At 37.3% G+C, this 144,179-nt stretch overlaps 1 protein-coding gene across 1 annotated transcript; it reads left to right on the top strand.

Moving 5' to 3' along the window:
• Positions 1-29,288: 29,288 nt before the first annotated feature.
• ajap1 (adherens junctions associated protein 1) lies at positions 29,289-91,682 on the top strand. The gene is made up of 6 exons (XM_026912711.3): positions 29,289-30,127; positions 57,257-57,993; positions 78,865-78,952; positions 79,190-79,432; positions 84,222-84,345; positions 84,719-91,682. The coding sequence occupies exons 1-5, from the start codon at positions 30,099-30,101 to the stop codon at positions 84,292-84,294; spliced, it is 1,170 nt and encodes a 389-aa protein (XP_026768512.3). The 5' UTR covers positions 29,289-30,098; the 3' UTR covers positions 84,295-84,345; positions 84,719-91,682.
• The last annotated feature ends 52,497 nt before the right edge of the window (positions 91,683-144,179 follow it).

Below are 144,179 nucleotides of genomic sequence, written 5' to 3' on the forward strand. Positions count from 1 at the left end.
CAAATCCTACTAAGATCTCATTTGGAGACCATCTCTCGCCATCCCAGACGGCAGAGGCTGCAAGGTTACAAACTAGATTTTCGAAAGTGTTTTCTCTCCTGCCTGGGAGCATTGACCTCATAGAACACTATATTGGGACTCCCACTGGAATGTTTGTGCCAGCCGTATCGTTTGCCTGAACATAACATGAAAGCGGTTCAGGGTGAATTGGTGAAAATGCTATAGATGGAAGTACTAGAGTGACTGAAACAGCACCATTGTGCTCGTGCCTAAGGTGGATGGGGCAGTCTGTTTCTGTGTAGACTTCTGCAAGGTGAATGCAGTTTAAAAATTTGATGCCTACCTAATTCCTTGTAATGATGAGATCCTGGATCAGATGGGTGAAGTCCAATGTAAAAAACTGCTTTGTCCTCCCTTTTTGATTTACACAAGTTTGTCACTCTTCTGTTTGGAATTTTTGGAGTGGCAGCTATGATTGAACAACTAATGGGCCATATGCGACAGCTCCACTGTGCATATGCCTGTGCTTATTCAGATGACATAATGATGGCAGAAGCATGTGCAGCAGTTGAGGGCAGTCCTAAAATCCTTGCGATGAGCTGGCCTCACTGCAAACCCAGTGAAGTGTGCGATTGGATGGCTGGTACTATCTGGACTTTGTAAAGCAGCTTTCTGTGGGCGCCCCCTGTTTCACTCCCCTGTATTTTCTCTCCCTGTTTGTACTGCAGGCTGAGGAATCAGATAGAGTGCTGGAAGTTATTCTGTCCCAGGTGGTGGGGAGGACTGTCTGGCCAGAAGGTCTCCATGTAAGTACAACTCTATCAAAAGGGAGTGTCTAGCCATGAAGTGGGTGGTCCTCACACTATGTTATTACTTATAAAGTCTCCCTTTCACTTTATGGTCAGACCATGTGTCCTTGAGGACATGTGCCACTCACATGTGCTTTTTAAGTTCATAATTTTTAAGCTTTTTAAGTTCATAATTTTCTTCAAGCCATGGGTGCATATGGTAATGTCTAACCTTTTCTCTGGGATAGGGAGTTGATCACAGAAGTGATGATTCCCTGGCCATCATAGGGTGGAGTGTGTATGTAACAGAGTGGGTCTGCACTGATGGAAGGTGTTTAGGGATGAGCCTGAGAGGTAAAGCTGAGCCCTGTTGTTCCACATGTATTTATGCAATCTCTCTCTTTGTCTTGCTCCATGAGCAGTGAGCTGAGTGTGTGTATGTGTGTGTTCCTGTGAAAAGAACAATGCCAACACCGATCAGAATTTGATGAGCCAGCTGGAAAGCTGCAACACAATTAGTTTTGTAAAAGTTTTTCATTAATGTCTGATTAGAATCCCAAGGTAAATAAAAAAGAAATAAAACAAATAAACTCACAACCAGATTTAACCTGGGTCTGCTGTATCCGCTGAGTGGCATATTGCCAAAACTGTTACATCTTGTTTATTCAAAACTCACTAACAATGGAAATCTAAGAGCAGTTGCTGAACTACACCTCTTACACTTCCACAATAAAGTGCGTAGGAGAAAAATTCTTGCCACATGAGAAAAAATCTTAGCAAAGTTGTTCTTATTCATTGTTCCAACACTGGAGCAATTCGTCAGACCCCGTACAGTAAGACCAGACAATTATCACTCCCAAACAAATATGTTGTAATGCATAAGCACAAATTCTCTGAAAGAACTGTCCCATCTCTGTGATTTAGAGAGTAATAAAAAAAAACCCTTTATTAAAAAAACATAATTTAAAAAATAACTGCCTTTAGAGTTCCATTATAAGTCAGTTTCACGTAAAAAATAATTGCAATTGCATTTATTCTACTGATGCGGCACATAGAGGTTACACTGTAGATCCTGAGGTGGAGGGCTCTTGCCAGCATGATAGCATAGTGACCAGTTAACAAAATTGCCTGGGAATAGTGGCCTGTTTGTGTGTGGTTTTTTGTGCCTATAAATCGAGACACTTTCCACAATAATTCCACAATAGTAATGGAGCACAAACAGCTGCAACAGGCAGAGGAAATAGATTTCACACACCAAACATAGGCCACCAGAGCCGGAGCTAGAGAACATAAGCTGGTTCAGCCAGACTACAGGCACAAACCCATGGATCGGCTGGAGCAGATCCAATGCAGACAGTCTGTTCTGTTTGTCCAAATCATCCGATTCACCCCGCACTGTGTGCGTTTGACCTGTGGTGTGATGTGGCCTTGTTCTCCACTCTGGAGGCTTTTTACTTGGCCTGACCTTGCTTCAAATATACAATGCAAATAATACAAGTTCTCACTTTGGTCCTCTTCCTTGCTTTCTCTGCCTGTATTATTCTCTTTCTGTTTGCATCTTTGTTTCTCTCTCACCCACACACTCAGACTGGTCCCTTTAGCAATTTTCTCTGCTCAATCACAGTCACTTCAGAGGAGTTTTTTGAGAAGTATCAACTTGATAATGCCTGTAGAGAATAAAGAATCTCTGACCTAGATCTGTTTAGTGGTGAGTTTTGTGTATGATTGAAATCCCAGATAAAGAGATAAAACTGTGATTTTGGACTTCAGAGAGATTGTGAATCCCAGTTCTTACAAGGCTACTGTCAAAAGAGATATATTAGATTGATAAAATTAGGAAATATTATCACACATGCTTTTAATTGCCAACCTGACAAGTATGAAAGAGTTCCTTTCAAGTGCTAAAGTTTCTTAACAGACAAAGTAGCCCAGTTCATCTCACTGCTCACAAGGAAGGCACTTGGATGGGCCACTGCTGTGTAGATGAATGAGACTGACCACATGACAGTTCTCCGATCCATTTCATAACATGTTCCATCACCCTCCGAAGAAATACGTGAATGCCTCATGTCCCTAAAACAAGGTTTATGATCAGAAGCTGAGTAAGCTCTAGAGTTTTGCACATTAGCTGGTGCAGAGGAAATGATTCTGCACTCATCACCACATTCCATGACTGCATTTAGAAGAGATGTGATTACAGAGTTGTTTTGCCTGCATGAAAGGAGAACTCAGTCTTTGTTCTGTCTCTGCAAGTGTTGAGAGCAAGATTTATCAAATCCCAGAGCCCATGCAAATTACTCACACAAAATTAACCATATAAGAACATCAGTATAGTCTGGATCAAGGTTTCTGCTTCTGGAGAGTCAACCCGCTACTCCAGTCTGACTCAGGCACAATGATCTGAACAGCAAATGTGGTGAATACACTCTGTACTGTTTCACCTGAATCATTCCAAATTCCTGTCATGGCCCAGCATTCAGACACCTTCTTTCCTCTTCCAGCATTTGATAATGAGGCACACATAAACTTGATAGATGCCAATATAGTTCATCATTTTGATATCCCTGTGCTTCCACCTAAGGACCTTATTCATGTTCCAGCTTTGGATGGAAAATCAGTTGGTGAGTTTCCTAGGTTTTGCAAATGATCATTAGAAACTTCAGCATCACTGCAACCTTACTTGGATTACTCCTTAAGGGAGGATCAAATAAAACATGGCTATCTTTCTCTGGAACACCACACCCAGAGATGCACCCGTACTCAACAAATGGTGTCAAAAAGGCGAGGGAGCATGGGAGGAGTCACACTGACTGTTCAAGAACAAAAGTAATTTCCTGACAGACACCACTCTGAGAACTTTATAAACCAGGCAATTGGGGATGGTAGTTTACCAAGGACTCATGCCCTGTTACATTGGCCCGTTGAGAGTAATCCAGTGAATCAATAAAAAAACAAGAACAACAACAACAAAACTATAAGCTACAACTGCCATGTCATTGCAGCATTTGCCAAGCCTTCATGCTTTCTTTCAAAACTTCTTATTCCTGGTCCATTAGATGAAGCCATCTCAAATGAAACCCCTCTCCACTGATGGACATTTAAAGAATCCAGTATCTTAAAAACTAGGATGGTTAAGGCCTGGAGAAGCACTGTTAGATTCCTGCAAAGGATGTCTCAGACCCTGCTCTCATAAGAGATTTTCACACAGACCGTTGAGACTGCTCACTCCCATGATCCAGAGGTTGACCCATAAAACAATCCCATTCAGCTCATAGAGTGAGCTCCTATAAATCAATTCCAATGATCCTCAGCCTGTGATCTTGTCTCATGATCTTCAGTCAAGCTCATGTCCTCTTATCCCCTAATTACTAATGGAAACACACATGTATGCAATCACACTACTGCCATTTTGGCTTCAATGAATCCAAATCTTGTGTTTTGACCATAATTCTTTTCACATTTTACACCTGTTTGCTGATCACCTGACCATTTGCCTGCATCACATTTCAGAGTGTTGCCTAACCCTTTGACTCATCTGCTACCTGCATTTGTGTCTGCCTGTCATGACAATTATCAACTGAGAAAAGGTCAGTGTTGAACAGTAACAGCGCAGAGCCTGATCAATAAGGATTCTATTAGAGATTAACCAGATTAGGGTAAACCAAACACATCTATACAATCCATTTCATCTTGCAAATTCAATGATAAAAGTAGAATTCTGGGCGTAGCAAGAGTACAAAAATATGCTGTATCCAAACCATAATAAACCAAATATTTGTGAGTATATTGTTTTTGCCAGTTGGAGATTGTGCTTATTGTGTTTATTGTGCATATTTCGTGCAGGTCTTTCCTATGGAAATCAGTGAGAGCAGGATGGGGACTATTAAGATGCCTGCAGTCCAGTCCCGCTTAACTATGATCCCAATCAAATAATTCATCTCCCAGTGCTCAGCAGAAGGGAGGAATGTAATATAGACAAAATCAATGTCCACAAAGTAGAGGCTCCAGATAAGCTGAGGAAATTACCATTGGGCTGCAAGATGACAGATGCCATTAAGAGAATGTAAATTACCTTTGATGTCTCTATTTTAAATGAGATTAAAGTTCCCTCTTGTAGAAGAAAACATTAGAATACTCAGGTAGATTCCCAAAAACAAAAATATTTTCTTTTCAGTTCGTGATGAATTTCTAGTGACTACAATGTATGTCTTAGCTTGATGTAAAAATTCACAGCAGAATATATTCATTATTACATATGATATCTTTATTATGGGGTCTTGCTCCATAATACAGATTTTAAATTAATTAACGACAATGAAAATATGCAATGAAAAAGTGATTTTACTGGATTCCAAACAAAGGAATTAAGAAGAGCTAGGACTCCGAAATTGGGCCCATCCCTAACTTTAATATTTCACGTGTTAGCTTGTGTGAATTTACAGACGTGAGGATGTGAACTGGCCAGTACTATACCAGATTGCACAATAAGTGCAAATGAATATTAAAGATAATGTCCTTACATAGGATAAGCTTGGGTCATCAGCTTACATTTGGAGAATTCATGGAATAAATTGTGCACTTGAATTTGGATCTCCTCAAAAAAGGCAAAATTGTTTCTATGTAGAACCCTTTAACTGAGAGATTTCTAGGGTAATAATTGTTGGAACAGCTTCAGTGTTGGAACAGTGTTTCAGCTGTATCTCAAATGGCATACTTAGTGTACCTTTAGTGCAAGTAGTGTGTTCACCCTCAGAAATTCAGGTAGATGTAATGCACTATTAATATGCACTAAACGAAATGAAGCATAGACCACTGTACGTAGCAAAAGGGGTCATCAGAGGGCACTGTGGTTTGAATTTGTCTAAATGGCCAATGTACCAAGCATCACAATGGGATTAAATTAGGAGATAATATTTAGCCAAGATATTTTGAATTTCAGAATCAATAGATGTTCCTGTCGAGACTGTTCTTGTGGTTCTGGACAATTGCAGGAGGTACTGCATGGTAATTTGTTATTTCCTTGTAGTACAGAACACATTTACTCCTGCTCATTCAGGCAATTATCAAATCAGCCAATCATGTGGCAGCAGTATAACGCATAAAAACATGTAGATACAGGTCAAGAGTGTTAGTTCATGTCAAATATCAGAATTGGGAAATTGCCTGGCTTTTTTCTAATCTTCACCCGTCCAATTTCAGTGAACTTGTGCCCACTGTAGCTTCAGATTCTGTACCTGACAGGAAGTGGAAACACTATAGACTGTTTTGCATGAAAATCCCAGGAGATCAGCAGGTTCTGAAATACTCAAACCAGCCAATTTGGCCCCAACAAACATGCCCCAGTCAAAGTCACTGAGAGCATGTTTTTTCCCCATTTTGATGTTTGTCGCAAACTTACCTGATTCTCTTGACCCATTGTTGCATGATTTAATGCATTACTATGCTGCTACATGATTGGCTTATTAGATAATTGCACAGGTACAGGTATTTTTATTAAAATGGCCAATCAGTATAGTGTGTAATACTCTATTTTACATGTTATTATTTGGGAACTTTCATAGTGTACCACTGCCATAATAGTGGATGTTACACAACAGGAGAGGTAAGAAAATAGTGTTACAACAAAGTGATTGAAGCAATGCTAAATATTCATGCAAATTACTATTTCAGCATCCGTGATATTCCCCTAAGTATTCTGTTATTGATTTGCCATTGTCCTTCATTGACTCTCCCATAATGAAAGAAAATATACGTACTTCTATTTTCATTAAACATGTCAAGAACCAATTGAGTTTAAACTGATCGTGAATATTTTTATGACACTCAGTATGAAGACTCAATCTGCTATGATGATTGACTAGAGAAAGACGCCACCTCTTTCTGAACAGTGTAAACAGACTCGCCCATTTTCTCAGTTTGAACGCCTTTTATTTTTTTTCTTTATGCAAAGGAAATTTAGCCCATTTTGTCTTCCCATAAGTATGACAAGGAAAGAGAGACTCTATTTTTTTTAAATAAAAAAACCTACTAAGTAGAATCCAGCTTACTCTGTTGATTTTTAGAAATGACAATCCAATTTATCACATGACAACTTCTGAAAATAGATATTACACTGCATTTTAATCCATCTGGAAAGAATTGAGCTTGATACTGTTACTTTAGCTCTGTCATAGCTGACCGCAGGTGTGCAAATACACAAATAGAAGCTGCAGACACAACATGGTGCCGCTGTGTGACCCTGATGCTAATGAGAACAAATAAGAACAAGTTCCTTAACTAAAATTCAGGTAACCATGGGTCACAAGGCTATCCCTGAATACTGAATGAAGAAATTCATCCGGCTCAATGCTGAGCAGGCCGGAAACCTTACTGAGAATTTCTAAACTAAGATGTGATATAGCTGGATCACATTCATTTTTGACAATGGGTGGGAACAATAACAGCTTTTTAATTCAAAGTTGTTTTTTTTTCCCTTTATCATGATGTAGAAGGAAGGTCTATCTTTAGGTCAAGATATACAGTAGATATAATCATTAACCAGCCAAGGCTCCCCTGGGCTCAAGCAGCTTCTAAGTATTTCATAAGTAAACCCTGGAGGAGCTGTTTATGTCTGTAGTGGTTTTTATGGTACGTTAAAGGAGCAATGCACTCTGGATCAAATGTACATACATGAGAAGAAGCAATGCAAAATGTAAATAGCATGTAAACAGCTGCACTTTGCATTTCTCCACACTTTTATTTTGTGTTGACTTTTTCATATTTTCTGAGACTTCATGATCCTTTCTGAGATTCTTACACAAAAACAGCTTAGTAATAATCTCTTCTGAGGGACTCATTAGGGAAGAATAGAGACGAATATATCCATTCAAATCTCTTTCAAATATAAAGACAGAGCCTCGGTCTTTATATCTGAAAGTGATTCGAAAGACTATATGATTTGTTTCTACGAAAAACAAGTCCCTCAGAAGAAATGATTAAATATAGTATAGATACTAATTGGGTGAAGAAGTTATTTCAATGATTACACTAGCTAAAGGGATGCGCTACTGATAACACATTGCTCCAAACCACAAATCTGATTCTGGCACTGATTATGAAATGGCAGCTTCTCATTTCCTGCATTCCGTCTCATTTGCAGATGATACTTCATGGCCACATTTTACTGTTGTCAATTAGCACAAAGCATGTTCAGTCTGCTCACTCGCATGCATTTCGCTGATGGGGAGAATTGTACTCCCATGGGTCATTTGTTCTAAAGCTAATTGGCCTTTAAATCAAGTCCCTCAGACCAGCTTGACATCGAGGGCTTAAAGAGCCTAGAATCTGGTGAAAAGCAGAGGACACAGATAAATAGATTACAGTCCTCTGGGTAAAAATTGATTATGTGTACTTTTAGTTAATGTAACCTCTTACCATATTTTAGCCAGGAGTCAATACTGATGCATGGAGTCAGTAATTGATCATTACAAGTTTTAAGTGTGTAACCAAAATCAGGAAAAGTGTGAATGTGAAAATACATGAGTTTGCTAATCACAGTTCCACTGAAGTGTGATAAAGTATGGATTACTGAAATAAGCACTTCGCTATCTCATCAGATAATTAATCAGGAAACCCTTCATAATGTGGATCAGTATTACTGAGAAAGCATTACAATTACCCAAGGGCGAAACATTAGAAAAGACATGGTGATATGTTAGGGGTTTTTTTTTTTTTTTTTGGTGAGAAAAACAGTAGTGGGTCATGACGACTGGGCATTTTTCCATACATCTAAAGGGCTTACCATCTGTCTGATAAATAATGAAACTAGTTCATCTTCACCTTTAGGACAGCATTAACCCCTTGAAATTAACATCTATTATTTATTATTCATCTTAGAGCATTTCTCAGTAACTACTATCAATTGTGACGTTAATTTCCAGGTTAAAATGTTTTTTTTTTTTTTTTTTTAATGAACCCACAATAAATTAACCAGATCATTGGATGTCAATGTTTGAAAATAACAGTTTTTTTATAAGTAAATCATATGATTATTACAGGTTTAGAAAAATTAGACACTGCACCTTTAAACTTAAACTTGCTTCCTATCTTGGTCTTATTTGCCTCATTGTCTGTTCAACATTCCATATAAACCCTCCCGGATAGCAGGACTTTGTCTCCCATAAGCCTTATACAAATCCACTACACTACTGGCAAATGCCACCCCATATTGGGGCAACTGAAGAGATTGAGTGTGAACAACATGATATTTACTTTGCAGCTATTGGGGATGCAGATGACAACACTCCATCAGTCTGTGGGTCTGCAGCTATTGGGGACCGAGTGCTGCCTGCAATATCGCTCAAGCCCCAAGATGCCCATTGATCTAATAGATAGGAGCAGTCAAGGTGGCTTGTAGGATGAAGCTTGCATTGACTGACCTTTCTTCTGGGACACACAGCTGCTGAGAGATGGAGATAATAGTATAGATTTACACAACGGCTGTACAGCTGAAATTAGTGCTCCCCTCTTGTGGCTTAAATTAGTCAAATGGTAATCCATTGCATGTGACATTAATGAGCCATGACAGTGCTAGAGGACTGCATGCACATACATGTGATTATAATTTGGACCCAATGATTTATGGTCGTTTGATTTATTTACTATATATATATATATATATATATATATATATATATATATATATATATATATATATATATATGTTTGTATATTTAGTAGCAAAATTTCACCATGTGAAGGGTTTTCCCAGGCTGCCACAGATAAATCCAGCATGACTGTCTGAAACAAAGTAAAAATCAAACAGCATACTTATTTACTAATGTAATTTTTCCTAAACTGCTTTAAAACTCTTCCATGAAAGGAGAAAGACAACCATGTTAAAAGAAAGAAACAACCAGAAAAAAGTATAACTCCTCATGTTGCACCGTGTTTTACTATTGTAAACACTGAAAAGGTGTGCAGAGTAACAAAGCAGATTTCTCTTTTCTCGGAATCACAGATAATTACGGAATGAATATGAGCTGAATATGTACACAAGGAAAAATCTGGATTTTGGGCTTTTGTATTTGTCTCACATCTGAGGAGCGCTACCACACATTGCGCTGAGAGCTTCTGCTTTCATCTCACACATAGCCCACGTACTTTTACACTGAAAGCCACAGCTGATAATGTTTCTCTTTCATGAGCTCTCTTTCACTTCATTTCTGTCTGCCATTTGCTCATCTAGTCATCCTCTCTGCTCTTTTCTTGTTTTAGCATGTAGAGCTGCATCTAATGCTTTCATCAGGCCATGTATCTCAGGCTGGAGGAACTGCACCGAGGCTGAAACTCACATTTCCGCGTTTGAATAGGCCTGCCATCTGTGATCGATGATGAGCAGGTCAGGAGTGAGTGGGTTCCATGTATCGGTGCCATCTGTGCCATAACCTGGTTTAGCCCTTATCACCTTTGCAGCCTGTGAAGAGCACAACCCTGGTGATGGGGACTGACTCAGAGTGGCTTCACGTGTGTTCGAGGGCCATCACTTTAAACAGCTCAGATATGATTAAAAACACTCATGAACTCGTGCATTCATAAGGTCAGCAAGGTTAGCATATGAATAAATACACGTCCAAGCTCATCTCTCAAAAGCCGATGTGAGTGGCTTCATGCTAACGTCTGATACTGATCTGTAAAGACATGTAACCGATAGGCTCTTGTTGCATGTTGGGTATTTCCTCTCTGTCTACATCTATCACTTCACCATGGTCCTTATTCACAACACGACAGGCCACAGCAATATTATTTTCATTGTACTGGGAGGAGACCAGACTGTTGTTTGTTATGTGGTTTTTCGATGGAGTGCTACTGCTCCACTCTGTCTGATTTATTCCTTTTTTCACTCCTCTCTCGCTCTCTCGGGCTCTTTTCTCCCAGATCTCCCTGTAGCTCACCCGCGTGATTAATGTTTTTCATTTGATGTCCTCCTCTCGCCTCCACCAAGTACCGGCAAATAAAACTTCCAGGCAGCGTGCACAAATTGTCTCTCAAAAGAGCAGTAAAAGAGAGAGAGGAGGAAAATAAGAGAAAGAAAGCGAGAGGGTGAGAGTGAGAGAAAGAGAGAGCACATGATAGTCCAGGGAATGTGGCCTTTGGAAAAAGGAGCATTTGCGAAGAGAATCATTTGCAGTAGAGGAAGTGTGTTTCAGCATATGGAACTCCTCCCTGGAGAAATCCCCCTGTTGCTAATATGCAGTTATTGCGATTGCCAATGGCACTGCCCAAATTAAAGCATGAACACAGGGAGTACTTCAAACCTTGCCATTCCCACAGATAACAGCATTTCCCACAATCCCTCAGAGTACCCATCTCCCTTTTCTGCTCTGTTTCAGCTTTATTGTAACAAATAAATTACCAGGTGAATTCTCGATTCCTCACTAACAGATATACAGCACTGGGATATGACTCGCACAGCAGATAAAGGTTACATAGCCTTTTTGATTTACAAAGTGAGGCTTATTCTGGGAAGCGACATTTGCATAACACATTTTCCATTACACTGCTCAAATTTATGTTTCATCTTTCTGCACTGAGTTTTATTTAAAGCATGATTTACCAAATAACGGAATACACAGATTAATACTGCAGTACTACTGCAGAGCTAAACAGATTTGAGTGAATTTCATTTCTCTTTCTCTTTCCCTCTCACACACACTCATTCTCTCTGGCTCATGTTCCTCATATTTCTGTACAAAAAAAGTTTGCCATGTTTTTACTACAATATTTAATCCACCCTCATGTGGACTATTTTCCTGTAATAGCATGTCCTGAAGTGTTTTATTCCTCTTATACCACAATGATTTGCCAGATATTGCAATTTTTTATTTATTAATGACCAACGCTCCATTTATAGTTTAGACTTTATGTTTAACATTGCCGACTGCATCAGTTACATTATAACAGCTATAAACAGTCGTTCCCTCACCAGCCTCTCTCTTTCATTCTCTCTTGAAGTTAATAACACAAAAATGCAGCATGGACACATGGAGCTCCATCCGTTAATGTCAAATAAATGTCTCCTTACAGCAAGCTTTTCCATATCAACGATTAAAAATGTTTTTATTTCTTAAATAACAACACATTTTCTCAATCTGCTTATTATTAGTCCCTGTGAATGAGCTGCTGCTACAGAAATGATAACGTATTAGCATGTGCGCGTTAATACACTGATTAGCCTAGTAGTGACATTATGTTAATTTAACTGTGGTACCTGTGCTAATTCTTTCTAATTGTTATTATTTTTTTGCTCATATGACTTTAAACAGATATACTAATGTTAATTCAAAGCATTGTATAAGCTCTATCAAATCACAAAAACACAGATATTAATATGTAATGTAATATTTAAACCAATAAGATTAAACAGATCAACGTGGGAATTTTATTTCTCTTCCTGTGTGTCGATTTCATTTTCTTTCTCCCACAGTTTCTCTTTCAGGTTTCTGTCCTTATGTTTACTATGATCTGACTATGGTACTCTACAGTTATTAAACTATGATAGATTTTTGTACTGTAGATTTTCATGGTAAGTGTGTTACTATGTTACAGCTGACCATAACGTTAGTATGGTTACACTGTGGTATTTTTGTACTGTTATGTTACTACCATGGGTTACTATATGGCTTGTTTTTGCTGCCAATATTACTGCTATACTTATTGCTGCTACACTACAAAACAGTTTACGGTTTAGATCCCATCTCCTGTGTATTTATTGTCCTGTGTATCTATTGCTCTGTTCTGCGGATTTATTGTCCCGTGTATTTATTGTCCTATGTATCTATTGCTCTGTTCAGTGTATTTATTGTCCTGTGTAGCTATTGTTCTGTTCTGTGTATTTATTGTTCTGTTCTGTGGATTTATTGTCCTGCACTTGTCTCATAGTATTGTGTTTACGTACTCTTGCATACTGTTATGTGTTGCATCATGGCCCTGGAGAAATGACGTTACACTCCATTGTATACAAGCTATATAGAGAAATGACAATAAATAACCCATCTTACTTGACTTGATTTGAAATAAATGGTTTAATGTTGGGTCAATATACTGTACAGTACGGAAGTTGACCTACCATGGTTTGCTAATAAAGAAGAATCTCTAAAACAAAATATTCTATCTCAACTTTGTAACTGCGGTATTGCCTTGTTCTTTTAATAATGATGTTACTTTGTACCAGAAATAAAATAGAATAAAAAAATGGAAGGAATTTCAAAAGCTCACTTAGTGTGGCTTATGCAACAAAGTAAAAGTTTCATATCATTCATACATTCCATAATAACTTCTATCAAATGTTTCTGCACGCCTTCATCCGTATTTCTTCAAAGTTTAGTGTGCTTGTTTTATACGACAGGCAAGTGTGTAATAATTTTCATGTGGGGGTTGAGAGATCATGAATCCATAATGAGTCACGCTTTATTTTTCAAGCTTTTAAATGAGAAAGAAGTGTAAACCATATATCTGAGACACAAATGCACAGTGGGCTCATTCCCTTTCATTCTGGAATTTAAATCTACACTAAAATGTACTTATTTGTCAGTTTTTCATTATTAGATGTAATGGCTATTTGGCAGTTTGCAAAATGCAACGAACCAGCTGACCTCTTCATAATACTCAATTTGTGTTATAGCATTATTTAATAATTAGGAAAGGCTCAAAGATGATGAAACACTCTTATTAGGTGTTTCTCTTTGTACATTGGTGAAACAGCTGGCCATTTAGTGAAAGTGGCTCCTCAATCAGGGAAGTGCTATGGAAAGTGGCATATTTTATTTCTCCAAGGACCAAACCAAGCTATAAGAGCATGTTATAAATCATCTCCCTCACACGGCCTGCACTTTGGAGTTCATTCATCACCTCACTGAGACCTGGGGCAGAGAAAAGCTCTCACCAGCGCCTCTCTATCCATATAATCACCTCTGTTTGGACACGAAAGGCAACGAGTAACCTTAAATTGCCATTCTTGCTCTGAAAGTTGACACAAAAGCTCCGGGGAAGATTTCTTCAACTTATCCCTGTAAAAAAAAAAAAAAAAAAAAAAAAAAAAAAAAAAACTGGCTATAAGACATTAAGGTTCTGTACAGTAAAGAACCACCAAGGAATGACATATAAAAGACATGTAAAGACATGAAAAAAGACAGAATACACTGGAAGTGAAGGTACATATAGGTACAAATACATATACATGTTTCAGATGTTCTCTTTTTTAATTTGTTTCTCAATTTTATTGTACCTTGAGGGCATTCAAACATAAAAACTTTTATCGTATGTATTTGCCTGAATGAACGAATTAATTCATAAATAATTCATAAATAAATAAATAATCATTAATTGAAAATGGCTCTCAGATATTCTGAGCATCGGTGTATCTTTCTTTTGATTGGCAGAACTACCACCATCTACGGTTTTGGGGTAATATTTAATATTTTTTGACCCCTTGCTATACCAATACGAAAGAAACCTTTCCTAACCCTAACCCTGAAAACTATGCTGTTTTAATTTCTCAGCTAAAGCAGTGGTCAAACTGAACACAAATAAAATTCACTTGCCGGAAAAGCCAATTCACTGAATAGAAAAAGGACCTGGGACAACAGGCACCTGCTTCTCCAAGTGGTTACTTTTGCTTTGCTCAAATGTTATGTAGGTGAAATTTTACCTGTGAATCTAAGATCTATTGTGAGCCAATAGAAAACAAGAAGGTGGGACTGTGGTCTCTTTGGATGGTGAGAGATGGAAGAGCTGCTTATTATTAAGTTTCAGTCTCACACACACAACAAAACACCTTGCTGCTTTCTTAATGTTGATTGGTACACATATGAAAAAAATTATATGTCAGTGTGAAATGTCAGTGTGATAGTGACCTAACACGTGTGATAGTGACCTAACACGTACAGAACTAACATAATGTTGACGTGTGCAACTTGCCGATATCATGTAATTAGTTAGTCAGCGTGTTACCAAAAAAAGTTTGACATTGGTCCTAGTGTAATTTTTGAAAAAAAAAAAAACTGTAAAAGTTTTCAATAGAAAATCTGATATATCTCAAACACTCCAGTGCAAATTGCACCTATGGTTCTGACTGATGTGAGTGTAAGTTACACTTCCGTTAAAGGCCTTCTTAATTGTATATGTGTCTGCTCGCCTGTTGTCACTCTATTTCTGTAGAGGCTGTGTATTGCTGACTGCGGGAATCTCCAGCAGTAAAGTTCCTGCTTAACTGATGCAGCTAAAGTGCTCTGGGTTTCAACTGGGGCACTGAGGCCAGGTTTGAATCTGTCACTTTAAGCTGTACTAAATTAAGCTGGGTAACACTTCCTATGAAGGCCATGTATGTAACGAACAATGAACACATTCATAACATGTTATAATGAATTCATAATCTATTATACAGTGTTTAATTGTTGCGCTCAAACCATGGTCATGGTCTTGCCAGGGGCCTCACAAGCCTATGAGCCAGACCTGATAACGCGGACGAAAACTACTTATAACGCATTCTCTTAACAATACGTATTGTGTTATAAACATTGCTATAAATTGCAATGCATTTTCAAAAGTAATTGTAACATGTACTTCACATATATATAATTACAGCTTGCACACACTTGCTGTCTCCCTAATTGGTGTTAATATTGCCCTATAGCTAGGCTTATGTATAGATTTTAATGTGCTATTAGTGCATTCAAACATACAACTTTATACAATTGCTTTTGACTAATTGAACCTGGCACTGGGACAGTCTCAGCGTAGGGATAAAGATTAGAGTGGGACAAAAATAGCATGAGACTTGCATGATTAATGAGTTTGGATCTCTGTGTGGATCGAGCGCATGTGTCTTTTAATATAATCCCATATAGGGTACTCTGGACCAGAGGAAGTGAATTTTGCAACATAAAACAGGGAGAAAAAGTGGCGAACAGAATTAGTTCAAAGTTATAGTTTGACTCTACTGCTGCTGCCATGAGGCCGGGCTAAATCATCTCCCACTCCTGCTATAAAAAATGTCATACAACAGATTTGTGGTACTTGGAAATTTTCTTCCACCCTCTCTCTCTTTCTTTCTCCCTCTACCCCTCTCTCTGACATTTACAGAAACAGAGAGAGATGTTAGCATGGCAGTGTATAATAATCTTTGAGTGTAATCTTTGCTGTGTATCTTTGGCAGTGTCAGTAACAGAGCGAGGAGTGGCCTGGCCTGCCATGATACCAGCTGCAGCTCTAAATGACTTTTATCCGAGTTAAAGAGGATTTGCCACATGAATACTGTTTAGTACAATGTCTCCTTTGCTGTGTTTTTCAAGGTTCAAAATGTAATATATCATTAGGTAACACTTTAAACCTGTGAAAGGCTGAAATAACCATATCATAACCATGTCACAGTAGATGTCATGCTGTTTACATCATATCATCCATTATAAAACATAAAAAAACATCCTCAGACAAGCTATTGTGACATTAAACATTATAACACCTATTATGACAAATCTAATAACAGTTGGAACATGACTCTGTTATGTCAGTGGACAAGTTTGCTATGACATGTTTATGACATGGTTCTATCAGTCTTAAGATGCAGGCTTTAAGTAAAAGGTTCAAGTGATATCAGTTGTTGTTTTCAAAGTAACTGCACTGTACATTGTGTGACATTACTGGATATAAACTGTGAAATGTAAGTTATATGACGTACATATAAACTTGCACATCTTAAAATCTTAAGCTCTTTGCAGGAATTTCTGTTCTACATGTAAGTGGTGGTACGGATGATAGACATTCAGTAGGTATACTTAATCTCGCATCAAGACGTCTATGCCCCTTGTTGTCTGTGTATCAGAGTGGACTTCTTTGGATATAAACATTTATATTCATGCTTTTCCAATGACATAATTACAGTATAGTCTGTATTGAGGGGTCAGGAACTAGGCAGAGAAGGTCACTGTAAGCAAATCCATACTAAGTCATAAACACAGACAGGTCCAAGTCAAAACTAAAACTACCGAACTGTGAACTAGACTAAAAACCACAACACTTGCAATTGTGAGAAAGAGTATCCTTTTTTCTAAGAGTGTAGGCAGGGTTGTTCAGAATTCACATATATACGATTTTTTTTTTTAATAAGACTCCTTTCTCTTTTCTCCTTCAGGCAATAAAATTAATGTTGGCGGATAATTAACTGGCACATAAATGCTTTATTTTAATCACCATTTCATGGCAGACAGTGTGGTCATTTTGGCAGGAAGCATACCCACAGGGTGTAGACATGAATCACACATTGATGCTACACTTCAGAGGTCATGGGGCTAGGGCAGAATGAAGATAGAAGTGCCATAGGGGACATTTGAGACAAGGCCAGTGGTTTTTCACACCCCAAACGCACTTAAAGATGGAGCTGGAAAAAGCTTCATCCTCTGGTGACAGCATGCACTGTGTCCAACGAGATTAGACTGCTGGGGTCTCTGGCAGAAAAAACCATACACTCCATTAGCACTCACATTTACATGCACAAATAATAAATACGTAATAAAATACATGCGTATACATACAGTGCACCAACAGATGCACACTAACTAATAAATATAGATGTACCTTCTACACAAATAAACACACATACACAGAGATCCAGGCAGTGGAAAGTGCAGCCATCACACCCTGTGTGTATTTAAGGATCTTTTCCACAGGCTAGAGCAAAACTGTAGTGTTGATAAAAGACGAATGTGCTGTCAGCAAGATTGCGAGTGTGTCATCAGACAGGTTGAGAATAGGCGGGCCCCTCGGCAAAACTAAAATAAGCGATAGCAGAGCCTCTGGTTTGTGTGACGTTGCAATGCTCAGAGTTACACATGAAAAACGTGCACTATTATTAGAGCATTTGAAAATGTGCATGCAAGTACTAGAGACCTAATAATAATCCTGACTCCGGTTAAAGCTTATTCATGAAACTGTTCATAATTAATGTCTCATATCATTAAGAGTCTTAAAGTTTCTTCTTCTTTTTGACATGCAGTACAGGTTATTTATCTAAGGAGCAATGAGTAACGTACATCCTACGTGAGGTAATGGCGAACAGGAGGACAGCCATGTTTCCATAGCCCGGGGTTAAAAGAGGAACAGGGCATCATTGCAGAGCGGGCCACAAACACACAACCCTTGAGAAAGCCACTTTCCTTAAGTGCCCAGTTGGAAAACAACAACTCTTGTGCTGCGCAACAAAAGCCCTCGGTACTCAACTTCCTGCCAACTCGCAACCAGACAAATGTGTGTATAAAAGAAAAGAAATCAATTTGCTTCAGTTTTGTCTCTGAATCTGGCATTAATGAATTGCTCCAAAGAATATGTGAGTGAGCCTAAAAGTCCTGTGTGCCAAGAAGAGAAAACATCACCTCAAGAGAACAACATAACAACCCAATATATGACGCACTCACAAAACCATTAGATTAAAAGAGTGAAAAATCAATACGTAGATATAAATTCTGATGAGTGTACTGGGATATGAAAGTGCATACCAGTAGATATTTAGCATATTTCTATTGTCCCTCATAGATTGGCCCTCAACTCTGCTGTACTTCCTGATTTTAGTGTTAATTGTGGGCAGGGTTAGCTTCACAGGGTCATTCACAACCCAGCAAATACCATTACTCCTGCTTTTAATTTTGGATCTTTTTTTGGCTTTTATTTTTCTATGATTCTCATAAATATTTTTCTTTAATAAAATCATCTGAAATTCTTGAACCATAGGCCTTTATTCTGTCACTCTTTTGGCTATGCTTAGATTTTAAAGTTGTTGGGACAGAACTACAGGGTGTCCCAAAAAGTCTCCATACATAGGGGACTGTTTGCCAGCATCATTTCAGTTGCGCCTTCTTCAGCGGATGCTTGTGGACGTCCACTTCTTGGTTGGTCCGCAACACATCCAGTCCTTTTGAATTTGTTAATGTGTGTGTGATGTGCTTGCCATGTTTCCTGTTAAAGTCCAGCTCAACCATGCAACAACTTCCCGATGCAGCCATGAGAATGATTTCAATACGTTCTTCTTTTGTCAAAGGCATTGTTAAAGGCTATCTGAAAAAATATATATAAATATAAATATAAATTTTGGAAGACATTTAGCTAAAAAGTGTTCATTTCTCCTATGTAGTGAGAGTTTCGGAACACCCTGTATATCAGCGAGTATGCGTTTGAATTTGTTTTCTCACCGTGTCACTGAACTATTGATGAAAATATAAACTTATTGCTTGGTCAACTGCAAGAAAACCAGAAGGAAGTAAATATTTTAATGCTGATTTTTAAAGGCATTCGTCATCGAGGGCCACAATCAGAGCTGAGTCAATGCATAGTTAGGATTTACTACTGAAAGTGTGCATATCAGTATTCAGACCTCATGAATACTCATTATTCAGTATTCAGTACTCAGTATTCAGACCTCATGATTATGTAAGCTCTTCACAGACAGCTGCACAGGAGAAGTGCGCAAAGAGGTTTGCCAAAAACAAAGGTATGTCTCAGTTTTTCTTGCTTAATATCAGTTTGAGTGGGGAGCAGTATGAAGTCCAGTGCCACTGTCTGACTCTCTGACAGAATGAAATTTATGTTTTGGGCTGTAAATACACTCAAAAATACTATGGAATGCTATTCAAAGCCCATATTAAATACACAAATATGACATTAGTAATTAATCAATTAATAGTATAGTCCCTTTAAAATTGAAAACATTTTTTTTTTTGCATGGAGGACAGAAAAGAACTCTATACCAAATAATAAAGAAGTCATATTGTTAAATTAAACTAAATTTGCAGTGATTAATGTGATAATTACAAGTAGTACTATTCACACAGTGGTAGATGTTTATTCGAATGCTTGCCATCTTCTCCCTTATATATAAAATCATATTAGCATTTTTTTTTCCACTTTTAAATTATTTCCTGCTTTTACGTCACATTGTATTACATTTGACAGCAAAGAAAAAACATGATCTCCTTCTTCAGTCTGCTTTTTCAGAAATTTTTCTTGCTTAAAGGCAAGAACTTATATATAAAGGTGGTGGTCTAGATGCTATTGAAAAATCTTGTCTCTGACGCTTCTATTTAAGAAAAATATGGCATCCTTGGAGGCATGAACAACACACAAGTAATTTTAATAATCTGACTCAGTATCAAGAAAATCGATTTAAGCTGCAAGCTGCAGCTGTAAAACCTATCTCTGAATACGAGGAAGTTCCACACATGGTAAATTTATGGGAAAGACAAGCATGGCAAGTGTGTGTTCGGACATCAATATGTGTTGGTGTGATTCTGCATTAATTGGCCTAAAAGCTTGGTACTCAATACAATTTTACTTTACTGTTCCATTTATTAAGCAGCAATCTGTGCCATTTTGCAGCAAGACTAATGCCCTCCTATTAGATTTTTGCTGATTCTGATTGTGAGTTATAAAGTATAATATGCAGTACTGTGCAAAAGTCGTAGGCAGCCTAATTTTTTAATGCAATTTTTTATTAGATGTTTATTTTATGACTTCTTCATTATTAAAAATATTTTAGATTTCCAAACAAAAATTAAATGTTATAGATAAATGTTTGTATGTCAGTAAAGAAAGTAACATACTGTATGATGTAACAGACCACTTTTCAGACAAAAAAAAATCAAGCTGTCAGAGATTAGTTGCAAATACAGAAGCAAGTGTGACAGTGAAAGTCTCCAGAAGAACTGTGGCAGATGTGTACCTGAGACTACTGATGCATTTTTTAAAAAGCAAAGGGTTGTTAAGCTAAATTTTGACTTTGTTCAGTTTGTTGTTCACTTTTCTTTACAGCAGATTTTTTTTTTATGTAGAAATGCTTTGCACAGTACTTCTAGATCTAATTTGGAAATTTTTTTTTTTTTTTTTTTTTTTTACATATATGAACCCTATCGTGTTACCCCTGGTAACACTGTAAACACTGAAAAACCCCAGAGCTAGAAACAACAGTACTGTCAGCATGATCTGTGAGCAGATATTATATTACATTATAACAAATTTAGATGATTCCATTTATCCATTCCATGATTCCAACAAGTAGCCTAGTTGAAACCACCACGACCCTGACTAGGTAATTACTGAGGACCATTGCATGAACATGGTTTTCATAAGAGCCTCATATCTGACAGATTGCTTTTGCCCATGTTAAAGTATAAAACCTGCAAAAAAAAAAAAAAAAGAATAGTGTGCATTGTATTCATGTTTGTATTCACATCCGTTGAGCACACATTATCTGTTCAGTCCAAATAATTAATATTCAGTTATATCCCCAGTACGTACATACACATGGACAGTCAGTGAAAGACAATGGAAATTATTGTAATAAATCAGGAATTTTTAAGCTGGCCACACTACAGCTGAGAGATCTTTTGAATCCAAAGCCTCATGTGTCTCATCTGACAACAGCTAAGTTTGATTTTTTTTTTTTTTCCAGTCAGTGCTTCTTCTTCACAATGCTTGTGCATTATGCCTGTTTCCATAGCAATGACTTTTTCCGGGCTCCAGCATTTGAACTCCTTGCAGGTAAGTGCTTGTGTCATCAGGCTCTCGAGGATCTTATGTCACACCACTGGGGGAATCTGAGCCACAGATAACAGCACAGAGTCAGTAAATGCTGTGTATCTGAATTGTAAATACTTGGAAGTAGGATTATTTACAATGCTTATGCAAAGGTTTCGAGCAAAAGCATTATGTCATTGAGATTGTTTTCATAGGTTATGTGTCCATTTATGCATTTTTAGGAAATTGTCCCTATTCACTACAACTCTGATTTTACTATATCAGAGACATAGATAACAAATCATAAAATCATATAAATGATTTTTCCATAGATGTTCTGCTGCATGGAAAAAAAAAAAAAACAATGTATATGTACTGTATGTGTATATGTATTGTATATACAATAAAAAGCATATGGGATGTAGTCCAGGATTCAGTGTTTAGAAGGCCACAGAGGTGCATTTCTGCACAATAGCAGACAGTCAGTGCAAATACCTGAGACTTCTTACAAAGTACCGCCCCTCTCACTCTCATTTATTACAATTTTATAACCAGAAGTCACCCTCAATTATTTGTGTGGTATTTGTTTGTGTGTGTGTGTGTGTAAAGATCTTGCAGGGCATATTGAGGCTTGTGTTTCTTAAGTTCTTCAACTGAAGAACAACTACAAAAGCAGCAATATATCTAAACCAAAGCCCAGGGGAGATGCTCCAAGACCAAGGGCCCTTCCTATCTCAGTCCTATGACATATCTGCTTTCCTGCATATATTCATGTTCCTTCAAGACCTGGTGATAGAAATGACAAGCAGACAAGATGAATGGAATTTTAAATGAAGGCTGAAGAGGAAAAATTCCAGTCTCTTACATCTCCTGCCAGTCACATTTCCCTAAGAGCATGAAGAAACTTAACTCCCCATTTTGAACTGTCAGTTTCAGCAGACAGAAGTGCAGCAAGGTGGTCTGAGGATTGCATGGAAATGACTCTTCACCCCAGAAACTAATTTATGAATTGTGAAAAAAATTTCTGATCTCTTCATTTCCTAAACGCTGCAGTCTGGTCTTGTCAAGGCTGGGATGTTTTCTCAGGTGAATTGACAGACCGTCCTGCTCCCTATGTCCTTCTATTTCATGTCAGCAACAATGTCCAGATAGGGTTTTAGACTTAAGCTATAGTTAAAGCTACAGCTCACAACTTAACTAAACATATTGTCAAATAAGCATAGATGCTGTTCCTCAACATGGGTGGTATCTCAACCAATCACTTTAAAACTGTCAGCCAGCATAACCTGCATTATGAAATTGAAACGATTCTTCCCTCGTGATCATAATTCATAATTTATTGGTGTCCATCAACACCAGCATCTCATTAAACACTCATTCTCTGAACCCCATTAACCCCCAATTTTGTTCACTTCATTTTGTAACTCCCAATGATCCAGATCATCTCTTCTGATGAATATACCAAGTATTAATGTCTTCTTGATTATCAATCTAAACAGCATTTATGGCAATATATACAAAATTTGTATGTATTTGGATGCAATGTATGTTAACTGCCATGTTAAAATTCATTAGAGAAAATTAGGCAAGCAAATAAAGTTTGCTGGAAAAAAATGTTATGGAATAGATACCCTTTTTGTAAACACAAACAGAAAATTTAAGGTTAAATGTGTGAAACTGCATGCAAACATTTTCACCAACGACTGATGTCTGGGTAAAAAAAAAAAGCACCTCTATTTTATTTTTTCATTTTTAATTATTTTTAACTATGGTACAATTTTAGGGTAAAACTGGAAAGAGATGCATCTGGTAAAATTTAATTCCTGTAAGAACTGTCTAGATCCCAATAGCTTCTGGAGCAGACTCTGACAATGGCCCGTGAGCTGACCAAACTTCTCTTCATCTACATTGACCTCCTCATATGCTTTAACATTCCCAGTGATTTGCCATGACTCCAATAGCTTTAAAGTGCTATCTTTAAGTGCCCATTGCATCTCTAGCTGAGTGCTTAAGGTCAGTCACAAATGCCAATGCATTGGTGAGCCTACTTATACTTGCTATTGTATCACATGCTTTACAAGCATAAGCCTATTGTACTATTGGATTTATGTGCAAAGCTTGATTAGCCTATACTACTAATGAGGTGACTAGTCTTTCTACCAGAGTCACTGATCTCTAAGTCTAGGGTTTTTGCATCAGTCATTGTAGCTGCAGTTCCAGTGTGCTTTTAAATGCACATAAGGTGTCAACAATGAAATCAGTATGTTGTGGTGGACATGCCACGAAATGGATTAGACACTTGTCCAGCCATACTGGATGGAGGATCCGACTTTAAATTTGTCTTGAACCACCAAAAAGAAAGCGAATCTCAAGTTCAGAGATTGAGACATAGCTCTTCTAAAGGTTTTAAGATGGGCTCCTTGTAGTCTACAGCGCCCCTGCTGCTAGACATCAGCATAAACAATAGATCATTGCCAGCAAGACACCCAATTGTAGCAAAATTAATATTAATTCAAATATTAGACATACCATCACCTACAAAGTGCCTCAGTGAATGCTCTCTGACAGCACAGATTTAAACAACTACAATAATAATAGCAAAAAGCAAATGGTTACAGTGATATACTTAGTGCTAATCTCGTTGGCAGAAGATTATGGGAAAGAGGATGTGAATGATGTAGTGGGGCCATTTATAGACTGCACTTGTGAGGTCACAGTCATGAGGTGACGACTTTGCTTTAAATATTTGGCAAGGAAATGAGCAAACAGAAATACTCCAGTAGTTATGAAGGAAATCATCCTGGTGGTCAGGAAAGAAAGGAAGTAGAACCATCATTTGAAGTGTTACTTCACTTTTTCAACGCAAAGTTATGCAAACCTTTACACTTAACTATATATGATCCTCCTGTCATACCTCTGTCAACTCCTGCGACAAAGTGGTGGTCCTGTCACTTGAAACGCAATAGGAAGGAAGGCATAAGAGATATGTTACTTGCCTCATGGCTATGCTCAAGAATTGTGTGAAGTCAGCAGCCTGATAAAATATGTTTTGAAGGCTATTGATGTTCACAGTTTCTATTGCAGGAGAGTCCAAAACAGCCACACTCCTCCACCCACCCACCCACCCACCCACCCACAAACAGCATTGTAGCTTTTATAGTATAGAGTCTTTATTATCTGAGTATTTTCTCTCAGAATTGTGAGTGGTAAAACTTGGAAGATGGAACAGCTAAGTAGTGCCAGACATATTTTATGTATTTATGCTTCAGCTACACCAAGGATCTCTCTCTCTCTCTTTCTCTCTCTCTCTCATATAATCTAAACGCTTTGTTGTTTTCCCTTCTTGTAAGAAATCATGCCTATTCTGATGGCTCTGTAATATACACCCCGGTTTCCCTTCCCTGGCTCAATGTAGTTGACAGTTATCAAAATGAATGCCAGGGTGACACTTTATTCTGCTTCTGTCATGTCTCATCAGCTTCAGCAAAGGGAAAAAAAAGGCTCTATAGACAGAATCCTTTTGCCACCACCACTTGACACTATGTATTTGACTGTGTGGTCTTTTTTTTTTTTTTTTTTTAATGATTAATCAGTAGAGACTATATAGCTTCACTACAGATGAGATAAAACACAGGTAATAATATTAAAATATTAATATTTCCTTATAGCTAATGCCAAACTTGGGCAGATTTAAGCATGACCCCTGTCCTGTCTTGCACAGACAGATTAACTGTATCATAACCTCCTAACTGCCCCGTTATAAGCTGATAAGTGAATTTATTATAGTTCGGAGTAATTACCATGGCCAGTAGGCTCTGAAGTACATTTGCATATGATTAATATATCCATTAATGGTTGACATGATCCTTCATATTTTTTTTTTTTTTTTAGTCAGACCAATAAGGCAATGGCCATTTGTGAAATCTACTCCAGTGATCTAATTTTTGCATGTCATTGAAAGACAACCGTATCCACCACAAACTAAATGCAATGTTTTACCAACTCCAGCTCCAGTCTCAGGGACCCACTGACCTGCACAATTTCAAGGTTTCCTAAATGCCAACATGCCTGATTCAGCGGATCAGCTAAGCTTTTATTGAGGTGTGTTAGGTGCACTGAGAGAAAGGGAAAATCTTGAAACTTTGGAGGGCAGCAGGTCCTCAGGATTGGAGGTGAGAACCTCTGTTCTACCACATAATGGAATTTTTGTCACACTTAGAGCAGCTTTACGCTTGAGCTTTTTTTTCCCTGGTAAAGGTTGCTTGACATGTTTGATCATATGTGAAAGTTGTTTTCAAACCCAGGTGTGGTCCAAGGAATCGATCTCTGGTCCACTTGAAAACATTGGTCTGGGGTTCAAGTGAACCATATGAGAGAGTGATTTACTCTAGATTTACCCCATCAAATAGCGCAATTGGTTCAATTTGGCATGTTACATTCAGTTTCACAGCACAAGGAAAAGGGTTGTTGTGGGCTGCAGAAGAAAAGGAATATGGGAAGTTTAGATATTTCGAGCAATGAGGGCTTTTGAAAATGCTTTACAAATAATTGCAATTCATATAAACACTCAGGCCCTGGTATAATCAAGGTTTGCATGTGTAAAAACTTTATAACATCTGCAAAAAATGTGCACGCTGCTTTACTAACAGGGTCTAAGCAAAATAGCACATCTATCAAGTTTTGGCATAACGAATATGCAATTTGGGGACATTACTACCTAAAGGTAAAAAATATAGGCCAGTGTGAAGGCAAAATGATTCATTTTTTACCCATAATTCAATTTAGTAAGTCTAAAAGTCACTTTGGGAATGGTGATTGTGTGCACAAGTCATTATGCAAGAAGGGAAGGTATTACATTTGAGCAAGCCTGTTTCTACAAGATGAATAAAAAATGATGCTATTTCCTAAGTCATAATAATGAGAAGCTGAGAAACTTACTTAAAATGATGACCTAATATTACCGGAGTAAATTTGGTTTCATATTTCGATTTTTGACAGATGTTTGCACCACAGATACCAGTAGCATTTCAACAGAGCCATTTAAAAGGTTTCAGTTAACAGAAGGCACACTCATGTCATCATGACTGTCACCAGACTCAATCCTTCAACTGAGTATTCAGGCCAAATGTAAAAGCACCTTTAACCCTGTATCCTTACCTCATTTCATGTGAAAAAATGTACAACAGCTGTGAAATTTCCAGAGATCTATTGCACTCTCTAACAAAAATGGAAAATTCTCTGGCAATAATATGGTTCACAGGGACTGGAGAATGCTAATGAAGCCTGTTATTGGTGTCTAATAGTCAATTAACATTTTCAAAGTTCCTCACATTCACATAAATGCATTCCACCAGAGGGGATGTATATTGATCCCACAGAGCACACTGAAGTTCTCATAAATATCCGACTGTTCCATGGACTCTCATTTCACGCTTAATGGTTGTGGTTACTGGCTTTTCCATTGGCCTCCACCAAGTTGCTTTAGTCTGACATTCTGATCTTATAACTGGATGGATGACTTCATTATATGTAATATAAAAAAAGAAGAAAGTGTATCCCTTTAGGTAATTATGAGAATAAAAAAACTATCCTCTGAAGCCATTGAATTCTGGTTTGAATTCTGGCTTCGTTGCACCATAGTAAACGTTAACGACTGTTATTTTTCCACTTTCACATACATACGCACACGGAGAAATGCGGTTTTTCAGTACCATCCTTAATACGCCACTCAGAGTGAAAGTGTGTTAAGTTCGGTTTTGTTAGTGTGTCTCAAGTCCACACTGATTTGCATAAATGTGCTGCTTGCCAGAAGGTTGCTGTAATGTTTCCTTCAGCCTCGGATGAGCAGGAGCCCTAAACAGATGTTTCATTAGAGGCTTTTGTGTTCCTAGAGGTTCAGAATAACAACACACAACAGGCAACCTGTGACTGCTATTCATACCCCAACGCCCCACCCCTAAACCTGTTAGGGTACGATGTATCTCAGTCTCTCTCTCTCTCTCTCTCTCTCTTCTCCCCCTCTAGATGCAGCTTTCATGGTTTCCTCATCAAGCATATTTGATATCCTGTCTCTCACTTGCTCTCCCTACTAAAATCCACAGAACATCTTCTTTATTGCCTTCTAAGGTCTAACTGCTCTGGTTAATAAGGATTCAGAGCAGCTCTCATATTTAACAGATCCTCTGAGAGCAACAGAGACTCAACATTAGGTCTAAAGCAGAGGGATTGACTCAGACTGTGTATATATCTTTTCATAGATTGGTCTATAACGAAATAATAAAAAGGTATAAGGAAGATTGGTCTATAACTAAACAATAAAAAGATATAAGGAAGATAAATGAGACATAATCTTCTGATGTAATATAACTGATATGTTTTCAGTGAATTATTTGAATAATTATACAGTAAGTATTTTCAGTGCAGCCCTTTAATTTGTGGTAGGGGGGTAGAGAGCATCATCCAAACCCCTTCTACAGGCATCAGCGTATATTGACTGAATAGTTGCCTTCTGTCTGAGCAAACTTCAACTTATACTGACTGAATAGTTGCCTTCTGTCTGAGCAAACTTCAACTTATACTGACTGAATAGTTGCCTTCTGTCTGAGCAAACCTAAGCACATAGACAATTTACAAAGAGCCTTTAGCAATAACATATTATAATGTCCAAAATGAGACTTTCCAATATGAGACATAATTAGACTTTCATTATTATATATAATGGTCTAGGAAAACCTGTTGAATGAATTTTGGAAAACAGCCAAAAATAACAAAAACATTTTTGGACAAAATTGAGTTTTTCTGACTTGAATACGTCAAGATGACACCAGGCAAAGTTTTAAAATGTTTAACTGACCTAATAAAAAGTCATTAAAAATCATTTAGCCAAAAGAACGGAACTGAGAACGGAGTGAATCAGTGATTATTTCCCCATCGATGTTAGTGAGAACAGAGATCAGTCAAGTGAAGAGATGGCGATGAGGCTCATGTTTAAACGCCGTGAGTGCCTTTTGCCTCATGTGATGAGACAGATACTGATGTGGATGATGCTGATAATCAAAGTAAGAACTTTCATTTCTCATTGTAAACTTATAATTCTTTAAAATGTGGCAGTTTTTTCCATAAGCAGGTTAGATTATAAATGTAGATATAGGTGGCCATCTGTCAAAGGAACTGCACTGGAATCTTTAAATACAGTTTTCTCCTTTTTCAATTTTAGGGAGAAGCAGACTTGCTAGCAAATGTTAGAACTTTACTCCCTTCATTCATTCATTCATTCGTTCATCTTTAGTAACTGATTTATCCTGATCAGTTTCAGGGAGGATCCAGAGCCTATCCTAGGAATGGTACGCCATTCCATCACTGAGCACCATGCACGCACACACACACACGCACACACACACACACATTCTCACCCAGGGAGCAATTTATCTTAGCCAATCCACCTACTGGCATGTTGTTGGGAGGAAACCAGAGAACCTGGAGGAAACCCATGTGGCTATGGGGAGAACATGCACAGAATATCCACACAGACAGTAAGCTCAGGGTCTAATCAGGGACGCCGAAGCTGTGAGATGGAAACACTACCTGCTGTGCCACTGTGACACCACGTATTTCATGCATGGTTGACATTTTGATATGAAAAAAAAAAAAAAAAAAAAACAGTTCAGGGAAGTCTGTAGGTTGCAGAACTATATAATAGAAAATGTCAAAATCTGACCATGTGAAGTTTTTTTCCCAGGCCAGCACACATCTTTCATATGTTTTTGCTGAAAATGTGTGCAATATTGGCCTCTGTTTGAGCAAAACCTCTTAACACTTGGTGTGCGTCGTTCCTGTCGAGACAAAATTCCTCTTTTCGGTTTCCGACAACACCGAAGATTCTGTACTTGAACATGACGTCACGGCGATGTGAGCCGAAGCAGCACAGGCTGGGGTGTTAGTTGGACGGGGGAGGCAAGAGGAGAGAGGAGACAGGGGAAAGAGAGAGAGAGAGAGAGCAGAGAGAGAAAGCGAGAGAGGAGAGAAAGAGAGGAGAACGCGAGCAGAGCGCGCTCGGGCTGTTACCACTGCGCAATTGCGCACACGTTAAGCGCTGTGTTTTCCCCTCAGCGCGCCTGAAGTGGCGCTCATCTCCCGCCGCCCCTCGCCTTCTCCACCGCGTCACATCACTCCTTCCAGCCGCCTCCGCAAACACCGCTCAACTTCATCGACTACTATGAGCCCCAGCTGACGCGACGACTCGCTCGGACCCTGCGCCGCGGACGGCTGTTTGTTTTTTTCTTCCCTTTTCTAGGCTCAATGCCGTCTCGCGCCTGATCTCGAGCCTCCCGTTAATGACAGACGAGCGCGCGGTCATAATAAAGTGCGCGGTCATTATGTGCGGCACTTGGCGTTTTCACTCTGTATCCAGCATGACGCTTCTACTGCTTCCTGACTTTTCTTTAGCACTGGAGTGTATAGCCATGTTTCATAAACTTCGGGCTGAAGAAGACAGCTTTTGAGCACCGTCTGAGGCGCGAGCCCGCGTCGCTGCGCGCATCCTCAGTTAGTGAAGAAAATAAGGGGAAAAAAATCAAAAGCGAGCTTGTTTTTTTTTTTTTTTGGCGCTTCCGGAGATCTGGAGCTAGCTGATGCTGCTTGGCTGAAGATGTTAGCCTTAATGACATCTGGCCGGAGATTCCTAACTTGAAGGTGTCACAAGAGCGAGCGTCGACATTTGAGGAGTGCACTGTAAATGGGAGCTGAGCTGCTTCTGGATCGCTCTCGTGAACTATGTGGATAAAGTGGTGTAGAGAACGCAGGTAATATATACATATAGCGATGCATATGCATTTTGTGCACAAATGGTTTGGATCATTGATGCTTTAGACAGCTTAGAAATATAGTCTCGTGCTGTTCTGAGTAATGCACAGGAGGAGGAGGAGGAGGAAGAGGAAGAAGAAGGGGGGAAACTATGCAATCAAACAGTTGCACTGTTTCAGTGTTTAAACCTGTCGTTTTAAATCAAGTTCGCCGTTCTAGGTCACGTGCATGATCTATTCCTACTGGTCGATCTAATCGATCGCAAATCCCAGCGCTTCCTGTTTTCTTCTAACGCTGTGATATTGGCAGGTTTATAAGGACACATAACGCAATTACGAAGTAAGCGTTCACGTTCACGCTCGCTGGGGGTCGCCACACAACCGCAAAGCGCGCGCGCTACACATCAGCGCCGGCAATTAGGTCGGCTACCTGCTACACACACACACTCACACACACACACACTCACACTCACACACACAGCACACGCACGCATGCACGCACGCGCAGCACAATGCAATTAACTCTATGCCCCGTACTGTCTTTTTAAGATTATTATGTAATCTACTCGGTTCATCAAAAGACAGAGCTATGAAAATTACATTTTAATTATAGGGCTCAAGCTTTATGTGAGCCGCCAGTGGAAAGGCATGCTTGAGTGAGGGAGGGTCAAACCCAATGAAGGTACAAATTAATCAACCCTCAGCTGTCTGCACAAGGTGTGTCTAACCTACATCAAGAGAGAGAAGTGTTCTGGGGTATTAACACCACAGAAATCTCCTTGTCCTCTTAAATCCATTCTGTGCCAACAACCTGGTTTAGCCAGGATATATGGTAACATATCTTGAGTTGCATGGGTATTCTGTATCTAATGGGGTGCTGGATGGACAGAAGGAGTGTTTGCTTTTCGTGTTATGGCATCTGAGATAGGAGAACACATTGTGGAAGTGTGTATTTTCTCAGTGCAAACATTATCAGCCCACGCTTGATTTCTGGCTGTGAATACCTGTCATGCAGCTCACAGACAAGAGCTGTCAATTAAAGCCAGAAGCACAATCAGTTGATTTGATTTTTAACATATATATATATATATATATATATATATATATATATATATATATATATAACTTTAGTGGTCACTGGAAAAATCTTGATAGAGAGTAGCAAGAGCCATGTGAAGCCTATGAAACTTAAAAAAAAAAAAGCTACAAAAAGCTGTTATGAAATATTTATTAAGATTTAGTTTCTCCGTGACATCCACTATACATCTCACTATAAGGGTAACTTTACATCAAAATGACATCCACCCAAATGGCATTTGGCCTCACATGATCAAGCATCCAGATTAAAATGATAGAAATGGGTGTGGTCTAAAACAGGAAGTGGGTTGTCAGTGACCTTGTATAGATCACGTCCTCATCTATAGTCAGGGTGAAAGGTCTTGCCGTCAGCTGTGGATTTAATTAAGAACATGGTCTTGGGGTCTCCGTGGTCATTATGTCATTGTCAATATGGCTATGCTCTGTAGAATGAAAAAGGAAAAAAAAGTTAATCCTAGTGAGCATTGATTTATTAGAGAGAGAATATGGTCTAAAATTAGCAAAGGCTAAGCTATATGATGATGTGATATTGATATTGCAGTATATTATATAGTATAGATTTCATTATAGGGTGCCATGTACGTTACATAAGCTTGGATTACACTTTGTTGGTCCCTTCTTAGGAAAACCAGAGTGAAACAATATCATGATACATTATGTATTTATTTTCTTTCTGTATTTTTGTTTATTTGGCCATATCTCTCACCTCTAGGCTCCACCTCCATAGCCACATAATCATTACTCATCAGGAGAAGAAAGATGAATGTCCGGTCCTCAGTGGGTGTATAGAGATAAATAAAGAAATAAAATAAATTCTGTACCTCGTTGATTTAGTCCTTAGAACATGCAGCACAGCACACATTGTCTCATAAAAAACAGGCTTCAGTGGAAATGTGCTTTGATACAGCGGTCTGGTGAAGACCTCGCTGTTAAAGCTCTGATCAGAGAGTTATTACCGGCTTGTAAAGTGAGCAGCAGCGTGTGAGAGAGGCTGCCTGCCTATTCTCCCGATAAATAATTTCAACCATTTAGATTTATGTAAGGTGTTTTTAGTACTAAATGCTACACAGTTAACTAGGGACATCAGTTCATTATGGCATGTGGAAAAGAGCACTTCTAGTGTTATCACTGTGTGATTAAATGTGACGGTGTGCTTTTCACATTGACACAAATGAATCCTGATATAAATTGTAAAGGTTTTTTTTTCCAATGGAGGATCTGAATTGGCAGTGAAAAACAGTCCAGGTGTATACTTGAAAAACCAGCTGATGGTGTGTTACATCCTACTAGACAACCTCTTCTCCTCCAGTACAAGGCAGAGTTAGATGAAAACACATTGTTCCTGCCAGCATTTATCTCTTTAAGGGAGCTACAAGCAAGATATGTGCTTCTGCTGGAGTCTAAGTTTGATATGGACTGCAATATATGTAAGGAATAAAACACAGCAGGCTGCGTTGTTACAGGAACATAATCCACAATGGGGTGGTGTGATACGGTCTGAAGTCTGAATCCTCAAAGAGGATTCTTTTCTTTCATTAACACAGCCCAAAGTGTTTTATTCCTCTTATACCACAGTGATTTACTAAAAATTGCAATTTTTAATTTATTAATGAAAACCGTATCATATTTGTTAACCATTTATAGTTCCATTTCATGCTATGGAGCATCCGTGGGAGAAGTTAGTTCCTGTTATCACTTACGATATACAGTATATCAACTATAAACAGGAATTCCATCACCAGCCTCTCTTTTTTCTCTAACTTGAAGATAATATGACAAAAATTGTTACCAAGAAACTGGAAAGCACATAGTCTTCTGACCTGAAGACTCTTCTGTGGTGGAAAACTTATTGACCGTTACTAACCGCTAACACTGGAGACTCCTTCCATAAACGTAAAATAAACGTTTACTAACAGAAAGCTTCACCATATCAGCAAGTATAGGTTTTTTTTAAAGTAACTACACATTTTTTAAATCCACTTATTATTAGCCTTAGATTATGCGATCACCTGCCATACAAATCCCTGTGAATGAGTTGTTAATATAAAAAATATAACATATTAGAACAAATACATTAATATAAACCTCTGACGTGAATTACAGCTGGAACTATTGACAGAGCTGCTGTTAAGAAAATAGAAAATTAATAAATGCCTTCTAACAGTGCTGTGTTTGCTGAATTTGGGACGGGGTCTACACAGTTAGAAATGAAGATAGCCACTACTGAAACATGTTCTGATGTTCATTTTATGTTTGCAGACTATTTGTGAAGCTTAAAAAGGCAAGCAAAAAAAATGCTAAATAAATTTATATATAGCTCATTTAATGGCATCGCAGCAGCCGCAGCATCTCATTAGCAGAAAACTAGCATGTCATATTGGCCACTCTGTAGATTTTTAATGCCAAATTCTTTTTTTATCTCTTTCTTTCTCTACTCATCTCTCTTGTTATAAATGTGGTATATTTTGTGTGAGTTAAGCTCTTCTGCTTTCGGATACTTGTTGCTGTTATAGGGTAGATAGGCTGATAGTAGAGAAGGACAGATTTAGACTGCACGCTCACAGATAAAACTAGTTGCGTAACAAGCCCTGAGAGGTTCAGTAAGGCTGTTATAGCGGTCTGTACACAAGCTAATGGATCAGAGGACATAAATGCCAAAATATCTTAATCTGTTGAGTTTGAAATGGCGTGTAGTTTATAGAACATAGTAAAGAATTCCTCAGCTGAATATTCACAGAATATTATTACAGCTGAAAGTGTTCACCTTGCGAACTAGGATACTTACTGATCTTATTGAACGGCATAGACTCGGTACCTCAGTACAGAATAATCGAATGTTTTTTTTACTCATTTAACAGTTTCGGATGAATTAAAGCAAGTAAGTCTTAAAGGCAGTTTGGACCAGCTAACATTGTACTAATGGACTCGCAGGATAAATTCTGAGGTTTGCAATAGATGGTGCAGGGTTGCATGTTAACCGGGCACACTTAAAGAGGAAATGTGACATAAAATTCTGTTTAATATGTTATTTGGGCAGTATTGCAACTCACGGCCTCAGCACTTTGGCAGAATTTACATCCATCAATATATTTGGTCTCAAACTCGGCATCTAGTATGTAAATAAGTTATACAATCTTTGGGAATCGTTAATGCACGCAAGGAATCATTAGTAGTTTACAAGCCAAAACACTTATAGTTCAGGTTTGCGAGGTTGTTTTCTGACGGAATTGGGATACTTTTGTCTTGCTTTAGCTCTAGGCTGATCTTTTTGACATTTTGCATATGGTAGATTTATATCAATGTTCTGCAAACCAAGTATGTAAATAGAGTTTTTGTTAATGCAAACACTAAATGCATGATCAGTTATGTATGTATATGGGATGTGATTACATGATTATATGTGGAAAACAAGAAACATCCAGTGAACAGCAATTCTGTGAGCAGAAACGCCTTGTTTATGGGAGAGTTCATAGGAGAATTGCCAAACTGGTTGGAGCTGACAGGAAGTCTACAGTAACTCAAATAACCACTCTTAATAACCATGATGAGCAGAAAAGCATCTCAGAACGCACAGCACATCATACGTTGAGGCATATGGGCTACAACAGCTGAAGACTGCTTTGAGTTCCCCTCCTGTCAGGAATCTGAGGCTACAGTGGGCACAGACTCATTAAAACTGGACAGATGAAGATTAGAAAAACATCACCTGGTCTTTTTTCCAATCTTCAACTGTCCATTTAGAAAAACTGCATGTTTAGGAAACTGCTTATTTTTAATATTTTTTGGCAATGGTTATCCTGAGTATTGAGTTTAATACATGGTTTGGGAGGGTTGGAGTTTGAGTTTTGGAACTAGGATAGTTGTTTTTCATCATTAGGCTAATTTCTGGGCTAACGATTTAATGGGTTTGGCAACGCTGCTAAGGGTATTTTTCATTATTTCACATAAACAGATATGGATAGATGTTTGAATTTGAGCTCTTGTTGCCTGAACGTGTTCTTCTTTTACCCGTCCTTTTCCATCATTTGTCCTTTAATGCACCTTAAATCTTCATTCTGAATTGGCAAGTGAGGCCAAAAAAATAACACCAACAATCCTATAGTGTGGTTATAGTTATAGTTATGGTTATAGTTTTTCTGAATGTACTCCCAGTATGAAGCAACTCTGTCACCAGTATATGAGGTGATTAGGTAACAGCCTAAAGATGGTATTTTTTATTTTAGCTGGTGTGTCCCTTTAATTCTTATACTTGCATTCATCTACTGCTCATGTTCTTGTTCTCTGAGCGCCCCTGCTGTTAAATCAAAATGTGTCCTGCGAGTTGGAGCGCTGCCTCACGGGAGCCGTAAATGTAAAGACACGGGAACATCGGCCCGAGTGCGTCAGCGAGCGATGGTGTGGATGAGTCATAGTGACTGAGGGGTGCCCTCAGCCTTCCTGTATGAACTCTTTAATAGGGCTGAGGGAGTCTACATATACCTGATTCATGTTGGAGCTTTTGTTCGATCAATACTGCTTCTACAAAGCCTCAGATTTATCCATCACACTGCAACTTCAACTTATCCTGCTGCCCTCCTGGGCTTGCTGTCCTCCTCACTCTCTCAACTCACGTGGAAAGGAAGTGAAAAGGTTTCCTAGCTGATTGTGAAAGCTTCCTGTGGACTTTTTCTTGTAGTCCAACAGGCCCAGACATTTTAATTGCAGATATGATGCAAGCCAGTGATCATTATTTATTATAAGTGGAATCTGCTGGAGGCAAGTGGATTGGTGGTTTTTAATAGCTTTGCCATTCACTGAGCTTTTGTACTCTGGCATTTGCGTGCGTATGAGTGTGGGAGTATTTACTTCAGGGGATTTAAGGACAGTTGTGTGAGGGGATTTGTTACTGGGTCATTCAGGAGCCTGCGGCTGTTGCTTCTTTTTATCAGTAAATTTACTCAGAGGGAGCGAGGATGTCTCATCAGTCCTGATGCAGTAGTCCTCTATTCACCCATTATAACAGCTGATCCCAAGCCTGCAGGCCACTGCTGTTCTCCGTATGCGTGTGCGTGTCTGTGTGTAGGTGTGAGTGTATGAGGCTTGTATATGTGTCCGCATGTACATAAGTGTAAAAGAGGACATTTTACATAGCAACAAACAAACTAGTCCAATTTTCGGCTTATTTGGGAATTCACAAGGTAGTGATTGTAAATAAGGGTTGTCACAAGGGTTTGGCAATTTATTATTCATCATTGCCTTCCTCTAACTGATGAAGTAATTCAGTGCTTTGACAGGTGTCTAGTTATTACTGTTGATGTGCTAATTTGATGACTAAAGTATACAGTTCATGCATATCGTCTTAATAATAATAATGAATAAATAACAACAGGGTTTGTACTAATGCTTGAGCTGTAAAATTACATTTCCAAATTTTGAAATGTACAATATCTCTAAATGAACTAATCCTGACTGCTTGTTTTAAAAACAGGATTGAAAGATGAAAGCATTATACAGTTTGCCTTGTCACACTGTGAGGGATTCACTTGTATCAATCCCCTAAAACTCTAAAATTTCCCTTAAAAATAGAATAACTCTTTCTTTCTCTGAACAACTTATGACTTCTGACTATGTAAAAAAAACCCAATAATATTAAGTCATATTTCATTGAACGAATAAATAAATAAATATGTGCTATTCACATATAAAACAATGGGAAAATGTTTTAGAGAATTTCACTTTAGACAAGCTTTATAAACCCTGTATATGTACATTATATCTCCCTCAACTGCAGCACCTTTTAATCAGCATTATGTTTTATGTTGTTTTATTTCATAATTATGTTCACGGGATGAGCAGTTTCCTTTTTTTTAAGCTGACAAATTTTAGATATTCTAGTTGTTAAAGCTGTTAAAAGTTAAGAATCTTGAGTGAACTACAACTAACTTATTGTAAAAACTTTCTGTATTTCCTCATTGATAAACACTAACAATTGGGCCATTTGTGAGTCATTAACTCAGTGTCAACTGGAGGTCTATTCAAAAATTAGAAATGCTAAATTATTAATGCTAATTACTTCTTTCAGCCGTAGTGAAGAGCATCTCATTTTTTACAAAGTAATAAAAATATCTAGTAAGAAATAAAATAGTACAGCATCCTAGACAGGTTTAATAAAGCGTATGATGCTTTAGAGATGTTGCATAAATAGCGAGTGGGCCATCCATTAAATAGCAGCCTGCTACATCATGACGAGCCTGTGAGTCATTGTAATAAAGCATGGATGGTAGTTGACAGGGTAAGGCTAGCTTCAAGTTAGCCTATCACTAATTACAACTCAGCCATACATGAATAATATAATTTAAGAAGATAATTACCCACTGTGTATGACAGTCACACAGATAGGAACACAGACTGTCACTATTCCTGTATGGGTATAATGGTTCAGTGTATTTACAGATAAAAGAATAGAGTTTGGGTTTGCCAATGAGAATAAACACAGTCATCAGTGAAAGTCTGAATGAGTTCAATAGAGACCATCTGTAATAAGCTTAATCCAGACTACAGGCATGATAATAAAACAGTCTGAAGCAGTTCTATCATCAAGGTTATGTTATTAAATGAGTAAAACACTTTGGCATGTGCTATATAGGAACAATTGACTTCAGAGTGGTCACAGCCTTCTGCTTTACATTATTGGTTGTTTTCCTAGCAGCACATCCCAATATGCATTTATTCCTCTTATGCGTTTATTCATAATGAACCACACATTGTACTTTTTACCCATTTTTTAGTAACGTTTAATGATGTGGAACGTCCGTGAGATATGTTAGCAGCTATAAACAGTCAGTTCTTTTTTTTCTCTCTGTCTTGAAGTTAATAAGACAAAAAAATGCGGCTTGTGATGTTGCCGAGAAACTGGAAACCCCAAAGCACTCTGTCATGAAGGCTTCCCATGTTGGAAAACTGTAAAAAGTGCTGAGACTGAAGTTTCCTTCCATAAATTAATAAACATTTCCTTACAGAAAACTTCACCATTTCAATGATTATACGTCCCTGTGAATGACATAACATCTTTCAGAATGCTGAGTTTTGCGTGATCTCAATATAAATACACCTATTCTTGAAAGGCAACATTATGAAGACCAAGGAGCTTCCAAAACAAGTCCACAGCAAAGATATATAACAACTCTGCCTAGACTCTAGCTAGCTGTCCACACAAGGTGACCAGGTAATGAGGGAATTAGTCAGAGAAGCAACCAAGAGGCCAAGGGTAACTGTCAACATGATGCTGCCACCACCATGCTTTACTGTAATGCTACAGTATGTGGAAAAGTCCAAGTGGATACATAGGCAAGCCACTGTACCTCCACAAAACCAAGTCTGTACCGAACAGAGTTACTTTGCTAAGTACAGGATTTTCTTCAGACCTCACACCTGGCTCTGTGTGCTTTCCTCGCTCTTATAACACCTAAGTCAGCCCATCAGTCAGTTACCAGTTTAAACCAGTTGATTTACCAGCTGTATCTGAACAGAGAGAGAGATGCTGAACTATGTGATGTTCCACACTTTCAGTATTTAATCTGCGAGCCTTGGGCTAAAAATAAGGTTTAAATTGATCCTGGTGGCTCTGCATGGCACACTGACTCTGTGAATACCATATTCTTTTCCTCTAGCTGCCTGAGTGCTGTTTGCTTTGTCGTTTTGGATAAGAGCTTAAGCACACTTGATCTTTTGTAATTCCAATAAAGCCATAATTGTAAATTCAAACTCAGAGCAGCCAGGGGTAAATCTGGTGGCATCAACACATTCAAACAATAGCTCTTGTAGCAGGAGCCAGCATTCATTAGGAGCAATGCCTTAGTGTGTCGGCTATCACAGACTAATAATGTTTAGAGGAAAAGGTAATAATTTGGATGTAAGAAGAGGCACTTTTGCAGCTTGTAAAATACGGTGGAAAATTTATTAAACATATTAAACAAATCTTTGTGTGCAGAAGCAATTTCCACCCTGGAAAATAACACATTTTACTTAACACTGCAATTATGTAGCAGAGCTCTTGTAGAAAGTGAATATTAAAGGATGAACAAAGGAGCTTTTTTGTAGGAATTTAAACCTCAAAAAGTGTGCAATACTAGAATTCCACAATAACAATGCAAACATAATAAATACTGTATGTATCAGATCCTTTTTAAACTTTTACTTGCATGTATTTCTCATGGGTTATTTTTAACCTTTACTTGAGTCAATTTCCAGAAAAAATCATTACTTTTTCTACACAAGTATACTATTATGTACACTATGTGTGTACTAACACTGATTATGGGAACATTTTGCTTGGATTGTCTCTAACAATCAGGATGTCAGAAACCCCAAACTATGCAACAACGTTCATTCCTGTCCTGTGCTTTATGGTAAGTGGTTTTACATATGCAACATCCTTCCCTTTAAGTCCTTCAAGAGTTTTCTAGAGCCTTTAATCAGATTTGCGTCTACCTCCACCAACCTAATACTCATTGCAAAAATAACTCAGCTGCTACTTAAGTATGTGTTGATAACGCACAATAGCTAAGCCGTTAATGAAGCCCACACACCTAATTTAGAGGATTACACTGAAATTAGAAGCAAAGATTAAATTGCATGCTGCAGTTTTTTTTAGTAGCTTAAGATATGATTACAGTCTTGTTTAATTGCTTGCCCATGAACAATAACAATGAATTGAGTGTAGTTAGGGCCGACAAGCAAAGGATAAACGTGATAATAACATAATCACTGAGGGTTGGTACATTTTGGGTTAATACTGAAACAGTGTTAAACAAAGTGCTAAAAGAATTCCAAAATGGCCGACAGATATCTCTGGGTGACTAACTGATAGCCCATCACTTGTCTCTTCTATTTGGGCAAAAAAAAAAAAAAAAAAGAAAAAGAAAAAATCAAAACCATGAGGGATTTTGTCTGACCTGAAAAGACAGCATTTGGGACAAATAGGCTTCTTTCTAACCTGAAAAACGAATGCCACCCTAAAAGAGAGCTATAATTTCATAAATCCATAGCACTTTTTATCCAGATGGCTGAATAGATGAAAAAGATCCATACCGCATATCTTGTCCATTCAGAGTGTCAAGTGCAACTCATAGTTCTATAGAGGTGAAGCTCACAAACAGTATTAATGGCACGCAATTGCTATTGATGGGATTTCTCTACTGAAACATGGCTCCGTAAAATGCACATCATGAATGGTTACCTAACTAATTTCCTTGTGGACAGTGTTACCGTCTCTTGAGTCAGTTTTCTGAAATGGAACCAGAATTTGTCTCTCTCTGAGCAGTCCAGACAGAAGGAATCCACAACAGATTGGACCATTCTCAGCATTTTGTTCTCAGCCATTCATTGGCAATGAGTTGATATTGCTTCAGGAACGTTGCCCATATCCCAGTGACCAAACATGAACGATGCCAGGCAGCAGCTGCAGAGAATTGGTGTGTGTGTATTTGTGTGTCAGCTGGAAAGAAAATGAGTCCAAAGTGCTGTCTAAAAGTCAGGACAGACTGTAGGGCTAAATGCAGTCAGTTATGCCCTGAGTCGAAGCTGGTGAATGCAAAATAAATGACAACCATGTGAAATGTTAGCCATGCACAGTTTAGTCCTGACTGCGCTTTTCAGTTTGATTTCATACCATAAGCCATACCTAATATTAAATGTCAGCTTCAGTGGATATACATGACATAGCATGGATAAAACTTGTGAGATTAATTTATTGTGAGCTAATCAAGATATTGTATAAATTCCAAAATATGGGAGTTGGTTTACGTGTTTATTCGGAGATTAGCAGAGCTTCTTATGATTATGAAATTGTCGTCAATGACTGGCATACACACAAATTGTGACTTATTTGTCTTTCATGTACACTTTGATAATATAACCATAGCAGTATGTAACATTCAGGGAATATATGAAACATGTAAAATTGGGGAATATATAAAACATATTACTGAAATACCCAAATAGGTTACTGAACAATAAAGAATATAAACAATGTACTATAACAAAATCTATGAAAATAAATAATGTGCTATAAAGTCTACAACTCATTTGAATTAGTGGCTACATAAATCCACTAATTATTACTATGTTCCGTGTTGATCAAATCCTTGTAATGTGATGTGATGCTACAATTTGAGTATGTATATCCAGAAACAAATTGAAATTATATCAAAGCCCTGTTCTCGACACTGATTGGTCATAAGGTGTTAATTAATTTTCTAAAACAACAGCTCTGGCAGAAGTTCTGGCTGCAAGACAAATCACAGGTTTATGCCCTCATTTACACATGTTATGATTTCTGTAGCAACAGCTCATTCACAGGGAGCAGTTTGGAAGATGCTCTACATTAGAAGTGTAACTGAATACAAATGCATTATTCAGATTTAAACCAAGAGGTTGCCAAGTTTCAGCAAAAGTTCAGCAACTACAACTCAAAAACTGCACAAAAAGATTTGCAACTAGCCCAAAAGGTTTGGTCATGGGAAAAAGTAGGAGCATTTTTCTTCATTTTCTCAGTTTTTTTTGTGTCAAAGTTAACGATTTGTAGTATACAGTATATCTGCAATATGCGGCCATTATACACAGAAACTGGTGACCTTGATAGCTTTCCAGTGATCAGTTTCACTAACATGATACTAATAGGAGATGCACTATATACATGTTTTTTCAGTTTTTTTCTTTAGTAGCCCAACCTAAATGCTGAGCTCCAAATTAAGAAACATATGTTTTACCATATTTCTATATAAACAAAAGAAACAGGCTTTCATATATTGAGCCACTGCTCCATATCCCACACACACAATGAGCAGTGCACAGGGCAGCGTATCTCTGGAAGTATGCTTCCCATTCACAGGACATATGGTTCAGGAGTTGAATAACATTACATTCTGCAAATTACTATTTATTGTTCTAATTCGTGAATGAAAAAAAAGACTTGTTTTTCATAGTTTTTTCAGTTTTACCATTTTCAAGAGTTTCCAGGGCATTTCCAATTTAAATAGAAAAATGAAAAAGATTTGAATTTTGAGCACTAAACAGGTACAGATAATGGCATTGCATTACAGCACTACTCTGTATATTCTAAGACTAATAATAAACAAATGAAAAAACATGTTATTTAACCAAAAAAATAAAATATATCTAACCACTGATATAGTAGAACTTAGTTTGGCATTTCTGGAAGGAGTCTTGGGTGTCAGCACTTTGTAACAGTCAGTAGGTTTCACAGAATGGAGGGCTTAGTAGTTTATCCGTAACATGACAAGCTGTCATTTCATATTAATAAGTTCAAGAAAGAGAAGAAAGAGAGGCTGGTGAGTAAACTAAGTGATAACTGAAACTTGTCTCATAACATTCCGTAACATTAAATGTAACTATAAATACCATGTCATTCTTTGATTAAAAAATTAATGTAACTCTTGACAAATTGCTGTGGTATAAGAGGAATAAAACACTTTGAAAATTTGAAAAATTATCAACTTTGGGGTGGTAACAGTAACTTACACATTTCAGGCTGTATCACAGCACCTTGTCGTTGATTATTTTATTATAGAAACACGTCTATGTGTTTAATTACTTACATAAACATCATTATCTATACAGTATCACAACTATACTGTATATTTATATGAAAACATAATGATTGTGGAATTGATTAATTGCAATCACCTCAAATGTCAGTTCAAATAATTGTGATTAAGTGAGTATATAAAAAATATGAAAATCCTTTTAATCACCTGACTTATACTTGTGGAATATTTTATTACTATTTGCACCATCATGGTTGCAAAAGATGGTTGTGCATGGTTCTGAAAGATTTTAAGACTCTTATCATAATATGAAAGGTCCATGATATATATACATGGAGAATATCATGGTTTATCATATAATTGATTATTGGAACATTCCTGATGTTTATTCTTGATTCTTTTCATAGAGCCAAAGATCACAATGCAACATCCTCCTACACCCACCTCCCACCTGCTGTTCCTCCTTGCATAACGTTTCCTCAGCATTAAGATGCATTCTCCTTCATTCTCCTTCATCTTGCTCCATATTTTTTCTCCCCTTCTTATCTTTCTCTCTCCCTTTCTTTTACTTCATTAATAATGTGGTTGCTCTCTCTCTCTGTCTCTCTCTGTCTCTATCTCTATCTCTCTTTCTCTCTCTCTCACACACACACACACACACACACTCTGTAGAGCAGGCCATGCGATGGGAGATTTGGTGCTTTAATCCATGCTCGTGTCTTTAATGTGATGCTGAGCAGTCGGATGGAAAATGGAGCCGGCGCTCTAAAGCTCCTCTCCTAATGTGTTGATCTCTCAGCAGCTCTGCGCCATTTAGTTCAGATGCTTGAGCAGCGCTGACTCTGGGCTCACAAATCCTGATTATTCCGGGTCAGCTAGCCCTTCAAACACACACTATTCTGCTCCTGCTTTTCCTCTCTACCTCTGTGATCACATTCTCTTCAAGCTGTACTAAAAAAAAAAAGTGGCTGTGTGTGCATGTGTGTGCATGTGTGTGCGTCTGTTACATCACACATGCTGGCCTTGTCTTTTTTGCAGTGATAGAAAGACGTAGCGATATAAATTATATAGAAAACAGAGCAGTGCACAGTTGCCATGGTGATTCCCATGGCATGCTTTGTAAACTAGATCCTTCTCGTTCCCTCCTTCTCCCCCCTCTCTTTTTTTTTTCTTTCAAATGTGGGTTGGTTAAGCTGGCATGGCATGGGTATCTTTTCCTCCCTCCCACCCTCGTTATCTATCTGCTCTGCTCTCACGCCAGCGCTAAGTGCCTGTGGGTATGATATTCATTTGAACAGATTACAGTTGATGCCTCTGAGCTGTACTGAATGTGTGTGTGAGAGAGAGACCATGTTCTCTGATTCACTTTCATACCTTAATTTTATGCAGGGGACTTGGCCTATTGTCCAACTGATCACACTGTATCTCCTTTATTAACACACAGAAGGGGAACGGTTTAAGGAATAAACCTGTGTTGAATGTTGCCCGTGAACTGAAAAGTGTCTCTTTCAGAGCTTGTGTGTGTGTTAAGGATGTAACAGAATACAAATTCATCAGCCAGACTGAACAGAGAATATGTAGTAAATGGATAGAAATACAGATATGAACAGGAGGAGCACTAGGAGGCACTTTTTTTTTTGCCAGAAAAGTTAACAGGGCATCTGGTTGAGAGTAGATCTGTGCATCGGGATGCAAGAGAAATTCCATGTGCTGGCATTTCTACTGCTGTGTTTTTTTTCTACTTTGAGCTTAAATCTGAATACAGATACACAGATACTCATATTCGCACATACAGATATACACCCTTAATGTGTATGTTTCATATCTGACATCTTTACTTTTTCTGGTTTCAGCTCTGATAGAGACTGTACATTATAATTTAATCAGAGAGCTGCTTCACATCATCTGGATGTCACTCTGCATATGGAACCTGTATAATTAATACCTAATCTGTGCCATCGTAAGTGCCAATCAATTATTTATAACTTGTGCTAGATTCAATAAACAAACCCCTTCTTCTAGAGAGGCATATGGTTTTGTTGGGGGTGATTTTTTTTCTGTTTTCTACTAGTTCATAGAGCTTGTAGTCGTACAGAAATATGCTGTGCTGAGACTCGCACAGTGTGGGACGTGTGTGTGAAAACAAACTTTGATGCCTAACACGGCAATATGTCTACTTAAAATCCGAGGGGAGAAAAAGAGAGGGAGAGGGAATGAGATGCCAAGACAGGCATGCTGGAAGCCATCAGTGTGTCCTCTGTTTCAGATGAACAGCTGCTACGGTTGCCATTTGAGGAAGCAGTCGTGGTGTCAGGGAAAGGAAAGAAACTGATGATGACATCTTTCTTTCACTTTCTGCTCCTGCATTTGAAGAGTAGAATCTATGTTGAAAGGAGTGCATGTGATCACTAACTAACCTCTGAAAGAGAAGAATGGTGGATGTGGGATTTGGGGCACAAGAGAAATACAACCAGAGAGAACGAGAGAGAGAGATCGTCATACAGGGGTGAATTATATACCATATTCACCAGCTAGCTTTAAGTCTACAGAGACGCGTGGCCTATTGTGTTCACCACCATTCATTTTAAATATGGGAGCAGCCATTACTCAGCATAACAGTTCATGTTTAATAGAATAGCAGTGTGTGTGTGTGTGTCTGTGTGTCTGTGTGTGTGTGTGTGTGTGTGTGTGTGTGTGTGTGTGTGTGTGTTACTGTGCCTCCAGGGAAATAGCACTTTATGTGAATCATACAGTATATTTTTACAGTAGTAGGCTACAGCAGAACTGATATTCAGTGGCATGCTTTTCCATTCATTCCAAGACTTTGAAATTATATGACTTGAGCAGTAGAAACTTATAATTCAAAGGTCTTAATTTGTTCTTCCTGCTGGGGAAAGAACTTCATGTGAGTCAGTCACTTTGGATTTTTTTTTTAGACATTTTATGGCTCTCTGCCCAGCATAATCATAACTCGATGTAACAATGAAATCATAATTTTATGAATCATATGATCCATACTCAACTTCCTTAAATCTGTAACTCATAGCACCAAAACTGGACAGAAGAAAATGTAAAACAAAAAGAAAAAAAAAACAGGAGATCTTCAACTATCCAGTTTCGGTGAACCTCTGCCCCCTGTAGTCTCAGATTCTTGTTCTTGGCTGAAAGGAACCTGATGTTTTCTTCCACTGTTGTAGCCCATCTGCTTCAAGGTTTGATGTTATGTGTGATCTGAGTTGCTTTTCTGCTCACAACAATTGTAAAGAGTGGTTATGTGGTTATTTGAGTTACTGTAGCCTTCCTGTCAGCTGTCTTGTACCAACAACCATGCCATGGTCAAAGTCACTGAGATCACATTTTTCCTGCCATTTTGCTGTTTGAACATAAAGCTCTTTTTTTCTGCATGTCTTTTTCTGCATTGTGCTGCTGACACATGATTGGCTGATTGAATAATTGCACGAACGAGCAGGGGTACAGGTGTTTCTATTAAAGAGGTCAGTGAGTGTGTATTATTAGTTAAATTCCTGGAATATTATGATTTGATTATAATTAGAGTCAGATGTTAAAATATTTTATTGCTGCTTGAGATGGTTGGATTCATTCAAATTCTGATTGCTGTGGTTGCTGTAGCCCTTATATTCTCAAGCCATCCTTTTATACTGAAGTGTCATTCTTTGAATCTTCTGCGCAAAATGCAACGAAATTGTCTGTGAAGGTTATTAGTCATCCAGGTTATTATAAATGTCTGTTATTAAGGCCTGTGTAATAATCATGAAAGTGTTTCACCACACATCAAAGAGATTTCAATGCATTTATGAATGACATACATGTAGGTGTGAAACTAAGCTATGGAGGAAGTTGTTAAAAATTGTATTTTAGCATTGCAACATGACATAAATCAGGTTTTGTGGTTGCAATATTAGGGCGGCACGGTGGTGCAGGTTTGATTGTTGGCACTAGTTACTGTCTATGATGATTTTTTTTTAGTTCTCCCCATGTGTGCATCCGATTCCTCTGGGTTCTTCAGTTTCTTCCCACCTCTGTGATAGATTGCCTCTGTGAATGACTATGTGAAGGTGTGTGTCACCCTGTGATGGACTGGTGTCCCGTCCTGCCTTGTGCCGAGTCTCCTCAGGAGGGATTCTGGATCCACTTTCTTTTTGGCAGGAATACAACTCCGTAGTCTCTCGCATTTACATTTTTCATTTACATTTTATTTGACACCTGTCACATAGCTGTATGGGGTTGGATGCAAGTGCAGGCTAGATAAATGCAATATATAAACAAATGTCAGCTTGAGAGGCAAGGCAAAACTCAGAGTGAGAGACAAAACTCAGAGTGAGAGACAAAACTCAGAGTAAGAGACAGGCCCGGGTCGATTGGTTGGCAAACAGAATATAAACAGGCAAAGGTGAACTTAATAATAAGAAACAAACACAGTCAAACCAGGAGAGCAGCAGGCTGAATCAAGGCTTGGAATCATCACTACAAAATGCAGGAGCTAAATTTTTGCAGTACGATTTAGTCCTTGATTCATCGCTACGTAAAGAAGCTGATGCAGCAGCGCTTTAGTCCTTTAGTCTATCCAGCTCTTTCACCTTCTCATCTGTACACTCTGCTCAAACAGTTCAGCTTCCAAAGCTTCAACTGTAAAGCTAATCCCACTATCAGCGCCATCATGCTTGTCATCATGCTCGCTAAATAGCCGAGCCGAATCTCTGCTGTAACTCAGCTCAACATTGTCATGTAGCTATACTGCATTCTGGAAATTTGAGTCCAACGGTTGCTGTCTCCACTACTTGTCAGTTGGATTTCTCATCAATATGACATTGAAAATTGAATATGACAATGACATTGATATGACATTAAAGATGGTGAAGAGAAAAGAAGCTCTTGCTCTTTTGTTTTCAGAGCTAACACCCAAATCGGACCATTGTCCTTTATATATTTGAGCTTTTTTAAAAACATTTTTCTCCTATTAAACTCCATTGTAACTGTGCTAGCAATGTCTCCATGTGACATCAGCGCAACAAACAGTAACCTCGCATGGGAATAACTCAAATACAGCACCAACCAACAAATTAGCACCGGAATTGCTAAACACATCACAAATATTTCATTATATAAACATATTTATTGTGGTTCAGCGTGGACCTTTCCTTTATAGAGCCATTGATACAAGTTTGTACAGACTCAAAATAGTAGTAGTTGAGTGCTTAGTGAAGAGACGGGTTTCCAGTCTTCATCTGAAGACAGCCAGTGACTGATAGGGAAGTTGATTCCATCACCGGAAACCAGTACAGGTGATTGAATCTCTCCCATTCTCTCCTGTTCTTATCTAAGAGATCCAATCTACTGTACAATCTTCATATTCATTAGGATATTAATGCCAAAAACTGATCCTTATTTACCAGTCTTAGACTGATATGTTTAATAACCCCAAGTGTTATTGTTTCCGCAGTTATCACATCTTGCTTTCTCGCTAATAATATTATTAGATCTCGCTGATATATTTTTGTCTGTAACTTCCCTAATGATTTTATTTGCATGAAATGAAACAAAATCCACCAACTCATTCTTGTGAATTTGTATGGCTACTGTGTGATATCAGGTTTGCACGTAAGTGTACACTTTGCTTATTTACTGTTTGAAAGTAGAGTGATTTAACCATTACTGTCCTTTCATAAATTTAAAGTGCTTGGCCACATTTTTAAAGTAACCCATCTTATTGGCTGTATATATCCGCAGCCCATTCCCTTTCACATGCTTTGGGATGAGAAAAATCTGTCCTTTACTACACCTCATCACACACAGGCTTTCATGTGCATGTAGGTTATCCACAGAATGACACACACACCTATATATGCACACGTGTGTGCCTTTTCAATCCGCTCCTGGTGGGACTTATTGATGTAATTACTGTAAGATGGCTGGGATTTCCCTCTGATGGTCTTCCCCAGGGATGAGAACTAGCCCTGCATTCCATTAAGGCGACCAGGAAGCTTGTGTGTGTGTGTTTGTGTGTTAGTGAATTGCGACTATGTAGGAAAACAAAACAAACAAACAACCAAAAAAAAAACAGGGATAACCGACATTGTCAGGACATGCTTATCTCGCTTATCTTGCCTAATTTATTTATTTATTTATTTTTTTAAATACAATGTACGTTCTTATTTTTGCAAACCTATAAGGATAAAACCATTTGTTTGAGGTTATTGAGGTTAAGATTAGGACTGGATTTAGGTTTTAGGTGGTTATGTACATGCTAGCCATGTAACCGTATATGAATACATTATTTGGACTGAAGAAATACAGATATGAATCTGTATACTTGAGACTAGAAGTGTACATCATGCTAGAGGTGATATACGAAGGTTGTAGGACAAACAAAGGCTATGTTCTTTCATTCATCTTTAGTAAGAAGTCACAGGCTATGCTGATAGTTCTGACATTTGTCCTTTTGCGTTATTTTCCCAGAGGTTTAGGACACGCCCACTATGGATTTAAATCTGTATAAAGAAATGTTTGGAGCACTAAACAGATAAAGATTCAGTTAGTGACATTGCTGTTATATACCCTTAAAACATGCAATATATACTAATCAAAACCGAATATATATAACCATTTCTTTGTGGTCATTGAGATTAAGGTTATAGTTAGATTTAGGATTATGTTGAAAATTTATATTGTATATAGGTAGTTGCATAAATGTATGTGTGTGTGTGCATGTGTGTGTATATATATATATATATATATATATATATATATATATATATATATATATATATATATATATATACACACACATGCACACACACACACACTGTATAATCCCATGTCTTGAAATGCGTGTGTGTGTGTGTGTCTGTGTATATGAAGGTATGTGTATGCTGTCAGCACAGCATGCACACATATCCTATCAGTGTTTGCTGTCAGAGATCTTCCCAGTAGGCTGTCATCATACATAAAACTAACACACATGTCAGGCTTGTTGTCCTTTGTGATTCACAGGTTCAGTGATATGAGACCTGCAGGTCACTGCACATGTGTGTACCCATAATTCCATAACTCCAGCCTTCCACTGGACACAGTGACCCACATGATCTCACCTAGACTTCCTCACAATCCTAACTACAGAAGGTTTCTAACCTGATCCACTGATGTGTGCTGTAAAAGTGTTTTGGTGACTGCCGTTACACAACTGCTATTACACAGAGAGCAATTATTGATTATAACAAGGACAACATGCATAAATTAATGTTTATTTATTATCCTTTGTGCTTGATCAAATTCATTTGCCATCATTAAAATCAGCCATTATCTATTATCCTGTACCAATCAGGCATTACCTTTATTTATTGTGCAGTCAAGGCAATTTATTCATTTAGTTACTTCTTTCTTTACTTTCAAATTACGCTTGGCAGAAAGAACATTGATCATGTAGACCAACGGCGGAGCTTCATTTCTGTGATGTCTTAACATGTGTAAGCAGATATGATTAGTCTGAATTGACTGTCAGATTAGTATAAATGATTAAATAAAGTTTATTAGCCCAATAAGTTTATTTCTACCTATCAATAATTATCTCATTGATCAAGTTTTTCATGAGGTATCAGTGTTACATCAATATGAGTTCAGTATCAGATCAGTGTCAGGTTTCAGCTGATACCTATAACTGTCATGGGACTAGGACATCCTTACTTGTTTTAGATACAGTATGTTCTCAATATTCAAGTCAAGTCACATGGGTTTTATTGACATTCCTCCTTGCATAACTTGGAAATATTTTGGAAAAAGAATGTCATTTCTTCAGGACCATGGTGCGACGCATAACACAGTGGCACGGTTCAACGACTGCATAAAGTGCAAACACAAGAGCGGGAGACTAGTGCAAAATATAATGCAAGCAAAAGTCTGTAAACTGTAGTCTCTACATTATCATGCAGTGTAAGTAGAAAAGCTGGCCCAGTAGCAGTGACACACAGGAAATATTTCCCAGTAGCAGCAGGATGGAGAAAAATATTGGTAGTAAAAAGTTTCCAATCAGAGAGTAATAGCATTGTCTCTGAGGGCATAATGCAGTTCAGGAGATAATGGTCTTTTATTGTGGGTGTTTGTAAGGGTCTTGTTTAGGATCTTGATCTTTATTACATAATAGAAAGATTTGTAATCATGTATCGATCTGGGATGTAGAGTTTCAGAAATGAAATCTTGTAAAATAAAATGTTTTATAAGGACAGGGTCATTTGTAATAAAACATAATGCACTATGTGGAAAAATGTCAAGCTGTTTTATTGTCAAGTTCAGTATGGTACTGATATAATTACCATGCATAGGTTGAAAAGTAGCACTACATTTCAGTTGTCAAGTATAAAAGAATATTATTATTTCTATCAAATTATTTTTAATTATATTATTTCTCATATTTTGGCTGATTCTTGTGTCAGTATGTGCGCTTCTCCTTAGTTTCATATTAGGTAGTTTCATATGGGTGAAATCAATACATTTACTCAAATAAGAGGAAAACATACTCCAGTTTAAAACTTCGCTTGCAAATATAATTTATTTTAGAAAGTTGTTTGAGTAAATGTACTACAGATGTGCCTTACTTCTTAGTATCAATGCCTTCTTAATTACATTCTAGCTCTTGGTACTTGGCTGAGAATCAATCATTCTGTTTTCACTCTAATAGCTAACAAGAGTGTGTTTAGCTGTTCACACATGTGTTTTTGCTCTGTGGCTGTACCTTAATGATATCACCTGCACGCACACACACATACACACACACACACACACACACACACGCATGTCTTAAGCATGAGCAAGGTCAATCTGATGATGTATGAGGGTAATGTGACCCTATGTTTTGTTATTACCTCCCTTCAGAGTGTGTTTATTGCAGAAACACATTAATCATTAATTGTAAAGATGTAAATGTCATCAATTGCTGTTTAAGACTTATATTGAATTTGCTTTATCATAATTGAACTTGCTTTATTTTGTTATTCTAAAAACGCTTTCTGTGTTACAGTCATGTTATGGTCCATTTTTGTGGTTTTTATGTATAACCCAAAGAGTGTTTTTGTTGTTATACAATTTATGCACAACAGTGCTGTAATACTAAATTTGATTAAGTCCATTATGCCTTTTTTTTTTTGCCTATGATGAGGTTTCCAATGCCACTTCCGGTAGCATTTCCTGTAGTTCTAGTTCTAGTGCATGTCCTGTGATTACTCTGGCAGATTGAAATGACGCTACATTATTTAACATCTAAGGTATACAGTATGTTGTGATGTACAGTATGTTATCCACTTCAAAAACATTTCAACTTCATGATCATGGTCATTAAAAAGAACAAATCTTGCCCTCTTTACAAAAGCCTCCTTTATTCAAAACTTATTGTCATATTGCATATATTATTATTATTTATTCTGAGGAATACATTTATATGAAATGGTTTCCGCAATATATGCAGCTAGTACACATTAGCACACGTTTTTTTTTGTACGTGCTACTTTCTAAAATTTAAAAGCCTGAAGACATTAAAAAGAAAACTACCCAGACTCGAACTGCATTTGACAAACCTGGCATTTATACTCTATTATGAATTTTATTCACACCCTCAAATTAGCAATTACAGTCCCAGGCAGCAGCTTGTACGTGTTTGCATCTGTCTCTGCTCGGCTCATCTTATTAATAACAGGCAGACGACTGACTGCTTTTAAATATTAAATATTAATGATTCGCGTACAACATATCTAATGCAGACAATGTCTTATGTAAAGTAGTGGACTCATCCTGACGTAAATTACCCTCTTTAGGATAAATTGACACAGGTGAGAGTAAAGCAGGTTATGGGGCAGTTCTTACAGTTTGAGCTGAAAAGGGAATCACATTCCCTCCAAAATGATGTACTTTTTTGTAGGTGTATGTGAGTGAATGTAGTGACATAGATAGATAGATAGATAGATAGATAGATACGTATGTACATACATACATACATACATACATACATAACTATATAAATAGAAAGAGAGAGAGAGTCTGAGACTTTCTATTGTAAGATAAGTTGATCAATTTTTCAATTCAAATATCACAAATTATTATAATTAATAACATAAAAGATGCACCAGTCTAATGGAAATAAATATTCCAGACTGAGATAATCGTCTTGTTTCCATCATTGTGTTTAGAAAAAAAAATTATCTAATATCTGAATGAATTTTATTTGCTGAAATGCAGTGACCATTTGCTAAAACTAAAGCTTCTTTGACCAGAGAGAAACACAAAAGTAACACATACACAAGTTTAATAATAGAAAAAAGTAAGTATTAAATTATAAAGGTTATGTAAGAATGAAATATACAGTATGGACAGGAAAAGTTAAGTGTTCAGTTTGAGGGGTATGAAGTGTGCTGTTCCCATAAAAATACAAATGACTAAAAATACAGCCCCCTTTTTAAAAGTGCCGACCTCCTTTCCATTTCCAGTCCTTTGGAATTCATGTCATTATGTGAATTCATTCAAGATGTCTGTTATAACTATAACTTTCAAGCGCACACTATAATAGACTTTACTTATGGGAGATTAAAAGCGACATCCAATAGATGGCATTTCAGAGCCTAAGCATCCCTGCCTGACAGATTTCCATGTCAGCTATTAAGATGATTTAACGTTAATTATTCTGGGACATATTTGTCACTGTGCAGCAGTATAGAAATGTTAAACACACAGTCACGCACTGTTTGTTTCTCTTTAAAGCGTTCTGCCGTCATTATGATTGGTGTCATGAGCTGCATGAATAAAAAACTATGACCTTTTAAAAAATTTTAAAGTATTTACTTATCTCAGGTTCTTGCATACAGGTCTGCAAAACAAAGTTTTGAAAGCTGTGTGAGATTTTTTTTTTCAAACACTAACCTTAACAGGGAGATTGATTAGTTTTAATACTCAAAAACTATCTAGAATACTATATAAGTTTGCCGTTTGAGACACAGCTCTAATTTGTTTCGCCTGTTGAGGACATCGTGTCACATTGTGCTGCACTTCCACCACTGTTTATGTTGATATTGCATCACATACACGTCACTTTATTTTTTTGGACGCACACGTTCGGCGCACCGAATGAATGCGTGATATGAATGGCAGCTGTCTTGTGTATGCATAGTGAACATCAAATATAAACACAGCCTTACTGGTTCATTGTTTCTTGTTTATGACTAATAAGCTCATTCTTTTTCTTGGGAAAGTGTGACATTTCCAGAGCAATTTAATGACATCTGGGGAAAAAATGCTATCTAAGCTAATAAATAAGTCATTATAATTTGATAGATATGACAAGCAAAGATTTGTACTGTTGAATGACAGCGAGCATCAGTTTCCCTGGCTCTTCTTGTTTTTCAGCTGCTGGAAATTCCTCTAGAGAGATGTCCTGGGTGCCATTCTAATTCACACCACTAAATGGATTATTCACTAGAGACAAATGAAAGTATGTTCATAGCATGTAGATCATGAACTTGAGACATGGTATGTTCATCAGTTTCACATAAAACTTGACAATTCCCTGTGTAGTTCAGGCATGGCCATTACACATTTATATAATTACATTACAGATCATGCTATAGGATGTTATAGGAAGTCTGCAGATGTCAAGAATTTCAATATATCTGAAAGAAGAATTCATTCTGTCTTTGAACCTAATTTCTTGTGTCTGCTTCATGATTGGTATGCCAGTGCACTCAGGCCCTTTGATGATGCTGATGGCTGAGCCATGAACAGAGTCTGTCAGACAAAAGGGCAACAAAACCTTTGGCAGCCCCTGATATTCATAAGGGTGAAACTGCAGGGGGTTTACTTCTGAGGGGCTGGAGCACTGGATGAGCTTCATGACTGAGTGAGCTTCATCTTGGTATGGCAGATGGCTAGAACATCAAATGCATCTGTTGAGCAAAGGGGCACTTGGGCACCTTTGGCAGACCCTGGTGATCACAAGGATGAAAACCTTAGGGGGCAAATTCTGCGAAGCTATAGGAAGGGGTGAGATCATACAAGCTTGTTCATGTATTGTAAAAGTAGCATGCAATGGAGCAATAAGCACTATAGAGCTCTTATAGAGCTCCTGGTTTGGACCAATAAAATGGATTCTTCTACGGAGTTGTATAACAGATGGATTACTCTAAGAAAAGGTTTCAGTTAGAGCTCTTTAAATATCTAGAACAGTTAAACATCCAAAGGACACTTGGATTCTTTGGTTTATTCTCTTAGGGAGCCTTTAGGAAGATTGGTTCCTCTAAGAAAAGGTTTCAAGTAGACCTCTTTAAATATCCAAAACATTTAACCATCCAAAGGACACCTGGAGTCTTTGTTTTTTCTCCTCTGGAGTCAAAAGGCAGATAGGTTACTCTAAGAAATGATTTCAAGTAGACCTCTTCAAGGACAGTTAACTATCCAAAGGGCACTTAAATGAAAACCAGTTTTTCCAAAAAAAAGTCATGAATGACATGAATGTTTTCAGATGCTGGGAAACCTGCCATTTTCACCCCTTTTGTGTGTGAGAGTGAAAGTGGCTGTGTGGTTGCTAATTCCTTTAGCCTTTGACCATTTCTGAAGGACAGTCTACAGATACATCTTGATGAAGTAGCTACACCACTGATCAGTAAAATTCCTCTACATCCATAGTGACTCAGGTTTCCTCACAGCAGCACAAGCAGAAGTTGTTACTGGATATTGTGAGTGGTTTTGAAATAAATCATCTCTGAGCTGTGGAGCCAAACCTCCAATTTTACTGTTGGGGTATATTAGTGATCCTGTCATAAACATGATCACAGCAACTGAAGGACACCATGCCATATGTGTTTTATCTCTGAACGTCCTCAGACTGTTTAACGCTAAACAGTCCTCAGATGTACACTAGACAAATTTGAGGCAAAGATATGGATAGAGAACATGAACACCATCAAAACATGCCCTACTATTTTTAAAAAATGAAAACAGTCAAGCAAACCAGGTTAAGATATTTTGGGATTCGTCTGGGGTAAAAGTGTGCCAGTACCTTTTCCTGTGATTGCAGCTACTGAACAGAGTGTCAGTGCACAAAGAGTTTCAGTGTATAGCGGCATTTTATGACTGGCACTATACAGTATTTTATAACTGTTTTGTTTTGAGACTGTGGGTTTTTGGGAGGGTTTCCAGGTGTCTGGTTTTAGTTTTGGCAGTCTGGTTTTGAGCTCTGTTGTCCGGTTGGCAGTTTTACACTAAATGATCCCGTTTGTTGAAGTACTGCTGTTCTATCCCTGTTGCTGTTAGCACTCTCTTTCTCTCATACATATACCCACAAATAATCCAACCAAATATTCCAAGTGATCATGTGAGCCCACGTGGCTAAGGGTTTTCAGTTCAGAGGCAAATGCGTTCTGCGACAGCGACTCAAACCACATATACCATACTTAAAAGCACATCACCATTGGTGCTGTTGCAGTTTTGTACATACTATTTAGCCTAATAGAGTATTATGTGGATTGAGACACAGCGTGTGTTGGCACACAAGTGAAGTTAGGTTACGTTATTGTGGGGTTTGGGATAAAAAGGTAAATGAACCCAATTACATTTATTATTTCCCAAATACAGCTAATTAAATATGCATTTTCATCTGTGTAATGCATCAGTTAGCCTACAGAAAACACGGTAAATAAACTATAGGTTTTTAAACAATTGCATTGTCAACACCATGTGACAACTATTTTAAATATGTTTTCTACCTGTTTAAAACTTGCTGTTTCTACTGTTTTTTTCTAAAACATTTTGAAAAGGAAGAAAAGTAAACTTTTCTACTGTAAACTTTTTCTACTTTTCTGCATGCATATTTTTCTAGTGTTTTAGCCCCTAATTTGCTTTGATGTCCTAAAGCAGATATTATCTTGGTGACTTGTGGCTTCAAAAGTTTTATCCTGCTGTCTTGCGTTCATCATTATAAATGCATATTAGTATCATTGTGTCATGCCCCAGCCCATACTGCCCCCAAACCACACACACACACACACACACACACACACACACACACACACACAATGGTCACACAGGACATTTCCAGAGCAATTCAATGATATTTGGGGAAAAAACAAACTTGCTATAAAGCTAACTACTGTACTGAAATTACTGACAAGTCTTACAAGTATTTTACTATGATTACTTGTGACCTTTGTGATGAAAAGGGAAAATACAAAATTAATAATTATTAGAGTTCGATTCACAAGAGTTAGTGAGTCAGGGAGCAGAGCAAAGCATAGCTGTAAGTAGCAGACTGTGAAAGCACATTAGGAATACAGGACCACTATAACAAGTCTGTTTCTGATCCTGTGGAATGATACACACCTCTAAAACACCCTGTCTCTCATCTACTCTCTTCAAGGTGATACTGTAGGGTGTAGGATAAGTGTTTCGAAGGTGCCCCAATTAGACTCATAGCCCTTTTTCTTCTTCTGTCCAGTTTCATGGCTGCATTGAGACCATTGGGACTCCTGGGATGCAGAATGTGGGTCCTCTTCACCCTTGTCCACCTCACTATGGATCTCTCCATGTGTGCTCCAGTGGGGACTGGGCTTAGGCTGCTCCCTCGGTCACTGCCTCGCTTACGCCCTCGTCTTCTCATCCGGGATGTACCCAGTGGTCCGCACTGGAGGACTCTGGGTACCTGGCAGCGTGGTGTCTCACATCCTGTACCATTACTCGACCACCGAGGAGGAGGAGGAAGAGAGGGGTTGGGGTTCAAACCACGGCCACAGAGGCACAAACGTCATCTTTGTGAGAACTGCACCTCCAGCTTCCCTGCCTCAGAGGGAGGCGAATCGCTGGAGTTTTTGGAGGGGAGTAAAGCCGACATTGTGCAGCACTTGTTGCGACAACGTAGGCAGTTGAAGTGGGATAGTTATGACAGTTATTCGCAGGAAGGAAGGACCACTACAGTGGCAGGATTTATTGACTGGGGGCCAACTGGGACAGATGATGGGGCAGAGGATGAGGTGAAAGTTATCCCCAAGACCACGGCCACTACAAAGGCCACCACCACCACTACGACCACCACGACAACTACCACGACCACACGCAGCCCTCAAAGGACTCATGCGGTGGTCACCACCACCCGTCCAAGGAGGCTGAGTACCACACAGCCTGCTGTTAATCTCGGCGTGACCGCCAAGCCACAGAAGCCATTTGGAGATACACCAGGTAAGAGCATAAACAAAGTTACACCAAATTTTAGTAGGTGCAACTTCTGAAGATATTGTACATCTTGTTCAGGTATCATAGTGTTTAGGTTTGTTACAAGACACTTCCACTGGTTGATTATCTTAGTTATACATAGTATGTGTAAAGACTATTATGCCTGTGCAAGCTAATGCTAAAAATGGTTAGTGATACCATTAACCAATGCTGTTTCTAGACACATACAATACATCCAAATCATATCCATAACCTAAAAGCCATTATTTATCTTTCATAATTATATTTTGTTTAATAATTTAGTTTATCAAATTATACTTAAGGCCAGACACCATAGGGAAAAATGATTTTATTTCCAATTGTCAATTTGTATATTTTAGGATCTATAATTTTTTTCTTCCACAGTATGTAAAAATAAATTGATAATAATTTATATAAGTACTTTATTTCTATACAGCAATTTATTTACTATCCATTAAGAATACATAAACAATTTTTTCAAGTAGAGGTTCCACATTAAATCATGTCATGTCACTGAATAGCTTACTTCTTAAAATATGATATAATGTATTCCATTTATAAAGATTACATTAGATGACAAATGGCTGGTGCTGGAAGATTATCTGTTTCCCGGATTCTGTTTATTACTGACTTCACGTTTATTGAGCATCTTTTCAAAATGACCTCTTTCTCCATTACAGAGTCATTTTTCACAGCTTTCAAATGAGAAACATTCACTTCATTTCACACACTTTTTTGAATAATTTTAATTTAGGTGTCATTTGATCCATGAAACTACATATCAATATTTAGATATGAACAGAACAACAGAACAAAAAAGAAATGACTCTGAGTTAAATTTATTAGCTTATTAATATGATATGATCATGAAAAGAAAATCCTATATTTGCATGTTACCTGGCTTTAATGATTATCTCTTTGTTTCTATTACACAAATAATTCCTGCAGCATTTTCAGTTATGTTATTCTGAAGAACTGTTAGCTGGGCTGGCATGAAAATGTAAGTTAGACCTTTCTCTTAACTGAAAAAGAAAGAAAGAACTTATGTCCAGTTTTCAGATACCTAATGTAATCGAACTGCTCTGCACTTTATATCTTCTATCTGTAATAAGTGAGACTTCTATTTCATGTGCTCTTTTTTTTCTGCAAAAATATGTTACAGGGTTGCCATATGATGTGCTTCTGTGCTTTTCCCTTTTTTTAAGTCCTTTTTTTTTTCTTTGGTTTAATCCACCCTTCCCTATGTAGTTGTTTCAAGGCTTTAGGCCTTGGCTATATGATAGGCAGCCTGTTGATCCTCAGGCTTAATGCCACCTCAAGAGATCTATTATCATGAACCACATGAATCCAGTAAAAATTGGCGTCATGTTGAGGTTAGGCACAACAGCCAGCATTTCCTATGCTGTGTGAAATGTGTTGTGGAAGAGGAAACAGTTCTCTGTATGGCTTAAGTTGCTAAATCTCAAAATGCAGTTTGTCTATGAAATTTCTGATCCTGTAAACAGGATTAGGTTATATTACAGACCGATCCACCTGCAATGCTTGCAGACAAGCTGGTCAAGAGCTATTGCAGCCATCACATTTACTATATTTTGGCTGTATATGGTTTCAAACTTATATAATATCTGTAGACATTCTTCCCAGTTTGCAAAGCCTTTACCCAGAGGTTTATGATTAACAAATATACAATGCTTAAAGATGGAAATGAATGAATGAAGATTTGACTTTGGATAAACTGTCTGGCATGGAATAGGTGATAATACACACAGCAATTCTGAGATGAAAAGCACAATATAATAATGCTCAGCTTATGAAAGTCATATTTTATATGCAGATTTAAGAACGTAACCATATTACAGTATACTGTATATTATGGTATTATGGTGCAGCAAGCAGAATAATCCAATATTTGCAGCTAAATAAATTTTGCAGTTTTCTCTCCTGAGAAAACCATAGTACAAAATATACAGAAATATTATCTATAATTTAAACTTTTCTATTGTACTCCTCCTTGCTTTTTTTTTTTTGTTAACTGTAAGACCTGCCTAGAAATGTGACTACCTTAGAAATCCATTTGACTTTAATGGTCCCAGATAGAAATGTGACTCTGAGGATCATCAGAATATATTTTACCCAGTAAAACCATATTAAAAGTTATTGCTTTATTTTACAAGATTTAATTGTGTTTGTAGGTAAGGCATTTTAGCTGCCTGTGGCATTATAGCTATATTTAGCATATAGCTATCTGTGTGCATTCGAATAAGCCACTGAACTGCAGTGTGGAACTTGAAGATGAGCGCTCCCGGCCCAACCTCACTAAAGTGTTTCAATATGATGGAGTAAGAAAAGACTTGTATAAAATGAGGTGTCTGCTTCACCTCCCTAGAAGGCATGAACTCATCTAATTTGAAAAGGCATGTTGAGGTAAGTTTCGGTAATTGCTAAAATTAACTGGCTATTGTTAACTATATTTAACTAATTTTACTCCTGTTTGCTATTACCAGGATAGACTAGCAACATATTCCATACATTTCTAATATATTTGGTTAGGCAGGAAGTCAAATTCTAGCAAATGGTAAATATTTGTTGTTTACATTATATTTTACTTCATGATTAATTCATTATCAACTTACATAGCATTTGTCATGCATATGACCAGCAACAATTTTAGATTGTAATAAGTTATTATTCACATGAAAACATATCATTCACTTAATTTTATCAATTAAAAACATTAACTTTTTACTTCTAAATACATTTAAAAGTGGCTTTTTTTTGCTGGATACACTTTCACTTTTAATTGAGTAAGATTTTGACATATTATCTATACTTTCACTTAAGTATAATTTCTCAGTACATATTCCACCCATAGGTTAAAGCTTGTCAATGTTTTCATTGCTCTAAAAGTTACAAACTGCTCCTTTAAGCTTTAGATGAACTCCGTGAGATATCTGGTGACTCTGACAAATTAAAATATCAAAGACTCAAATGCATTTATATATTGTTTTCATTTTCTGAATAATGGAGTCCTTTTATGGAGATGTATCATACCATTCTCTCTATTGATCATAAATAATGTTTCAATTTAGCACAGAGAGAGCTTTTTATTCATTTACACTTTCGATACAGAAACGCGTGTGTATGTTGAATCAACGCAAACAAGATTTTCGTTTTTCTGTGGAAACAGCAGTCAAAATCACTGCATAATGAAATATAGTGAAACTGCAGTCTACAGTGCTGATTCTAGCAAATTCAAAAGACAGCCGTTGACATTGTCATTTAATCAACGTTCAAGGCTGCTTAGAAATTGCATTCATTCATTTTCTGCTGAATTTCACCTGTTGTGTGTCTTAAGGTCATGGAGCAGTTTTACTGCATACAAGCCTCTCCATCAAAATCTAACATTTGCCAAGTCCCAGTGCAGATTTTATCCAAGGATTTGATTCTGAGCTGTGACTTGTCACATCAGGAGTTGATGTGTCAGCCATTTTGTGTGCGAATGGATAAATATCCAAGGTTGGGCTATAATGAAATACAAGTAATGGTGTTATGTTTTCAGCATATAAAACCGTATCTGTATTAAGGCTATGATAAGTTTTGAAAAGGCAGCCTACAGTTACTTTTTCAATTTTTAAGTATAAAATTCTCAAGTCTCGCTTGGCCTTTGTCTGTTTACTGATTGTCTGACTTTGTTTTTGTTTTTTGATTATTGCCTTCTCCTTCTGGTTTGTCTGCTTTGATTACTTTTAATAAAGCCCAGACCTGCCCCTATGTTCTCCTACCTGTGCTTCATAACAAAAGAATTTGCATCTATGCATTTCAACTTTCAATGTGTACTAGGCTATCAACTGCAATGCCTCTCCCACTGATCCACCTACAGTAGACAAGTGGTTGTGTAAAAATGAAAGAGCTTGGGAGAAAAACACGTAGACACTTGGAACAGTTCAGCAGCACAAAGAATTTACTGAGAGATGCTGCTCTGAAACACCTACATACTGTATGAACCAGAGCTCTGGGTAGGGCTATCTACTAGAGAGGTCTAGATAGGGCTGTAGGAGTTGAGTCAGGTCTTGGAGATGTTTTTGTTTTTGACTTGTACATGCCTTGAACTTATTGGCATTTGTACTTGGTCTTGCAAAATATGGTCTTTGTCTTGACCAACAGTTTGTAAAAAATAATGTTCATGTTATCTTCTAGTTGTAATCCCATTATATTTCTAAATCTATTGTCCTGAAGGATTCTGAAGTTCTCAGGAGAATTTGCACATTTTTGAAAACATTTATGAAATTGAAGTAAAGGCTTGGCCTCAAAAAGGATTTAATAGGTTTCAGTCTTGATCTTGACTTGATCTTGGTTTCATTTGGACTTGATCTTGACGTGGCCTCGATTGCCTTAAAACTCTGTCTTGACTTGTTCTCAGCTTGTCCTTGTCTTTGACTTGTCTTAGACTTGATAATGGCGGTCTTGACTACAGCCCTAGGTCTAGAGGTGATCAAATATTTATGCCCCAATACATCGCCCCTTTGGGATCGTTTGACACATTTATGAGGCATCATTTCCCTGCTCAAACGCATAGTCCCTGGCCCATTGGATGACTCTTCTGTGAAGTCACCCCCCACTCTGGATATACAACTACATCTGGGGGCAACTGCAATATCTCACAGACTGGGAGTTTGGTCCCTGCTTACAACATCCTAGACTTGGCACTAGTCGGGCATCAAATTCCCTGACGCCAGATTGTCCAGCTCCACATCCCGGGGTCAGTCCAAGAAGAACTACATGTCATCTCCTGGAGTGAGATTTTCAGTGGGGATGGGTCAAAAGGTTCTGTCCTATCAGCATCTGTACCTGCTCTTGAACATCTGTGTTCAGTTTTTCACATTTCTTGAAATAACCCAGACTCACACTCAACCATAGCAAAGTCTTGCCCCTTTCTCATTGTATGCCTGTTTCTATGGTTTTAACTTTAGTCTGTCTAATTCCTCGTTAAGTCTCCCCTGGTACTTACCTGTTTGCAAACCCCTCACCTTCTGCATGTTTATGCCTGATTTTTATTGCCTTCTCCATCTGGTTTATTTGTTTCGAATACTTTTAATAAAGCTTAAGCCAGCATCTGTATTCTTCCTTCTGCGCTTCTTGACACACAGACATCTAGCCAGATTTTTGAACATCTTATATTTTAGCATTTTAATTTAAATTGCCTCATTTTAAATACTTAAAAAATTTGAAAATCTAACCAAGCAAAAGGTATAAGTGAATCGGCAAATATTAATTATTAAATATTTAGTGAGTTGAGAAATTTTATAAATGATGTTATTGGAACAAACTAGATACAATCTAATCACAAAAGGCCAACATCTTTATTAATCTAATTAAGTGCATGTCGAACACCACATTTTATCTATGAGCTATCGTGTACCTGTCTTTAATAAAACATTTGTTCATTTAGTGTCCCATTAGGATCTGAGAGCAAACAGTTCCACAAAGTTTTAAGTTTCCTTATTTAATTTCTATTCTAAATAATCAGCATGTATTCTCAATGTGTTCCGAATAACCTATGTTTTTCTGTATTATAAAGGAATACATTACTGAATACATTTAGGAAGATGTATTCAGTCATCAATACTCAGAATATTCTGTTCAACTCTCTATATAACTCGCCAGGTATACAATGGGTATGTGTGTGTGTGTGTGTGTGTGTGTGCTTCTGTCTTTAGCACTGGGAGCTCACATTGTGGATGCTGCCAGATGGAAGTGTCAGACTTAGTGTGGCTAGGATGATTTAAGCCTCACACATACCTGCTGTTCTCCTCACTGAGCTCTTTATCACACCACCCATCTCTTTCTCCGGTCTATAGGCTAATTACATATTTTGTAAGAAGTTAAATTATGCTTATATCTTAAACGAAGTGTGCTTAAGAATTAATGATAATATTAAAGAGTTGGATAGGATTCAGAATGGTACTTTATAAAATACAGTGGAATTATGCTTTGACATCTTGATGACTCTACAGGGGGTTATCCTACCACAGCTAGGCCAGGATGAGCATTATAATAATTATTATAGACTTTAAATGATCCACTTAAAATTATCCTATAATGTGCAAATCTTCTTCCAATAGTCAGCCATCAGTGAGCGCCTTTGGTCATGACCAGTCACAAAAAAATGTTCAGCTGAGCTGAACTGTCTATCTGAAATGTCATTTTTCTATTTGTGTTAATTCAAAAAGCCTATCACAGGCAATAGTGTCATACGCATAATGCCTAGTCACCTCTGGAAGGCTGTATAAACGTCTCAATTTCAGACTTCTAAATCATGAATATCAGAGTCAGTTTAGGAGCCCTTTTGGGACTTTCGTTATCGTGACATATTCAATATATCATATCATAAATGCAGCCTCTTTAAAAGATGTCAGTCCAAGAAGACACTTAATATTTGCTAGATAAGCTTTCATGGCAGTGAAGAAATCAAGTAGCAGTGTCCCGGGTAACTTTATTATGTGTTAAGTAATACAATCACAGTCACTTGAGCACATATCTGACCACCTCCCTCTGTCTTCCAGAGAACGTTCTCTGTACAGTAATTGAATTATGCAGTAAAGCCTTTCACACTGGAGACCAAGACATTGACAATAATTGACTCTCTACTCCTTCTCAGTTCTCCTTTTTTTATTTCTTCTGTGGCTCTCTTTCTCCCTTTTTTTCTCTCTTTTTGCCAGCGTTAAGTGCTTTGGATTGCCGTGGCACAGTGGAAATCAACTGAGACTGACACGTTGACATCGGCGTTAATTGGCAATTGCAAAGCATCAGCAGGTGCAATAAGAGGCTTCCTCTGGCCATGTTCAGAGTGTGGGAGGTACAACAAAGAGAGGAGATGAGCAATAAGAGAATGGCGTGTGAGAGAGAGAGAGAGAGAGAGAGAGAGAGAGGAACAATGAGGGGTGAAGAAGACAGAGGTTGTGAGAAAAAGACTTCATTAATTCAATGTATAGAGGAAACAAATGGGGTAAGAATTGGTGACAAATGAATTCTTGAGTCAGGAAAGGGATGTAGCCTCTGTCCATCACTGTTCAGTATTTACATTAATGAGTTAGTGAGAGTGAGATCCATTCGGAAAGATCTCCAGATTCCCCCTATAGGCAAGAGGTGTCAAATTTGTGCCCTGTGCTGCTGTTGCCAGATGCCACTTGCTTTAGGCCCTATTCATACCTGACATTTCTGTTAGTCAAAAATACATCTCCAGACTTGACTTAATTTAATTAACATAGTTGGCTAAGCAATGCTCCATCGTGCCATCAAAGGTGGGCGGTAATGCTCATTTATTTTGCTATATTTACAATTACTAAATTAATTTTTGAATAAGTACTTTTAAGAGTAGTTTTAATGAGTATACTTTTTTGCTTTACTAGTCTATTTGTAATAGTAATAGTAACTCCTTTTACTTTATTTGTCTCTGAGGGTGAGCTGATTATGTAATCATGATTGATTACTGTGGGCAGATGAATAAAAACACATCAGAAAGCATAAATATTATGATAAGATTATGAGGGATTTTCTTTGTGATTTTCTAGTGTAGGTTAATCCAGCAGGCTAAGACCATCTTTACAACCCACCCGGGACATCTGTAACTTTGGGGCCATTAAGGCCAATTTGTACTGGACACACTTCTGAAGCTTTTTTTTTGCAAAGATGCCACACTGTGCAGCCAGTAGAATCACCAGTAGAGTTTGTGTAGTAATGATACTCATGAATAGCTAGATAACTTAACATTTTTACTGAGCTGTTGTGCTGGAACATGTGTCTAGATTTAATGGACAGTTGTGACGAACCACTCCTGCGTCATAGCTGCAATGCGTCAGGTGAGAATTCAGGATTAGGCTAGTACATTTGATTGATATCGGCTTTAGAAAAGAGAGTATGGATTGGCAAGAGCACCATTTTGCTGTCAGACACAAAGCAGGTACAGATTCTGACCAAGTGCAGGTTCGATACTCACAGTCTCACTGTCCAAAGGGCAGACAGAGAAACACCTGGTGTGGCCCACAGGGGAGAGAGAGAAAGAGAGAGAGAGAGGGAGAGAGAGGGAGAGACAGACAGACAGACAGAGTGTGTTTGGCAGGCATGTTTTTTATACATGGCCACAAAGACAGAACTATCAGAGAGTTTCGACCTTGTGGGGATGTTTAGCTGGTGCCCTTGAGGCAAAATGCAACTTTTATTGGGAAAAAAAAAATATATATATATATATATATATATATATATATATATATATATATATATATATATATATGATAGCTGAAAGGTTTCCTTTTGGTTACTGAGGTTAGGGTTAGGGATTGGTTAAGATGCAGGCATAGAATTAAAAGCTGTATTAATAATTATGCCAGTGAAAGGTCCTTACAAGCACAGAAAGGCAAACGTGTGTGTGTGTGTGTTCTCCGTGCATGACAGGTAAGGTCAAGACAGAGCACACTTTTTTTTTTACTGTGAAGTAAGTAGAAACATACAAGAAAAGTTCTCACCCAAATTTCAAGCAAAACAAGGAGTGAAGGTTAAGATGTATGGAAGGCAATACCCTTCCCCTGCAGCACTCCTGCAAAAAAAAAAAAAAAAAAAAGAAAAAAAAACAGGACTGGCTATCTTTCTTTTGAAGGTCTGTTGGTTGGCAAGATTTCTATCTTGTCTATTCTTTCAGACAAATGGGAGAAAGAGCTTTTCAAAAGTTACCCTCCACACTCTGACAGATAACGGTGCTATCCAATTCCAAATAAAGATGGAAAATGTGAGCTTTCTCTTCATTATAAGGAATAGAGTGCTGGAGGCTCAGCCACATGCAGTGAGAAAACCAGGGCAGATGTAATTTTCTTTAAGATGTAGTTTTCTATCTGTGTGGCTTTTTAAACTGCTTTTAAATTTAGAATTTATTTCTCTGCAGAGGCTTAGCTGAATTGTTTGTCCAAGAAAAGACTCACAATCTCTTAAATCTCCCATAAGTGTCAATGATTGTGGCGTGTTAAGAACATTTCTTAAATGACAAATGGTGAGATGAGGGATTCTTCTTCTCAACTTTTTTTTTTTTAACTGGCTGATGGATCTGATTAGAAAGGTAGCTAAAAGTAGAATTGATAGTGAAATAGGGATCCTAAAAGCACCATATTAGAATTACATATACAGTATTTGTTGCTTTTGGCACTTCGTTTAAGCACAGTTCAATTCGACCCCTATGCCCTTGAAGTGCACATGGGGAGTCTATAAGAATTTCCTGAAGCTAATAATTTTATTAGAGTGACAGAGAGATTGAGAAAGAGGGTAAGAGAGAAATCTTTATGGACCCCCAGATCTCATCAGAAATTATCCTGTCACTTTATTCTCCCACAGTGAGTCATATTTTCTTGCACTATAAAATTTCATCATTCGTATTAAAAAGTAAATTGAGTTTGGAGATTACGGGGGAGAGAATCTGCAATGCCTGTCACATGCATTTGGATCAGAGTAAGGTATTAAAAAAAGCCAATCAAATCTGGCTGATGCATAGAAGCTTATTGTACAGGATTTTCTTTCATTTCGGTACTTTTTATCCTAAACCGCTAACATTTATGGAGTTACATCAGATTCATCAGGACTGGAACCTGAATTTTCTTTGAATTTTCACATGAATGTAAGGTTTGGAATTTTTAAAACCTGAACTTGTAAGACTTGAAATAAGTGGAAATTTTATATAACAACAAATTACACATGCATTATATTTCAGGTATCATGAATTCAGGTTTGGTTGAACCTAACGCCATATTATTTATAATACTTATGTAGGCTTTTCTTACACCTGATGTGGAAATCCATAAAATTATCCTTAATTATATCCATACTTTACAAATAAGCAAGCAGAGATCAGAACTAGAAATTACTATACTACAAGTAAATGCAAGGAACTGTGCAGAACAGAAGCCTGAAAACCAGGAACTCAAAACTCTAAAATGGAGTTAACTAATGCAAGACTTTGCAAGGGCAAAATAAGTAACAACATATTTAATCACTGACTATTATATTACACATAACAACAAGACAAAGGTGAAACCAACTCGTCGCAGGTGAGAACAGTGTTCAGGCCAGAGAGGAGCTGGAGCAGTACAGACTAACACTACTCTTGTTTAAGACCAGATTTGTTTGCTTAGGTTTTAAGTGAGTTGAGAAAATTATGTTTAAAGCAAATAATTTTGGTAATGATTTAAACCACGTTATTGCATTTCCACCATCTAAAATTTCAAAGCCTGATTTTTCACAACCACGTGACTATAAGGATCTTAATTTTCTACAGCCTGGATTTCTCAAGGTTGATTTTACAAGGCGTGAAGTCAGACCATGACAGAGCCACCTCTGAGAATCACAGAATGTGCAGACAGGCATCACTGTGCATCTTACCACCTCTTCTTCTGACATACTGCCACCTGAAATGACTCAAGATTTTCTGTCTTTAGTTACTGCATTATGCTTTATAGTCTTTAGAGTTCTGCAATTTTTTTAACTTTATCTTTCTGCAAAAATTGTTTCTCAGATGCAACATTGCCAACAAGGACAATTTGTTATCTCAGGGATGAAGCATTGACTTTGCTTCCAAACCCTGCTTGAGGCACCTAGGTATTGATAATTACCACGCAGTATGCCCATATATTTGCTTGATTCCACCACTAGCACACTGGGTTTGGCTAAGCAAAGTATATTAAATTGAATAATATATGCTTGTGCAATTTAACATTTGCATTTTTTAAGATTAAGAATCAGTAGGCTACTTCATGAGGGCTACTAATAGCAGGGGTACCTCAAGGAGACATTTGAGAGAGAAAAAGTCAACGTTTATCTTCCCATTTAACAAAATATAAACTTTTTGGAAAATTTATTGCACATGCAGTTTTTGGATAAACATACATTCACTGCCTTGATCATATTGCTAAAGGGCTACTGCATAGTGCTCTATCTACTCTCTTAAGGTTTTTTTTTAATAGTACTTTGGATGATTATGGAAACTTTCTGATGTAGGGTTTTAAATGCGTCTTTAGCCAGGTTTGTGTTAATCATCAAAAATGACAAGAAATAACCCTATCTAGCCAATACACATTTTTAGGGAATGTAACATACTAAAGAGTTCTTGGGTTTGTACCTCTGTGGGAAAGCTTGAACAGAGAATTTTCTCTTCAAAGAGCTCCCCAAATAGACCGCTATAGTAAGCATTTTTCTAAGCGTCAGTGTTTGAAGTTTGTTTGGCCCACTGTTACTTATGCTCCTCTCATTCTAATCCCTTGTTACATAGTATTATAGCTCTAAGATCAAAGTTCATGTATGCTTTTTGAAGGCTGTGCTTAGCAAGTACTGCTTAATCAGTCTATTGTGCCTGGTCCATACCACCAAACCCTTTCAACAAAACTGCACACCATCTTCACTACAGAGGTCATTTTCACACTCTTTTTCCAGACGAGGGGCCGAGAGTGTGGTACGTTTGGTGGAGTGTGAAAGCTGTTTTCGAGCACAGGAGCGGTCCAGAGAACCGATCAGTTTTACCCTTGAAAATGATGGTCTTGAGCTTGTGTCCACTGAACCATGGTGCGGTCCTCATCAGTTATGGAAGCTAATTGCCCTCGCCAATGCATGCTGAGTAACGTGATTGGTTCAACTTTCACGTCATTTCCTGTTTCAAGTTTCGTGGTGGTGGAAAAAAGGGTTGTTATTGTCAGTGGAGGCGAATGCTTTGTTGATATATAAAAGTATGCAAATGTGAAGATGCCCTTAACCTGATCTTTAATTATAGTTTGAGTTTGTAAACTCAAGTGTGCAAACTCTAGTGTGCTGAAGAGTCATAGTTAGAGTTCATAGTAGAGGTCAAAACACAGGCAGATAACATCAAACATGGATAAACCCATATTTTAAGTCTAGGTCAAAAAGAGAAAAGGCTTGGAAAAAGGCTCAGACTTAAAGAAACTTATTGCACAATAAGGTTTCATGACAATCCAAAGACACAACAGGACACAAATGGGGAAACCATGACAGTGTGATAGAGCTAACCTATATGCTACTGAAACCCAAATCAAGGTCTTAGAATCTATCTGACTTAGATAATCCCCATGCTCATGGGCTCACTAGACACAAGACACACTGTGTGAGCTTTCCATGTGCAATGCATAATTCTGTCAAAAAGATGTGTAAGCTGTATATCTGATATCAGTAAGCTGTATATCTGCAGCCCATTTGTCCCACAAACGTGTTACTTTTTTAAGTGTCCTATTTCCACTACACTGTCCTTTTGACATTTCTGTGTCTGCCTGTTACTATAGATAGACAACACTATGCCGTGTTTTTTAGCCTTGCACCTATAATGTCTTTCTGAATGGCCCTCTAAAATTCCTGTTCATCTGTGCCATGCCCTGAGGGTATATATACTATATGATGGGAATGGTGTGGCCTGTCACCATCACATCTGCTATTAGCTACAGAGCTGACAGCAGCACACACCTGCGGTTTTGGAGTAATGGTGCTCGAGTTGTATCTCTGTCCCTCAGGTACAAGTGCTTTTGTCCTGTTTATTGGCAAAACTGCCTGGGAAACGAAGACTATCACTGCATCAAACTCAAGGTGACTGAGTGACGTGGCAGGGCACAGAACATCAAGGCCGTCTGGAGCTGCAGAGCCAGGCTTCTTTCTCATTTGGGAATGCAGAATATCGTCATTGTCACAAAATATCGCCATCGTTATCATCATGAAAACATGTATCTCCAAAAAAACAAAAAAAAGTTTTTCAGGAACAAAATCCCACACTACAGAATTTAGACAGAATTTTCAGCTTAGCCATAAAACTGATCTTTATAAGGTATACATTTTCGTATTTAAATTGGACGTACATAGATTGTACACGGCAAATATGGAGATACGTAATTTTCTTACAAAAATCACTTTAACTCACGTTTCTCTTTATATTCCTAAGACACAGCCACCATGAATGCTAAATATTAGCAAAGACTATATTACTAGTTTCTATCAAAACCAGCATGTTTAATCCATGCACTGTATATTGAGATTTTTAGAACTGCCCAATCCTAATATTCATTTTAACTGTAAACCACATACCTGTCAGTAAACAAAATGTATGTACTATTAAAAAAGTCAAATCAACTATTTACATAATGAGAAGTCACAAAATAGACACGAAAGAAATGATTATAGATGGAATAACTAGCTTAATTGCTTTTAAATATAGCCGAGAAGAGAGTTTAATATGAAGAACGTATGGGACATAAGAACAATATGGGAGTTGGATAAACAATGGTGATCAGTGATTGGTCGTTATGAACAAAAAAAACCACTAGATTTGTTGCAAGGCTCTTTAATTGGTGTGATTTATTAACTTTCCATTAGTTATATCAACTGCTATGGGTAGATGGTAGTTTTTACCCACCCACCCACCCACACATACAAATAAAATGGCTGTAATTCCGAAATGGTAAATTCCATCCTCTTAAAATACCTCTTAAAATAAAGCTGAAAGTCTACACTTTGATCACATCTTGATTGTTTTATTTCAAATCCACTGTGGTGGTGTATAAAGGCAAAATCACAAAAACTCTGTCAATGTCCAAATACTTCCGGGCCTAAGTATATATATATATATATATATATATATATATATATATATATATATATATATATATATATATATATATATATATATACTTAGGTCCGGAAGTATTTGGACATTGACAGAGTTTTGTGTATATATATATATATATATATATATATATATATATATATATATATATATATATACATAGTTATAAAATGGTGAAAAGTGAAAAGGGATATTTTTCACTGAAAATGGTTTCAGTATACAGGATTTACCTCTCCTCAGGCTTAGACCAATTGAAATGACACATTGCCCTTCTCTTTGATTCTGTAAACCAGGGAGTAATAGACGTACCTTTAGCACTAGTCCCTCTCGGTATTATATGGCTTTGTCTCATGAATGTGATGGGTTACTTATGACGGCTGGGGAATGAGTCCCCTGATAGAAATCGATATGTGGAGCAAGAGGTGAATCAGCCTGTTAGATTTTGAGCGTTGTTCAAGGTCGAGCACAAAACACAAGTCTCATAAAAACTCTCGCATTCCATCGTAAACAAAACTCTCTTACCTCTGGCTTTCTGCATCCATCGGAGCATGAAAGAGGAAGGGAGAGACGTGAAGGAGAAGAGGGGAGAGGATTAATGCAGACCATGTCTTTATAGCAACTCAATTAACTATAATTTAAAAGCATATATTTAAAAAATTCCCAATATCTGATTGAATTAGTAATAACATATGCATATTTCGCAATAATTATAAAACTACAGTATATGTAAAGATGACAGATGTGAGCTCAGGAGAAATGAGCGTATGATTGAGTGCAAATGTTTGCACCCCCCTCATCGTTTCTTGGTAAAAATAAGTAAAATGTACTTTTATTTTATAATTTATTTTAAAGAAATAGAATTTCAACTAGTTATAAATCCTGCTAAAAAATATGCATTGCAAAAATGTAAGGCAAAATCACCAGACAGACCAAAAGAAAGAAAGTTTTGCTATGAAAGTCTCAGGTTCCAGAACTGATTTGAAGAAGGCAGTGTGTGACATCTGGCTGCGTTATAACAGGTACGTCAAGCTGAACTGGTGATGATGGGCCAAGCAATCTGGCAGGGTTAGAACAGATTTGGCAGGAAATCTCCTTAGAGCATATGACAAAGGTTGGAGGCAGTTATAAAGACAAAAGTTGAGCATGCTAGTTATTATAGCATAATTATATGATGCCATCTTTTGGACTGACATAATTTTTATTGTTTCATTATTAATATTTTAGCATACACTATTTGACCATTCTTTATTGTGTTACTCATGATGATGAAGGACTGACTGTAAAATGTAGCCCCGAAATGTCTTGTTGCTATACAATACAGACCTTAAAATATTGTACGGTACCATCCGAAAGTATTGGAACAGCAAGGCCAAATCATTTGTTTTTGCTATACATTTGGGTTTGAGATCAAAATATGAATATGAGACGATAGATCAGGATTTCAGGTTGCATTTCCTGATATTTACATCTAGATGTGTTAAACAACTTAGAACATGGCATCTTTTGTGGCAGACCACTAAAATTTTAGGTGACCAAAAGTATAGGAACAGATAGTCTTAAAGTAAATTCAATATTTGGTGGCATATCCCATGCTTGCAGTAACTGCATCAATCTGGTGACCCACTGACTTCACCAAACTGTTGCAGTCTTCTTTTGTGAGTCTTGTACCACAGCTTGTTCCAGTTGTTTGTTTTGTTTGTTTCTTCCTTCAGTCTATTCTTCAGGAGGTGAAATGCTGCTCAATTGGGTTAAAGCCTGGTGATTGACTTGGCTAGTCTAAAACCTTCCAGTTTCCTCCTGATGAAGTCCTTTGTTGTGTTGGCAGTGTGTTTTGGGTCATTGTCTTGCTGCATAATGAAATTCCTCCCAATTAGATTGGACACATTTCTCTGTAAATTGGCAGACAGAATGTTCCTGTAGACTTCTGAATTCATTCTGCTGCTACCATCACGAGTTACATCATCAACAATGATTAGTGAGCTTGTTCTGACAGCAGTGATGCAAGCCCAAGCCATGCCACTACCTCCACCCTGCTTGACTGGTGTTTTGGATCATGAGCAGATCCTTTATTTTTCCACACTTTGGCCTTTTCATCACTTTGGTAGGCCAACCTGTTCAGTGTCTGGTTGTTATGAACACCATGGTTTCTTTCTTTTTCATGACATTCCAAAGTGTTATATTGGCTTTGCCCAATGCCTGTGCAATGGCTCCGATTGATTTTCCCTCTTTTCTCAGCTTCAAAATGGCTTGCTTTTCTCCCACAGACAGCTCTCTGGTCTTCATGTTGGTTTATCCTTTTCAACAACAAATGCAGTCTTCACAGGTTAAACCCAGGGCTCAAACCAAGAGTAAATATTCAGAGCTACTAATTGTTTATACAATCAATCTAACAGGGCACACCTGGGCAGCAAGAAACACCTGTTAGTCACATGTTCCAATACTTTTGATCACTCGAAAAAATGAAGGGGTTCAAAAAAAGGTGCCATGTTCTAAGTTGTTTAACAGATCTAGATGTAAATATCAGGAATTGAAAGCTGAAATTCCGATCTATCTTTGAGAAATGTTGATCTCAAACCCAACTGTCTTCAGTGTACAGCAAAAACAAAAGAATCTTGCAGGTTACATACAGGGGACAGTAGGTATCTTTTATTATTGTTATTATTATTATTATTATTATTATTATTTATTAATTTTTTTTTTTTTTACAAATTACACTAAGAACATCACATTGGAACAACCGTTTCTATTATTGTTTCATTTTTAATGGGTTAAAACCCTGTGGTGGAGGTGTATATCACCCTCAAAGCAGCATAGGTGTGCAGGATGTTTTCTAGCAAGCGAGAAGGAGATGACATTAACCTGCTGTGACCGCAGAACTGAATAGAGGCAAAGGAAGTGAACTTGTTCTCATGCATATGCAGAAGCACACAGGCCAAAGTGTCAGCTAAGCAATCAGGACAGCTCAGCACATCGATATGGGCTAAATGAGTGTTTGAACCCCCCTGACAGCAGGTAATACAGTGTAGTGGTGAAAGGGAAAAAACATTGCAAAGGGCTACCTACACGGTCAAACTGTAGAACATTGCTTCTTAGGTGCAATCAAACTTCTGTATAGCTGCTTATTCAATCTGAACTGCCCTGGCACAAGTGGGCTGCTGTTATATAAAGTCAATGAAATGTCAGGGCTGGTTAGAGTGTTGTGAGTGTTTCAGAATTGGGCCAATAGTATTGTGCTGCTGTAGAAATCAACTATTTATCACCTTATTGCTCAAAGTACAGGCTCAGTACAGAACATCAGAATATTTGGCATGGTGATTTGTTATTAACCAGAAATATCAAGCTCAGTTTCAGTACATTAATATTTAGTATGTATGTGCACAGCTTTACATAAAATGATTTCATTTCTAAATGTCTAAAAAGGACACTATTAAATTGCATTCATTCACACTTGATATTACTGATGTTAGCAAAGATTTTATATAATCCGGTGAAAATTTCTAGAATTTACAAAGGATTATTAGACACATTGAGCCACTCTGTTGTTGATTATTTTTTTATAACTGCATGCCTGTCATGTTTTATTCCGTACCTAAAAGAAACACCATGTAAAAGGCCCACCGTTAGTAAAATCATGAAGTGTGATTTTGTTTTTTTCTGATTTGGATATTACCCTACCTCTAATACTCGTTTTGTGTTTACTAATGGACCACTTGAGTCACCATCACATTGACAGCTGTGCAGAGGCACTGTGTTTGGTAAGACTGCTGCAATAAGCCTGCTTAATCTGAGGGGTTTTTGCAGAAATAAAAACACTCACTCTCACATGTTCAGCATCGTGTGGCGCTTGGCTCAGCCTGCCTGGCTCGCTGTGACATCCCGTTTGCCTGCCTTAATCTCCCAGCCCACATATGGTTATGAATTCAGCTCTACAATCAGAAACACTGACGCACATAAATCGATTTAATGGTGATGCCACATTCTCAAGGCTAATTAGCAACAGTGATGAAGCCTTGCGCAGAAATTAGGATGTGGCACTAACAAGACAGTAGCACAACAACAACAGCAATGATAAAAAAAACAACAGCTCATTAAAAGAGCAGGCCACTGACTGGTGTACCATATCAAGTTCGGTGTATTAAAAAGTGTTTTGGAAAGTCTAAGGTGGCAAACCATGGTGAGTCCAAAAGCATAGCAGCTTTAATGTTGCCTTTTGATCGTTAAATAAGAACGTATTTCTCTTTAAATAAATTTTGTACTTTATTTCTGATGAATGTGGTGGATATAATAAACTGTATTATTATATATTTTCTATATCTTACACATTCTTTATGATGTGACTGCAGGCATTTTTGTGAGTAGTCGGGTAGCACAAGTAGGATTTCAGTTGTGTGCTTGTTGCTGAGTCACATTTTTTTTGAATCATGAATCACCTCCGCTTTCATGTGTAGATGACTCTGCTTCTCAGTGGGACTCAGTGAGTTGAGCTGCTTCTCAAATGCCTTTATTCCTTTTTAAATGAAGTAGCTTGTATATATAATCTATTATAAGTAGACTATTGTATTGACCCTATAGTGAAAATAAAGACGACATTGTTTTAGCTTCTGATGCATTAAAAACATTGTAGATTATGTTAAAAAAATTGATTGGTTGGTGATGTTTCTTTCTTTCAAGTCGGTGTAACAGAGCTGTTTCTTATGGAGTCAGGGTTTATGGATTTTTTGTTTTCATTAAGAAGCTACAGCTTAATTGCTAACTACATTTTACAACAATCAAATTTGTTTAAATCAAGTTTAAAGTAATTCCTTTTAAAGTAAAATTCTGAACTGCTTAGTGATCATCTAAAACTGTAATACAGAACATACTTTCAAATAAAAGTTTCTCATTAGATAATAGCTCTCTGTTTACCGGTCAGTCCAAATCACTATCCTCACATGTGGTCCTGAGTTTTTAGTAGTCGCGAGTACAGGCAATGGAACTGAGGTTCCTCCACGGGGTTGCTGGGCTTACTCTCCATGATAGGCTGAGAAGCTTGGCAATCTAGGAAGGCCTTGGAGTAGAGTGCCCTTAAGAGGAGCTCTTGAGGTGGTTTGTGCATTTTACAAGCACACCTCCAAGAGCTGTATCAAGCACATCGCACTTAATGAAGACCTTGACACAGACCCAGATTATATCTCAGAGTTGGCTTGGGAACGTCTGGGGATTCCCTAGGAAGAGCTGGAGTCTATGACTGGGGATAGAGAAGTCTGGACAGACCTTATCAGCCAGTTGCCACTGGGACGTCCACCAGAAAATGGGGAAGGAAAATGAATAAATGAATGAATGATATGGTTCTGTCTTTCTCAGTTGAGGCCACAGCAAAACAGCAAAATCTGCCACCATTTTACCTGAAAACCTGAGTTTTCAGTTCAGTCTGGATGATCCTCAGAATCACTTTTGACAAATGGATAAACCAGATGTATCATTCAGCCTAGTACCTATAAGCGAGATACACATTTAAGAGAAATTTGTTGTAGAAGTTTGTGAAAACAGCAAGATAGTGGAGATCCATTGCAAGTATTAGAACCATTGCTCCAGCAAGACTGTTGGTCCCTGTTCCAAAGCTGATCCCTAGCCTTTATTACAGTATATTAAAGCTGGACTGAAACATTCAATGAATTTGATCAAGTTGCTTATTGGAAAAGAAAACATAACCTGAGGCCTTGGTACTTGTGTATTTTGAAGCACTGTGTGTCTGGCGTGTAACTTAGTTTACAGAACCTCAGTTTCTTTCTCACTTTTGAAGAAAATTGAATTGAGGCTTTCGTAGCACAATAGGAAGGCGGTGATAGGAGGTATTTCAGCCAGCACCAAGCACTCAGCACCCAGGACTGTAAATCTGGGTTATTTTTCCTTGCTGTGCCCATAACCTCTATCATACCATAAACAGAGAGTTCAAGGCCGGCTGCTCTTTCTATCTCTCTCATCTGAGTTTGAGTCACATCACTACAAGTTCAGCCCATTGACCTGTCGTCTGCTGTGCATTCCAGAGCCCTGGCAGTGAATGACAATTGAACATGGCATTTCAAAGCTTCAATCTTTCTTAATATGACATGTTCAAACACATTTAAAAGGTTACGTTTGCACAAGAAAATGTATTGATTTAGCCTACAAAACGTGGTCTCATTTTGTATCCTTGCCAGGGTAATGAATATCACATAAACTACAAATGGACGACTGTGTAAAGAGTGTGGAAGCGTTATTGATGATATTCTGTCAGTGGACTGCTGCTGGCCTCTGTGCTCAATTTGCCACTTTGCCAAGTGAAGTGTCCATGCCAGGTGTCTTCAGGTCATAGAGTGTGTTATTGCTTCTGAAGCAGAACTTTATGAAGCCGTGGCTTTCCGTGGCAGCCCGTATCGCTCAGCAGCACTCCACTTCTGCTAATGTGTAGGCCAATTATGCCAAGCTGATGGCAGATTGCCTTGTTTAGAACATCTCTGCTTCATCATTCAATGGGGCTGAAGGTGCTCTCAGGTGCTCGCCAGGCATACAGTATTTGCCCAAATAGGACATGGCGGGCCAAGGTTTCTGTGAGTTAGCACTAAAAGCCTCAGGGCCTTATGGTTTATCTGCTGCCAGGAGTGACGTAGGTTAATGTATTTAATCCTGCCACGAGATTGCATGAATTTACTATCAGAGAGCATAGTAAAGCTTCCGTTCCTGTCACTTGCAGGGATTGGGGCTCTGGGTATAAATATCAGAGCTGCAGAACTGGCTGTTCAGTATGTGTAGTTTGCTGTAATAACCTTCACTGTCATTTTTGGAACATTTGGCTCTAACTGAAGAAAAAAATTAGTTGAGTGATATCAGCACATCATGATGGGTTTTAGCATTTTTTTTTTTTTCATTTTGCTTTTCCTCCAAGGTGATGTGCCTGAGAATATCAAAGGTGTGAAAAGTAGTAATATTAGAATACAGATGGGTAACAATTTAAAGGAAAAAAATAATAAGTGCATTAGTTCAACGTGCCCTGGCACAGATTCTACATTTGCGTTCATATACAATTTTTTAGCTTTCATTTTTCATTTTAATTATTACTTTTTATACAGAGTTACTCTTGTGGGCCTCCAACTACATATGGACCCCTTTACATGCCGTCTAGATGCTCTTGTGTCCAGAATTGAACTGATTTGAGGTTGTTTGTGGCCTTGTGTCTATACTCGCAGGTTTGGCAGTGCATCAGATCATCACTATCACTGTTTCCCTCATCATGGTCGTCGCAGCCTTGATAACAACACTAGTCCTTAAAAACTGGTAGGAAAGATTCTTTTCTAGCATAATTGTGATTAATGTCATTTCCGTGCTTTCTGTCAGTCTTTCCCTGTCCTTGTCCTTCAGTCTGTCTCTCTATCACGTTCATACCTTCACTTGACATACTCAGACCGTATGTTTTGTGTCTGTTTTCCCTGTACATGTTAAGTGTAAAACAGGCACAGGGGTTCAAGGTATGATTTTATGTTGGCTTTGTGAATTTGGTGCGTGTTTTTGTAGCTGTGCACAGTCGGGGAATGGCCGCCACACTAGCCACCAGAGGAAGATCAACCAGCAGGAAGAGAGCTGCCAGAACCTGACTGACTTCACGCCGGCACGCGTGCCCAGCAAGGTGGACATCTTCACCGCCTACAACGACAGTTTACAGTGCTCTCACGAGTGTGTGCGCACCGCTGTGCCAGTCTACACAGACGAGATGATCCAACACACACCGATTTACAAGACCACTTACAATGGGAGCAGGTGAGAGACGCATCCTGCACGGAGTGCCTATACATATTTAACAGTGCTGGAAAATCTCTTGACACATTCACACACACACACACACACACTAAGTAATATGAATAACAATCAAATTTACAATCAAATTGTAAATTGTTTCTGAAGATTAAATGTATTTACATACACCAAGTGATTTGCTCTACCAAAACTTATTTTTCCATCCTGTTTTTGGAGGCTGAAAACGAAGTCATCTGATTAGACTAGGCACAGATAATAATGGCCAACATTTTACATAACCATGTCAGATGTCATTTGATTGTTTCTGAATAGAATAGAATATAGAAAAATACAATAGTTACAGTAGAATAGAAAATAATATATTATAACATATATAATATTTACTGTATGTAATATACAATATTTTCTCATGGCACCATAAATTATTTAAATATTTACAAAATAGTCCACCGCCTACAGTGGATATAACAAGTCCACACACCCCTGTTAAAACTGCAGGTTTTTGTGATGTCAAAAAATGAAACCAAGATATAAGATGTGTTTCAAACTTTACTGTGATATAGCAACCAACAAAATTCAAGTGAAAAAAAAAAGAAATCTTTTAGGGGGAAAAAAGAAATAAAACATACAGTAACCTGGTTGCACAGATATACACACACTTTTATACTGGGGAGTGTGCTCAGAATTACATTCAAACTCCTGTTTAAAAGTCATTATCATACGCCTGTCATCAATGAAGTGGTTCTAATCAATGCCAAATTAAGCTAAGATGTTTCTGTAGGATTTTCTTGACATCTTCATTGTTTCATCTGACTCCTGAAGCCATGGTCCACAAAGAGCTTGCAAAGGAGACAGGTACAAAATAATTTATAAAACATTAGATATACCATAGAACACATTGAAGGCCATCATCAGCAAGTGGAGAAAACTGACATTACCAAGAACAGGACGTCCCTTGAAAAGTGATTACAAGACAAGATAAAACTTTATCAGGGAGGCTACCAAGAGACATACGGCAACATTAAAGGATCTGCAGGAATATCTGGCAAGTACTGGTCACTCCCTACATGTGACAACATGTTGCGCCATTGTTTTTGGCACAAAAAAACAAGACAGAATATCACCTCAAAAACACCATACCCACAGTGATGCATGGTGGTGGCAGCATCATGCTGTGGCGCTACTACTCTTCAGCTGCGGTTGGTGCTCTAGTAAACAGAGAAAATCATGGGTAGCTCCAAATACCAATCTGTTTTGGCACGAAAACTACAGGCCTCTGTTAGACAGCTGAAGATAAAGAAAAAAAACCTACCACCTTCTAGGTAACAACCAAAAAACGCAACTCCATGTCGACAAAAGAATGGCCTCAGAAGAAAAACATGGTGTTATACAAAGAGAGCCCAAATCTAAATCCTATCAAAAACCTGTAGAATGACTTGAATAGGGCTGTGTACAGGAGATCCCCTTGCAATCTGATAGATCTGGAGCATTTTTGCAAGGAAGAGTGGAATAAAATTGCAGAATCAAGATCTGCTGTGTTGGTACACTCTTACACAAAAAGACTGAGTGCTCTATTATATGCAAAAGGTGCTTAAACAAAGTATTATTTAAGGGGTGTAAACAAAGGTTATTGCAGATAGGTTATTGTAAGTGTTTTCTTTGACTTGTTTCCCCTAAAACGTTTCTGTTTGTTTTTCACTTGAATTTTGTTGATTGGTATATGACAATGAAGGTGAAAAAAAGATCTGACATGATTTATCTTGTTTTCATTTTGCTTTCCATCACAAAAAAACTGCAATTTTAACAGGGGTGTGTAAACTTTTTATAGCCACTGTATTTACATACTTACAAATTGCTGTAATTTCACAAAAACAATTAAAATGAAATAGAGACAAAGGATACAGTTATGACTGGAATAACTCACTTTTATTGCTTGTAAATATTGCCAACAAGAGAGTTCAAAATGACACACGAAGATGTGTGTGGGTGATCAGTGATTGGTCAATGGGAACAATGGTGATCAGTGATTGGTCAGTGGGAACAACGGTGATCAGTAATTGGTCATTGGGAACAATGGTGATCAGTGATTGGTCAATGGGAACAACGGTGATCAGTGATTGGTCAATGGGAACAACGGTTATCAGTGATTGCTCAATGGGAACAACGGTTATCAGTGATTGGTCAGTGGGAACAATGGTGATCAGTGATTGGTCATTGGGAACAATGGTGATCAGTGATTGGTCATTGGGAACAATGGTGATCAGTGATTGGTCATTGGGGAACATAGGCTTGTGTGAGCGTAACTTGTCACATAATGAAAAATTTGCATTGAACCCAACTAAAATCCCACTTTATCATAAATTATTGTGTGGCATTAAGGCTTAGTTTCTGCTTAACAATAACTTTGAACAAGATTTGTAAAGGCTTATTAATTCATTCTTTCATTCTTCTTCAGTAATTGCTTTATCCTGGTCAGGGTTGCGGTGGATCCGGAGTGTATCCCAGGAACACTGCCATCAATCATGACATGCGTTTGACATGGTTACATGTTATTGTTGCATGTACATGTTTTATTCACTTTCTTTTTATTATTACTATTTTATTTTTCCTACAAAAGTGGACTTCTAAATCACATAAGAGTAAAGATCATAGGCTCTCATACTCTGAGTAGTGCATGACAGGTTTCATTCCCTATTTCTACAAAACACATACAGTTTTTAGAATCTTGCCTCAAGCATGGCAATGATATTTTTTTCAGTTGTTTTCCCATATTTTTTAAAACCCCTGCTTGAAAATGGTGGAGCTTGGTGGAGACCAGCTGACCTTTCTTTGCACTTTTTCTCCAGGGTATATTTGTGGTTAAATTATGTGTGCTGGTTTTGTAAAGCTTAGCTGCCTTTTACACTTCAATTAGTTGAATAGCCTGAGACACAAACATACATTAAAGAATATTATCTTGACCTAGCAATTAGTCTAAAGCCATGGAAAGATGTGACATTTCGCCAACATTTCATTGGGTTTGACAGTCCTGTATTACATAAAAGACTTTGAACCTGTCAAATCCACTCAAAGCAGGGTGTGTAAAAGTGTTACCATGGATGCACTGTATTACAAGGGAAAAAAAAGAACAGTTGAAGAAAGGTATGAAGAAAACTCGCTACACATAATGAAACAAAACTCATTTCAGAGCTTTCTTTCCTTCACTCACTCCTCCACTCTCGGCATTCAGCCCATGTCTGACCTGGATGGCCCTGTTTGGAGGGTCGTTTCATTTCATTCTGAGGTGAATTGAGCAGACACTGTGGAACACTGTGTTGCTTTCATCCTCGCCAATGCAGTGTACATCTCAGATGCACATTTACTACCCCAGGCCATAAATCTGTGCAAATATTTAAAAAAATGTAAGGTTGTCACGTTCTCCCTCTGCCAAACTGTCCTTACTAAATGAGTGTCCTTTCTCTGCCTCACATTAAGTTTTATGTACAGCTGGCTGTAAGGTGAGAAAACTAATCTCATACTACAACAATTATAAAGCAATTATAGCTAGCATCAGTAGATGTGATTTAACTACATAAATGTCATATTTATCAATCAAGTAAACAATATCAAAACACTTTTTTTGACTCCTCATTCTTTTGGATGATTATATAGATTGGTACTTTGGTACATTTTTCCCATTTAAACCAGAAACTTTCTTAGTATATCAGATTTTAGTCAAACCTCCATGCTAAGTTAAAGGTGATTTAAGCAATATTTGCCCATCCAAACACAGACAAGCACTCCGGACCATAACTCGGTTTTTTTGAATGGGTTTTCTGAGCCACGTAATACACGTTTTTGAAATCACGTTCTACATATTTTCTAGGTTATTTGTACAAGCAAGAAATTAAAAAAAAAATCAAATATTACACCTTTAACTAATGGAAGTGATGTACAAAACTATGATTGTTATAGTGTTTCAGAGAATAGATTGATGTAAATGATGAGTCCAACACTTTAATCTCACTGACATGTGACTAATGTAAGCTAGTTTACCAGGAGTTATCTAATCTCTGTGCTAACTACATTAGCGATTATTAGTGACAAACAAAAAAGCTGCTGCTACTGTTAAGAAACAGAAATCACTGAGAATGTGAAAATGTAAATCAAGTCTCACATATTGAAATTCCACTAACATCTACCTGTGACAAATTCAAGCAGTTTACATAAACAGAATGGATGTCCGACTCGCCTGTCTGTCTGCAGGCTATGAATAAAGGCTGCACTAAAGACACAGTTTACATGGTGAAATATAATTTATATACCTTATTTACTACATATTAAATTAAACTTAAATGAAACCAATAAACAGCCATTGGTTTTAGACAAGCAATGCATTTGTGTGTCTCAGTGGAGTCAGAATGGAGCCTTGAATGGAGCAATTTAGGTTTTTTTTTTCTCCCTCAGTTCAGCTAAGCCTGTAGGTTTCCAAACTGCATATAGTAAAAAATATAAAAATGTCACCAGGTGAAGGGATGTGCCATGCCACTACATATATATAATGTATATATATTATTTTAATGGTTTAAAATGATATGTTTATGGGTGCTTTAAACTTGTGAAGTGTTTAGCTGCTGAATAAATGACGCTAGGAGGATATGTGTTAAGCACTTAAAAGTGTTTCAGCGTATAAAATAGTGTATTAAAGTGTCTGTGAGTGCAACGTGGGCTGTTATTGAACTCTGACGGACCATTTTTTTAAAGAAATATTTAGAGATATATGTTTTCTTAGAGATCACTGTGTTTGTTCCAGACCGTCCCCAACTGAAAGGCAGCTAATCCCTGTGGCCTTTGTGTCTGAGAAATGGTTCGAGATCTCCTGCTGAGGGCCTTTTACTACCAGTGGGTAACTGCAGCTTCCTCAATTATGGACCCTGGTATGTCCCATTTTTCAGTTGTTTCACAATTCTACCCAGCTAAACATGCAGGATCACTACTGAGCCAGGGATGTTTCTCTTTCGTAAAACACCATGCAGATATTTAGTGAGAGAACTACTAGTTATGGCATACACTGTTTTACTTAAACTGTAATTATGAAGACAACACAAATAGACTATATTCAGTGATTACTTGCTTTAGAAGTAGGGTTTACGATTGGAAAACATCCCGTAATTACGTCCTATTTGTGGAACTTTTTGGTTCACGGTAATTAGTAGCTGTAATAGAATTTAATGAAACAATAGCTGTGCTGCAAAGTGCTTGTAATTTTATGTCCTAATTGTAACTTTTTCCCAATTTCCCAAATTACAGAATCCCATTGGAACACCTTGAATTCTCAAATAAAGAAAATTTAAAAAAATACAAACCAATAAAGAAACAAAAGCCCATGTATTACAGAAAGAAGAATCAGAAGGTACACACAGTTTTTTACAAACAATGGATTTCCTGGACATGGAGCGAAGATGTTTATTTTTCTAAGCTGATCACAGATGAGATGTTCTATGGTTCCCACTCCAGATTATTTTCCATATAGACTTCCAGTCATTTAGAAATGATACAATATACTTAATGCTAATATATGATATACATAAATTACTGTATGTGTAGAAGTACTGGAGGAAGATCACCGCCACAGACGTGTTGGAATGCTGTTTCCTGATGGGCTGCTTTCTGTGAAAAGGGTGAACAGACTTTTCAGAACTACGTGCCAATAACGCCAATATGTGCCAATATGTACAGATGGGACGCGTCTGGGAGTTTATCGAAAACTACAGACACAAAGACGAGTCATTTCTGTGACAGTTATTCTATATCAACCCATCATTTTTTGTATAGAAAGTATAAATATGTATTTGAACTATGTTTTGAAATAGTTGAACAAAATGTGTTGCAGACGTCCAAAAATATTTATAAGGATCACTATTTGATTTTGATTAGGTAAAAGAAAAGAAACGACGAGAACCTTGGCTGACTTTTGAGTTTAATGTATTGTTATTAGGCCCTGTTTTAAATAGAATAGTCTTCTCTATTTTTGTACACACACACACTCACACACACACACTCACACTCACACACACATCACATTACTCAGTTGTGGTGCATCAACTCTTGGAACTGTTAATATGATAATCAGTCAGGGGGGAAGAGACATTTTTAAGACCCTCGTCGTTATTATTGATGATTCAGAAATCATCGTTCCTGATGATTGCTCATCCATAGAAGCCATTTTATTTGCTACGGGGTGCCATTACTTATAAATGACAGTTGATATGTTGGGTGGCTATGGTCACGGTTTGTGTATTATATCTGTACTGTCAAAGAGCCTTAGTCATGAGTTGGTCTAATTTTTCCGTAATGGTACGCAATACATTTTCATGGTTTGTGCATCAGAATTTAAAGACTCCTTTTTTTTTTTTTTTTTTTTTACAAAAACAGTGTACAGTTATCGGTATTCTAGGGCTTATTATCAAACACATCACATTTTTGTGCCAAGTCATTGTTGAGTGCCAAGTCCAAGTCATTTGAATCATTTAAACACACATTCATAACATTTATATTATTTATTAGTGTGCTTCAGAAAGTAAGATGTATGTACCAAATGCAGAAATGTCACCTGGTGTGATGCTGAAGTGGATTTTTATTTAAAACTGTATGGATAATTCATTTATACAGAGAGCTGTTAAGGTTTTATTTCATTTTGTGCTTCTTCTCAAACCTTTTTCTGGTTGAAAAATGGTAAATAAAATTAAATTATTATCCAACCAGTGGAAAAGATAGAAATGACCCATGATAACACTTGAAATGTGAAGATAGCTGAGTGTGTGCCTGTGTGTTTGTGTGTGTGTGTGTGTGTGTGTGTGTGTGTCTGCTTCTATGTCTGTGTGATGTTCATTTCACAAATCACTGCAAAAGATTACAATGAGATGGCCAAAGAGTTATAAATGATGGCAGGTATTCATTTGGGTAATTTTGCTGAAAAAAAAAAAATCAGAACACAAATCCTACCTAGAAATCATTATTTGACTAGACAGAAGAATAACACAGGATATAGTTCATATCAATATAATAGAATTAAATTAAATTGTGCTATGAAATGCTTTACTGGTTCTACAAATATAGATGTCCATGTGGAAAAGCAAACAGTTGTTTGCAAAAGCATGTAGTTATAAATCCATCACACTGAAAAACTTCGGAAAAAAGAACATAATGATAGCTTTATGCTCTTCCATTTCCATTCCAAGTCACATATCCCACATATTTACCTCAAATATGTGGGTATTGATAATCAAAGGAATTTTACTCCATTAATCTTATGTTTTTTAGGGCCTGGATGCACTGAGCAAAAATGAAGTCAATCCCTTGTGGGTCTCATCAGAACGTTAAAATGCTATATGATGTATTTCGTAGTTGCATAATGGACAAGTAGGTTGAAGGACCAGAGAAACTAAACTTTTTTGTTAAATAACATCAAGAGAAAATAAATACCCTAGACAGACTCAAATGATATTTTTAGTTGTGAGCACCACATCTCATAGCCGACGACTTGGTGACTTCTTGTCGAGGTCGCAAACACAGTGTGCTGCAAAAACATTTTTATCAGCAGGTTTATCAGGCCACACAGTCATCTCCTCACTGGGAATTCATATACTCGTTCATTTCGCGTAATTGTGTTAATGCACAATTAGCTAGCAATCAGTTAGTTAGTTAACTAGCTGGTCATACTTTATTACATTGCATTAAGTACCATTTTTAGCCTAGACAGTTAGGTTTCTGGGAAAGCAACACATAGTACTGGAGAACATTCTGGAGTTTTTAACTAAAGTTTTAACAGTGGGCTAGCTAATTTATCAGTTGTCCACCACTGTACACACATATACTCACCAACCACTTTATTAGGATCACCTTTACACCGGGTCTTTCGTGCAATCTTTTGGCAGCAGTGCAATGCATACAATCATGCAAGTACAGGTCAACAGCTTCTGTTCATCTTCACATCAAACAACAAAATGAGAAAAAATATGATCTCGCTTTGACTGTGGCATGTTGTTGGGACCAGACGGACTGAGTATTTCAGAAAAATTCCTGGGATTTGTACGCACAACTGTCTCTAGAGTTAAAAATAAAGGTGTGAAAAACAAAAACCATCTCCTGTGCAGCAGTTCTGCAGGTGGAAACGCATTTTTGATGGGATTTTGAGTTCTGAGGAGAATGACCAGACGGGTTCAAGGTGACAGGATGGCTACTGTAACTGAAATAACCACTCTTTACAACCGTGATGAGCTGAAAAGCATCTCAGAATGCACAACACGTCAAATCTTGAGATGGATGGGCTACAACAGCAGAAGACCACATCGGGTTCCACTCCTGTCAGGCACTCCTATCAGTCATCTGACGCTACAGTGGGCACAGGCTCACCAAAACTAGACAGTTGAAGATTAGAAAAAAACAATGCCTGGTCTTTTTCCAACCAGATTCTAGTTCCTGGATGATAGGAATGGATCCCAGTGTGGTCTTCTGCTGTTCTGCTGTAGCTCATCCACCTCAAGGTTCAACAAGCGTTTCTGTCCACCACGATTGTAAAGTGTGATTATTTGGTTATCATGGCTTTCTCCTCTGACCTCTCGCATCTGACCTCTCCACCTGTAGAACTGCTGCTCATTGGATGTTTTTTTTTTTTGCATCATTCAGTGTAAACTCTAGAGACTGTTGTGTGTGAAAATCCCCGGAAATTAGCACTTTCTGAAATACTCAGTGCAACCCATCTGGTACCAACATCCACGCCTCAGTCAAAGTCACTGAGATTTTTCCCCATTCTGATGTTTGAACTGAACATTGATGGAAACCCTTGAACTGTATCTGCATGACTTTATGCATTGCACTGCTGCCACATGATTGGCTGATTGAACAAGTGCATGAATGTTCATAATAAAAAAGGGTTCGGTAAGTGTGTACAGCGTTGAGTTTAATGTAGACACTGATTCTCCCCAAAGATGCAAAGCAATAATTTGCAGTTACTGTTTTACCCTGATGATCTTGGTTTATTGGTGCAGTAGATTTGCAGCTGCTTTGGATAGAGGAAAGACTGGATATTTGATAGGTGCCCTGTTGTTATAGGAAATCAGACAAAAAACTTTTTTTTTTCCTACCTTTTGTCCAAGCCTGAATCTGTACAGCTCTGAGATCACTGAGATTGACAGTCAGTGCTGAACTCAGGGTATACACGTACAGTGTATCCAGGCCTTCGCACTTTATAGCCTCAATAGATTTCAGTATTTCCTCTTTGCAAAGGCATACAACATGGTAAACAAAAAAATCCCCAATGATCTATTAAAATCTAGATATTTATATAGGTGCAGCTGGACATAAATGAGCACTGTAACACTGTGTGCTGCCAGTAAAAGCTCTGATAGCTCATATTCTGGTGTGGTATGAGAAGGATAATGCCTGCCTGATTGTGTGTTTGTATCACTGATTGCATCTCATGAAACAAAGTGCACAGTTATGAATAATTTATTCTATTAAAATGTCACAGCCCATAATTTTCATTGACCTTTTCTACAGCAGGCTCCATGTGAATATGTCACTGTAGTATAGAAAAACAAGCATGCATTTATTTATGTACTGACAATATACATGTTCCTTTTAATCATGCCTTTTTTAATTTAATGACTTGTATTTTATTTTTTATTGTTTTTATTATTTTGTATTATTTTTAATCATGCCTTTTTGGGTAGACAACATGGAATTATTGGGATTGATACTGTATTTTTTAGTATAATCCAAGGGCAAGAACAACTGTGGCAGCTTTGACACTGCTTTGTAATGTGTGTGTGTGTGTGTGTGTGTGTGTGTGTGAGAGAGAGAGAAATACAGATATTTCAGTTTGCAGTGCAATACCTAAACAGATGTCTGCTGAGACATCACTCTCTGGAAACTGAGTTCACTCATTAATTTGCATAGGGTGACAAAAAGTTTTAGGAAATATCACATTTACAGTAGCACAGTTGGGAATCAGAGCGGAACAGAGCACTAGCACACAGTACCGATCGTCAAACACTGAGCTGGTATCTGATTGGATTGTATTTAAATTTCTGATCCGATCCTCCCACGCATTTATTGTTATTGTTGTTTTTGTTGAATTATACCACAGTGCTATTAAATTTCTGAGTCTGCTTACGCTTCACATCTGGCTGCATCACATCGTTGATGATTTTCCTATAACAGCATGCTCGCCACAGGACACAGGACAGTACTTGTCTTAACACATACCTCCATCATGTGTTTGATATTTTGCAAAAATGTGCAATAGAATCATTCAAAGCTTCAGCTCAGTTACTCAGATGAAGATGGTATTAGATTAGTAGCGGGTATCAGATGATACTCTGAGCTCTGAAATGGGATTGGTGCATCCCTACCCTAAACATATCCAGCCTGTTGTGGACCTTTTCATTGCTGTGTGCCAGTACTTACCGTGCAAGACAAAATTCCTACATGGAATAGTTAAAATGGTCTAAATGGGAAATGCTGCTACTGTCTGCTAGTTACTCTGAGCTGTAACAGGTTCAGGCTTGTGATGGAACTTCCACACGCTTTCCATTACTCTGGCATGAATTATATGGTTTTATTATTCAAGACATCACCTAAGTGGATAAAAACACTGCCAAACAGATCTACTTCTATTCAGTCGGTTTAATTTCTAGTTGTGCCCTAACTGCTAATGGCTGACTGCCAATGCCGAGACTTCCCACTCGCTAGATTGCAGAATGGTTCATATATGAGATAGATGGGAAGAAAATGTTCTGAACAGCAGCAATGTATTTGAGTGCTTCATTGCCTAATGTAGTCATTTAAATGGTTATTGCAAAGGTGATTTTGCTGAGTATATTTTCATTCAAAGTTTCAAAGTTTGTTTCAAAGTATATTTGTATGCTGCTTTCACCTGATGATGTACACATGTCCATACACTGCAAGTTTAAAAAGTTATTGAACACTGAATATGATATTTTCAATACTCAATACAATAAAGTTGAAAACCTAGATATAAATAGATCAAGAAATGTTTATTATCAAATGTCTAGTGAATTGACTTTATTTTACTGGAACAATCTAAATCTAATAAACAGGAAAAAGTCAAAATTTTTATTATTCTATTTAGGTCCTTGTAGCACACCACGTATTAATATTTTACAGTTAATCCTAGGAGTGTGTGTAAATCTTTTCCTCTGTGAGGTATATCCTCTGAGTGCACCTGCTTTTAATAAAGCACTCATATACAGGATCATTAGGATCTGTTAATAAATTGGCAACCAGTTAATAAATTCACCATTTATTTATGTGCTATTCTACATCATGTTGTTTGGTCTGAGGCAATAACAGCAATTAACCAGTAATAAAATATAAGAATCTCTAGGTGTTCAAAAACTTCTGACTTGCAGTGTACACATTCCTGAAAAATATTATCATAACGTATTGCTATTACATATGAGCAATTTGTTTTAACAAACATACTCCGATCACAGTAACTTTAAAATTGTTCTCACTGATAAGTTTATAAGACTGATCTTCCCTCAGAAAGCATGGTCTCAAATATCTACATGTACATGTACCAGTACACAGTATGCTGTGACAGACTCTTCCCCAAAAGCTTAAGAGGTTATGGCTCTGTCTGAGCAAGTGATCCCATAATAATATTATTCTTCTGAGGCTTAAGGAATGAAGTCTTTAGCTGTTTCTTTGGATCATTCTAATGTCGGAACTTTTCATCATACTCTAACGGCACACAAAAACAGCCAGACCCAGTATTCTCGCCATAAAACTGAAGGAAATTGTACTTTGTGCATCTTTTTTATATTTGTGTTTACTATATTGATGAGTACCTCTTTTTTTCTTTTGTACAAGTTCTATAAATATAGCTCAGAAAAACACATGCACACACAGAGACTGTGTCAAATCTCAGTATGATGTACTTTTTTTTTATTTCGGTCTTTGAGTCTCTCTCTCTCTCTCTCTCTCTCTCTCTCTTTCTCTCTTTTATAGGTATTGGTAAAGTTACATTTCCAGGTGACACTGGTTTTGATTCCTCTTGTTCTTAAACTCTCTGTGTTTTGGCCACTGTAAATGCATCTCTCACCACAGAGACTCTGTACATTTAGTAGTCTCATGTTGCTATTAATAAAATGTTCAACATTATGGGCTGTCTTTCTAAAAAAAAAAACATGATCAAATGTTTGTAAAATGATGATGGAGTGATACTGAAAATAAAAGTTATTTAAATCAGAAACGTTGTGTTTTTTTAAAGGTATCTTGTGACCAAAAAGTCTATTTATTTATTTATTTATTTATTTATTCATATTTTAAACTTAAACGTATAACAAAATTATTATTATTATTATTATTATTATTATTATTATTATTATTATTATTATTAATTTCACTGCTTTAATAAAGGTGTCTTGTAAAATAAATGTGATACTATGTGTTTTGTACGAAGAGTTTTTTAAAGCATGAAAACTAGCAAAATTAAAATTCATTATCATTCATTATATATGTATATTCAGGGTATTTACATTGGGAATGGAGGAAGACCTGTAATAACTTGGCATAAATGACTTAAGAGTCATTTATTTTTTAAAAATTAAATGTAATTTTAAAATTAAATGTAATTAATAAAAGTTTAAAAGAAAAACTAAGTGCACAAATGCCCAATTCTTCTCATCCACCCACTACTTTTTTCTAACTTAATCACACACAGAGAGAGAGAAAGAGAGAGACAGCGGGAGTTATAAAAGGGTCAATATGAGAACACCAAAGGAATACTTAGGGCTAGTTACACACAGCTGTAGCTGTAAGGCAAACCCCTGTGCTATGAAATCTGCACTACACCTCCACGTTTACGCTGAATGTCAGGAAAATCATTCCGAGATGGTCATTACTGAGACAAGTCCCTTGACAATACATAGCTTAATAGGATTCATATCGAAACCAGTGTTATATTTTGAGCTTATAGGTAAAAAAAAAAATAATAAAAGATGCACATAAACATATTTGCATAAAGGCACAAAGAAAGGGATTATGGGTAAACATAGGAGCAGAGGCCCAAAGAGGAGTCAAGCTGCCAATCTCCAAAAGCTCAGCAGTTTGTTGTGTGAATCTGTGCTGCTGTGTGTCAAAGTAAATTAGGCATGGATGTATTCCTGTAGCCTTGGAGTTTTCCTGACAAGACCGTAAACAATACTTGACCCAAACCAGAGCTCCTGCAGACTTAGCTGGCTAGTGAAGTGGTATTATGAATAACTAAGCTGAAGGTAAAGGAAAAGGTTGAAAACAATGAAGGTTAACGTGGAAGGGCAGGACTGTAAGTACTTTATGTTAGTGTAAGGAGCGAGGGTATGAACAATTATGGTTAAGCTTCTCTTAGAAAAATTCTTACTTATCTTGTAATATTTGTAATTTGTCTTGTCTTGTATTTGTCTTGTAATATAATTATTTATTAGATGGTGAGTTTGGCATGTGGGTTTCTGCCGGGTTTTTCAGTTTTCTCCCACCTTCCCCAAACAACATGCTGGTAGGTACATGGGCTATGCTACAACATCTCTACGTGTGAATGAGTGTATGAATGTGTGAGCTGTATGAACATAGTCTAGAAACTTTTTCTGTCTTGACTTGGACATTTCACAGACTTATTGGCATTTGTACTTGGACATCTCAATCTTGGTCAGTGGTTTTGCTAAATATGTTCTTGGTTTCTCCTTAGAGGCCATAAAGCCAACTAGTTGAAATAAAAGCTTGGCTTGGAAAAGGAATTGGTGGTTTTCAGCCTTGACTCAATCTCGCCTAGTTCTAGGCTTTGACTTGATAATGTCAGTCTTGATTACAGCCCTAGTGCTTGATCTCATCCAGGGTATATGCCCAGTGTTCTTGAGATAAGCATTGGATCCACTAGCACCCTGATCAGGATGAAGTGATTGTGAATTGCATTTATTAGATGGCATGTTCCAGACTAGTGCTGTTATCTCATGTCCACTCTACTCTTGATAGGAGAATGTAATTTGTGGAATCACATTGACAGTGCTGTTGCTGTCTGGGATGCATCCCTCACCCAAGAGAAAGAGAGGGAGAAAGAGAGGGAGAGAGAGAGAGAGAGAGAGAAAGCTGGACCCATAGTTGTCACAGCTCATTATTTCTCTGCGCTGCTCCAAACCAGAGCAGGGACATGTTTAACCCTCCAGAAACTTTGGAAAATTTGCAAAGTGAAAGCAGCAATGGTCAATTTAAAAGCTATATTCTCTCTCTCTCTCCTTATTAATCCCAAGAGTTTAGAAACCCTGACACACGGTATTAGTATGAGCCCTGACGAATTACCCTACTCATCGTTCTCTCTCACTAACCCTACACTGACAGGTTCCTTTTTCCATCTCCTTGTTATTAGAGAAAAAGCTTCAAGCACATTTATTGAGCTTCAAACACCTTTACTGAGCTTCAAGCACCCCTATTCACTTGAAAATATCTCACATCCATACTATATACATACAACATGCACTCTATATTTCATTTGTTATAATACCAGTGCACACACTCACACAGACACCTCACCAATCTGTTAATCTATTAGCTGGCATTATGCAAGCCTGGGCTCAGGTCCTTATTTTTTATTATTGAGGAAGGTAGCAGCTGCCAAGAGCAGGAAGCCTGGCACATTCAGTGTGGTGAAATTAAGCACTAGGAGCTGCCCACGAGAGCTGTCTGCCACTCACCAGCCTCTCTAATGGCTCACATGGCACACAGTACTGGCAGATTCTACTACAGCCTCTATTTCACCTGGCCTACGGAGTTCTCAGGTTGAGCATCAGTCCAGCAAGGAATCTGGCCTTCCACTTATATACAGACACATTCCAATTTTTTAAAAAATGTGTTAAGATGTTCAGTCTATTGAGATTAAAGTATATCTGGGTAAATGGGTTAGTAGGTCTATTCATTCCACAAGCTTGAAGTCACTGACTATGGCAAGTGCTAAACTTACACAAAGTAAACTTTCACTCTGAGCCTCCAACCTAAGAATTAGCTGCAAAAATAGAAATATTAAATGAAATTCATATGCACACTCTCATGTATTAATTAACATTTGGTTAAATATTAACTAAATACACCTGATTCATGTTTTTTCCATGACTAAAAATACACTCCATAAATTAGCAAAAAAAAATTAACTACAGCATGTTCCTAGATGTTGATCATTAATCAGGCTCTGGTGTCCAAGTGTAAATATTGGAATTAGATTTTTCACTCTCAGTTCTGAATTTTGTAAGCATGTTAATTAAGACATGGTTCATGTTGGTCATCGTGAACTTAATTTTTACTCATGGGTGGGATAAACATTGGTTTATGCAGGCAGTGATAATTTTGCTTATTTGGTTTATTATCACAAAAAATAATACAAGTGTTGGGTAAAATTTTTAATGTTAAATAATGTCAGAATACAGCATTGTGGACTTCTTGAATATGATAGGTCAGTAGGTGTTGATTAATTTTCTATAACAGTACAGCTCTGTGGTAAAGTTTTCAGTGAGGAGTGCAGCATTTTTGGAAGGAGTCTCCAGTGTCAGTGCTTTGTAACAGTCAGTGCGAAAGCTGTAACTTTTCAGCCACAGGAAAGTCTTCAGGCATTGTAGACAAAATGCCTTCATCCTTCTACTTTTTCCATCTACTATATTACTACATGGAAAACAAATCCTAATAAGAGAGCTAACATTCACTAGTATTTTGATCATTTTAAAAGTATTTGGGAAGGCACTTTTTTTTCTTTTCACCTTGACCTTAAGGGCTTCTGTAAAACACTGTGATATTATATTGGAAAATCCATTTGGATCCATTTGGAGATATTAATGTGAATAACTAATGTGAATTACTGAATATTGACAAACATTCTGTCAATTTTTTCCAATATCACGGTCCTCAGACATCTGTGAAATAAATCTCTCAGGAATAAAACACTACAGAGCATGCTATTATAGGAAAATAATCCATGACAGGGTGCTGTGATGCGTTACCACTCCAAAGTGGATTCTTTTCTATAAAAGCAGAGCCAGAAGAGTTTATTGCTCTTATACCACAGTGATTTGCTAACAATTAGTTTTTTTAATTTACTAATTAACTTGAACTTCGAACAATATCATGCTTGTTTTGGTTATAGTTTTATAGTTAAATTTAATGTTATGGTACATCCACAAGACATACCATATTGACAAGTTAGTTCCTGTCATCACTTACGTTATAGCATCTATAACCATTTGTTCCACACCAGCCAAATCTAAAACTCTTCAGGGTTTTTTGGCTTGTGCATCTGAGAAACCCTTAAAGGTTCCACTTTAAACAAGTAGAACCCCTTACAAGTATATGTGAAGAACCCTGATCTATTCAAGGAAACACTGAGAAACTGTTTTTGCTTAGAGTGAGCATGCAAAAAATTCAAAAGATTTCTCATTAATAGCTTTTTAATTCCAGGTTTTCGGCACATTTTCTATTATTTCTGTTGCGTTTCTTTAGGTAAACAAGACAGAATGGAAAAGAAAAGAAGCACATGATGTTGGAACTTATTATTTGCAGCAGAGATTTTCAAGATGAATCATATTTCATTGAGAGCGGCTCTGTGAGTCAGTTTGTCATACAGCTACTACGTGGTGCAGACAGATAGTGGAGAAATGTAGTTTGTTTTGGAGTGCTCTGTTCTTGCTCCACTTTTGAGAAAAAGTAGTAAAGTAGTATTTAGGGCACAATACATTTCCCAGAGCCAAGCCTACACACAAACACACACACACACTCACACTCAAGCCTCTACATTCTTACATGGTTATATATACAACCGTCACAATTCAAAGAACTATGTGAGTACTAAAGTGGGTTATTTGCGATTCAGAAAATGGTTCTTTTTCTGAATGTGTGTGCTATTCAGGTAATGAAATGTGCCAACAAGGACACTTAAGTTGTTTGATTTGATCACTGTATAAAAACAATTAATTGTCTTACGTAAAAAGGAGAGTTAACTAATTTTGGCACATTTGTTTACTTTATTCAGTTAAGCATAGTTACACATAGTTATGTCAAATATTTGGTGAGAAAAGTAATTAAAATCATAATCTTTTTGTAAGGCAGATTATGTATTTGTGCTCTGAAGGTGCTCAGGTATTTTGCTGCATAACTATACAGTATACATTGTATATTGTGTAGGTCCCTACAGATGCTCGATCAGATTGAGATCTCGGGGATGTGGATGCCAAGTCAACACCTTGAACTCTTTGTCATTTTCCTCAAACCATTCCTGAACAATTTTTGCCTGCTGAAATAGGCCACTGCCATTAGGGAATACAGTTGCCATGAAGTGGCCTACTTGGTCTGCAACATTGTTTAGGTAGGTGGTACGTTTCAAAGTAACATCCACATGAATGCCAGGATCCAAGGTTTCCCAGCAGAACATTGCCCAGAGCATCACACTGCTCATAGTGCATAGTGCATCCTGGTGCTATCTCTTCCCCAGGTAAGTAACGCATGTGCCCCCAACCATCCACATAATGTAAAAGAAAATGAGATTCATCAGACCAGGCCACCTTCTTCCATTGCTCCATGGTTCTGTTGCTCACGTGTCCATTGTAGGTGGTGGACAGGGATCAGCATGGGCACTCTAGCCGGTCTGCGGCTACGCAGCCCCGTCCACAGCAAGCTCAATGCACTGTGTGTTCTGACACCTTTCTCTCACAGCCAGCATTAACTTTTTAAGTAATTTGTGCTACTGTAGCTCTTCTGTGGAATGGGACCAGATGGGCTAGCCTTCACTCCCCACTCGCATCAGTGAGCCTTGGGCGCCCATGACCCTGTTACTGGTTCACTGTTTGTCCTTCCTTGGACCACTTTTGGAAGGTACTAACCACTGCATACTGGGAACACCCCACAAGACCTACCATTTTAGAGATGCTCTGACCCAGTCGTCTAGCCATCACAATTTGGCCCTTGTCAAAGTCTCTCAGATCCTTACACTTGCCCATTTTTCTCGTACTTGATGTGTTGGAAGCAGGAAAAATGGGCAAGTGTAAGTCTCTCAGATCCTTACACTTGCCCATTTTTCCTGCTTCCAACACATCAAGTACGAGAACTGACTGTTCACTTGTTGCCTAATATATTCTACCCCTTGAACAGGTGCCACTGCAATGAGATCCTTAAAACCTTTTAAAATGGTTCTGTGCCACAACAAAGAGTGTTCAGCTATTGGTACAAGCCAAAGAGTCTTTCTTTGTACTAATTAGATCCTTTTTTGCTACAACTGTAGGATTTGCTCAATCTGATGCACAGTATGAGCACATGTCCATTTTTTAATGGTATTTTTAATGGTAGTATCCAAATTCAAATAATTAAAACTCAACTGTGTGTATTTTTCACATTAAATATGATCAACATAATGGACCCCAGATTTTATATCAAGTAAGCCAGCACCATTTCTACACAGCTGGAGTATAGCTATTTATGTTCTGGCCTGAAAGTGCTGCTATGGGTTTGTATTCATTACTTTCTTTAGTAGTGACTGATAAATCAGGAAAAAGTGACCTTGTGGAGGCTGAACTACTTCTATACATCATGACTGATGATACAGTCCTGTACCATCGTTATGTGTCCTCCAGCGTTGGCACCTGATCGCTGAATACAATAAATAGCAAAGAACAGGGACTCAGAGCATCTAAAAGCACCAAAATGTAGCCTCTCATCGACATGGCTTTCATTAAAAATAAGTATTCATAAAGTTTGGATGTTCTTTCTAAAGACTTTGCATGACAGTGAAACAAAATGTTTTCAGTCTGTTCTGGGCTGCTGAGTTTCATCTGGAAGCCCCAAAAAGTTCTTTAATGCCTATGTCTGTCTGTCTGTCTCTTAGTGAAGTGTGAATGTTTTTCTCACAGCATGAGGTGCTGTGATATGTTCACACACACTTCATTCCTCTCTAAGAAATGGGCCTGTTGGTGTCTCACTTTGCCTGTTAATTATGAGAGTAGCTGAGTAACTGCCAGCCACTGTGAGAAAAAGGTGTTCAGAACTTCAAGTAGGTAAAGACTAAATTAGAACAGGAAACTTTGAGATCTGGAGAAAATTTCCACAGGTCAAAGCTTACTTTATTGCTTTCCTGTGCAAACGACATCAGCAGGATTTCAATAGAATAAGTAGCTGCAAAGACAGAGCACTGAGCTAAAGCATTACTATTGGGATGGAGGTTAATTGGGTGAATATTAATCAATAATTTGCCAATTTCATTTGTTTTTATAAGTCGAATAATATATAGAAACATTCCTTAGAAACTTAGAAACATTCCTTTGAGATTTGCAAACATTCCTCTCGTTCATGTTGACATGATTTGCAGAATTGTCAGCTGCACATTCATGCTGTGAATCTCCTGTTCTACTCCATCCTAAAGGTACTAAATTGGATTCAGATGTGTTGGGGAAATTGTGGCCATAAAAGGATGCATGTGGTCAGCAATATACTCTGATAGGCTGTGGAATTCAAGCAATGCTTGATTGGTATTAAGAGACCCAATGTGTGTCAAGAAAAAGATTCCCCACACCAACACACCACCCCCACCAGCCTGGACTATTGACAAAAGGCAGGATACATGCTGTTGATGGACCAAAAATCAAGTATCTGATGATATTTTTCCAATCTTCAACTGTCCAGGTTCTGTGAGTCTGTGCCCACTCTAGCCTCGGATTCCTCTTCTTGGCTGGCAGGAGTGGAAACACATCAAGACACATCAAGAGCAAAAAACAAAGGCATGAGAGAAACAACAGGGTGTTTTATGTAGAAGAGCTAAAGACTGATTTTTTTATTACTGATGCAAACCCAACAGGCTTTCTGTCTTTGTGTGGGTGACCCCCCCCTTCCCTAGTGGCCGGTGCTGGAGTTGCTCCAGGCTGCGCGAGTTGCTGTTTAATGTGCAGTTTCATAATGGGTGCAGAATAGTTGGGATTGCATCTGTATAATTTTGGGCTGTTCATGCACTGGCCATTGTAATAATGAATTAAGTTAACTGTGGTTAACTATTTTGCAAAAATTATTAGACCAATACTATTTTTCTATTTTCTATGCAAGACAATGTAACATTTCTTATTGTCAGTTATTATTCATTATTTAATTCTTAATTCTTAAATTAGTTTAAATATTACATATGTTTTAACCCAATACATGTGTTTTATCACACATTTATCATTGTAAATCCAACATATTGTGATCATAAATCTGTCTCCAACCTTTCCCTTTATCTCAGGAAATTACACAATTCACAATTTCAATACAGATTGAGTTATGAGTATAACTATAAGTATGTTAAAAACTGATACACTAGTGCTATGTCATGTGAACATGCAGCACACTCTCTGACACCCATAATGTGCAAACACTCACTAGATCATCCTCTGACTCTCCTAAATACAGATATGACCCTACGTCAGGTGGCTGAATGGATATAATAAGCTGAAATCTTTAATACATCAACCATGGCAGCCTTGCATCATGAAGAGACAAAGACAAGACAGATGGGCAAACATTAATCACACACACACACACACACACACTTCTGCATACACTCACTTTAGCCTGTCCTTGTCAAAAGCTGATCTCTGCCCCCAAACTCTCGAAGCCTCTTTGTCTTTGTCTCTGGATGAGTACTATTGGGTCAATAATAACGTCACTGCTATCTTTGGAAAATCAATGCTGGTCTGACCTGAGCAGCGAGGTGACTGAAGTGGCGGTTTATGAGGTTCCCGTCGGCTATGTTGTGTCACGTCACCTTTCGAAACCTTCTCACATGCACGTTAGTTGTTCAAACATAATGATCATCAGGTAAGATATAACGATATAGTAATATATCTTTAAGGTAAGATAAAGATATAATAATGGCTTCTGGATCTGATCTGTTAAAAGTGTAGTCAGTTATTTTGAAACTCAACATCCAAACAAACACAGCAGTCTGTATATGTTGTGTTCATTCATTTTTCATTTTGAAAATGGGAAACCAAGGGAATAGCTTTTTATTATACTTATGGTTGTTGTTTTTTTTTTTTTTGCCATGCACTAAAATAGGAAATTAATCATTTTCCCCCATAAAACTAACATAAAAAATATTGAATTATTTTCAAGGGATTTTAAATTGCAGTACCTAGAAAATCCTGCTGATTTTTTCAGCTGCCATGTCGTCCTTCTTCACAATCACCCTCTTGCTATTTAAATAAAAATGCATGTAGTGATCCATATTTACAGTACATCAGGCATTAACAGCAACCTTTAATCTACTCTTCTTGCTACTTAGCTACCCAGTAGTTGCTAATAAACCTCCGGGTCATTCAATATCATTTAATAATTTTAGGCCCAAAATTAATCAAACACAAGCAAAGAAGAAATATGAGGCCTTTGAGTAATATTTATTGTTTTGAAGCCAAAAACACTATTCCAAACATCTTGTTTGCATATACACTCACCGTCCACTTTAATAGGAACACTTGTACACGTGATCATTTATGCAGTTATCCAATCAGCCAATCATGCGGCAGCAGCACAATGCATAAAATCATGCAGATACAGATCAAGAGCGTCAGTTAATGTTCACATCAAACATCAGTATGGGGAAAAATGTGATCTCTGTGACTTTAACTGTAGCGTGGTTGATGGTGCCAGAAGGGCTGGTTTGAGTATTTCAGAAACTACTGATCTCCTGGGATTTACACGCACAACAGTCTCTAGAGTATACACAGAATGTCCTTCTTTACCACACCTTTCCCCATTCTGATGTTTGATGTGAATATTAACTGAAGCTCTTGACTTGTATCTGCATGAGTTTATGTATTGCGCTGCTGCCACATGATTGGCTGATTGGATAACTGCATAAATGAGCTGGTGTACAGGAGTTCCTATTAACAAGGACAGTGAGTGTATATTTTTCATTTCAAAACGAGAAATGAATGAGCACAACATACACACACACCTACAGCTCCTACCTTTTAGTGAATTCTACTTGTTTAGGTAGCATAAGCAAGAGTGTGTGTTTGCACGGCTGCTTAGTGAATGGATATCTGGATAAATTGTTGACATTATGGGCAAGCTTGCAGGCTTTTATGTCATAACACAAAAATATTATTATGGAAATATTATTTCATTTATTTTTTATTGCAAGTGCAAATACACCAGGCACAATAATGTTAAAGGAATACTTGATGAAATTACTAAATGGTTTGCTCTGACTCACTACCAAATGGTAGTGCAAGAGAGGGGGCAGCTATTTGCAGTAAATTAACAGGCAACATGAATGACAGGTGGTTAGACACACCTCCAGGATCTGATTGATTGGCTCTTGGTGGTCCTCCTCATCTGTTTTTATCCAGCTTTCTGATCTACTGTTCTCATTATCTGCTGTTCTACAGTACAACAGTATGAGTAGGCTGGAGCTGTGAAGATCAGGCTCTCTGCTCAAGAGCCTGAAATCAAATATGGCAAGGAGTGCTGGCCTGCCACTAATTTATCAGGCTTTTCTAGCAAATGTTACAACTAACCATCTGTCTGTTACAATGTTAGAGTTAACCCCGCCCATGGGGAAGGTTGTAACATTGCACTTCCTGTCACTTTCAGTGGAATTGTACATACACTATAGGTGTTAGAAACAAACTTCAAGTGTTGATTTGTAGTAGAAATGTATATGTTCCTTGTATAAAAACATGATTATTCTAACTTAAATATTTATTAAATTATTTAGTGAAAAGCAAAATACGTTAGGCTGTGCCCTGCTCTCCCCTAATTCATCTGTTCACCTCCTTTTGTTTTGGCTTGCCTTGTTCACACAATTCCAAAAAATGAATGATCATCTCTAGATTTTATTACAGGCTACAATATTTTAATAGTTTCTATTTTTTCCCCTTTGTCTGATTGAAAGGCTTTTATGCCCTCATCCAGTTTTGCTTGTTAATTCATCCTCTCTTTTTTTTTTGCTCTACTTTATTGTAATATGGGTTGTAAAAGTGTTGAGAAGCTTGTTTGCAGCAGCTGTACTAAACTCCAACTACATCTCTGTTGTGCTTTTCCTAATTAACTCCCGAAGGAACACACATTTTCATAAAGGGATTTAGATGAAAATGGCACAGAAAGTCTCTTGGCATTCTGTTGGGCGAATGCTGACATTACGACAAGCCTGCCCTCTTTCAGACACATACTCTTCTCCAATGAGCTCTTTAAAAATGAGCTCTGATAAAGACCCAGGCACTAATGCATGCTGGCAGGGGAATACAATAAAGTCTTTCATTCTCGCCAAACCTCTTGTGTTTCATATTTGATATTTGACTAGCAGACTAGTAGTACCTGAATTAGTTTCAGTCCAGTGTGTGCATGCTGCATAATCCTAGCCGGGGGAAAAGTTAAAGAGGTCATATACCTTGGCAGAGTGATCATGATCAGAATGTTATTGTGGCTCTGAAAACAAGGGTCTTTTTTCTTTAAAAAAATGCGCTCGCTCTATTACGTTATCATCTCTATAGTAACTAATTCACAAGGACTTGCATGGCATATGCTCCATATTCTAAGTATAATTATAAATGCATTAAATAGATATTATTTAAATGGGTATTATTTAACAAACAAAAATGTCTAATCATTAATACGGTGAAGTTTTGAGTCTCATGTGTCACTGTCTTTTAACAGTCAATAAGTTTTCTTCCATGGAAAAGTTTTTATAGTTCATGAAATATAAGTATATAGTATAGTATATATTTATGTAGTATAAAATATATAGTATAGTTTAAATATAGTTCATTCATTTATTTACTTCCATAAACCAAGGAAAGGTAAGGATATAATAAATGCTTTTTAAAAAAAATATGATGATGTAGAACATGCGTCACAAATAAAAAATCTCTATAAAATAAATAATAAATGGTGTATGTCATTTCTATGCTGGAATCAGCGTCCAATTACAATTCACAGCCTACAAACATGGCCGCCGAGGACTACAACACCCAGTCACCACAGACTCTCTCACGCTCATATTCACCTGATTACTGATTGCACACACCTGGACTCAATTACACTATCACTGCTAACAGTATTTAAGGACTCGCTTCACTACAACACACTACAAAGTATATGTGCTGTGTCATTTGTACCAGTTGATACCAAGCCTTTAAATCATTGATTGTCTTTCTGGTTTTTGATATAGCTTCTGCTTTTCTCGTTTGCTCTTGCCTGCCCTAGTTCATGTTGTTTGTTCGTTGCCTGAATCTTTGCCTTTGGATTACATCTCTGTTCTGTTTGCTACTTTTTAATAAACGTTCAACATCTGCACTTGCGTCCATATCTGCAGTATGACATTGTAAAGGAAAGGAAGAGTGAATGAACGATTGATTGTCTGAAACAGTTTCTCTTTTTTGTAAGAGATATATATATATATATTACATTTTTATATTACAATATATATTACTTTTTTTATTGTTAAAAAGTAGTTAATTAAAAAAAATCACGAATTTGAAAAAGTCTGGATTTTTGTAAGAAAAAATCCAGACTTTTTCAAATTCATGATTTTTTTAATTAACTGCTTTTTAACAATAAAAAATGTAATATATATTAGGGAGGAATGAGGGAAAATTAAGGAATGTCTCAGAGCAATAGATATATAATATTAGTGTTAAGTTATAATTACAGTATATCCATACTTCCAAAACATTTACCAAATTTCTCGTTTTGTCTATTATGGAAGAGTACTTAAAAAAAAAAATACCACACAGTATGGCTACACTATGAATTCAAGTCACTGGAGTGGCATGTGCTACCTGTAATGGAAAATCTTTTGCAGTTCATTAAAATGTTTAACCATGCATCCCCACACTCAGCAGTCTCACTCACCGACAATCACAGACACCAGATTTCCTCGCTCTGTCACACAGTTGGAGCTGCACTTAGAATGTGATAGCTTATGAAACAGCGTTAAATAGCTAGGTGTTGTTTTCTCCTTTTAGTGTCTAAGCGTGACCGCAGTGGTGTGAAATACTGCTCCGTAAAGCATATGGAGGTGGTTGTCCTAAACATAGATAGAGTCTAGGCCAGGTCTAAAAATGGATTTTCAATGGGAAACCCCTAGTGAGAGTGTAATTCAGTCCAAGACTTGGCTTAAAGACTGCATCTAAAAAATTAGGGAGTGAGTGGAAGATTCATAGAAATCTACTACACTAATGCAGTACTGTATATGCTGACACTATTATTGTTTCACAAGCTATATTATGATAAAGTTTGTACTACATGAAACACTTAAAGTGATGCAGTAAGCAGAAAAAAAGAAATTGGGTAAGACCCAAAAGATTAATCCATCTTTTATAGATTCACTCATCAAAATGAATTTGCTTTATTTATTTATTTATTTATGTATTTTTGGTGCTGGGCAGGCATCGCTTCAATGGCATATTATTTGTGAGAAGTGCTGCGGGCCAACATTAGTAAATGCATAGTGACAGTAGAGGTAACCTTGAGCAGGCGAGAGATCCTGGGGGCCGTATGTCTTCATTTACCCGAGTATCTGCAGATGGCAGGGTAACAGAGAGAGACAGAGAGAAAGGGAAAGTTATTTTCTGTGCCTGACTCGTGGGGAAAAGAAAAGGCTAATGATATAGGCAATGTTGATTGTTCCCTCCCTTCTGGAATAGCGCCCATCTCTGGGTCTGAATGTGTATGTGTGTATGAGTGTGTTGGAGTGGTAAGGGGCAGGGGGTGGTCTCCAGCCTCACTCTTCTGAACCCAGATGTTTCATTACTGGCGAGATTATGGGCACGCTGGTCAGCCATGATGAATGTGCTGTGGAAGGCTATAAATAGCGTGGCATGAAAAAGAAGTGGGCCAGTCAGCTATCAAAATGGAACATAAGCAATTTTACAGAGTGCCAATTCATACAGCATTTATTATAACAACATTAAAGCATGCTTATGTAAAAAGCCAGTCAGACTTTGCTCACTAATAGCACACCTCAGTTCATAAATGTCAGCTCTAACTGCTTGTTGTTTCATTGTTTATGCAAATTCAAAAGAAAAAAAAAAAGGTTTTTCTCAAGTGTGATGATCACCTAAGTCAAATAGCGTAGATGTTTTGTTGACATACAGTTGTGTTAAGACACTTTCCGAGCCGACTTACGTAAGAATGACAGACTTTGTATATCAATGTAATTTTATTAAGTCAGTCATTTAATGCTGATAAAATGCCATTTCTATGAATACATATGTCAATATCATGACACTATATTTGACTGAATCATTTAAATGTTCTCTGGTCATTAAGTAAATTAGGTTCAAGTTCTCTCTTTAATGTATAAGAGATTTATCAAAACATATAGGGATTTGCTGTCTTACATACACTATAAAGCCAAAAGTTTGTGGATGGCATGACCTCCATATGTGGACCTTCCTCAAACTTTTGCCACAAAGTTGGAGGCACACAATTGTCTAGAAGCTCTGTGTTTGCTGTAGCATTACTGTTTACTTTCACTGGAACTAAGGGATTGAGCCAAAACCTGTTCCAGCATGACAATGCCCATGAGCACAAAGCAAGGCCCATAAAGCCAGAAGACTACATCTCGAATGCGATAGTCAAAAAGCACAAGTGGGTATGATGATCAGATATCCACAGACCTTTGGCCATATAGTGTATATCACCATTATGTGATAAACCAAAAGTATCCTGAGCTACAAAATCATATCATATATATATATCACTTATATCAATATATCACTTACCTATACAAATATATAAATAATATTAAATAACACCGCATATCATAATATAACTTAACTTGGGCGTTATGTCAAATTGACATCAGAACTGACAAAAGCAGTCTTTCTGACAGCTGCTGCCTGTTGGAATAAGCCTTGATAAATGTTTATGTCTTTTTTTATAAAGGGTTCATGCATGTGCCATGTGAACATCATTTTAACACATTACCTCCTGAAAAATATCAGTAGCTGGATAACTATTTGCTTTGATGGAAAGTTCTGGCAGTTCTTTGCATATTGTTCACTGGTGGACTCACAGCTTGTATTCTTTCAAGTAAAATGTTATGAATTATTAATTAGAACCTGAAAATGCAACCTTTGCTGTAAAGTGTGTAATGACAAGCACATTTTGCTTAAAATATATATGTGAAGTAAATCACGACAGCAGTCAAACTTTAACTAACAGCATCATTAATGCACATTTTAACAGCAGCTATGACACCTATATACTCCCTGGATAATTACTACCATCAAACTGAACTGCTGTCATACTAATTAGCTGATTCCACTGATCCCAGAACAGCTGGATACAGGACACAGTTGCAGCACAGCACAGCGGGAAGGAGAGAGAGAAAGAAAGAAAAGGAGAAATAGTGAGTGATTGCTTTATGGAGCATATCAATGGCTCCCTTTTCAGACCATCAGACACCCAATTACCCTGCTACCCTGCCATCACAGTTATGATGTGCAGCGGCATCATTGAAAAGAACAAGTCACCCTGTACTCCTGACCACATGAACATTAAAGCTTTTGAGCATGGCTACACCTCCTAAAAACTCTTTTAATTTTCTCTAATACGTCGTCCAAGCACACAGAACAAAGGACTGGTTTTAATGACAGCCACTGGCATGGTAATAATAAGAGCAAAATAGTTCAGCTAAACCAAAGGTTTTTTTTTTTTTTTTTTGGAAAAAAAAAAAGCAAAAAGTCACGCCACACAAAATGAATGGCTGTGGCCTCATTCAGGCTGTCCAAATACATTTTGCCAACCTCCGTGAAATACAGTGAGGAGCCACTGAACGGAGAAGGACAGAGGGGGAACTTGGAGCTTTATTGGAGGAAATGACACTCAGGAGTGATGTAAAAGAGAAATAGAGCCAACAAATCACCGCCACCTAATCCATCCGGACAGAAGCTAATGGCTTGACACTGAGCCCAGGTGAGTTTAATCAGGGGATTCACTGTCAGACTCAGACGTCTGATGATAGACCTATTCAGCTCTTGCCATGGCTTCAGTCCATCTCTGAATCAGAGCAGAACCTCCGCTGGGAGCCAAAGGGAGACTGGGGGATGTTTGGGCTCCAATCACTGACCATCTGAGAGAAAAGGCTGTTGAGTGCTGAGACTGTGCCACGAACTAGCTGGTCTTTTCATTGCTGATGGAAAACTGCCTAAACACCCGAGAGATTTGTATCCTGAGTGTTTATATACACACACACATATATATATATATATATATATATATATATATATATATATATATATATATATATATATATATATATCCTGCAGGTTTTTATAGAAAGAATAAAAACACAACATGATGGAGTATGTGCTGTTAAAGATAGGCTGGTGTTTTATGGCCTGACAAGAAGCAAAGTGGATTGTTTTCCTATAATGTTTTATTCCTCTTATACCACAGCAATTTGCCAATGAGTGCAATCTTTAATGTAATCATTTATTCACTTTGTGCATTTTAATGGTTTATATTTACATTTAACATTATGGAATGCCTGTGAGTCACTTACATTATAATGGCCATAAACAGTCATTCCAGCATTCATAAGACCAAAAAAAAAAAGCAGCATGTCACGTTACCGAGAAACCAGAAAGGAAAACTTACTGACCTTTGTGCTGACACTGGAGACTCCTTCCATAAATGTTAAATCAATATCTGCTTACAGAAATATTCACAATATCAATGATGATACATTTTCTTTGTTAAATAACAACACATTTTCTTATTTATTATTAGGCTTAGAATTTGTTAAGCCACCACCTTACAAATCCATGTGAATGAGTTGCTATAGATACTATAACATATTAGAGAAGCACATTACTACAAACCAAAAATTTCTATTACAGGTGGAACTACTGTCACCACTATTATTATAGAACATTTATCCACCTTCAGATTTGAGAATTCAACAGCATTATGGTATAATTCAGTGTAAGTGAAATCTAAATTTATATCTTGCTTTTAAATGACCATAATGTGTGTTTGTGTTGGAAATTAATTGAATCTAAAGTCAATTCTAGAATACGGTTTGTATAACTGTACATTCACATGCCCATTTTCATCTCTAAAATGAACTGGTTGTCAAAGCAGTATGATTGATGGGCACTAAAACTGTCATGACATGAGCCTCTGTGGGATTTATTGTGCACGAGTACAGCAACATCCACAACCATTGTACATAATTGGAGCAGACATGTATGGATGCCACCATATGCCTGCATGCTTTTATTTATTTAAAGCCTGTTTATCTTATTCCCTAACAGCACACTGTAGCATTTCTGTCGATAAAATGGAGGTGCAATGATTTATAATGGGTGAATGCTTGATTAGAGCAGTAGTTCTGTAATATAAATAGAAGCTCTAGAGATATAGATCAATTGATCAATTTAATTAATTAGTTTCTGTCTACAGATACAATGCTATGAACTGCTGTCTGTGTAATTGTTGTCATGTAGGCAGTTTAACAAATGCCCGTAATCTGAATGTCAATGTTTTTTTATGTTTTTAAGCCTTTATAATTTGTACTTTGGGAAAAAAAGCTGTCACTTAAAGCCAGCTATCTGAGAAACAGGCCCAGATTGAATTGATATTTTTGTACAGTAAGCAGTTTTTGTCTGTCAGCTTATCTTCGTATATTATTTTAAGGCATGATACTGTATAAGGTTTGATAAGAATTTTTCCTTGATGTTCACACACATTTTTACATTTGAGACATGTAATGAGTACAACATAATGATATTTTTTTCAGTCTTATCAAACAGCAAAGGGAGTGCTCTCGTTCCCTTTTGCGTGTGGATTCCCACTCCATCTGGTCAAGTAATGGATCTGGCAACCCTCTTTACATCACCGAAGTCCCCAGTGAGCCTTCAAATACACAACAGCTGCCAGATTGTCTTTCTTACTAAAGCCTAGGAACACAGAGTTGTAACCTTGTGAACTGCTTCAAAACATGCCAGATGAGTCACTGAGTAATTTGTGACAAGTTAATTCATGGGTCATTGTTATTGACACTGAGAGCGGATATTAGGAAAGACTACAGCAGGACTGGGTCAACTTTAATCACAGAGGGATGGGTTCTGTAAGTACTGACGGATCCTTTTCTCTGCCACATCTGACAGCGCACAATAAAAGCAAAAACACTCAAGTGGAAACCAAGTGAAAACAAGATGAGAACACACCAGAGCACTCTAGATACAGTGTCTTGCATAAGTATTCACGTCTCTTGAACTTTTCCACATTTTATAGTGTTACAATCTCAAACAGAAATGGACATACTATTGAAGTGATGGTATGGGGGAAATCAGTATAGTTATTTTTATAGTTATCAACTTATTTACAAATAACAGACATAAAGTTGTAATTGCATAAGTATTGACGCACTTGCTGTGAAGCCCATACATTATTCCGTTATTTTTGTCCTAATTGAATGCCTCGTCTTATGTGTCTTAATTTATGGATTTGTTTTTGAATCGCTTCCTTTCAAGTCATTCTGGTGCAATCAGTTGCAATAAGAAATGAAATATTTAGTTGAATGGTGTGCAATGGCAAAGTGTCACATGATCTCAACATAAATATATCTATTCCTTGAAGACCCCAGAGTTTGTTAGAGAATATAAATAAACCCCATGCATCATGAAGACTAAGATCAAGGAGCTACTAAAACAAGTCCAAGACAAGAAAATAACTTTGAACATCCCATAGAGCACCATTAAATCCATTATATAACAAATTGAAAGAATATTGTACATCTCCACCAAATCCAGTGAGTTGATAAGGAGGGGATTAGCAACCAAGAACTCCAACATCAGTGTTATGGGCTTTTTTTGTGTAGATTCAAGACATATAATCTCAAAGCCCATTTGAGTTTCATGTTGTAACAGTAAAAAATTGAGGAAAAGTTCAAAGTGAGTGAATGCTTATACAAGACACTTTAGCCGTCATAGTAATAACTTTCATTCTTTGCTCATGATCCACTAATGAAAAGTCAATAGTGTAGAGATTCCTTTGCAAGCTGGTGGATTATGACCTCATGCCAAAAAAGAGATTTCTTAATAAAGCCCATGATCAATGAACACTTTCTTTGAAACTTCATTTGGCACCATCAGCCCAAGTAGCCAAATGTGACTCATGAATCAAATGGAGCGAAACTCCAGGAATGAGTAGACTCATTTTTAAAGCTAAACAGAATTCAGAAAGCTTCATTAAACCCAGGCTGAAACTGCAACTTCAGATCTGTCTGAGTGAACTGGAGAGTGTGTGACAATCAAAAAGAGTGTGTGGCAATCAAACAAGAGAGACAATCAAAATCCATGATTATGTCTTTCAAAAGTTGTTAAAGGTCTTCATGGTTGGAGAACACTTTCTGGAAAAGGGTTGAATCTGATTGGGGAGATCAGGAGAGGAGTCAAAACCCAGAAGTGGTGTAAAGAGGATTTTGAAATTTACTGGGCCCATATTGTAGACTTTTTCCACTAAAATCTACCTCCCGAGTCAACACGTTCTATCTGTATAATTAGAGGTGTTCATTTTCCATTTGTAAATGAGGAGAAAACCATAAAAATGTTCCCTAAAATGCATATGCATTGCCACATAGCATGCCGGAAATTATATAACATATTAACTTAACAATGGTTTTGTATATTTATTTAAAAAATAGACAGAGATCTGGGGGGGGGGGGGGGGTTGCTTAATTTTGTCCTCTGTGTTATGGACAAAGAAAAAGTTGCGTTGCAGTAATAACGGTAATTACTCAGTAATTTACAAAGATCCCTGCATGTCTCAGGGCAATGGATGTAAATGTTGAGCAGTCATCTTTGAATTTTCTTTTTTTTCCTCCTGAAGTTTTCCAGTTCTGTACATTTTCCAGGCAGGGGTGTAGTGTGTCTCCATATGTGTAAAGGTCAGCTAATCAGAAAATGATTATGTAATAATAAATTACAAAAACAGTATAAGTAGACATCAGGGAAAACAAATAAAATTAAATTGTATTCCATTTAATACTAATATAACTATATATTGTGCTTGCAAATACATATGGTTCTGAGCAACCTGTCATTTTTATTGTACATCTCTCCAGTGTTTCTCTTACAGTTGCAAACTTTATTTCATAAATCTTCTTCCCATATCTCTGACACAATGGACTGGGTATGTTCATGCCTTGACCCTGGGATAGACTCCAGATCAACTACGCCCTTCAAGAGGGAGAAGCTGTTACTGAAGATGAATCAACGAATGAATGAATGAATGAGAGAGAGATGATAGAAAGCCATAATCATTACCAATACATACGCTCCACATCAATACTCCACATCCAAGAGCACAAACACAGACATACACACAGACACACGTCTTACTATCCTTGTGAGAACCTTCCATGGACATAATTATTAATGCAGCTAATAAATGTTACACCTACACTAAACAAAACTCCTTAAACAAAAATCCTTAATCTTAGTAATCAAAGGGAATTTTTTCGGCTTTTTTATTTTTAAATAAAGCTGCAGGTTTTGAAGAAATAAAAGCAGTTTATTGGGTCCCCACCATGGTATAAAAACATGGTCTATAGGTGCACCTGTATGGCTGCGTTGATCCTTTGGAGCAATTCTAAGCATTTTTCTACAATGGCACAAACACTGTTGTCATGGCCATGAACCATTCAACCTAAGTAATACAAGATCACCTGGCAAGTGTAAATATTATCCCTAAGCATCAGCATCTATTTCAAGGCACTGAATAATTCTGGTCGTTTGAAACATCTTGTGTTGGAATGTAGAAGGCTGATAACTGCAAGTTTTTAAGCACTCATCTGAATGAATAACTGGAAGTTGTTCAGCTGAAGAGGTCTTTGGAGAGAATCAAGAATTCCTAGACTATTCATAATACCAGCTCAGCAATATTGTTTAACCTACTGTACAAATTATTAATGTACATATAGTATGTACTCCCCTTAATTTAAGCCAAGGTTGACATATTGGTTCCTCTTTGCTATTTCTGCTAAATGAGTGGTGAGTGTGTGTCTGCAGTCTCAGTGCTGGGATCAAAGGCAGAGTGAATGGTGGTTTATGGAAAGCTAGCACATTGAAATTCTAATATATGCTGTTTGGGGATTGACCAATAAATATTGTCTTGATGATTCTTCAAAGCAAGCAACCTAACCTTTGATTAATGTTACCCTGGCACTACTGATGACATCTGAGAAAGAAATATGTCTAACCTCTTTGACCTTTGACACCAAAATGGTGAAGTACCCAGTGTATTGGTCTATCTAATTTTTGATTCTGGTCTCATCTCTTTTTCTGCTCTTTGGATTAGTCTAGTTCAATGTGTTCGCTTGGATTCCTGCCATTATATACTGAATTGTTGCCTTGTTATTTTGTTTTAGTCGCTTGAGATCATTCCTAATAAACAAACCCTGCTCTTGCATCCAAGTATGTGTGAAGTTTTCAATTTAAAATAACCCTGGAGGTATTAACTGTTACCTGTAATTTTTTTAATATTTGGTAATATTTAGATATTAATATCTGCTGAAATTCCATAGCAGAAGTTGTAAAAGTACTATAACTGACAAGTAATGCTGAGAAAGCCACTCCAGTAACTTACTTTGTTCTTTTTTTCTTTTTCTTTTTTTTTTTTGAGGAGAAAAGGACTAATCAGATTCTCACAATCTAACTCTGGCTGACAAAACACATCACATATTCCACAAGAAAAGACTGTGGCATTTTTTCCCCTGAAGCTTAATTATTCAACAGAGTGAATTCATCTGGCACACGTACAAAAGATCAGTCCAAAAAACATCTGCTATTTTGTTCAAGTTCTACTTTCAGCTTCCTTCCCTTTCATCATACATCAAAACTTTAACATTTGTGCAATATTAATTACAACAATCTCAGTAAATACCATTGAAATACCAGTCAAGTTTGCAATATAAACAAATGAGAAAACATCAAATAAATGCAGATATAAATGTATCTCATTGGTTCTAATCCAATTGACTAACTGAGTATGAGCAAAAGGTTTTACTTGGAAAAATTGTGCAGAGATTATCAGTAAGGGACAAATCCACAATAAATTCCCTACTCTTATATCATACTTCAAATCATTATCATTTGTGCAATAATAATTTACAATAATCTCAGAAAATACTACTGAAGTACCAACAAGGATTGCAATATGAAACGTGAAGAAATTGAGCCATTTCAGACAAAGGTTTTACTTGTTAAATGGTGTGTGCAGACATTATTGGGAATTGGTAATCAGCACATTGTATTTTTGGTTAAAAAAAAGATGGTTTAATGGAAGGTTATGTGGTTCTATGACAGAATAGATGCGTGCCAGGACAATTTCTTTGAAACTAAGAGGCCTTTCACATGTGCTCATTTCCTGGCCACCTAGTGACTATGACTCCAGGTAGCCAATGAAAGATCCTAAAAATTGCTTAGGTCAGAATTGCCAAAAGTGTTAATCCGGCTATGCCATTGCAGGTGAGAATCACTCAAAGTATAAATAATGCTTCCTACTGAAGATGAGAATCACTCAAGTGCTTATACTGTTCTTTATTGAGGCTGGTCTCAGTTGAGGGTGAGAATTACTCCAGGTACTGATGTTGTACTCTACTGAGGATAAGAATTGCCCAAGTCTTATACTATAGTCTATTTGCAGTGAAGATGATTTGAAATCACATCAGAGCACATGGTTACTAAGCAAAATTCAGTTTGTAAAATCTAGCAATGTTATACAATGAACTTCTTAATGCCACTCAAGAGTTAGCTATAGTGTGTGTGGAATGGCATTGAAAGGAAGAAGGCACCTTTTGACCTGTGTTCAAGTATGCTTGTGCAAGCCCTAGCTTAACCCAGTAAGCTATGCTATTTTTAGACAGTGGATCCCATTATGGTGCTCCCCAAAGCACACAAACCTCTGAGCAATCAACTGGCCATCACTTCCACATAGTTCTTGAGAGCCCTGAGTGGACACAAGGATGGATTTGAGCGCATTACCGCCTTCAAGAGCCAATTGATAGGTTTACTAATGTACTGCAGCATCAATATCTCTGGCTGGAATACTGGGATAGGCCACAGCTCCAGTCCCCAATGCAAACAATCCAATCCATGCAATTCACCTACTCATATGACCTTAGTGATGGCCAGTAAAAAAATAAAATAAAATAAAATAAATAAAAAAAATCTGTTTTAAGCAAAATCCATTTTATATCTGCATATTCCATTCATTCATATGTAAATTGCTTGATACCAAATCTATTCTTTGATAAGGTCATGTGCTCCCAGCAGTAACCCATCAATCTGCCCCCTGTGCCACGGTGTCTCATTCATCTGGGACAGCAGATCTAGTCTAATGTTTATTGGGCCTTGAGGACCCTTCAGTAATGTCAACGGCAGGTGGAACCATGGTCTGTACGGCCACAATGGGGCTTGAACTGTTTGAACTGGTCTGTTAATTGCACTGATGCATCATCTATACCAGTGACAGCCGTGGGAAGAAATAAGTCATAGCTTTGGCCAATCATGTGACAACACATATTGGCTAAATTTCTCAGTCTCTGCTCTGTCCAAGAAACAAATCAGGGATTGAGTTCCAAATTCGCTGTACCACCTTCTTGTTGCAAGACAGTGCATCCGATATCTGATTGTATTGGTCCAATTCCAGAGCTTGTTTGCAAACTCCCCCCTCTGTTGGTTGAGTGGTGTTCTTGTTCCACAGTAGTACATGTGACCCTTTCAGAGGTTCCTGAAAATGTTCCAGTACTAGTGACATAACCCTCCCACCATCCCCACAATGATTTGCTTTCAGTTGAATTTTGATTTTGTTCACTTCTATTTCAGTACCATTTATAAATGTCACTTTTTTTTTTACAGACTAGCTGCTAATTATACTCAAAATGACAAATATATTTTCAGATTGAGCAGGTGTTAATGAGGCTTGCTAAGTTTATATCCAAGTAAGATTGACTTAGATGGTTCAGTCACTCCACTCCAACCAGTCCTTCCATGATGTGACAGCAATGACAAGCTATAATCAGTTCTCTGGTATAAATTCCCCCATCATTTGAGGAATGGTTCTTTAGATGTGCAAATTTTCAGTTTATGGTATACATACCTTCCATTTTAATATGCATTGCAGTGAGTCAGCTGATATGCTAACTTTTTGCTTCTCTGTTAAAATAAGTTTCTAGAAGGAACTAATCCATGAATAATGCAGTTTATTACTTGTAAAATCCTACTGCAGAACTTCCTCCTGACACCTACTGTGTTTTGCAGAATCAATATGGTTTTACCTTTAATAATCATTATAACCAGTGTTGTGTTGGTAAAATCCTTTTTAGATTTTTTTCCCCATCATAAATGCTGCAATAAGCACACAATTATTTGTTTTGTCCTGCTAAACTGGGCACAAGAGCCCAATTTGTCATCAAATATGCCATTTTAGCTTTATTATTATAGCTGCAATGTGTGAAGAAACATTTTTCTTTCACTCAATTTGGCTAAATGCTGCTCATTTTTAAACAAATCTGCTTATTCTGTCCTTTTTATTTTACTCCCAAAAGTGACTCAATACTCTGCCTTTATATTTTATATATATATTTTTATTATTATTAAGGTAGAAGAGATCGACCCAAGAAGAAGAACCTAAGACCATTAACTACAACAACAATAATGATCACCCAATTTCATGCAAAATTTATAGTAATTCTAATGAATGAGAGTGGTTTACTGGAAATTAATGATAAACTGCATGTTTGTGCAAAATTTAAGTTGTGAGACCATGTTGATAATAGGATATGGGGACCGTTTGAATAGTAGTTACATTTATAATTAATAATTTAGTAGCTGCTCTTTTCCAGAGGACTTACAAAGAAGTGCAAAGAGTTGAATTAAGGAACAACAATAGAAAACATATACTGTAAATCTGTGAGATTGAGCCATTCAGGAACTAGCAGTATTATACAATGTTTTTTTTATAAAAGGTTGCAAAGTTGTATCTGCGTTCACCTTACAAAGAGTGTCAAAATCTAAGATATTGTCCAAAGTGGTCGGACTTTTGGATAAACACCAATCAAAAGCAGTGAGATTGTGCCTTACAAGCATGTTTAGATCACACAGAACGACATGTCAACAGCTCTGAAGAACTGAATTAATATGAAAGTTGTAATTAGGATGTAAGAGCAGGAGTTTAAAATTCATTCTTGCTGCAAAAGAAAGCCCCAAGAAAGGAGTGAAGTCCCAAGGCAGAACTTCCGGAAGTTATGATTCAGCCAAGCAGCATTCTGAGTGCTTTACAGAAAAAATGTAGTGCATAAATGGACACCAGGACTAAAAAGAGTTTCAGTTGTCACGTCTGGAAACAACTAGAGCTTATATGAGAATATGAAGAGTTTCTGTAGTCAGGGAATATCATGTTATGGAGGAAAAATCTGCAGCATGTGTTGGTTGATATACATACTGAATAGAATTATTTTCTATCTTTGACAAATTACATCTTTGGTGGAGCTGGTGGGCTGGTATGTGAGATAACTGTTTACTGACATGCTGATAACGCTAAAGGAGAACCGGAGTGAGCTGCACTCTATTTGTGATAACCTCTGCCTGAGTTGCTGTGCACAGAAATAAAGCAGTCTCCGGTCCCCAGGTAATCCCCTACTCTGCAACTGGAAAGTGAACAAGGTGCACACTATTGTCCTCCAGGGACACAGATCATAACACACACGTGGGGACAGGAAAGATTGTGTTGTAACAGACTAGCCCACTCTCTATAGTGCAGCTCTGGAGATTGGAAAAAAGAGCTGCATACTGATGTCAACTTCACAGCTAAAAAGGAGACTTTGTAGGACGTTTTAATAATAGAAAACTTTCAGGTGTAAATCTGTAATATGGCACATTATAACAGGTTCTCTAATATAATTTCCTAACAGTTTTACCTCACAGGCCCTATCAGGTTAGATGACTCTGGGATAAATTAACCAAAGGTGGGGGTTCAAGGCATGGCAAGGGTGATGGCAAGACATCATATTATTAATGAGCTCACAGTACAAAAAGTCCTTGTTAAAGTCATTCTTTCAGAAAGGATCTGTGAAAAACCCTAGTGGTATTGTCTAGCAGTATAACATTCCTGTTCACTTTCTGAAACAGCATAGATTTAGCTTCGGAGTTAAAACCAGCTGACACGGTCTGTTAGCCTGCTTTACCATACATTACCACCATAGCAAGGTCATGTTTAACATAATTAATTACTTCTTTTTTAATTGAACCATGCCATCTGATGTAGTTAAATCAGAAGTGGAAAGGACTTAAGTAAGCTCATTAAAGCTTCAAATTCCTGTTCTTGGCTGACAGGAGAGGAACCTGATGTGGTCTTATGTTGTCGTAACCCATCCACCTCAAGGTTCGACGTGTGATGCTTTTCTGCTCACAGTGTTTGTAAAGAGTGGTTATTTGAGATCCTGTCGACTTCCTGTCAGCTCAAATCAGTCTGGCCATTCTTCTCGAACTTCTCTTATCAGCAAGGTGTTTCCACAGAACTACCACTCACAAGATGTTTTTTTTCCCACCTTTTTTCACCTTTTTCAAATGTCACAACAGTCCAGGGCAGTGCCCCTCCTTGCCAGTAGATGTCACCATCTCCTGAATGCTAGTCATTTGCTCATTCGCTATTGATGGTTCATTTATTATACAAAGTCCATGTCATGCATTAGTTAAACATGAAGTCTTGCCCTACTCTTCAGTTGTGGAAGTTCTACGTTGTATTTTCCTTTTTGGCTTATTCTTGACTATTTTCCTGCAACCTCTTGGAATACTCGTTTGGATTCTCTTTGTTGGTTTGATGTTTGATGCTATTACTATGTATGTTCTATTCCTGCTTTACGATTACGATTTTGGATTGTGATTTAATAAAACTCTGTATATGCATCCTAACTACTCTGCTGAGCCTGGTTCATTACTAACTTGAGTTAGTTTAATAACTTACAAACATTATTTGCATCCCAGTCTCTCTCAAGTTTTCTATGGACTCAATATAGCCAGTGGCAAGCCTTCTGAAATATTGAAATCATAATAAAAGTTCAAGCAATTAGACACAGTCGCCAGTGAATCGTAGTTGCAGCTGCTATGAAGCGCTTCCATGGATTTTTGAAAGCAGAAATGACAGCAACTCACAATGAAGGGAGTGATAGAAATGCTTGGATGAGGAGATCTCAGTTGCTGAAAAAAATTCCAGCTTTTCTGATGTTGTCTCAGAGAGCCATAACGGTAGGCTAGAAATGAAGTGGTGCAATTCAAAGCATCACTCATCTGCATATTGATTGAGAACTTCATCAGGCATTACTAATAAGCGCATAGCTGTGTCGTTGCAAGATGATAACAGTGATTATGAAGCCTGTGGTCTCAGTTAATATTCAGCCTTCCGCATCATTGTTTTATGGCTCCCTTCAATTAAATTTTCACCCACACTCCCTGCCAAATGCCGTTCAACTTGTTTATCAGGAGAAAGGCTCCCGATATGGCTGATTGTGCTTTAATTGCATCGCCATGTGAGAAGTATCTATAAACATACTAAATGTCATGGTTTAGCAGTTTGTAATTCTTGTTCTACATCTTACCGAAGTTCAGAGATTCTTGCAGGTGCATACAAATGACACTCTCCTGCACTCAAGATGCATTTATCGTAATGTTTTGCTTTGTTTTTAATTAAGTATGATGTTTTGAAGTTGAAATTAAATCATCATTTAAATTTAATTTGTATTCCATAATTTGAATTAGTAGGAAAGGATCTAAAACAGTTCAGCAACATTGAAATTTGCGTTTTGGTAGCGTGACAAATTTAGTCCATTAAATTCATATTTATATTCAAATGTACATATTCAAATAATACATTATTTTGGAGTAAATTCTGATGCAGTCATTGTCATTTCAGCCAAACAGCAGTCAGGAAATGATTCTTAGTGAATTTGCATTTGAATAATTAAATAAAAAAAAGATTGCTTGTTAACTTTTATGCTTGTTAACCAAATACCTTGCTTTGTGTTGCCGTTATGGTAGAGCAAGGCTATTTTGGCTGTGATATCCAAGATAATAAGAGATTTGAAAAATCTTGCAATGTGTTGACTATTCTTATGTTTTGTTTTAAATATACTGTACATAATATTTTTAATTATGAACTGTTTCTGACAAGCTAAATAGGACTGAGTTAAACAGAAAAGACAGAAACATTTCTAGCCACGGTTACAGCACAGTAATACACGCTGTCTTTATTTCTCTACCTTGTTTTGCCCTTGAAGGGATTTGTCCAGGGAAAATTGCTAGGTGGTTGATGGAGAGAACATTTTGCTGTAAGCTTTCTCAAAGGACCCCAGAGGTGGTGGAGTTTGTTCACATTTCTTTATAGTGCAATTAGACATAGAGAGAGATTTTTTTTTCTGGGATCCACCCAATCTGGTCAAGCTTATTTTCCCTGAAACAAACAATTTAGCAGCTCTTAAGTGCAAGGCCCCACTGTCAGTGTGTGCAGCTGCCGTGGATAAATCAGACAAACTCCCTTCAAATGCCCTTCTTATGGATGTGGCACTGATATTCACTATAATGCCTCTTAATTGAGGCATGATGTTCCTATTACTGGGCATGATGTTCCTACCTTCCTCTTGGCTAATACAGTATGTGGTGTAAAGTGCTATACACTTCTGTTTGTGCAAGATTAAAACTTTCATGAATTGCCAGAGGAGCAGACCTTGAATAATCATTTCCAGTGTTACTTTTTCCGTATTTGATTTATGATGTTACTGCAGCAACTGCATCATTGCAGGCACAATTGGGTAATTAAACAGTCAGGTTGATTCAGCTGGGAGACTCTCGCTAGTCAGACTTCCAGCTTTCGCTGAAAAAGTCTGGTACTGTTCCTCACTAAATCTGGCCAAGAAGCGCAGTGTACAGAAAGAGGTTATTCGACTAACGTTGCAACTTAATGTGTGGGTTGATGAGGGAAGAAATAAATGCGTAAATTTGATGTGAACTTTATTGAGGGCAAACAAGGAATTTTTGTCAGAGGTCCAAATGGGGGTCAGAGCACAGGCAGACAAGGTAATCAAAGGCATCTGCAAAACATGAGTTAAATAAACCAGCATGGGTCAAAACAAGAGAAATTAGAACTTACAAAGTTCAGAAATTAACCACATCACAATGAGACATAGACACACCAGAATATAAATACACAAACTAATCAATAAATATCACCCACAGGTGGACCTAATGTGTGACTGACCAATAACATTACAGGGATTGAGACAGGACTGAAAAAAAAGGACATTGCAAAACATAAACAGAAGCACACGGAGGAACCATGGAGCAACCAACTTCTATTAAAAAGTCCCTTAATTTTGTGTTTTCTTTTTTTTTTTTGCTGTACTAACCTACCCCAAAAGAGTTTTAGCTTGATGGTATTCTTAGTCCCTGACCTAGTGAACTAGCATGTGTCATGGTAGCACCAAATGGCACAGAACTACAATACCCATCAGCCCCTGCATGTCACATGATCTGATCATACATTCCCTAATCACTCTCACTTGTGTCTAGTTAGGCCTTGTTAGTACCACTATTTAGGTTCTAGTTTTTTTTTTTTGTATCTCACTGTCAAGTTTCTGTTGTTGTTGCTGTCGTTTGTTGTCGTGTGTACCAAGGTCTCGCTTATAGTCTGTATGTTTCTTGTGTCATACCCATAGTCCATGTTCATGGTTCTTGTTTTCATGGTTTTGGTTGTTCTGTTTGTATTTTTCACAATAAATTATCTGCACTTGGATCCACCTCCACTACCACTTTCTGATAGCATGAGGATATGTTTTTGATAGAGACTACCAAGCACTTAAAGTCGCTCTGGATAAGGGCATCTCCTAAATTCTGCAAATGTAAATATAAACCTTGCCGCTTGGGAATTTGTAATAAATTTGCCATCCACAATTACTCACCACTCACTGTTTCAAATTAAACTCATGTTATTATATTGTGCCTTGAGAAGCCTGTTGCTTCACTCTGTCCAGAAGGTTGGAAACTACTGTAAGCAAGTGCGTACACATAGTAGCACAGGCAGGCGATCAAACTGCATCCTTTAGGGTATTGAAGCTTGTTGCCAGATAAATGTACAAAAGGTGGACCATCAGCTGTGGGACGGAGTGTCAAAACCTAGGCTTTGACTTTAAACTCTGAGTCTTTAGATTTACATTATATACACAATTATATAAAACCTGTCATGGAAGAATGACTTGAATTAAGCAAGTAGTTCTCTTAATGCTGAGAAAAATAATTATTTATGAAACAGAAAGGAAGAAAATACAACACATCATAGAGAATTTAACCTAATTTTACAAAATGAACATTTTGAGAGGTCACTAATAAAAGAAAACATTTCTTTATACCCAATAATGATGTGTTCTACAGAAAAAAAGATTAACCTTAAAGTTTCATATATACAATATTTTTCACTGTTACTACTGCATGTGCAGTAGTGTAGATAGATAGATAGATAGATAGATAGATAGATAGATAGATAGATTCTTTATTGAGAAGATAGATGGAGTAGCTATGCACTTTTCATTTTCCAAGAAGCTTCACAACATCATGCACTCTTTTATACGTGAAAGCAATGACAATTTCCAATCAAAAAGGCTAGTGCACAGGGTGCCTTGTTTATAACTTAGCAATTTGCTTGCACAGTACTTCAATGACAAGAGACATCAGGGCTCCTGTAACAGCCATTCATTTTCACAGTGTGAAACTTTTTTTCCTCACTCAGGTTACGCTGCATGCTTCTGTTCCAATGTTCCATTTTCCGTACAGAAGTAAATAAATAGAGTGTAAAAGCAGTGTGATAATTGTTTTCCCCAATTCCTTAATAGATTCAATTTAGCTAATGATCACAGAAAAGATCACAGAACGTGCTGTTATAGGAAAATAATCAATGACGGGGAGGTGTAGTGCTTTACCACCACCTCTTTTTCTCCCTCTTGAAGTTAATATGGAAAAAAAAAAACAGCTGTGTGTCCTGAAGACTTTCCCATGTTGGAAATTGTAAAATTGTGGCTTTACCTGGAGACTCCTTCCAAAATGTTACAAAAAAGTCTTCTCACAGAAAACACAATCATATCAATAATCACACAGTTTTTAAAATCTGTTCATGTGGAGTGTTCACCATACACATCCCTGTAAGTTGTTACTACAGAAGTGATAACATTAGAATGAGTGCATTAATATAAACTTTGCAGCTGGAACTACTGTCAGAGCTGTTGATATAGAAAATTAATAAACACTTTCTAACCAATCAGAATCAAGCATACAACAACAGCTCCATGGTATATGTTCCTTTATATGATTATGTTCACATTAACACATATATGTTATATATAATAAAGTGTTTCATCTTCTCATATAACATTTTCAATGATGCTGTATAAAATCAGAAAGTAGCTTAATCGTATTCACTTCTGCTGCTCTGTCAAATGGCAAGGCAATGCGTTTAAAACTCTGCCAACAACCAGTGACTCATAGGATATATTTTAGATACTTCATAAACTTGTGACTCATAGTGGAGTTTGAGGATTTAAATTTGGATCTCAATTGATGCTGCCGGATCATGTTTCTGGCTGAAGTGTCTTGCATTCTGTGCACTTTGTCCCAGATGAGTTCTACACAAATTCCTGGCGTGCCACAGACATGCTCTGTTTTTCGCAGAACTTTTGTTAGCCTTCCTCATGATGCAGAATGCATGCTCACAACTCTGGGAACAAGGGAAAAGATGATGAGTGAAAGACAGAGGCAGAGCATGAGTGAGAGTGAGAAAGTACTTCTTTGAGAGACTGAGACATTTGCCTCATCAATAATGCATGGGAAATGGCTGAGGGGCTAGAGGGAGCTTGTAGAGAAAGAGCGAAAGGGAGAAAAATGGAAGGGGAGAATCATGAACTGATCTGGATGTTATTAATAGAAGCCAATTAATTAACCCAGTGAAGTTAAATATAGTACAGACACTTGGAGCGGACAACGGGAGCATGGCGAACTCCAGAAGAGTGTCCAAAATGGGACCTGGAACATCTGCTGCTGTTGGCACCTGTGACCAATGAACTGATAATGCTCCCTGCATGTCCATCACACGTTCACTAGTGTTCTGACCCCTTACTCGGACCATGAACACCCAGACATGTCCTTTTATCACCTCTCCATGAGACTGAAAGAAAGGTGATAAAGAGAAGGAGGAGGATTTTAGTTCAGGATTTTTTTTGTTTGGTCTGATCTATGAAAACATATTTTTCAGTTTCATTGCCTATTGTCTTCCAGTTTGATCATTTGCCAATTCCTACCCACTGACTAGATCTCCCCTATCACATGACCACGGAAGATGAAGCACATGATTCCAAAAGAACATTACAAACATTCCTCTTTACACAATAAATGATATCAAATGCAGATATGAGGATCTCAGCATGGTTCTCTTCGAAATGGACAAAAACATCCAGAGGGCAATGAAACAGCTGGCTCCATGACTAAGCGATGTGTTTCCATCAATGCCCACTGACAAACTCTGTTTCAAAACACAAGATGTGCGGACGAGCTCTCACTCGGTAATCAGAAAGCCTGATGCTAACTAAATGGAGTTCATTCATCAGGCTGCGAGGCCAAAAATCTTTCCTGAAACTGCCATTTCCAACCACGTTATGAGTCTATTAGTCACACAAGACTGCACAGTTATGTACTGACTACAAAAAAAAAAAAGAGTAAAGCTGCTACAGCTAACCTGCTGACTGATAAACAAACAAACATTTGAATTTTGTATGTAATTTCTAGAGCCTTCTGCATTTTGCAGGGTGAATTGCAGTTGCAGTGAAAACATTGACAAACCATTCTCTAACATGCCCCCAAAATAACCCGATGGCTGTGGCATAGTCAAGATTCAAACTCATAATCCCCCAACAGTTGGATCCCACAAGTCACAGTTTTCTATGTTATTTTTAAAATTATAAATTTCAACTGTATCACAATTGTACTATTACTACAGAAAGACTTTTAAACTACTACAAAATATACTTTTTAAATATACATTTTATTTTGCAGCATTTACCTAAATTCTCATCATGATAAAAATGTTATAAAGCTCATTTTAGTCATTTTAAACTTTAGCTGCTTTTTTTTGTTCGTTTGTTTTTTTAACTTTAAAAGTTATTTTGGGAAGCAGTGTCTTCTCCTGTTTACAGTATATACAATATTTGACATCATTTTTGCCACAGACCACTCAGTAAAAGCTTTAGTTTGTGAGTGCTGCTTTTTACTGCTGTGAGAAGGCCATTTGTGATCTCTTTAAACACTCAAAAACTGTTTGCTGGCAAGAACTTTCTGTTAAACCTCAAACTCCAAATGCTTTTTAATGGTTGGGCAGCCATTCTTTTTGGTTCTAATTTTCATTTTATCAAGGACAGGATGAGCTGGATAACTTGAAACCATAACTACTTGCACCAAAATTTTATTGTGTGAATTTTTATTTCACCATATTAGTGCACATTAGGCAAATTAGATGTCTTTAATTCCACACCGGTTGGGGAAAATGTGTACAAATTAAATTATAGATTATTTTAAGGTGTCAGACTTTTTTCCTTCAACAACCTTAGTAGTATACAACAGAGTTCCAATTAAGCATTTGAATGATTGTCCTTCTCACTAACAGTTCACAAGACATACACTTGACTTCCCCACTCCATTGACAAGTGTTTGTACCTCAAACCCCTAATTTAGTATTAGTATGGGTGAGGGAGGAAGTTGTGAGGCAAAGCAACTAACCAGCTATAGGACTGTGCGATGTGTTGCATGGACACCATGTAAAGAAGAAGCTACTGAGAGAAACATCTTCCCTGCTTACACACAAGTCACAGCTAAGCAGACATGTCTGGTGAGGACTGCAGCTCTTGTGGCATGTAGCTGCCTGAATAAGTGAACTGCATTATTTATCAGCATGGTGCTGGGAGTGAAGGGACAGTATGGAAACGAAGACCCTAGTAAAGGTAGCAGGGGGTGTGAAGTAGGTGGAATTGTATGTATGTGAATGTAAAAGGAAAAACAAGAAATAAGTGTAAGAGTATGAGCAGGGATCATTAAAAAAAATGAGTTAGATGCCCACATGGAAAAACGAGAGTGACAGAGAGGATAAAAAGGAAGAGAGGCTAAGAAAAGGAAAAGAGAATGAACAGTAAAGCAGGAGGCTGAGAGAATGAGAAATCAAGCATAGCTGCAGTGGTGAGATACAGACTGTGGTCAGCTCCATCTCTCTCTAATTGCTTCTCACCTGCCGCTCTCTGTACAGTGCTGGCATGAAGTGCCTCATTATCCACCTCCACCTTTGGCAGGTCTTATTACAGCTCGTCGGCCTGCCTTCTGTTTGGCCCTGTGTGAACACTGAGTGATACAGCCATAAACCAGCTCCACCTCACCCCTTCTGCCATGTCCAACATGGAAATGACAGGAACCATGGCCACGTGTGCCCACCCAGGATGCTTCATCTGACACAATCGTATTTCAGTATGTGAACCCTACTGGAAGTGGGCAGGAAGCAGAAACTTAAAAGACTAAGGTAATGCAACAAATCAAGACAATCTAAAGTCACCTATATAAAAACTGGGGCAGGAGTGGTTCAATACTAGAAAAGTCAAAGCCCTTGGTTCCAATCCAGATTGGACACCAAGACCAGTGTTAATACCCCGCTGCAGGGTGCTTTTACTTTTATCCAGAGCTCTAACGGCTCTGTCATTGTTTGCTGGCACGCTAGAGGAAACAAGCACCCTGTCAAACCTCTAACTCCATCACTTTTTAATGGTTTCAGAAGTCAATCTGTTCTGTTGCTGCTCACAAGGGGCTTAAATTTCCATTTCTTCACTCAAGGATATGTGATACAGCTGGACAACTCAAGATGATAATTATTTGAAACCAAATCAATTTTTGAATTTCATCTGCACCACATAGTTGCAAATTAACTATCTGTATTTCTGCACTTGGTGAAAAAAGCCAGCAGTTTAACAAATAATTATTTTAAGCTCTTGTCAGAATTTTCTGTTTTGAACACCCTCATAGGTAACAACAGTGGTCCTTAAGGTCCTATTATACACAGAAATGATGTTCTTCTACAGTTGTTCTTATCTAACTGTACAGAAAAATTTAACCTTCAGGGCATTTACTTTTAAGCTTGAGGTTCAAATGCCCCTGTCCTTCCTTTTACCACTACTGTATTTGCTTTGAGAATTGTGCTGTGTTGTAGAAACCCAGAGAGACCTTGTCAGACAAAAGAAATGGTAAAAATGAATCTCAGTAGGCAGTAACAAACAGTGCAGGAAATATATCTTTCTTTCATGTGATGAATTCGCCTGAAGACAGCAAGAAAACGTTCCAAAAGAAAATCCAAAATGCGAACAAATTATCAACTCTCAAAGGAAATCACAGTTTAGAAACCCATATTGACAACATTTAATTGACAATGTTTAAACATCAATGAGTCACCTTCAATGTCATCAGGAAATCTGTCATCCACTACAAACTCTCAACAAGTCATTACAATGGCTTTATTGTCATCACAAAAAGGCAAAGAGTTCAAAATATCCTAAAATAAACCCCAAATCCATACACACCAAATGATGACATGTTTGTTAGAATCCAAGAGGATGATTGGTCCATTAATACAGTGGCTTGCAAACTGTACTCTGTAACGCATCTCTGCGTAGTCATTTTAAATTTTAGTATTTTATGCTTTGCCATTATAAAAGAAATGTATATTTAAATGTATGTTTAAAAAATCTAATTAATATTTTAATATGATAATAAAAGTACATACTTCTAGTGTTAACACTTTTATACATACTTTATGAAATATATGGTACTCATATACTCATATGGTACCACTTGTACTAAAAGAATAATTTATATTCAATTTTAAATTGAACATATTTTTTAAAATAATACAATAAGATACATGGCAATTAAATATACTTTTGTTAAAGCATGCCTCAGTATGTTAAGAAATATATTTATTCATTTGTAGCCCATTACAATATACTTAAGCATAATTTAAAAGGTATTACTTTGAAAAAAAAAAAACATTTTGAAAAATACAGAAAACTGTGTTTTAGGTATATTTCCAGAAAGTACGGGTAATTAAAAAATGTGCATTTAATATTTTTTACATATGTGAAAATTACTAATTATGCACTTAATTGTTTTCACAAGTGTGGCAAAATCTAAAAGCAAAAACAAAGAAACAAACAAAAAACCAAACCAAAAATGTCTGGTTTGTGTTTATACATAATAGAAGTTATACAACAATTATTGTCAGGGCCATTTTGTGACAATTTAACAAGTTGTTGGCAATGTCATGTAAACAGTACATTGTCCCTTTTACAGCAGGGGATTGTGGGAGTCACACTGACACTTACTATACACAAAGGGGACCCTAGACCAGAAAGGTTTGAGAACTGTTGCCCTGATGCAATGCAGATGTTAATTTAATGTCGATTCTCTGCTCCAATCTATGTAGAGAATCAATACTTTTTCATTTTCACAATATCTGATTGTAGAGAATGCATAAGCATGCTAAAAATGATTGAGGCCTGCAATTCCTCATGTTGGTTCTATAATATGAGTGTAATTATTTTGATGATAGTTTTACTTCGCACCACTCATTGTACACAACCACGCACAACAAAGTGGTCATTCAATTGGTCCCTGGTGGATGATTCCAGACCTTTTTTTTAAAAAATGCAAGCAAGGTCGATGAAATTGCAATGTCGGTGTGACTATGATAGTGCTCTCACACACTGATTGGAGAGTGTCTATTTTTGCAATCAATAGCTTGTAGTTGAAACCTAAAGTAGCACAGAGAGGCTCAACAGAAATCTATCAGGGAAAGGCCACATCTTAACAGAACAGAGTCATTTACAGAGTGATTACTGGCTCTGTTGCAATACTGTCTGAAGAAGACTCAAAGTTCAGCAAAGTGGGTGATTACAAGACGTGTGGCAACAATCAAACCCTGTGTGCCATTACAAAAGGATTTTGTACATGTAGACTAATAGGTAGATTGGCATTTAGTGGTGTATTCCTGATTTCCCTGATTGGGTGTTTGTGAGACTCATCATATCTTATCTTCAACACTCAGCATTTATAGACATTTAACTATAAACCATATAAACAGTTTATAAATATTTATAGACATGAAATGAATTTCATTTCTACGAAGCACGCATTACTGGATTCAGGATGTTGATCCGGGTCATGGCACCAATGTGTTGGCTCCTGAACTTAGGACATAATAAAAGCTCTACCACTGTACAAACAAGTACACTTGCTTTATCAACAAATTGTAGAAGGTTTCTTGCTTGTCACGAAACAAGCATTCTCTTGAGCATGTCAACCAGAGTTCACAGGTGATTTGCTATGCACTGCAATACTAACAGTATGAAATATTTATCTGCTTTTGATAAACTCAGGTGGTCTTGCATTTGAAAAGCTCTTGAAAACGTATACAGTACAAGTGAAACTCATTTTTAGATATTTTTAGATATGGTATACAGACTGACATTACTCTGAAGATCAAGGCATCTTGAGATGCAGTTTACAGTTTGCGAGCTACACTGCCTCAGGCACATCTAGAGAAAGCTTTTTTAATATATTTTTTTTATTTATATGTGTCAGTCTTTTCCTTCCAATGTTGTCTGAGTGAAATGTCTCCTGAGATATTGAATCCCCTAAAGTATTACATTTTGGTGGCAATCAGTACGATTATTGACAGTGATTGCTGGTTGGAATATTGAGTGCGAGGGCTGAGACAAATTTCTCCACTCATCAGTAACTTGCTGTTTCTATTATGAAACTATTAGGGTTGAACATTATAGTGCAAAGTCTCTTTGTATAGATATAGGCAGAACACTAGTCCATAATCATGCATTGTCTCTTCCGATCAGTAAGCATAATGAACAGAAAAGCTGTGCTTGCCATTAGTTCGCTCCTTTGTTCAAGTCAAGGTACAAAAACCAAAGTAATTTGTACATTGAATAATGTGAACTTTTCTTATTCCTCTATTATTTCCTCCAAAGGCATTTTGGAAGAAAAACCTTTTTGGAAAAAGAATTTGATTGTTGAGAATGTAATCCACATTGTTCATGTTTCACACCAATATTGTATTTCATGTGTTTCTTCTCAATCACTGCTGATGATAAGGACGTGACAGTGATGTGAGCTTAAAAGGTTTAGCCCCAATGGACAATCTAGAGGTTGTTTCACTCCGTGTAATGAAACAACAGACAGCAATAGGCTATGTGAATCTATAGTCTGGGCTAGAAGGAAATCAGCTCCAGCCTCTACATGTGTGTTTTTTCTTATGATTACTGGTGGTATACTGTTGTTTTTGATTCCATCAAAGTAAAAACAACAGCCAAAAAACAGCAATGTGGATGGCCAATATATAATTGCTTGCTAGTTTGCAGGTTAAGGGCTTACTCAAAGGCCCAGCAGATGCAGCTTATCAGTGCTGGGATTTCAACTCACAACCTTCCAATCAGAAGTCCAATGCCTTAACCACTTTTGAAACTTTTGTTTTTACATGGAAATGAGAACACAAGCCATCAGGTTTAATTATGAGTCGACTGACTGAGATAATGTGTTCCTGTATTTTTTTTCTGCATTTTCTGTATTTTTCTGTATCTTGAAAGTTATTAGCCTGTTTTTACTAACAGTACATTCATGACACTTTGAGAATGTTGTCAATGGTACACATAGTGCTTCATAGGAGTGTTATAAATGTAAATTTGATTAATACTTTAGTCTGAGGGCATTAAAACCATTCATCTGGCTGGCTCATGGACTTCATAAATAAGTGGAAGCTGTATTGAAATGGGGCTAAGAAGTACATAGTGTAAGTATATATAAGGTCTGTAAGGTAAGATGGCAGATGGACACATTTTTGCTGTTAATTTTTTATTATGCTATCTACTCTACTAATAAGAGCATGGCATTAAATGTTCAGTCCATTAGTATTAAAATTAAAATTATGGAGCCCCATACCAATTATAGCTTCTTATTTTGGAAGCCCATATACTAGCCATGTGAATTTAATGCCAGCAAACTAAAGTGTTATTCAAATGTACATTTATAACACTCTTATACAGGTTATAATTATATAAGTATAACACTCTTATACCCTTAAACAGGGTTATCAAAGTGCGATTTGTAAAAACAAGCTAATAATTTGAAAGATATGGATAACACCATATCACAATCAGTTAACTCATAATGATAATTGATAAATGTTAATGATGGATAATGGCTTTTGTTCTTTCGTTCAGGTAAAGACAAAGGAAACACAAAATCATACATCATCATACGTGTTTTGACGTAAACCTTACAGAAATTCTCCAGCATTAATTTATAAACTATTTATGCAATGCTTATGAATGTGTTACAAATGCACTTTGTGGGTACCCTTCAAATAAATTGTTACCAAACTTTCTCATGATTAGACATCATCTGCATGGTCTCATGTGAACCTGACTTTAATCAAAACCAGTAAAAAAAAAAAAAATCCCAATTCAAAAGCTGATGCAAGCCATTACCTTCTATTACACCTCCAGCTACAGACAGCATATTTTCATTACCAGAACTGTTCTAGTGATTGATCTGTCACGACTTAGAGGGCTGAAGAAAACTCCTATTGCACTTTAGTAACCAAACACTTCTGCCCATCTGCCTGTATCATCTGTGCTAACCTTAGTTTAGCTGAATTAGTCACTCAGGTGGCAGAGAGATGTGACATGTCAGCCCACTGTGAATTTTAGAAAACGACGAAGTTGTTCTTCTGCACAATTTGGGCAGTTCATTTCACATCTTCATCCGAAGCACTCAATTTATTTTAGTAACTCACAGAGAGACAGCATGGTAGACATAAGAAGCAGTGGATTTCAAAATCTGTCAATTATCAGCAAACTTTTCACCATAAATAAAAGAATGCGAATCACAGCAGGGAGCAGGATATTTGTGGCTTTCCCAAAAGAGCATTTCAATTTTAGATAATGTCACTGCAGGTTCTACATTATTTCCCACAATGCAGTACTGTAAAATTTATACTTTAATCAAGTCTAACTTTATAAACAAACAATTTTCTAGACAGTGCCACATTACCGTATCTTTTTTCACTGGTATATTGTATATGAAAAACATCATAATAAGAAATAGAATAGTTCTTCTTCATTAGATTAGAATTTTAGAGCTACGTAAAAGACAACGGTCACCTTTTAATTCTTCACCACTACCAGTTAATTCATTGCTATAAATAAGACAATTTGAAATATTTTGTTTTGCCTTTTGACTGGCACCTTAGACTCTAAAAAAAATGACACACATCTCTTTTTAATTTGATGCAGGAACAATAAATGCATCGTTCGCAGTTTATTCATCTTTAAACATTCTGTTTTCATCACTGAAATTTCCAGCAGTTTGCTAATCAGACTAGAGAGTGTAAATAAAAATGGCTGTGGATGTTCTTCCTTGGAAGACAGTAAATGCAAAGAACAGTTTACACTCAAGTCTCCTTTACTGAACAGTTGATAACTTCACTTTGATACAAGAGACTTAAAGTTAGAACACTAATGATGCTCATACTCAAGTTCCTTTTAACAAACGTAGCACTGCTTGACTCTATAGTATACAGTTATAGAAAAGTATGAAAATGATTTATAATCACACTATTCAGTGTCACCTGGATGAGAATGGGTTCCCTTTTTATGTCTGGTTTCTCTTAAAGTTTCTTCCTTTTATGATGTCAGGGAGTTTTTCCTTGCCACCTTCACCTCTAGCTTGCTCATTAGGGATAAATGTAAATTTAAATTTTATTTCCAGATTTCTGTAAAGCAGCGTTTTGACAATGTCCATTGTTGAGTGAACCATATCAATAAAACTGAATCGAATTGAAATAAAATGAATAGTCTATGAGTCTTTTCTAACCTAATGTCTCTAGCCCTGTAGCTAGTGTCTGGTCTGATGAGCTACCATTTACATAAATGTATTTGAATGGATAAACTGCAACAAAGGATCTGCTACAGAAGCCATGCTGGTTCATGTTTAGAAAACTAGAGTCACTGAACTAAGGCTAGTTTTATTTTTTTTTAAACATTTGTCAGCTACAGTATTTTTTCAAGTGCTTGGCTCTGTCCACTGGAATGCTGTTCTGGGTCTGCATCCGGACCGTCGTCCGCCAGTTCATGACCCTGATATAAACCATTACTCAACCAGCAGTCTAATATCAGGAAAACAATTTTCACCATGAATCAAAACTTCCTGTCCATACAGAGTTTCTGAGACAGAAAAGCAGAATGAGCCTAATCCAATGTGTCATGTATAAAATCGATAGCATCTACAAGGATATACTTTAGCTGAAAATGATACCACAACTGGCAGCTTGGAACAGATGAATGTGGAGCAATGTTGTTCCAAAGAATGATGGCAGCAAGAAGACCTTGAGAAGTCCTAAGTCGTCTTGAGAGTCTTCAGTCTCTAGAGAGCCAACTAAAATTCCTTTGGTGATATTATTTTATAACTCTCATGTGTTTTGTGTCAGTAAATCCCCAGAGCCAAAAAAGGCTCAAATAAATATAATATTCACACAGTGTCAGTTATGGCACTAAGTGCAGAAATAACACTTTACATAACCAGTTTGATAGCAGCCAGAAAGTGGTTGTTTAACACTAAAGGGCACAAACTATAATTCAGCCTTCTTTGTTCTATATTTCCTTTCGACCATTACAGACAAATTCTGATGTTTGCAAAGTATCCTATAAATTTTAAATCCTAAAATTGCTCATGAATTCCTCGGCTGGCAAGAGTACTTACACAATAATGGCATACACATATCATATGCACTGGTAGCTGAAGGGCTTTTCTTAACTGAGGTAATATCACCTGGATTAATCAAACCACTGCTGTGGAATGAGCCCTTCTTTAGGGATTTTGCTCATTGTTTTCTAACATATCACAGCAACATAGGATATAATGAATGGAGTGGAGATTCAAACACGATTTATATGATGTACACTATTTGGAATGCACAGTAGAGAGTATAGTACGAGCAATGGTAGAAAAAGTAGAAGTATCTTCTACAATTATTGTCAGCATTCATAGAAATAGGCAAAAGTGGTTGTATAAAATAAATACACAATAGTTCACAATATTTCAAACTTGAACAATAGGACAAACTGTTCATCTTTGTTCTAGCAAAACATTCATATTCAAACGTTTATAAAAATACACACTAATTTCTACTACTTTTTATAATTATACACACCACTAAGGAATATTTTTAATACGTGCTAATTGCCATTCTTTAAAGGTTTATAATATTTTTCATTTGCTCTCAGTTTCCAGGAGCTTGCTTGTAACCATGTTCTGTTTCCCTAGGGTATAGATATGAGGTTGCACACATGTAAAATCCTTTGTTGTTTGTTATCATGGGAAAAACCAAAGAAATGTCAGCACAAAAGAGGTAGAATGGTTGTTGACCTGGACACAGTTTTGTGGCTAATGGTTCAGGGGCTGTTGTGAAGTGTTAACTCTCCTTAACTAGCCAAAAATCCCTTGAGAAACTATTCCATCTAAAGTCTTACTGAAAAAGTAAGATTGGAAAAAGACCAGTTGATATTTTCCCAATCTGCAACTGTCCAGTTTCAGTGAGCCTGTTGCAGCTGATTCACCTCTTTTCTGCTCACCATGATTGTAAATAGTGGTTATTTGAGTTACTCAGCTTGAACAAGTCTGGTCATTCTATTCTGAGTGTTTTTATAAATAAGGTATTTCCGTCAGCAGAACTGCCATTCACTGGATGTTTGCGTGAAATTCCCAGGAGATCAGTAGTTTCTGAGATCACATTTTTTCCCCATTCTGATATTTGCTGTGAACATTAACTGAAGCTCTTGACCTGTATCTGCACGATTTTATGCATTGCACTGCTGTGCACATGACTGGCTGATTGGATAATTGCATAAATTAGCAGGTACAAGTGTTGGTCTTAAGGTGGCCAGTGAGTGTACATAATAATTATTTCATAATCGACTCACTCTGCATAGAGGGTTTCACAAAACCAGAACCATCTATTGAGTGGGGCCCTACTTAGGTTCCTGCCAAGGGCCAAGGATGTACTAATCTATCCTTAATCCTCACTCTCTTATCTAGACTCTATCTGACTTGCAGGAAAGAAGAAACAAAAAGCTTCTCTAAAATATATGAGTTCGTATTGCTCACTTTGCAGTAACACTGTTCCATACATCTTCAACAGTTTACAAATGTGTGCACTTAGAACAATGTTTCCTACACATCCTCTGAAATGGGAGTCTAATGGACTAATTTAATTGGTTTGCCTGCTCATCTATCAGTTTGTCTAAGGCTTCTTTACAGGCCGGTTTTGTCTTGGCAGCTGATATTATTTCTGTTAGCTATGGCATTACTTCCACTGGCCACAACAATGACTAATCTCTGCCATGGCTAAACGGCTCACTGTGCACCATTCCTGATTATGGACTATGAAGATTGCTTCTTCCAACATTAAGAAGTAGAGGAATTAGTTTGGGGCACTAGTGAAATTAAATCACCGTATGGGAATTCTAATGTAATAATAAAAGAACTATAATCAGTTTTCATTTCCCATAATTCTTTTCCATTTCTCTAATCAGTGCTGTGAAGTGTAGATTGTAGCTGGAACTACTGTCTGGGATTCTATCTATCTATCTATCTATCTATCTATCACACACACACACATACACACACACATATATATATATATATATATATATATATATATATATATATATATAAATGAAATATTTTATTATATTCTATAAAATAATATTAAAAAATAATATATTGAAATATTAAATAAACAATAAAAATAAACATGAAAATAAATGATGTGTGGAAAATAAAATAACATTTTAAAAATTTACAGATCACTTGAAAAGTGTGAAAAAACAAAATATACATGGAAAAATGTGAAATGTGAAAAAAAACCAGGTGAAAATAATTGAAAAATGTGATATATATATATATACATGTTATATGTACAGTATATATATATATATATATATATATATATATATATATATATATATATATATATATTTTACTTGCATATCGTGGTTTACTTGCATATATATAACATGTATATATATATATATATATATATATATATATATATATATATATATATATATATATGCAAGTAAACCACGAATCACATATGAAGAAATGAAATCTTCACAACTGACGATAACTTGAATATAGTCAAATGTATTTAGTATTTTCTGTTATAAGATTACAGTGAACCAAATATAAGATTATTAAACATATTTATAGCTATTTTCTTTCAAGTTTGAAAAAGTCTTGTTCTATTAACAAATAATTTTGCTAATTTTAAACATTTATTTCTAGAAAGAAGCAAAATTGCCAATAGAATAAGACAATTTAAAACTTAAAATTACTAAAAATGTCTAGAAGTAGGTTTAATAATCTTATATTTGGCTCATTGTGTTCTCATAATAAGTCATTTTTGCAGTGAAAAATAAAAAAGTGTGAAAAATCTGTGGCACATGATGTAAATTTCACATGTGGCTCATTAGAAGTTCATGTAACATTTCTGTACAGGATTTCTTTATTTCATGGCACTAAATCCACTGTAAACGGAGGTATGAATTCAGTACAGGTTAATCGAAACAAGGGCTGAAGCACCAGTCACTGCATATTTCTGTGAAATTCTTGCTTTTAAACACTTGAATCAGTGATGGGGTCTTTCTAATTAACAGAACTGATGAAGTGCTGCACCATGAACATTGAATCCAGAGAGTGATCATTTGAGTAATTGTAAATAGCGTTGTTGCTTAATTTGATTACACTGAAGCCCACAGCTTTTAATAATAGCCTTACTTTCTTGTGAAAATTGTTTGTGAATCTTGAGCAGATTACAGGTACACCATGAAGAAGAAGAAGATAAAAACACACATCACCATAGTTTCTGATGTGTGTAAGCATGTTCAGGAGTCTACCCTTAAAACAAAACTACAATTATACAAATATGTATACTTATAGTTTACTTTTTAATACACTAGAATTTCTAAGTACACGTGAAGATAAGTACGCTAGTTTGCTTTTAGATATATTTTATATTTATGAAACTTACTTCTAAGTAAAATATATACTAAGGTCTACTTAGTATACTAAGGTGTGCTGTGGTATCTGGCACTAAGATCCTTTAAGTCCTGTAAGTTGTGAGGTGAGACCTCCATGGATCGTGCTTGTTTGTCCAGCACATCCCACAGATGCTTGATCAGACTGAGATCTGGGGAATTTGGAGGCCAAGCCAACACCTTGAACTCTTTGTCATGATCCTCAAACCATTCCTGAACAATTTTTGTAGTGTGGCAGGGCGCATTATCCTGCTGAAAGAGGCCACTGCCATTAGGGAATACTGTTGCAGTGAGGCGGTGTACTTGGTCTGCAACAATGTTTAGGTAAGTGGTACGTGTCAAAGTAACATCCACATGAATGCCAGGACCCAGGGGACCCAAGTATCACACTGCCTCCACCGGCTTGTCTTCTTCCCTGGTGCCATCTCTTCCCCAGGTAAGCGACACACAGGCACACGGCACACAGGCACACATTACCCCATGTTCCGAATTGTTTTATACCTCTTATACAACAGTAATTTACCAACACTAACAATTTTATATTAATTCAAGAGAGACACATAGTACTTTTAACTATTTATAGTCACATGTAATGTTGTGGAACAAGTTAGTTCCTGTTATCACTTACATTATAGCAGCTATAAACAGTGGTTCCTTCATCAGCCTCTTTCTTTTTCTTTCTCTTGAACTCAATAAATGAACAAAATGAATAATGAATGCTACAGCTTTACTTATAATGGTTACAAAGCTGACATTGTAAACTCCTTCCATAAGAGAGTTTATGATACAAGTCTTTCTTTAAGTTGTTAGTGTACAAATGTCAACATTATAGAACGACCGTCAGAGGTGATGTTAGAGAAAACTATTCAGCACCTTCTGACCAATCAGAATCGAGTATTCAACAGGGCTGGGATGTAACTGTATCTAATGCACATATTAAATATTTGCACTAAATTTAAAATTAAAATAGTTTTTGGTTTTGGTTGTAATAATATTTTCTTTTGAATATGGCAAATAAATGCCTTTTCAAATGCCACACTTATATGATCTGATAGAACCTGTTTAAAATGTTAATTTCTATAAATGTGATATAAAGAGAGGTGATTACATTAATAAATAACTTAGAGAAATCATTTTATTGTCACCACGACAGTTGACAACACCACAGCCATACTCTGTAATCAGGACTAGAAAGAGAGAAGAATGATGTATGCTTACTGTTTGACATCACCATTTAATTATATTTGCAAAGGTTCTGTTTCTGTAATGTAAATTGTTTTGACAGATTCTCATCTTCTGAATCTCATAATGATGATGAATAGCTGATGTCATAAGGACTTTAGCAGGTAAACAGGTAGGCTAATCCTGCATGCATGATACAAGAATTTGTAAGGGAATTCTCATGGATACAAACGATTAGACAATCACTATATGTGTGTGTGTGTGTGTATATTTATTTGCAGTTACTATCCCAAAACATTTCACCAAAGGATATTGTGTAACTTATTGTATAATATGTAAGGAATAAATCAAACTGTAACATGTCAAGTTGTTATAGGAAAATAATCAACAACAGGGTGGTGTGCTACAGTTGCCACCTCAGAGTTGATTGTTTTCCTATAACCAGCACAAGTGTTTTAATCCACTTATACCCCAGACGTTTGCTATTTCATAGTTATATTTAATGTTAAGGAACATCAGTGAGACAAGTTACTTCCTGTGATCACTTACGTTATAACAATTATGATGTTATTGAGGGAAAAAAAAACTCTTGTCATGTTAATGAGAAACTGAGAAGACTCTCCCATGGTTGAAAACTTACTGTCTGTTATAAAATGTTGACACCGGAGACTCCTTCTTATGTGAAGCATCCACCATACATGTTCCTGTGAAAGAGTTGTTACTATAGAATTAAAAAGATATTAGAATCAGTGCATTAATATATACCTGTGTTTTGAATTACAGCTGCCACTATTGTTAGAGCTCCTGTTATAGATAATTAATCAACACCTTCTGACCAATCAGATTCAAGAATGCAACTGCACTGCGGTTTAAGCACAATTGTTTATATCATATTATAAAGACAATGATATTGTAAACACAACATCAGTGCAAGTGTTTACTTATAGAAATGGAGTTCAGTTTGATAGGAGATACAAAGAAACACCCTCTCATAAAACTGAAATCCCACTTGTCCATCCCACTGGATTAATGTTGCTATGCGACACTGTTATCAATATTTTTATTGCATCCATATGTGAGATTTACACATCACATTGCCATGGATGAATTGGGATTTCATCACATCACACCAATAAAATAAGGATTAGTATAAAGCATGTGTGCCCTTGCAGAGGAGCTGCAGAGAAATGGTCAGTTTCTACTCCAATAAATTTTTACAACCCTTCTGGTCCATGTTAAATCATGTGGAATTAAACGATATTTATTAACACAATGTTGTTTGTTTCCATACCATTGGGATTAAAGGATTTTTCAGACATGATATGGCAACCCTTGGAATGCTAACTATTTATTGGTAACGGTGCAGGGTGTTTATCAGTGCTGTGAGGTCCCTCTGAAAATTATAAATAAACCTCTCCTCATAGAAATCTTCACCATATCAACAATAACACATATTTTTAAATCCACTTATACTGAGTTACCACCAGTTACCACCTGGGTAAGTTTTTGTTATAGAAATTATAATATATAAGAACAATATAATCCACGCAGGTGGAATGTTCTGTTCCAGACTAGGGTTGGAACAGTAACAGAAAAAAGTGTGAAGTTTTAATTCAGAGCTGTATTGTAAAAAAAAAAAAATTATATGTACCAACCACCACTAACTTGACCATGGCCAAAATAATAAGCAAACACCCAGATTAACTGCAGAAAGAGAAGGTGACTTACCAATACAAAAAAAGAACATAAACAAATGAACACAACACAGAAGAAAGACCCACACCCAATAAAAATGGCAGCCAGGCCCTACACCCAGTGTCTAGACAATACATGAGAAATATCCACAAAACTGTCAATATTTACACAGAAATATTGAGAACAGAAACAAAAATTGAGAATACAGAAATATATATATATATGGTCAGAAGTTTGTGGACACCTGACCATCACACCCATATATGATCTTCCACTCCAACCTTGGCAAACCATATCTTCATAGACTTCACTTGCATAGGGTCACGATCATGCTGGAACAGGTTTGGGCCCTTAGATTCAATGAAGGGAAACTGTAATGCTACAGCGTACAAAGACATTTTATACAATTGTGTGCTTCCAACATTGTGGCAACAGTTTGGGGAAGACCCACATCTTGGTGTGATGGTGCCTTAAATGCTGCCATGATGATGGCAGGAGATAACGTGTCATGACCCCGGAAGTACGGGACATCTGGACACAAACACATAGAAAACACAGAAAGAGCAGAAGGTTGGGAACATAACAGGAACTACTATCTGACCTGCTATTATAGGAAATTAATCAATAACTTCTGACCCATCAGAAACAAGCATTCAACACCATAGTGTCAGACTTGCATGTACAGTGTGGAACAGACTAAACTCTAATGGACAGTGAGGATCTGTGCTCAGAGATATTTATTTGAAGGGCCAGAGGTGAAATCGCAAACCAATCTGAGAGTGGGTAAAAAGGAAGTAGTCAAAACATAGACACAGTGTCATGACCTTGTCTGAAGTAGCAAACTGCCATCATGCTCACCCCATGACCTTATCACATGACCTTGAGCCAAGCACCTATCCCTGTTCACAGTCATCTAATTACTTATGGAGTGCAACTGCTTGCAATAACACTACTCCCCTTAAATAACCCAGCATCTCAGTGTTTTGTGGTTTGTGACACACCTCGTTACCAGACTAAAGGGTAATCCAAATAATAAACCAAACACAGCATAGATGATTAGCAGAAATATAAGGCTTCAACACAATCACAAGGGTTGGCATCACAAGGGATTTGCAACGTGTTGTTGAGTTAGGATGTGATCTGGAAGTAGGTGTCAAAGTCTGTGCTAGAATTCTATACATTAAGACCTCTGGAGCTGGTGTTACAGTATACACATCGAATTTTATATTTTATTTTCACAAGATGTCCCTACCTTGCACTTGTCTATTCTTCAAAAACATATGTTCTTCAGGAAGAAACTCTAATATTAATGGTAGAGAACATAAGGTGTTATGTCCTTGATTTATCGCATGACCTCTCCTTATTACAAGAAGATTCAGAAAGAAGTAGAGGGGTGAGGGTGAAGTGAGGAAGTATCATTTTCAAGTGATATGACAGATGCAATAAATAATAAAGACAAGATATTTGGCCTTTGTTCACAATTTATAGCTGTCTTTCATGGTCTTCCAGATTGTACATATGTATGTATTTGAACTTTTTTCTTAGTAATTTTCAGCATTTTACATTTATTGTTACATAAATGCTGCATGTATTTACACATATGTAGAATATGTGTGCATTTAGTAGGTGTTCTGTATGTACAGTAAATGGTAAGACTCAACTACACACCAAGCTTTTGCATTATGCACTGTAATGTGAGACAAAATTTCAGTCCCTACTGTGAGGTGATTTTTGGAATTCAGTCTTTGTAAGACATTGCCGAGGCTCACAGCAGAAACAGACACAAAAGGTCATGGAATAACTGAATAATAACCATATCCATATTTTATGTGGAATAGTGACTTATTTGGCAAATTATATTATTTATTACAGATAAAAATTCCCTCTGTGGTGATGAGAGCTTTCACTAAAGTGATTTTGTGCTGATGAATTGAGCGGCCTTGTCATGTGGCCAGTACAAATGGCAGAGAGGCTGAGAATAGAGAGACCTTACGTCTTGCTTTGATAAGAACATGCTGATTGCATCTAAATGTAGCACAACATTTCCTGCATGATCAATCAACGCCATCATGCAAACCTTTGCAGAAATTAGCTGCAAAATAGGCTTAGCTCCATTTAATTTGCTGCGACAGTGTCTGTTAGTCCCTGCACCTTGGCCAATTAAAATAGCAAATGATTACAACCATCACTTATGTGCAAGGTTCTGAGAGTACATTCATTTTTTTTTTTATCCAGTCCCGGAAAGTTCATGGTCAGGCAAGATGGCTTTTTTGCCTCGATTACAGCAGAAGTGGCTTTTGAAGACCTAGACATTTGTTCCACTCCAATGATTCTCATTCATTGCTGCAGAAGGCGTTCTACTTCAACTCTCCTGAGGGGCTGTTCTATGGAAAAGCTGTGAAACTTCTTTGCATCTGTCTCTCTCTCCTTCTGTCTCCTTTCCTTTCTCAGTCTACAGTATCTGGGCCAGTCGAGTGACGCATGAATGAAGTGTAGAAAGAGTTTACAAAATAAGATCTCAGTGTCAGGGACTGATTTGCTATCACATTGCTTGCTTCCAGTTCTGTGTGGGAATGTGATGGATTTGTCCAGGGCTATTTGAAATTAAAACCCCTCATGGTGAGAGCTCACTAAAGCCTGCGTGATAAATTACATCACTGCTGGTTGGCTTAACTGATGATCATTTCTTAGCTCGAGATGAAAGTTACATAGGGTTAAGTCATTAGTAGCTACATCTGTTTAGCATTGTCATTCCGCCAAGTGAATGAGATTCACTGTTTCGCCTGTCTCGCATACATAATCTGCCATCCTAGTGTACATATTTCATCTACATGAATTAATGTTCTGCTAGATACATCTTTAGTGGTCTTATTGTCTTACAATATGACAAGTTTTGTCTAAATTACAAGTAATCTGCCAACTAATTTCGCAATCATGTACAATATTGTTATAAAGTCCTTGAAGCTATAACAAGTTACTTACGTACAGTATACTGTTCATAGGCCCACCTAAAACCAGCATAAGTCCTTCCTAACTAATGTGAACTTACATAAATATTTACAAAAGCTTACATCAACTGTCATAAAGACTGCTTTTATTAATTTTGATGTCATATTGACAGGACACCTGAGAGATTTTTTTTTTTTTTTTTTTAACATAAGGTTATGTTATGACACTTTCCAAGCTGACGTATGATAGAACTTCTTTATCAGAGGCACATAATGGTCCCTAAATGGACATGTCAAAGATCAAAACCAAAATGAGTCTAATTTATGCACAAAGAATATTACATAACTCTCTTGTATTGTGGTGCTAAGACATTGTCATACATTTGAATAAAATCTTCATTTCATTCATCTTCAGTAACTGCTTTATCTTGGTCAGGGCCTATCATGAACATTGCAGGGCACCTCACACACACACACACACACACACACACACACAATCACTCCTATGGATGATTTATCTTAGCCAGTTCACCTCCTAGCATTTTTTTGGGAGGTGAGAGGAAACTGGAGAACCCAAAGGAAACCCACGGCACATAGAAGATATAAAAAAGTCTGCACAGACAGTAACCCGAGCTCAGGATCAAACTAGGATATCCTGGAGCTGTGAAAAGGCAATGCTATCCACTACACTACCCAATTAAAATCTTCTAAATTGTAAACTTAGTCACACACGTCATACCTACATTAATCTGACAGTGAATGCAGAGTAGTGTGTTGACTTAGCATCAGCAATTGACTTTGTGGGTTTTCATATGTCATCAATATACTCCCCACTCCAATCAAACATGGATGCCATTCTAAATTTATCCACACCGGCAGCAGTACGCTTCATTAAACAGGACACAGCTTGGCATTGGACTTCCACTTCTCACACTATGTTTGACACTCTGAAGAAGAATCCTCACTCCCTCACCAACACTGACCCACTTTTACTCAGACTGCCAAATGTTTCTGACCTGTATTGCAGCTGCAATTGCAGTGGGAACGGTTCTCTCCCAGATACAGAATGGGGTTGAAAGCCTATTGTTTTCACCTTTCGTGCGCTCAGTCCACAAACAAAAGCACTCTGTAGGAGTATGAGAGGCATTCAGATGCATCTAGGCTTAGGTCGCACCGTTATCTTTATGGCTGCTGTTTCATCCTCAGAACAGATCATCAGGTTTTCAACCTCAGGCAAAGGACACAGGCCTCTGCACCTCCACAAGTGGTCAGACATAGCTTTAACAGTATGATTTTCAAACACAATGGCATATCAGTCGTCCTTTCTCACTCCAGTGTTTCATTGTGCCCACCTGCATAGAGAGTGAGGAAGCCTTAGTGCACCTCTGTACCTTCGTTTACCGTCTTGCGCAGCACCATAACTGGAACCATTCTTATGTGTGAAACATGAACTGACATGCTGAAGGAATGCTTGTACCTTCAAGCATCAGGAGGCGTGTGCTAGCCATAGCATATGAGGCACAGAGCCAAGCCACCAACCATCAAAGTGTTCTATTGGGTCAGAGCTCATCAGGCACACACAGTTGTATGCAAAAGTTTGGGCACACCTTACTAAATTTTATATTTTGTTGATTTTTGAAGGTAA

Source organism: Pangasianodon hypophthalmus, chromosome 8 (genome assembly GCF_027358585.1).
Source record: "Pangasianodon hypophthalmus isolate fPanHyp1 chromosome 8, fPanHyp1.pri, whole genome shotgun sequence".
NCBI classification, from domain to species: domain Eukaryota; kingdom Metazoa; phylum Chordata; class Actinopteri; order Siluriformes; family Pangasiidae; genus Pangasianodon; species Pangasianodon hypophthalmus.

Excerpts from the sequence above, each read along its gene's own strand:
- ajap1 (XM_026912711.3), top strand. The coding sequence starts at position 30,099 with ATGTGGATAAAGTGGTGTAGAGAACGCAG. Across the intron at positions 78,953-79,189 it reads ACACTAGTCCTTAAAAACTG|CTGTGCACAGTCGGGGAATG; the intron begins GTAGGAAAGATT and ends GTGTTTTTGTAG. Across the intron at positions 79,433-84,221 it reads ACCACTTACAATGGGAGCAG|ACCGTCCCCAACTGAAAGGC; the intron begins GTGAGAGACGCA and ends TGTTTGTTCCAG.